Source organism: Neofelis nebulosa, chromosome 13, assembly GCF_028018385.1.
Source record: "Neofelis nebulosa isolate mNeoNeb1 chromosome 13, mNeoNeb1.pri, whole genome shotgun sequence".
Taxonomy (NCBI): Eukaryota; Metazoa; Chordata; class Mammalia; order Carnivora; family Felidae; genus Neofelis; species Neofelis nebulosa.
The window spans coordinates 3368530-3512708 of NC_080794.1; positions in this window are offsets into that span (position 1 = coordinate 3368530).

Here is a 144179-nt window from a genome sequence, read left to right on the forward strand (position 1 = left end):
GAATGAAACAGAGTCGTACTACAGATCCCGCGGCCATCAAAAATACAATGAGGGATTCCATGAACAAATCTACGCTCATGGATCTGACAACTTTAGAACTGAACCACTTCCCCAATAACCACGTACCGCCAAATCTCAATCGAGATAAAATAGCCTGAATAGTTATACAGCCATTAAAGAAATGCAACTTTTAATTACAAAGCTCCTGGAAAAGAACTCTCCAGGTCCAGACCGTTTCATTACAGAATATTACCAAAGATTCTGGTAGAGGAATAAAGAATAATTAGTGCCAATTTCATATAATAGCTTTCAAAAATGAGAAAAGGAGAGAAACTTTCCAACTTATTTTATGAGGTTAATATTACTCTGATACCAAAACCAGACAAAGAAAGTACAAAAAATGAAAACTACAGACTAATACTTCTCATGAGTTTAGATGCAAAAATCCACAGTAAAATACTAATTGAATTGGATTCGATCATGTATACAAAGATAACCTCACCATGACCAAGTGGGATCTATTCCATTTCTGTAGGGCTGGTTCAACATTCAAAAATCCATACCATGGAATACCACTCAGCCAAAAAAAAAAAAAGAAAAAAAAGAAAAAAGAAAGAACTGTGAATACACTCAACAACCTGGCTGAATCTCTGGAGAACTATGTGAAGCAACAAAGACTATCCCACAAGTTTACATACTGCAGGATGCCATTTATGTAATATTCTTTTTTTTTTTTTTTTTTTTTTTGAGAGAAAGAGAGAGAGAGAGCTGGGGAGAAGCAGAGAGAGCAGGAGAGAGATAATCTTAGGCTCACCCAGCCTGACTAGGAGCTTGATCTCAAGACCCTGAGATCATGACCTGAGCCACAATCGAGTCGGATGCTTAACTGAGCGAGCCACCCAGGTGCCCCTATGTAACACTCTCAAAAAGACAACATTTGAGAAGTAGAGAATAGATTAGTGGTTGTCATGGGTTAAGGATGTAGGTGATGGGGTGGAAGACAGATGGGCATGATTATTAATGGGCTGTAGGAGGGATCCTTGTTGGAACTGAGCTAGTCTATATTTTGCCTTGTGGATAACAAACCTACACATGATAAAACTGCATCAAAGTAAACACAGATACACACAACTAAAACTGGGGAAATATGAATAAAAGCAGCTAATAGCAGTCAATATCCTGCTTGTGGTATTATACCATGGTTTTATAAGATGTTACCACTGCGGAAACTGGGTGAATGGTGTGTGTGAACTGTCCATATTACTTCTCACAACTGCATGTGAATCTACAATTATTTCAAATTAAAAAGGATAATTGAAATGATCAGTTGACCATATTTAAATGAGTATCTTTACTTAAAAAAACTACAACATAGGGGCGCCTGGGTGGCTCAGTCGGTTAAGCGTCCGACTTCGGCTCAGGTCATGATCTCACGGTCTGTGAGTTCGAGCCCCGCTTCGGGCTCTGTGCTGACGGCTCAGAGCCTGGAGCCTGTTTCAGATTCTGTGTCTCCCTCTCTCTCTGACCCTCCCCCGTTCATGCTCTGTCTCTCTCTGTCTCAAAAATAAATAAACATTAAAAAAAATTAAAAAAAAAAAAACAACATTACAAGAAAGAGCTTTATATTTGCTCTTTGGCAATTCATCGCCTCTGTTCTCTCCTCCTTCCACAACCCTCTCTCTCCCACCAACCATTTCAGAGTTAAAATGAAGAATAATATCCAATATACTTTTGTTGCTTAAAGTTCTATGCCTTTCCTGAGCTACTGTGATAAATTAATGACTCCTCCCAATATCTAAGGGTCGTCAATGTCTGCTGGGCCCAAGCTATCTTACATCGAAACAGAATGCATCAGTTAGTATCATTCCCTGTTTTGGTTTTTGTAGCTAACTTAGTCATCAAGGGATTTCTTTTTTTAACTGTTAGAAGAAAATCCTTTTTTGCTGGCAGTAGTTATAATACCACTTTAAACACCGCGTTGTATACAAACCTGATTGCCCGCCACCTCCCCAAATAACTTAGCATTCATCTGCCAGGAGAATGTAAAGTCTCCCTGTAGTTCTCACTGTAAAGTCAATAGTGGGGTCAGATGTGATCAAGGAGGTGCTATTTACCAGGTAAGTGGGTGTTGTGTGAAGTAGAGGAAGTCTGATCGTATTGACAGAGGCGTCCTCCCCCGTGCTCTACAAGAACCGTACAATTGCAATGATCTTTTTAGCAGAGCAGTGGTCTAAGGAAGTCCTAGAACAACCAGTGACAAATATAGAAATGCTCCCGCCCAAGGGTCCGCCAATGTTTTCTGTAAAGAGCCGGACAGTAACTATTTTCGGCTTTATGGCTGACACAATCTCTGTTGCAACCACTCACTCCTTCTGTAAACCAATGGTGCGTCCAATAAAACTTCATAGGTGGAAACGGAATTTGGCATTTCATACAATTTTCACGTGGCATGAACCATTAGTCCTCCTCTTTGATTTTTCTTCCACCATTTCAAAATGTACACAGACCATGCAGGACCAGGTGGTGGGTTGAACCCCGCTCCCGGCCACGAGGAAGCAAAAGGAAGGAATTAAGCTTGGTTGCAAACATCTCAGTGTGTATTTGGTAGCAGGTGATCCCTTTAGGTAGTTTTTCTTTTTTTTTTTTAAATTTTTTTTTCCAATGTTTTTTATTTATTTTTGGGACAGAGAGAGACAGAGCATGAACGGGGGAGGGACAGAGAGAGAGGGAGACACAGAATTGGGAACAGGCTCCAGGCTCCGAGCCATCAGCCCAGAGCCTGACGCGGGGCTCGAACTCACAGACTGCGAGATCGTGACCTGGCTGAAGTCGGACGCTTAACCGACTGCGCCACCCAGGCGCCCCGGGTGATCCCTTTAGGTAGTTTTTCAAAACAATCAGCAGCAAGGGGTGCCTCGATGGTTCAGTTGGTTGAGCGTAGGACTTTGGCTCAGGTCATGATCTCACGGTTTGTGAGTTCGAGGCCCGTGTCTGGCTTCGTGCTGACAATGTGGAGCCTGCTTGGAATTCTCTATCTCTCCCTCTCTCTGCTCTCCACCCCCCCCCACTTGTTCTCTCTCTCTCTCTCTCCCTCAAAATAAATAAATTTAAAAAAATGAACAGGAAACATAGGTGTGGAAAAGATACATTTCATCAAGAGATTTATACACATCATATATATGTTTGATATACATCATATATACGTATATGTATCTGTGCAGCCACACATGCGCATTGAATAAATAGACCACAATGGAAATTATTTTCGTGTTCCTTGTCCATAAGTAAAGAGTTAACCTGTAGGCTAGTAATTTCTCCTGATATCCAGACTCCTCCACCCTGCTGACACCAAGGAAATATTCTACATGGATATCCTCAGCTGACAAACCTTGAGAAATACGGTAGCTGGAAATGCGAGGGAATTTGCTTTCATCTGCACATCTCTTTACTGTGCAGCTTGGAATTGTCGCGGTCCATCAGTCACAGCAGCCAATTCAGGGCTGAGACTGTGATCGAGTCACAGAGACTTTAGATAATGGTCTTGGGAGCAATGCCCTCTCTCTGCCTACCTGAGAGCAATCTGTCCTTCTGAAAAGAGCTGTTTATTTAATTCTTTACTCTAGACTTTCGGGGGAGGTTTGGACATCGTTGGCGTCTCAGAGACGGCAGGCATTCATCTCCTTCAGTGATATGTCCAAGTCCCACGAGAGTTGTCAAAAAGATCCAGGTGATTTTAACTTAAGAGGAAACTTCCAACATTCTTCAGAGTCTGTTACCATTTCCCCATCCTTAGTTTTGAGAGGCTGTCTACCAGTGGTTTGGAACGCTCATCTACCGCAGGAGGTAACCGCATTCTTTAGCGTAATGCTTTGTAAAGAACCAGTGTGTCATTTTATGCCAAATATAGCTGATAGAGATAAAAACTTCTGATGAGTACCTTTCACTTCAGACAGCCATTTGTTCCTACAGCTACTTCGCAAACTGTTTTATTTTATTTTTTGAAATCTTTGTCCCCTAAAACACTCTCTTATACTATTTTCTGCACATCTGCAACAGACAAGAATTTTGTACAAAACCTGCCTGTGGGGAGAGAGCACACTATGCTTTTTCAAACTACATGAGTCTCACCTTCCCCCTGCGATTCTGATACATTTTCTAGCTCCAGCCTGCCCCCCTTGAGAGCCATTTGCTTGAACGTAGAGGTTGGAAGTACATCACTCCAGAGTCTTCACGTCTCTGATGCTAAGTTTTCTCCATAGCTCTCATGATGACTTACTGTAGACTATTGGCTCATTTTTTCCTTCCTAACAAGTCACTAACTCATGTACAATTTTATAACAGGATGAAGAATGACATAATTTTCCTCCACTATGACTTCTCATTGACCACCGTCAGAAAAAAAGAACAAAACAAATGTCCACCTGATACAAAATCCTTATCATGGGTCTAACCAACTCAAAACACAATTGATCAATTTCTCAGTGCCCTGGAGAGGCAACGAGACTTCCTTTGTTGCCTTTCAGCAGAAATCTGGGAGATTCTGGGTGGGTTAGGTAGAGGGAGCACAGTGTAGCTGGCCTTCAGGGCAATCCCAGGTACTGGATTTCTTTCCTGACCATAGTCCACTCAACTTTGACCTCGCTTCCATGTTATTCCAGGACATCAGCAACTTGTTCAGTGTTTATGTAGGAATACTGCTTTGGAGAAGGAGGAACAGGCCTAAGGAAGATAAACTCTGATCCAAGCAAGAAGACCCAAGGTGGAAATCAAATGATCTGACCCCCATGCGTGGTTACTCATTACACCTCCCTCAAGTGATCCCACACTGATCTCAATAGCATGGGTCAAACCACAGCACAACTAAAGCTGTTGATAAAGCTATGGTGTGCTGATTTCTGCGTAGGCACTCATTCATTCCTTGAGTTGCTGGACTGTTGGAGTGAGAGCTGTTTGTCCAAGGTCATCCCTTCTCCCAAGGGACAATATACATCCAATGGCTGCTTGATCAGGAGGGTATAAAGAGTTAGTCCATCGGCCATAACTCCGGAAGATCATCCAATTCCCCAAAGAGTGGCTGAAGCCTTTATTGTGATCGCATTGAGGGTAATCTACCTCTCCATAATTCCCCTTCCTTCACTCCTTCACATCGACCCTAATTAAGAAAACTCCCTAAATAAACTTCCTTTATACAAATCTCCATTCAGAGGTCTGTTTTTCCAAGGAACTCAATTCAAATAAAACAAGAAGCATACCTCAGAACAGAAATGTCTTCTCTTTAATAATTCATTTTCTTTATTCATTCATCCACTATTTACTGAACTCCTATAACACTCGATACTGTATTAACTTTCGGCAATTATGAGATAAATAAACACCATGTCTTGCCTTCAAAGAATTCAGAGCCTACTAATGGAGAATAAGATTTAAAAAAGATTGGGGCGCCTGAGTGGCTCAGTCGGTTGAGTGGCCGACTTTGGCTCAGGTCATGATCTCACGGTTTGTGAGTTTGAGCCCTGAGTCGGGCTCTGTGCTGACAGTTCAGAGCCTGGAGTCTGCTTCTGATTCTGTGTCTCCCTCTCTCTCTGCCCCTCCCCCACTCATGCTCTGTCTCTCTCTGTCTCAGAAATAAATAAACATAACAAAATAAAAAATAAATAAAAAAGATATATACATAATTATCAAATCATTCATAAGAAATTATGGGATCACAGAAAAGGGTTCCTTAAACCCAAACTGGGGAAATGGAAAAAGGTGGGGAACATATCTGGAGAAAGTGATGATAGACGTAAGATTGCGTAATGTTTTTTTAGTTCCAATGTTTTATTGAGATAGAATTCACACAGCGTAATATTCACCCCTTTAAAATTTAACAATTCAGTGGTTCTCAGTAGATTCTGAAAAGAGCTGTTTATTTAATTCTTTACTCTAGTGTTGTACAACTTTCACTACCATCTAATTCCAAAGCATTTTTATCACCCCCAAATAAACCCTATACCCATTAACAGGGGCTCCCCATTTCCCTCTGCCACCGGCCCCTGGCAACCACTAATCCATCTTTCTGCCTGTATGAATTTGCCTATTTTGGACGTTTCCTGGAAATCGAATCATGCAAAACGTGGTCCTCTTTGGCTTTCACTTACCATAAAGTTTTCAAAGTTCATCCGTGTTATATCATGTATCAGTACCTCATCCCTTTGAAAACTATGTGGTCAAATATACCTAATAGGAGAGCTACCATTTTAACCATTTTTAAGTGTATGACTCAATGACACTACGTATATTCACAGTGTTGTGAAATCATCGCTACTATCCATTTATCCATTTCCACAACTTTTTTTTATCATTCCAAACAAAAACGATGTGCCCACTAAATACTAACTCCTATTTCCCCTCATCTCCCCACTCCCATTATTTCTACCTTTGGGTTATTGTGAATAATGCTTTGATGAAGATTGGCGTGCAAGTATCTGTTCGAGTACCTACTTCCAATCCATTTGGGCATATACTTAGGAGTGAAATTGCTGGATCATTATGGTAATGCTATGTTTGTCCCCTTCAAGGTGTCCCACAGGGACAGTGTCCCACCGTTCACATTTCTTCATCCTTTTTTCTTTCCTTGCCTCAGACTGGGTAATTTCAATTGTCCTATCTTCAAGGTTGCTGAATCTTTCTTATGCCTGTTCAAATTTTGTGTTGAGCCAGAGAGGTCGAGTGAAGTTTTCATTTCAGCAAGTATACTTTTTTTTGTCTCCAGCATTTCTATTTGGTTCTTTTTTATAATTCCTGTATCTGTATTAATGCTCTCTGCTTGGTCAGATATTGTTCTCATGCTTTCCTTTAGCTTTATAGACAGAGTCTTTAGTTTTTTGAGTATATTTATAAGATATTATTTAAATCTGCTTAGAGTTTTTGCCTAATAATTTCAATGTCTTGGATTCCTTTGTTCTATTGATTGCTTTTACTCCTGTATATGGGTCATACTTTCTTGTTTTTCTAGATGTGCGTTTTTGTTGTTGTTGTCGAAAGCTGGACATTTTAACTAAAAACTAGGACAGCTCTGGGAATAAGATACTCCCTACTCCTCAGGATTGTTGGTCTGTTAGTGATTTTTCTGAACTAATTCAGAAAATCCTTTATTCTTTGTTGTGTGCAGCCACTGAGGTCTCTACTCAGCTTAATGGTCAGGTAATGATTAAAGATTTCCTTAAAAACATGGAATCAGTAACTCTCCCAGTTTTTGTGGGGGAGCTCTGTGTGTCTGTTGGAACGTGCCTTCAACACTCACCCTGGCAGCTCAAAACTCTGACCTAACCTTCACTTCCTGTTTGTACAGAGACTGAAGGGCAGCCAGAGGGGAAAGCATAGGGTCTTGCCAAGACTTTCCTGGGCATGCACACATCCCTACACATGTGCAGAGCCTTCTTACAACCCCAGGAATATGTTGGGGCTCTTCAAAGCCCCTATGGCATCTCATTCCCCGGATTTATTTTTAAGCTTTATGGTTAACTTATTATTTGCCCCAAATTGTTATTCACTGCTTCAGGCAGCCAAGATATTAAAAAATTGCTTCTGATAGTTTTCAATAAATGCTCCTGCTCCCACTTGCACTCTGGAATAAAACTCTTTGCATTAGGTGAACTCTGAGTCCGAAAAAATAAAAACAGCCTTCCGTAGAACCCCAAGGCAGGTCAAATAATAATAATTACCTGCAAATGGAGCGTTAAGACCAAAATTTTTTTGCATGAGTCTCCATTACTTTCAAGATAAAATGCCAAATCAATAACTTAGCATGTAAAATCCTTTAGAATCTCATCTCTGCCGAAATCATCAGCCTCATCTGCTGAGGCTAATGATTTCTAGACTTCCACCACCAGTGGCTACCAGGTTGCTGGTTTTTGCCTGACTATGGCTTCTGGTTTCAAGACTGTTGTGAAGCTGGGAAGGGGTGGTCGCATTAGCGCAAGTTACAGAAACATAAAGGTCTCTTTTCTCACTGTGATTCTGCTATTTTTCTTGAAAAAAATGCCTCCTGGATTGCTACAGTCTTTGATTAAGTTCAAGGCCCCGAAAATGGTCTTGCCCACAATCTTCACCCGTGTTTCCATTGCTTTTGTGGAGGAGAGAATTTTCAGAGGAATGAAAATTTTCACTGCTATCCAAACTAAGTTTTATTTTATTTTATTTTATTTTATTTTATTTTATTTTATTTTATATTTTATTTTCAAACTAAGTTTTAAAGGCAGGGACACCTGGGTGGCTCAGTTGGCTAAGTGTCTGACTTAGGCTCAGGTCATGATCTCACAGTTTGTGAGTTCAAGCCCCATGTCGGGGTCTGTGCTGAGAGCTCTGTCTCTCAAAAATGAAGAAACATGAAAAAAAAACGTTAAAGGCAGAATAGAGGGGGAATTGATTATGGCAGAGGTGACAGCTTGGGAAAGGAAAGAAGACGAAACACACAGTAGACTTACGCAGGAGAATTGCAAGCAGCTTGGTTTTACTGGAGGATTAAGTTGAGACAAGGAGCAGAAAGAAAAAGAGAGAGGCAGAAGAAGGGGCTAATAGTGAATGGCCCGGGTTCTACATTAAAAGTTCACTTTTTGTTTTTCCCTGTTTGCTGTTTTCCTCTCAGGGCCAATTTCAAATCTCAGCGATTATAGGAACACTGGCATAGCTGCTCAAGCCCACAGTTCTCTGCCACTACTATCCTTCCCCTACCACCCCAACATCACTTACCTGCTGTCAATATTTCTATTTAATTATCTTTTTGGCATCTCCCAAATGCATTCTTATCTGATCCTCGCATTCAGTACCTATCACTGTGTTAGGAAATGCTAGGTGTTCCAAAGATCTGTATGAACTGACTGCTGGAGAGGTTATTAAGAAATGCTCCCATGATACTTTAGGTATCATTCCTGATGATGCAACTGTACTAGTACATGTTAGGTCAGGAAAAAAAGGTGATATTAAAAAGAACCTAACGTATGGACTTCGGGGCTTGCATAACTGTTGGAATGTGGGAGGACTGAAGATCAAGAAAGTCCATGCTTGCTTTCAATGAACCCGGAAGTAGAGCAACCACACGAGGCCATCCCTGATGATCTCAGCTACCTATGGAAACAACTAGGCAAATCTCAGGAAACTTCTGGAAGCCACTGTTAAAAACTCACACCGACCATTTATCAGTGCTTACATGCCTACATGGCAGCTGTTACAGGAGAATAATAATGTATTTCTTGTCTTTGAAATCTCATGCAAATACCTCTCTTTGGGATGCTTGCCAAACGACGGAGGTCCACATTCAGTGGTGAAGGACTTCCATCTCAGCTGCTAAGAGTGATACCAGCTGAAACTCTTCAGAGTCCTTCGAACGGTAGAGCCCTTGGACATATCAGCTGTACTTAGACCCTCTGCTGAAGAGAACCACCTTGCTAAGGCTATGTTCCCTTCTTGAAGTGGCCTACATTCAACTGGTCAGTACAAGGATATGATGATCCAGCCCATTCCTCCCAACTCAGGACATTGCTAAAGAGCCAGCCCAGCTTCAGAAATTGCATGGAGCTTGATAAAGCCTTGTTTTGCATATCAGAACCCCCAGGATGCATCACAGAGCAAATTCTCCCTCTGCCCTTTGCTGCTGCCTTTACTTTGCCTGTAGGTATTAATCCTAAGAGCCCTTCCCCCTAAATATTTTGCATGCCAATCTTTATCTCGGAGTCTGCTGGTAGGCAGAACCCAACTGGCATCTAGGTCAAGTAGTCTGAGAAAGTTAAGATGGGATTCTAGAGCTGGACTGCTCTCTGGGCAGCTTGAAGTACGGACCCCATCGCTGGTGGTAGGTGAAGCATGGATAGCCACTGGTCCAATGTAGCAGAGCAATGAATTATTAAGACTTTTTGGTGGTTAACTAAATGGTATATCAGCAGAAGAAAATGCCTTAGCTAGTCTAGTGTTTTAAGTGTTTGAAAAACATGGAGAAAAATTGTAATCATCGAAACAATTGAGTTGGTTGGCTTTGCCTGGGTCAGTTGAAGCTTTGGGGAAAAATAATAAAAGGCCAACAGTGATTAATCAACTAAAGGCTAGGAGTGAAAGCCGGCAGCATAGAAAGAGGCTATCATTGAGGAACTGCTATGTACTCAGCACAAATATTTCACGTAACTCATGCAACCCTCACGACAACCCTGTCAAGTGCACATTTTCTCCATGTTACAGATGAAGAAATGGAAGCACAGAAAGGTCCAGAAGGTTGCTCAGGATCACCCGATGATTATGCATCTACTTGAGTGCTGATTTGACCACACATTCATCACCCCAAGAAACTTTGTGCTCCATTAGAAGAGAGACTTTTCTTTTTGCTTCCAGGGGCCCTAAGCTTCCCTTCCCAACTACCCCAACTATATGCCATGAAGTCATCAATAGCCCGAGGAAAGACTCACCTACAGGGCTTCCATGGGCAAGAATCAAAGCCTATTTCCCTCACTTTGAACAAGTAGGTGGGACCCAGACATTTGAAGGGTAAATTGCGTATGGACAGGGGCTTCTTTGTGTGACTGGCTCTTTCTGCTAACACAGCCCCCTCTCCAGAATGAACTCCAGAAGAGTGCAAAGTATTGGCCAAATGGGGTTTCCAGGACAGAATGCTGATCATCACAGAGCGGAGTGGAGCCCGCTCCAGACCTTTCCTCTGGACATCAGGAACTCATTTTATCAATGGCAGCTGGAGTTGGCAACAGAAAGGCTGTGGGAACCTTGGGCCAAGGCTGAGGAGGACAGACTTCCAGGAGGACTGACCCCCACAGCCACACCGGAAGTCAGCGCCCAGGACCTCAGTGCCAACCCTCTGCCACTCAGGTCCTGCCAGACAGGGGCAGCAGGCCCAGCCACCCAGGCAGAAGAGAGGGTGGTGAGCAGGAGGGGCGTAATGCCAGATGGCAGAGCTGGACAAAGGACCAGCCGGCCGGCCCCAGCCATGTGCCAACTGTTAGCAGAGCCCGGGGACTACTGGGACAGGCAGGAAGCATGGTGGCTGCCCCGCTCCTCCGGGGGGCCCTGGGCTTACTGCCTCGGGTCTGCCCTGGTGAGCCTGGTGAGTGCCATGCGAGAAGCGCTTATCCTGGGGTCATAGGACGTGAGTTCAAAATCAGTCACATCCTAGTCATGTGACCTTGAGCAATTACTTTACCTTTCCTGCTCTAAGCAGAGGGCTGCCATGGGGACAAACTAAGTTACATGCATGGAAAGGGTTTGTGAACAACGGGCTGCAAATATACATCTAGAGTGTTGCTACAAGGCTATAACATGTTCATCTTGGACCTATGTTTGTAGTCCCCTTTTAAATAGGAACATTTTGGTTGCACTAAAAGGCTAAAACAACCCCGAACCAAACCAGGAGCGATCACAGGTCCATCCCTACCGCAAGTAACAGTGTCAGTCTCTGTAGAGGCAGGTGTGGCCTTGCTGTTCTTGGGATCAGCCTCTTCTCTGGTCCCTCTCTGCGATGCTCCATTGGCTGCCCTGGCAACCCTCTCCCACAGCCCAAGGCCACGTGATCGCCGGTTCCAGTAGAAGTGCCATCTGCCTGTGTCCCTGGCTGGGGTCAGTGAGCTCCATACTTCTCCCTCCCAACAAGCTTAGCTCTATCCCACTTCCCTCCCCTGCATGCATCTCTCAAGTGCTCCCTGACAGACGCTATAGAAACAGCGAGTGTACTGTGTTGTAGCAAAAATAAATTTACGTGTCGATCAAAACTGGGCATCTTGCCTGGGGAATGTTTTCAAGACACCTGGGTGTGCCACGTGTTGTTGGAACTCATTTGCTTCCACACCAGCTGTGTGATGGGGACACACGGCCTCCCCGCTCTGGGGAGAACCAAGGATGGATGCAGAATGAGCGCTGAGGTCCCCTCTGGTTATTCCTAAACCTTGTAAATGTCTAGCAGTTTGAGTCTCTTTTCTAACGAGACCCTCTAGATTTTTGTAACTCTGGAAGATTTTTATTCAACCAACTCAAGTCTGTTTCCTCTCAACAGATAGCTATGGTTTTCCCACTGTGAGCCAGATTGTGCCAGAAGCTCTGCACCAAATAAGAGTGACAAAGTGTGGCCTCCAGGGTGCTCACAGACCCCATCAGGAGGGGTTTAGGTGCACGGCCATGCCCTGGAATGTTCTAGAAGGATCCACCACGAGGATGTATATTTTGCCAGTAATCTTATCCCTTTCGGGATGTTATAACAAACCACCACAGACAGAGTAGCTTATAAGCAACAGAAATTTATTTCTCATGGTTCTGGAGCTGGGAAGTCCAAGATCAAGGCACCAGAGTGGTCGGGTGAGAGTCCTCTTCCAAGGTCATAGCTGGCACCTTCTCTCTGCATCCTGACATGACACAAGGGATTTGGGGGTGGTTCTGTGGAGCCTGTTTTATAAGACACCAGTCCCACTGATAAGGGCTCCACCCCCACGACTTACGCACCTCCCAAAGGCCCCACCTCCAAATACCATCACACCAGATTTTAAGACATGAATTCGGGGTCGGGCGAGGGGGACACGCACAGACATGCAGACCATTCACCAAATGAAGAAGCAGATTCATTTCAAGAGGGATGGGACAGGGTTTGCCAAGACACAGCACGTGAAGGCACACAAAAAACTGGGTGATGGTAGGTGCCGTGTGGGTCGGGCCTGAGGTGGAACAGGTCACAGAGGCCCCGGGAAACCTCCAAGCTAAGGGCTGTGTGGAAGAGAGAGCCAACCCTCGGCTCCAATGAATTGGCATCATGCAAGAATCAGGCCCGGCCTGAGCTCATCTCTGATCTTTCAAAAGATGCCGGCAATTCGGATTTTGAACAAATTTTCTGATTTTTTTTTTTTTTTTTTGCAGAATAGGAAATATTTTCTTTTATTAGCAATGGGTAAAAATAACTTCCTGATGTTTAATTGTTAGTAATCAATTAAAATAAAAAAGAGCTCTTTCAGGCCAACTGTAGAGGGTGCTACGTTACCCACCCAGAGTCCCTCACCCCTCAGCTACTCTCAGGGCTGGCCAGTGCCCCCCTTCCCTGCCTGTATTTCTTCCTGTATCAGAAGTGTTTCCAGAACAGCATCCAAACCTGGCCCTGGGCACTGCGCCTGTTGAAGGTGACCTGTCAGCTGAGACATCAAGCATACCAGTCTGCAGACCAGAGGTGATCCTGAGGCCACCCGTTTAAGACCTTTGAGCTAGAGTTGGGGAAGAGTGGGGTGCTAGGAGGGAGCCGCTGGGGAGGGGAGGTGACGAGCCATGGGGCCAAAAGGGGAGAGAGGGCCTTGTTGGGGTCAGCCCATTGTCCCTGCAGAGGAGTTCCTTCCCTGGGCACAATGGAGACACTGTAGGATTATTTATCTATCTATCTGTCTATCTATCTATCTATCTATCTATCTATCTATTTAACCAAGAAGATGCTAATCAAATTAGACTTTAGAAAGATTATGTGGGCTGCAGTGGAAGACGAAGTATAGAAGACCCACAATGGGGGGGAGTGGGGGCCGGCCTGGGTGGCTCAGTCGGTTAAGCGTCCAACTTCAGCTCAGGTCATGATCTCCCAGTCCGTGGGTTCGAGCCCCGCGTCGGGCTCTGTGCTGGCAACTCAGAGCCTGGAGCCTGCTTCGGATTCCGTGTCTCCCTCTCTCTCTGTCTCCCTCTCTCTCTGTGCCCCTCCCCAACTCGCACTTTGTCTCTCTCTGTCTCTCAAAAACGAATAAATGTTTAAAAAAATTAACAAACAAGAAGATCCACAGGGGGGCATCTCTGGCTTGGGTGATTGGAATAACCTCTTAGTGGGTCTTCCTGAGTCCGCCCTCGCCCTGCTTCAGCCCATCCCCAAATTAGCAGCCAGAGAGACCCTGGTCAATGGAAGTCAGGTCTTGTGCCACAGTTTCTCACACCGGTGCCCTGCTATAGCCTAGTCCCTATGGGCCTCTCCTCCCTTTGCTCCAGGCAGGCTCCCTCCTCAGGTCTTGCACTCGTGCCTTCTCGCTCTTCTCACGTATCACAAGGCCTCCTCACTTCCTCCGGTCCCCATGCAAATGACACCTCCCCAGGGAGGGCTGCCCTGGCCTCACTACTTGAAATTATGCAATTGCCCACTCGTGTGCGCGCATGCTCACACACACGGTCACTCACCACCGAACTGCGCTGCCTGATGGCACCTGCTGGAGCAAGCAAGCAGGTTCTGAAATCCGCCCTTGCTCCATGGCCAAGCCTGAGCTTGGTGTGGGCTGCATCCCGCAGAGAAGGATGCTTTAACCAGGCACAGTGGGCAAGCTCTGTCCTCACACAAAGGAGGCACTGTGTTTTATTTTGTCTGTCTAGGAGCCAGACAGTGTGCCTCTATTAATTTGCACGAAGGGACCTCTTCCTGCACTCTAGCCACCTCTTTTTTATTTGTCATCATCTTTCATGTTATACAGTTTATTCATCTTGTTTATAATCTATCTCCCACACCAAAATACTGGCTCTGTGAATTTCAATCAATGCTATTTCCCAAGGGAAAGGAGGGAAGGAAGGAAGGAAGGAAGGAAGGAAGGAAGGAAGGAAAGAAGGAAGAAAGGAGGGAGGAAGGAAGGAAGGAGGGAGAAAAGAAGGAAGGTGGGAGGGAGGGATGGAAGGAGGGAGACAAATTAGAGGCAGAGAAATCCATTTGCAGTCTATTTTAATAATTAATAAGAGAATAATGGGAACTAAGGTGGAGGCAGTTAAGTCAGAAAGGGCTGGAGTTGTTCTGAATAGAATGTTCATTTCTTTTCGCCCTCTCCAGCCAATTCTATCAACCAACAGATCCCTGGAAACACCTTGCTTTCCTTATTTCAAGTATTGCAACCCCAAATTCCTATACTCCAGAGCTGGAAGTGGCTTCTCGGTGAGCTTCATGCCCGTCATTTCTGCCTCCTGGTTCTGGGTTGGCTTTTTCATATGAAAAGCCATTTCTGACATCCCTCCCTCCATTTCTTTCATTTGAATTTCCATTTAAGTCTGGCGGATTTTCTAATAGGTTGAATTTCTTATTGAGTCCTTTGCCTCAGGGCCATACCCACGGTACTGGCTCCGGGGGGTCGAGGAGCAGAGAGGCTCCTTTCACAGCCTGCATTCTGGAGCTACTGAGGAACATGCCCCCTGGCCGGGGGTGCCCTTCAGTCCTGTGTGGCCGCAGTCTGTGACCTCCCCAGGGAAGGGAAGGGAACTCCTGGCGGGAACATCCTCCGGGTTCTGCTCCCCGCCCAGTGGAAACACTTGCAATACGAGCGCGGTGGTTGATGTGATAAGGTTCACAGATGAAAAGCTAATCAGAATTTGTCTTTTAAATGAAAGCCCCTTTCTGAAATGAGGCACAGCAGGTGGGAAGAAGCCACTCTTCTTTCCTGAGCCGTCACACATCTGAGAGCAGAAGCACGGTTTTGTGTTTTTTTGTTTTTCTTTTTAGTTTTATTTATTTATTTTGAGAGAGAGCGAGAGCAGAAGTGGAGGCGGAATAAGGGAGAAAGAGAATCTGAAGCAGGCTCCAAGCTGTCAGCGCAGAGCCCCACTCAGGCCTCGAACCCACAAACCGCTAGATCATGACGTGAGCTGAAACCAAGAATCTGACGCTCAACTGACTGAGCCATGCAGACGCCCCCGGTTTTGTGTTGTTTTTGTTTTTTGTTTTTAATTCAGGTTAGTTAACAGACAGTGAAGTCAGTTTTGTGTCTTGAGCAGCCACAGGAGCGAGGGTCACTGCCATCTCTGCCTGAAAATCCAAATGTCAGAAAGGAAATCATTGTCCACGAGAGCTAAACACAGCCCCACCCTCTTCCACATATTTGAATATGATGTGGGAAACAAAGGCAGAAGGAAATGGTGGATAGAATGAAATTTCCTTAGAAGCTGCAGCCCTTTAACAAATACTTGAGGCAGGCAGAGGAAAATGTCCGGGAACTCCCTACTGTCTTCATGCGAAGGATTTGCTAGCTTGGCAATAGCTGGGCCTCCAGGATCCTGTGAGTATTCTTTAGCATATGAAAGTCTCATTGGAAACTTCCCCTTGACCTTCCTTCCCCAACTCCCAAGTATATAACCAGTGTCTATGGTTCCGGGAAGCTCTTTGTGCCCACGGGTTCTGTCCCCGTGCTTTAATAAAATCACCTTTTTGCACCAAAGATGTCTTCAAGAATCCTTTCTTGGAGAAAGACCCACAAACCCCCTTTCACCCCAAAACCTCATCAGAATATATAAATATTTTTATATTAAAAAATATATATACGTATATATTTTTTTCAAATTTGTCATCTTACTCCCTGGTATAAATTTTTAACATAAAGGATCCAACTTGATGGCTGTGAATGTCTCTTCTTTTTCAAGGTGGGATGTGGTCAACTGGGTTGGAGGACTCCGTGGGTAAATTTCTTAATTCAAAACTGGGGGTGAAGGCCCCAGTGTTTCTCCATGGTCTGGTGCGTGGCTCTTCAGGCTGAAACGCTTGTCGTCTGATACAGATTAAATACGGGACTAATTGGCACTCCTAAACTAACTCAGTTTTGGATGAGTTTGCTTCTGATTTTTTTTTTTTTAAGCATCTCAAAAGCCTCTTCTATAAATGATTCTCGAGAACCCTCACAGAGAGAAATTAGTCTCTTAACTATAATAGGGGTGGGCTCCAGTCCAGGTTTATAACCATTCTGTGTCTTTTAGAACGTTTCAGTGTCTCCCGCTATTGAAAACTAAAATCTAAGTTCAGTTTAATTTCATCTAATTCCTTTTCAGTGCAGCATCCTAGAAACAACCAAGAAAAAGACAATAAAGGAGGAAATCAATTCCTTTGCCTATGTCAAAACAACAAACTTAAAAATAATTTCAGACACGTGCAAATGGGATAATTAAAATATTTCTCAAAATCCATGTGAAAATTCTAACACATTATCAGCTTGAAATTTTATAATTTTCTCAGAGGGGATAAACTTCCTCTTCCTTTTCCTTCCTTCCTTCCTTCCTTTTCATTTATTTTCTTTCTTTCTTTCTTTCTTTCTTTCTTTCTTTCTTTCTTTCTTTCTACAAAAACAATAATAATTATTATAGGGTCTCAAATGTACACCAAACACTAGGCTGGACTTTTTAGAGGCACTGACTTAGTCTTCATAAAGCCCTTTCAAGGTAGATGTTGTTCTATCCATTTTACAGATGTGGAAACTGAGCCTCAGACATGGTAGCTCATTGCGTCAATAGACGGTAAGTAGACTTGAAACTGGGGCTACCCACCTCCAAAGTGCATTCCCTTCCTGTTAGCCCAGCTGTCTTTTTAACCAAATCTAACAACAGTGGCAACAAGAATAATAACTCAAGATCAAGTATTTGGAAGCGCAACTGTCTACATATATACTTTTTAACTCTTTATCCACAGGTTTTTGAGCGTATACATCAGCACTATCTGGAAGTTTTCTGCGATGATGTACCTTGGTGCTACCCAGTCATACAGTCAAGGGCCACATGTGACTCCTGAGCCCTGGAAAATTAGCTTGTGTGACTGAGAATCTCAATTCTTAATTTTATTTAATTTGAATTAATTTAAATTTCAATCTGTTAAAAAAGAACCCGCAAGCTCAACCTGGTATGGTTTAGGCCAAGTCACCAAAATTAATACCTCATGTGATTACAGTATGTCTTAATTGGTTAGTCAGGAATTTTCTGCTCTGGTCTTTACAATGAGGTAATAGGTCTCCTGGGCCTTTTCCACCCCTCCCACCCCCAAAGGGAAGATGAGGTAATCTGTAGGACAAGATCCCCTGCTCTTTCCTTTAAGGGCATGTGACCTAGCCTGAAATAATCCTTTTCTTTTCTTTTCCTAGGAACTTCCTTAGCCCACCTCCATTTTGTAAGCTTTCTATTTTGTAAGACTCCTCCTCTGAGCTCCCCTCTACTAGCTAGATAGAATGCTGTCCATTCACGGATCACTTAATAAAGCCAAATAGATCTTCAAATTTTCTCAGTTGAATTTTTCTTCTTTATTTATTTTTCTCTTAATTTTTTTCTGATGTTTATTTTTGAGAAAGAGAGAGACAGAGTGTAAGCGGGGGAGGGTCAGAGAGAGAGGGAGACACAGAATCTGAAGCAGGCTCCAGGCTCCGAGCTGCCAGCACAGAGGCCGATGCAGTTTATGTTAGCAGAATGTTCTGGGTTTGTGTAAGCAGAATGTTCGACAAAGGTCAGTGGGTACATGCCACTGGACTTGAAGGTCAAGGTGATCATTGTCTTGGGTCAGGCACAAGGGGTCTTGTTGGCTCAGGTCAGCCCCTACTGCTCAAGGGGTAGTTTCGATTCCCATCAGGGCTTGCTTGCCTGCTGGGTCTTTCTCCTGAGTCTTAACTCAGGAGAAGATGGAAATTAGAATTGAGCCTATGAGAAAATTAGGTCAAAATGGCAGTGGTTGAAATCCTCCTTCAAGGCTACCATACCAGGCAGCACACGTTTCTTACGTATTTGTAATTGCAGTGCTTACAGACATGTAGTAAAGGAGAAAATTTTAATGTGAAGATAATATCAATGTTGATTTTTTCCTTATTAACATTAAGGAAGTTTCTGGAAAATAAGAGTGGCTTGCCTGTGGTCATGTATACTGTGGACTGAGAGTTGCTTTTCTTCTTGAGTTCCTATATGTCATTGCCACCCAGATGGATGTGGGACACCATTTTAATTCTCCTGTCTACACTGATCTCTCCATTCTACAATTCCCATGTCTACAAGGGCACATCTTACTGGAAACATAGGGAAACATTTATTTTGGCAAATTTAAATATGGCAAAGGAAAGGTTTTTTTTGTTTCCAATTTTGCTTTTTACACACACATATATGTATGCATATATGCATATATATATGGGCTGCTCTTGTGAAAGAACATTCTTCCATTCTGTACGCACAATCCAGATTGTGGCCAATTATACCTTAGTTCTTCTTAAAACAAAACCTCTCAGAGATAATGACTTCTGTGGTGTTGTTTATTCTGCATCATATAATAGTATATAGAAGTTTGACCTCCAAAATATTACCAGAGAAACTCTGACCCATATTCACTCAGACAGATTATGGTTCCCTTCTATAGAGGAGGTGATTTCTGCCCCAATTGCAGTTGGGGAGACCCAGATTGAGGTAGAAGCCTGAGTTCTGTTCTGAGGAAGACAAGGAGAGGACAGAGATGTAAAAGCAAAAGGCCACGAGTGCAGCTCTCATTTATGTCTTCTATGTAGAACAGGGATTGAAACTAGGTTAACTGGGATTGGTTGGGTTATTATGCAAATGAAGGGTCAAAACTTGCAAATCACCTTGGCTCCTTTGGAAGTGAAGAATGCCAGTCATTCAGGTGTCTGCATGAGGAGGGAGTTCAGTCCAGGCTGAGGCCTCACAGCTGGCAAAAATCATGGCTCCTCCAGTAAGGATGTGCATGAATTCCACTTCCCTTATGGCCTCCCATCCTTATTTCAAAGAGATTCTCTTAGCTAGGCCTGTGTGCTCCATTTTGAAATCTCCTTTCATACCTGCTAATAATGTCTCATAGCTGTCCTTTCCAAAGAATGGCCCTTGGACCAATGGGAACCCCCAGCCTAGGAGGTTGATTATGCCCTCATCCAATGACTTCACCCCCATCTGGTAGGTGATGTTAGATTGACGGAGGAGCAGGGCACAGAAGGCCAACACTTTGCTCAATGTGGGACCAATGTCACGGTACAGTTCCTGCTCCAGACCTCCCTATGGGATCAGGCTGGGGATACAGCACAGCCACCACAAACCACAGGCATCTGAATCCCTGTCTCAGGTCCTGCCACTAAGGAACTTTGCCTAAGACACCATCTCAAGGGCCTGAATTATTTGAAAAACAGGAAGTTATATGCCAACATCTAGACTAACATGACCCTCCTCAGAAAAGTCAAGGAGGCATTTTCACTAGTGAGCTTTAAGAAACAATAAACCTTTTTTTTTTTCCTTTTCTGTGCATAACTTCTATCCAAGATATTCCAAGGCAAAAAGAGTTATGTCATATCGCCACAGCCTAGATTTGGAACGCAAACTCAACTACAAAATAGAGGCTGTCACCTCTGCCAAGTTCATCAGTCCAAATGGCAATGGCTACAATGCGATTTAGAAAGGTAGATTTTTCAGAAGGTGATTATTTCAGATTTCAATTGAGCAGACAAAGAGAAAGACCATAAGGAAGTGAAAAGATAAGATGATTTCAACACAGAAGGTGATGATAGCCATGTCTCATTTCTTAAGCATGCATATGAACATACAAATAAGAGATGATAGATTAGGTCACAAGAAAAGTACCGTGTATTCTGCATCATGTCCTTTATTGGCCCTAGTCCTGCTGAATGGTAAACAAGAACAACAAAAGCTCTCATTTAGAATATACAATGACTTGGTAGAAAACAAAGCCTTCATTCATAATGGAAATAAAACCAGGATATTCTTATTTGCTGTTTAGTTTTATTCTACCCCTCTAGGCAAATTTAGAAGGAAGCCAAATTAAAATCAAAATTCTTCATTGTGATTGTGAAGCAGCGGGGAATTTGGATGACTCGAAATGCTGAAGTCAGTGATCTGGGACTGCCTGACTCAGCCCTCTCCCCCCTGGGGCCAGACACCCGCAGAGGGACCACCTGTGTTCCTGGACCTGGCTGTTTTCTCTGAGCAAGAATGGAGGCACTTTGCCAGCAGGGACCTCTCCTTTTCCTTTTCCTGGACTTCTTTGGCCAGCTCCTGTCTTTCTGACTACCATATTTTGTGTGGTTTTTTTTTTCTATAACCATATTTTGGTCCTGTTCAACTTTTTATTCCCTCAAAGATATAGGATCATTGTAAGACCTTCAGACAAAGCAAAGTTTCCTACCACTTAGGTAGCATCTCTGAACAAGGGGGGCAGAGAGTATACTTGCCTTGCAGTGAGGATAACGAGTGCGTATGGAATCGAGGACACTGCCCACAATGTTAAGAGAGGATTCTCTTCCTCCTGCTCTTAAGTATTTTTTTCACATCAGTGTTCAGCAAACCTTTTCTTTAAATAGTCAGAGAGTAAGTAAATAGGCTTTGTGGGTCACATGGTCTCTATCACAACTACTCAATCTTGCTGTTGTAGTGCTAAAAGGGCTATCAACGCTATGTAGATGGATGGGTGTGGCTGTGTTCTAATAACACTTTATTCACAAAAACAAACCCCGTGCCATATTGGGCCCATTGGCCTTAGTTTGCCCAACTGTTTTCTTCCTCCTCATCTAAAATGACTCCAGAGTAAAGCATGAATTTTATTATTAAGATAAAGCTAACTTATTATTAAGAAAAAATTTTTTTAAAAATTTAGTTGAAGTATAGTTGAGACACAATGTTACTATTAAGTATTATGAAAATTTTATTTTCTAGTTAAACCATTTAAAAATGGTTCTCTCCTTGGGATGCCTGGGTGGCCCAGTTGGTTGAGCGTCCGACTTTGGCTCAGGTCATGATCTCACGGTTTGTGAGTTCAAGCCCTGAGTCGGACTCTGTGCTGACAGCTTGGAGCCTGCTTCAGATTCTGTGTCTCCCTGTCTCTCTGCACACCCCCCCCCCCACCCACGCATTCTGTCTCCCAAAAATAAATTAACATTAAAAAATATATTAAAAAAAATAAAAATGCTTCTCTCCTTAGCTTCTGAAATACATATTTTGTCCAATATCTGGATCAATTTATAAATAATTGCTTGTTATCGTTTCTGGAAGGGCAAGATGCATGAGAAAGGGAACACGTTTTCTGCCTGCCAATATTAACATCGCATTTAGTGAGGCAGAACATGCCCAGTGACCCTGCCATCCCTGTTCTTAGTATATGCTCTACACGTGTTCACTAGAATGCTTGTGCGGGAACATTTATTCATGGCAGAGCTCAGTCATATCCCCAAACTGAAAGCAATCCAAATATCTACAGCATAGAAAGGAGAAATGTGTTTTTGTATATCCTACCATACAATATTATACGGCAATGAGAATGAGCAAACCACAACAGCGCACAATGCGTGGATGGAGCTCACAAACGGTGCTGAGGGGACAAAAGAGAGCATATGCTTTGGTTCCATTTTCATAAAGTTCGACAACTAATCCATGATACTAACAGCAGAATAGTGATTTCATTTGAGAGAGCAGTGGTTAGTGACGGGGCAGGGCAGGAGGGATTCCTGGGGTGTTGGTAATACTGTATTTCTTAATCTCAGTGCTGATTTCACAGATAAATTCACTGTTGGATGAGTATATTTAATTTTACTTTTAAATTACAGCAGCCATACTAACAAGCGACCTTTACTAAAAGGCAGCCATGTGCCAGGCACTCTGTTCAGCACTTTGTATACTTTGTCTCATTTAACCTTCCCAAAACTCGAAGGTGGTATCTCAGCCTCACTTAATAGTGAAAACAAGGCTCAGAGAGGTTAAGAAATGTGCTCTAAGTCACACAGCTAGTAGGTGGCCAAGTTATAGTCTACTGCCTTGATATATTACAGACAGATACCAGAACAATCCACAGCTGTATGAAATCAATCACTGGATCAGATATCCTAGGGGGAGAGTGGTGTGAGATTTCACGGTAGGTTTCAGGGTAGAATTCCCTGAGATGAGTAAGAACTGAACAGTTTGAACCACAGGTGGGAAGAGAAGGTTGAACACTTAAAGCTGGGACGTTGAAATATCTAGATGTGTCCCCTCTGCTTTGTACTGCCACCAGGCAGACAGATGGACTACCTATAGGAGGTTTCTCCTGCTCAGCTCATTGGGTCCAAGTCAAAATCACAATAGCTCAAGCATGGCTCACAAGCAAAGGGCTGGTTTTCTTCTGGGAGTGACATATTGTTCCCGAATGAATTCATGCACAGACACAGCCTCTGTTGGCCATGGCCTTGACTGTCACATTTGAAATCAAAACAGACAGAAAAGGATCTCAGAGCCCTGCCTGTGAGTGATAAGTAGAGGGGAAACCAAGGACCTCAATTAACCAGCCTCCTCTAGGGCTATTGTGAATCTGTCCTCCCTCCCTGCTTCTCAGCTCCTGCTAACACTTATTGGAGAGTCACCATTAGCAAGCCAGGCGCTAGGCACCTGGTCTCAAGTGCCTATTTTAAAAAAGGATGGTCTCAATATAACCTGACTCATGTATAAGCTTATGAAATTATTCCGATGTCCCCAAACAGTGATAGGAGGATCTGTGCCCCCATAAGGAATACTGCAAAAATTAAGAGCTTTCAAATAAAGCCCATTTCCAACACAGCCATGCGAGCGTTTGAAACATTTATCTGAGTCCCGGAAGGTATCAATAAACTTTTATATGAAGGAAACAATGTAGATACTAGAAGACACACACTATAACATTTTATGTTTTATTTAGCTGTAGTACATAAACTCCCCGAGGCCCCACAGAGGAACCCGGGTGGGCAATGGTTTCCGGCATTTAAAGGGATTCTCAGATATTCATCTTAGCCATCCCAGAGCACAGCTTTCTCTCTCCATTGTAGTTACTTTTGGCTCCGGGGAATTTGTGATTGCTGCTTTCAAAATACTCTTTGCAAAATTCAGCGAAGTAAAAATTATACAAGAGCTAATTATTTCCGAGAGAAGTGAGTCAGCTATGTTCTCCATCATAACTGCGCATAGGAATCTGTTGCTTTAATTGTGTCTAAATACCTTCTCTTTTATGCCAGTTTTGTTTCCGTATGTATATGCTGGCAAAGAGATAGCTATTACGGTTGTAAATTGTGCCTGATACTGAGATTAATAGCTATAAAAATAGTGCTCGAGGGAGTTAGGGGTCTGGTTTAACCATCTCTGTAATGTTCCTACTCCAAGAGCAATATTTCATGGGTGTTGTAAAATTTATAAGCCTAGATTCATGAGGTCTGCATGGTTCCAAGCCAGCAAGATGGGAAGTTTATTTCCAGCATCCAGTGTCTAATAGGGGTACACCAGGTGTCACAATAAGCACACTACCAATGTTTGCAGAAGCTGAACTCAATGCTGGGTCTCGGAGCCCACACTCAAGGTGAAGAAAGGGCTCGGTTGAAAACTGCTCTTCCCTTTCAATAATCCCTCGGGAGGGCAGAGGGAGGGTGGGCGGGAGCAGAGGAAGACCCTTCACATGTGAAGACCTCTTCACATCCGTGAAATTGCCACTTCATTAATCCCACCCCCGCGGGCTGGACAGGAAGAGGGGAATGGGGTTTACTGCGTGTGACTGCTGCTGCAGGGATGAAAGCAGCCACCATCCCTCTGCTGGTGTGTTGGAGACACCAGCTCTAGCGAGTGTATCATTAAATTTTCAGGAATTTCATGAGCCTGTTGTTAAACACAGCCATTATTGCAAGTGGAATTACAGCGCAATAAAATGTATTTAAAACAAAGTTAATAAATGCTCAGAACTCTTCATTTCCTAATTTCACCATTCCCTATGTCCTGCGGTTATGTTTTTGTCTCTTCTACCGATGGTGGGAGGCTGCACCTGTGCCTTCTGCATACCTAGGCTGTCCTCCAAAGTCAGCCATGTCCGGTTGAGAGCTTGGAGCTGTCCATGGTGCGGGTGCTGACTCCACAGACAGTGGCCAGTGCTAAAATATCAGGGTGGCTGTGCGTTTATTTCGTTGTTTGGAAGGGTAATTGTTAAACATGTAACGGGAATCTGGGGTGTTTTGTCACCACCCTGCTTGCACCTTCTCTCCCTACCCACCCCTCCACTGCCATTCTCTGGCTCATCTTTCTTCAAACAGTTGGAATATGCTTTCCTGGTGTAGCTCAAGGGAAGCCAAAAAAAAAAAAAAAAAAAAAAGGTGACCCTTCATAGTGCATAAAATTCCCATTAATAGTGTGCATATTGTCGGGGTGCCTGGGTGGCTCAGTCGGTTGAGTGTCCAGCTTCGACTCAGGTCATGAACTTGTGGTTCGTGATTTTGAGCCCCACATCCGTCTCTATGTTGACAGCTTAGGGCCTGGAGCCTGCTTTGGATTCTGTGTCTCCCTCTCTCTCTCCCCCTCTTCTGTTCACTGTGTGTGTGTGTGTGTGTGTGTGTGTGTGTCTCAAAACTAAATAAACATTTAAAAAATTAAAAAAAAGTTGTGCATATTGTCATCCCAAGGCACATATGTTCTGCCCCTTTCATCCTGCCATGCCAGTGCCCTGTAGAGCCACAGACCACACATTGGATCTGGGGAGGAGTAGGACAGAAAACAAGGTACGGTAGAAGAGACGTGAGTATGGATCATCACAACAAACCCATGAAGCATTGGATGACTTCATGAGAGGTTGAAACATGGCAAACATGGGAGAGAAATGGAGGGACCATGAAATAATAGGAGGCATGTTATGTATATATTTCTCACTTTGTTTCTTACTCATACAACATTAAATGCAAGTCAGGTGGCTCTTCAGGGTATCTGCCCATGGTGATCTGTCCTATGGCTTTGTCATCTCAACATGCGGCCCTCTACCACTGCTGTGGTGGAAAGAGAAGGAGCATAGAAAATTCCCAGCCACTCCCAGCTGTTCCGAGTGAAAAGTGACTTGCTTTACCTCTGCCCAGTACACTGGCCTGACTAGTCACATGATCCCAACACAGCGGTAAAGAGGGATGGGAAGACTTCCTATGTGCCCAGGAAAGAGGGAAGAACCAGATGTGATGAGCACTAGCAAGGCTAGGTCCACAATGACTGATGGGCCAGGACACTAGAGGTTCCCTTTTTTGGATCATTGATATACTCAATTACTATTGCCAAAAAATTATCCTTGCTCTTCATGTCCCATGTCAAGTGGATACCAGCCAAGTGAAATTGAAAGTTGACCTAACAATATAAATAATAAAGACCAAGGATTTTATACTTCTCCTGAAACAGAGAAGTGAGGTAAAGTAGTAAACATTTCAATTCTCTGCTTTAGTACCTAAATTATATGCTTATCTTTACCAGTGTAGATCCTGTCTCTTCACTTACCAGAGTTCATCTCTTCAGCCAACTCCTCTGGTCTACCTGCTAGTGTGCTAAATGCCGAGACACAAAGCTATTTCTGACACAGATTCTGTGCTCACGGCCCCTGCTGTCTAGTAGAGAAGATACAGTGACTACACAAATAGCTTTAAATAAGGAAGATGGTAAGAGGTTCTAGGAGGTCAAATTATAAAAGGATGAGTGTTAAAAATAAAAATAAAAAAATAAAATAAAAGGCTGAGTGTTCTATGGGGTTCCTGGGTGGCTGAGTTGGTTAAGTGTCTGACTCTTGGTTTCGACTCAGGTCCTGATCTCACATTTTGTGAGACTGAGCCCCAGGTTGGGCTCTGCACTGGCAGGGCAGAGCTTGCTTGGGAATCTCTCTCTATCTCTCCTTTTTTCTCTGCTCCTCCCCCACATGCTTACAGTGTCTCTCAAAATAAATAAATAAACTTTTTAATAAATAAATAAATAAATAAATGGATGCGTGTTCTACACATGTTAGTCTAGGCTGCATGCTCACAGCAGATTAGACCAGGAGTAGAGACCCAAGCCAAAGGTTGTAAGTGTTATGGCACATGGGCTGGCTGGAAAAGAGGAACCAGGCCAATGTGAATGTACTCTTGGAAGTCTGTAAGTAGAAAACTCAGGGACAGAGCCTGTAGAAGGACATGTCCAGCTGGAGCTGGAGTCACCACTGTGGTCTGCAGGCAAGCTGAAATTAGGAGCCAGGGAACAAAGGTCAGCACAGAAGCTGAAAGAGAAGCACACACCACAAAGGAGACTGACTGTATATCCTTGTGCAATTCAGCAAAGCCCTCCCGCCTTTGGTCTCATTGGACCAGTTGTCTTGCAGTTCGAGTTCTTGGAAGAGCCTGTCATACAAGTTATGAGCACAGGCTTTAGGGGGTAGACAGATCCAAGTTCATCTTGAAGCTTGGAATGGCACTAGCCATGTCATCCTGCAAATACCTAACTAAGCCTCTGTCTCCTCATCTGTAAAATGGGGTGGAGACTTCATGGGTTTGTTGTGAAGATCCAGTGGGATAAGACGTGACACACACAAAGCAATAAACCACTATTATCGGCATTGCTGTGATCTCCATGTGATCTGTGATCATATCTCCATATGATGCTGTGATCTCCTTAACCATCCACATGTATCTAAGAACCTACCCTCTCCTCCTATTTGCCTTCCTGGGGGAACTGAGTGGGTCTTTGTTCTTCATGAACCCAAAGATCCCCTAATAAGCCCTTCTGTTTGGGTTAAAGTTTCTGAGAAGGCAGAGTTGGAGGCAGATCTGGGTTTAATATTCTGGTTCTTGCTCTCACAGCTTGTGTGAGATTTTGTTAAGTTCCCTAAACTTTTCATAAGTTAGAACATTGAATGAATAGACCTTCCTGATTCTCTAACCAGCACATTGCTATGCATCTGCTTCCAACCTCATTGGATTGAGCTAAAATGAACTGAATTAAATTGGAAGATGAGGGAGATCTGAGATCAGCTCTGGCAATGGCCAGCCTCGACAAACCCTAGACATGAGTCAATATGCCCACCCATTGGTTCTGCAGTGCCCACTGAGGTGAATGGTGCAGGGACATTCGACATCTACTTTCTTCCTCACCATGACTTTGGAGCAATGTGTTGGTCTGGATGCACATCAGGAAGTTTTTGATGAGTGCCTTTACCTGAGCCAAGGTTCCTAGCCCAATGTTGACTCTCGGGATTAAATAACACAACATAATGCAATGATTCTGGTTTTCATTTTATTTGTCATTTAGAAGTGATCCTCTAAAATCCAAAAGGCTGAAGTTCAGAGTTTTATCCCACATGATGCCATGGAGTTTGTCTAAGACATGTAGGGTAAGGGTTAGTTCCTGAAAAAAGTAGGTGTGTGTTAGTTTCAAGAGACTAGATGTTCCCTAAAAGTCTCACTTGATGTATTGAGATAGTTCCCCTCTCAGAGTATTCCATAATTTTTGGAATGATTCTAGGTAGTTCCAAAAAATGACCCTAGCTCAGCAAATTTAACTTTAAGAAAAAATTAGACTTCTCATATACTCCCCAAATAGAGATAGAAAAATCTCATGTAGGCAATAGCATGTTTGAAACACGTGGGGAAAAAGTCTACTATTAAAAAGCAAAAATAAAGTTCTCTGACCTTTAATTAAATCAGATATCAGGGAAAGGCCCCTGGTAAGCGACCACCTTCAAGTGTTCATCAGAAGAAATCCAGATGCTGTGGTACCTCTGGACAAACGTCCCTCAGCCACAGTACTGACAAACCTGTGCTCAGAGCTGGCCCCATGTCATCTCTAATATGGCACTAAAGATGAGTCATGCCAGTGGTTTGTCTGTCAAAGTCTAACCACTACTTAACTGGGTAAACTGGAGTGAACACCAGGAGAGGGGCCTCGTATTATTAGAGAACTGAAAAACGTTCTTCTAGGAGGAGGGAGTGTCTGCTTGCTCCTCACGGAGTTCACTGGGCAGGTTAAACAGTTTATCTTCCAAAGAGCACACTTTTCATATATGTTCAAGATGGGGCTATTGTTTTCAATTAGAAAGTGGCAAAAACCCAAAGCTTTTCTCCCCAATTTCCCCCCTTGAAGCCCTCAGCCATTGGCTTTGGAAGAAAGGTGTTGAGGATATCATTTCTGCAGAATGCACTGGGCTCAGGTCCAGTCCAAGTCTCCCAGAATTCTGAGCAGAAGCGTGAGCCCTACTCTCACTGTGCTGGGAACTTCTCTCTGTCCTGCCCAGAGAGAGTAGAACTAATTCCATGTGAGAACTTTGAGAATCTGGTGACTGGGACAACACCAAAACAGAGCACTTGCATGCCTGGGGTCTAATGAAAAATGCAACATCCTGCCCTGTCCCCTGTTTCCTTTGTGCATTGATGAGAATCCGTGTTTATAGGGAAGCTTCTGTCTGCTTTGTCTCCAAGCAGCTGCCTGTGTTGTCTCCTCCTAGGGAGAGGGTGGCTGTTAGAAGAGAGCGATAAATGGACCAAGGCTCAAGCTACACTCTTGCAAGCCCGACAGAATTTTTCTACACAATGTTCTTCTGAAAATTCCTTCAGGAAGAGCCTGTTTGGTCTTCTTGTCCATTTTCGTGTTCACATTTCTGTGCAGATAGAGGGGGATAGAGGCAATCGATGCCCTAGTTGCCCCGAGAGATCCCACATCTGGAACTGGAGCTTCTTGTGAACCTCAGCTGTTGGCAACTTCTTTCCAGTATTGAACCAGAAGCTCTCCTATTCTTGTCTGAAATATTATATTGTTTTTTTTATCTGATTATAATTGACAGATAATATTATATTAGTTTAGGTGTACAGCATAGCGATTGGATTTTTTTCGGTTTATTTATTTATTTATTTATTTTGAGGGAGAGAGGGAGAGAGAGAGAATCCCAGGGAGGCTCCGCACTGTCAGTGCAGAGCCTGATGTAGGGCTCGAAGTCATAAACCATGAGATCATGAACTGAGTCGAAGTCAGATGCTGAACTGACTGAGCCATCCAGGCACCCCTGATTGGATTTTTTAAAGGATAAACTCCTTTTTCTTTTTTTTTAAGTAAACTCTATCTTCAACATAGGGCTTGAACTCATGACCCTGAGATCAAGACTCTCATGCTCTACCAACTGAGCCAGCCAGGCGCCCCTGTGATTGGAGATTTTTATATACTACAATGTGATCACCTCCACAGGTCTAGCAGAGGCTCTTCTGTCACTTTGAAAAGTGATTATGATATTGGCTACATTCCCTAGACTGTACTTTACATCCTCATGACTTAATTTTGAAATTGGGTGTTTGTACCTCTTAATCCCCCTCACTTTATTTGATTTTGTCCGACCCCTCTCCCCTCCCCTCTGTTCTCTGTGTTCTCTCCCACCAGTCTGTTCTCTGTGAGTCTTCAGAGTTTTTTGTTTTTGTTTTTGTTTTTGTTTTTTTATATTTTGCCTGTAGTGAATGTCAACAGGCGAAAGCCATTCATGTTTATACCTCCTCCTTTATTGCTCTGCTACCTTTCTCTCCCCTTCCCCAAAGAATTCAGACGAATGCACAATCAGAAATCACTGCACACAGACTCCGCTGTGAGCCGGAGACAAGAAGATGAAACCAGAAAACGCTCAGCTCCACGGGTTCTCCCTCTGTTAGCCAGGTCGTCTAATTAACCAGCTGATTGAGTGTATCCGCCCATGTCTCCTACGGTGGGCGTCGTGAAATCTAAGCCCTAAACCATGGCACTCTAGTTGAAAGATTTTCCACACCGTCTTAAAGAGTAAACAGCCTTTATCTCAACACAACTGCCTCTCCCTCCTGGTTTTAACTGCTGGGTGTCCATATGAAATACCACTTCCGCGCCCTCTGTCCTTTGAGGACGTGGTGGTCATTGACCTACACAACTTGCAGTGAATGCCAAGCCAAATGAGACCTGAGTGAGTGAGAATTACAAGACTGGCAGTTCCCTTTCCTCTGGTTTGCCAGCGCGAAGTGCCCACTCTCCCCGCGGTGCGAATAACCGAATATGAAATATTTAAATGGCTGCAAATTGCATCAATTAAATTCGTTTCCATTCCAAGTTGCGCTCAGATGGCTTGCATGTGTTGACCCAATGTCTTTTTCTGTTTGATATACTTTCTTAATTAAAAAGTGCACAATGATTAAAAAAAAAAAGCATGGGTAATGGTAACATAAATGTTCCTTAAAGTACAAAATAAAAAAAAAAAAATTAAGGAAAGAAAGGCTGAGGTAGGATTCTCCTGTGAGATATAAACTTCATGTATTACTGCTTCATTATTTTGTCAACATGACAAACCATGGATCTCGTGGGTGCTTCTTAATGCCAAAGTTGACCTTGATTTCTATCTCTAGGACATGCTGACCACTTGGTATGGCCAGGCTTTCAGAAGCAGAGCAAACATGTAAGCAGATAGTACAAAATGAGTTCTGAACGCAGGTCACTTCCAGCGTTCAATGAGGTCTTGCAGAAAAGTAAATCAGATTGGTCTTTTTCTTAGTACCCTCCAAGAGCTCCCCATTGGCTTTAGAATAAACCCAAGCCATTGACAACAGACCACAGGGCCTGACGCATTCAGACCTCATCGTCTCCTTCTCTCCCACCTCAAAGTCTTTGCTCCTTTTTTTTAATTTTTAAAAAATGTTTATTCATTTTTGAGAGACACAGAGAGAGAGAGGGAGAGAGAGAGCACGATGGGGGAGTGGCAGAGAGAGAGAGAGGAAGACACAAAATTTGAAGCATGCTCCAGGCTCTGAGCTCTCAGTACAGAGCCCGACGCAGGGCTCGAACCCAAGAACTGTGAGATCATGACCTGAGGGAAAGTCCCACGCTCAACCAACTGAGCCACCCCTACACCCCAGCCTTTGCTTCTGTGTCCTCTGCCAAGAGCATCTTCTTCAGATATTTGTGTGTGTGTGTTGCTGGCTTTCTCTTACATCAGGCTCTGCTCAAAATCATCTCTTTAGAGAGACTTTCTCCGACAACTCAGTCTGCCTCCCTTTGTCCCTCCCATTGATGGCATCGTATCACCCTGCTTACCTCCTTTCCCTCACCACTAGCAAGGAGCTTCAGAAAGGATCTTCTCTAATCACCATCTACTTAATACATGTTTCTCCTGACTGAAAGAAGGCAAAGACTTCATTCATTTTGCTTGCTTTGAAGATCCAGAAATTGCAACTTATGGTTCCACAATCCTAAATTAGCAGTACAAGCATGGGATTAAACCAGCCTTGTTTCTATGATGCAGATGAAGAGTGCCCTGGTCTTATTTAGTACATTTTGTCCAAGCCTCCGGAGAGGCTTTACCACATCTACCCGACTGGCCAACAAACACCATGTATATCCCAGCATCATGTGAATCGCACAGAGTCCAACAGAATGTGACATTTTAGATAATAATGGAATTCCTCTTTGGAATCCCTTGAGAAAATATTCTAAGAATGGCACTTAAAGTGGCTGTAAAGAAGAGAAATCATGTCTGTTGTTCAGACATTGAAATGATGTTGTGTACTCACCACGAATGGGACATGTGCTTTGATATGTTTTCCTTCAGTGGAGACCCATTTGAGTTCATCTTTACCAGTTCCTTCAATTCTATTTCTCCTTCTGACCAGTGGTCAATGACTCAATGGCAGACAGGATCCCTAGCAGGCATGGGATAGCTGTGGGTGTTCTGAGATCCACGGGAGACAGGATAGTACGGCAGGAAAAAGGAAAGTCTCGGGTGGCAGATGGCCTGGGTTGAAGCCTGACTCCTGTATTTACTAGCTGTGTGACTTTGGCTATATTCCTTAGCTTCTCCCTGCTTTAGTTTTCTCATCTATGAGACGTAGACTAATAATGGCACACCAGCTTCTTAGTGGTGTTGTAGAGCAAGTGAATGAACATATGTACAGCACTTAGAACAGTACCTGGCACATAGGAAGGAGGTGCTGTGTTGTCTCCTATGCCTGCCCTTCAGGAATTTGCTGCCCAGGAAGGAAAAACGGGACACACAGAGGAAACAGTAATCAATCGTGACTCATCTGACGAATGCCAAATGAATACTAGTGACCGGAAATATCATAGAACCACAAAGAAATGGAGAGATTGCTCTGGGCTGGGTGCATAGGCAAGATCTTCATGAGCTAAATTCAAGCTAAAGCCTTGAGACGTGGACACCAGTCTGTCCCCCTTTTGGGGACAATTGATTGGACTGGAGTACCATTTCCAGACTTTGATTCTGAGGCCCCTGCCCAATGCTTGGGATCACCTAAGCGACTACAGAGAAGTGGGTCAGATAGATCTGCTTCCGGGTGTCATCACACACACAGAACCTGATCATGGAGGTCACATTGGTACTGTCACACTGATTGAAGATTTTATTTAATTAAAAAAATTTAAATATTTATTTATTTTTGACCGGGAGACAGAGCACGAGTGGCAGAGGAACAGAAAGAGAGGGAGACACCGAACCCAAAGCAGGCTCCAGGCTCCAGGCTGTCAACGCAGAGCCTGATGCAGAGCTCGAACTCAAGAAACGCGAGATCATGACTTGAGCGGAAGTCGGACGCTTAAACTGACTGAGCCACCAGACACCCCAAGAAGATTTTAAATTTGTTTCAAGCTCAGAAAATTTGTTTCAGGTAGATGAAAGCACTATTTGAGAAAACGGTGGTGTTTTTTTTTTTTCCTTACTCTGTCAGCTAGCTGCTGGAAACCTGCCAGTCTGGGTTTTATTGTTCCAATGCCTAGGACTTCTTGGTGTTGGCTTTCGTGCATTGATTTAGCAAATCTGATTTTTGCTCTCTTGTCCCGTTAAAGAACAAGAAGGTGACACCTTGAATTATGTAAGGAATGCCTGTGTGGAATCATAGGGCTTCTGTCACCTCCCCCTCCCTGTCCTGCTCTCCTGCCCCTGGCTCTGAGCAGGCCCCTGCCCTGCTTGCATTGTACCACCCAGACCTCGGCTCCGGTGACAGCTGCCCTCCTGTCCGGGGCTGCTGCTGCTGGATACCAGAGAAGCAGAGGCTGGGAGGGACTGCATCTTCTGAATTCCCTTCCATTTTAAGTCAGAGAGAACCTCCATCTGTTGGCTTCCTGGGTGTGGAGCCAGTCTTAATCGTTTTACTGGAGTGTTTGCTGAGGTGTTTGCTGATGGCTTCTTTGCTGTTGGAAGACAAGAGCCAGAGGCATTTGCCTGGAGAATTCCATCTGAGGAATGGACTCTCTATTAGAAATGGTTTGTTAACGATGCTACACACACACACACACACACACACACACACGTGAGTATGGATGTGAGTCTACATATTTCTTTTCTACCCAAATGTTGAATGTTCTGTTAAGTCATCTGATGAAATGGTACCTCAGAGGGGAAATGAAAGATTGTCTCTTATTACAGGCTGTTTCCATGGTAGCTCAATACCCTCGGGCAGCACCCTAATGATGAGTTATTACTTTTCAGCTAAACACATTGTAGGGAACTGATTAATAATATAACTTGCATAGCAAAACAACAGGTTAATTTTTCTTTCATTTATTCTCAGATGTGAACACACACTGATATATGTGATAATTTATCTCAACATCTGACTCACTCGTCTTCACTCTTTCTTCATGGAGTTAACAAAGGAAGTGAAACAGAGGATATATGGACCCTCGGGGAGTCCCGCAGGTGAAATATGTAGGTGGCATCTCAGATGTCCCCTAAGAAGGACTGTTTTAACCAGGAAAGTCCCTTTTTAAAACTGCCAGCCCAAGGATTCTAGCAGCTATATTATGTCAGATGTGATTGGACCCATGGCACATCTTGAGCTCAGTATCAGAACTGTTATTCCCAAATGGCTTGGCTGTTTACAAGGGCTTCTGGGAGGAAATACGCCTGACATAATGAGAAATCTCTTCCCTGAAGGAGTGACCAAATCTCTGTGGTCTGACCAGCCAGCCGCAGAGGCTTAGGGTGGTGTCCCCTTGCAGCCAAGATGCACTGATGGCCCAGGGCCCTTAGCAGAATCGCCTATGTGAGAGAGGGTGGTGACAGGGGTTAATACAGACTGCAGCCCAGGACAAGGTAACATGGGGCCAAGCAGCAAAAGGGCTTATGGAATTCTCTCTCAGGAATTGGGAATGGATTTGGTAGCTCAAGAGGTTAAATCCCTAGATTTCATGCTGTTTCTGCATTCCTAGGATGCCTTCCTCCCCTGCCTTTGAGTCCCATTTCCCCAGGCAAGCCATGACTTAGGGAAAGATCATCTAACAAATATTATCCGCAAAGAAAAATAATTAAGAGGAATACATCACATGGTGATGTGGGGACAGAAAATGTAAATCTCCCAAATGCACAGAAATCAGATTGTCATCATCAATTTAATGTAAAGATTTTCAGGCCACATAATTTATCAGATAGAAGAAAATATGAGAAAGTAAACAGATAAAATTATAACAAATAACTAAGATATTTTTCATCTTCTTCCCTGGAGCTGCTAATATACGAAGACTGAAAAACAAACAAATAAAAGTCTGCAGCAATTTTCTTAGTTACTAACAACATTTATTCCAAAATTGATTGTATATATATATATATATATATATATATATATTCACATTTACAGCCCATAGAGAAAGTTGGAGAAAAGAAAAATGTAATATTCTATTAGTAAATTTATTTACATCATAATCCAGTTCAATTCAATTTAAAATTCAAAGGTAAACCAATTGAGAAATAGAGAAATTTATTGATAGGTAATGTTGTAATTGGCCTAAAGGATTTTCAAAAATCTCTTTAAATTGATTTGAGGATTATCTTTATAGAGTTTGAAAAAGAAGATGTGCCAGGATATTTTATCTGGAAACAGCTTCAGGTAGCTACCAGGCAAAGAATATAAAAGAAAAAGTAGTGATGTATCTGAGAGAAGGGAAAAGGTGTTTTTATAGAAGAGAGAACAGCCAATCTTTTTCTTTGAGATGTAATTGTCATAGGACATTATATTACTTTCAGGTGTACAACTTAATGATTCGATAGTTGTATATACTGGGAAATGATCACTACAATAAATCTAGTTAATATCCATCTCTACACATAGGTATAATTTTTTTCTTGTGATAAGAACTTTTAAGATCATCTGTCTTAGCAATTTTCAATATGCAATACAGTGTTATTAACTAGAGTCACCATGCTGTGCATTATATCTTTAAGACTTATTTTTTACCTGGAAGTTTGTAACTTTTGAACCACTTCCCTCATTTTTCTTGCCCCATCCCCTTCCTCTGGCAATTACCAATTTGATCTCTATATCTATGAGCTTGGTTTTTCTGGGTTTTTTTTGTTGTTGTTGTTTATTTAGATTCCACATGTAAGTGAGATTATACGATATTTGTCTTTCTATATCTGACTTATTTCACTTAGCACAATGCCCTCAAGGTTTACCCGCATTGTCACAAAGGGCAAGATTTCCTTCTTTTTATACCTGAATAGTATTCCATTGTATATATCCCACATTTTCTCTATCCATTCACCCATCAGTGGACATTTAGATTGTTTCCATGTCTTGGTTATTGTAAATAATGCTTCAGTGAACACAGGGTTGCATATACTTTCTTGAATTAGTGTTTTTGTTTCCTTCAGCTAAAGATCCACAAATGAAATTGCTGGATTATATCACAGTTCTATTTGTAATTTTTTGAGGAACCTCCATACTGTTTTCCATAGTGCCTGCCCCCATTTACTTTCCCACCAATGGTTCTGTTTTCTTTACATCCTTCCTAACACTTGTTATTTCTTGTGTTTTTGATAATAGCCATCGTGACAGATGTGAGGTGACCTCTCATTGTGGTTTTGATTTGTATTTTTCTGATGATGAGTGATGTTGAGCACCTTTTCACGTACCTGCTGGCTATCTATATGTCTTCTTTGGAAGAATGTCTATTCAGGTCCTCTGCCCATTTTTTTCATTGATTTATTTGTTTGTTTTGGCTTTTAAATTATATTAGTGCTTTATATGTTTTGGATATTAAGCCTTTACTGCATATATGACTTGCAAATCCCATTTTCTTCCATTCTGTAAAATGATGGTTTCCTTTGCTGTGCTGAAGTTTCTGGTTTGATACATTCCTGTTTGTTTCTTCTGTTGCTTTTCCTTTTGGTGTCAAATCCAAAACATCATTGCCAAAATCCATATCAAGGAGCTTACCACCCATGGTTTGTTTTCTTCTAGATTTTTGGCTTCAGGTCCTATTTTCAAATCTTTAATCCATTTTGAGTGATTTTGTGATTTTAATGTGAGATAGCGGTCTGGTTTCATTCTTTCACATGTGGTTGTCCATTTTCCCCAGTCCCATCTATTGAAGAGACTGTTCTTTCCCTATTGAATATTCTTGGCTCTTTTGTCATTAACAAAACAAAACAAAACAAAACCCACGTATGCGTGGGATTCTTTCTGGGCTCTCTATTCTGTCCCATTAATCTTTATAACTGTTTTTATGCCAGTACCATTGTCTTTTGATTACTATGGGCTTGTAATAACAAGAGGTATTCTTGAAAAAAAGAACAAATATTTACAAATAAATCCAGCTGGATTTATAGCCTTTTTTAATTTCAACCTCAAAGAGTTCTGGGGGACTTTCCTGTGCCCTCTCACAGAGGGGGAAAGTGGGGGGTTAGAGCAGTGAAATGATTTGTCTAAAGGGAACATGCTGATTATGCAAAGGGCTGGCTTCTGAGCCCAGTCCTGATAAAGCTAGAACACCATTGCATTTGATAGGTTCTCAACTAGATGTCTTTAGACTTCTACAGGGAGCAGATACAAACTGAAAAGAAAAAGCGATAAAAAGATTATAGGCTATAATTTCTAAATGTCATGTGAAGAAAGAGTTTAAATGGACTGTGAGGGCAAAATAGTAATGAGGTAAGTCAAGATGGGAATTAGAAATGTTTGGTAATTGAAGGAAAAGAGAGCAATCTGCACGGACACTTAGACACAACTTGTAAAGAAGAATAGAGTCCCTAAATTGGTTTGTTTGGGTTACCCAAGACCTCAAGTGATTTGGGTTTAGAAGTGGTAAAATAGGGGGCACCTGGTGGCTCAGCCCATTAAGCATCTGACTTCAGCTCAGGTGATGATCTCGCTGTTCGTGGGTTCGAGCCCCGCGTCGGGCTCTGTGCTGACAGCTCAGAGCCTGGAGCCCGCTTCAGATTCTGTGTCTCCCTCTCTCTGCCCCTCCCCCCTTGCACCTCTGTCTCTCTCTTTCAAAAGTAAACAGACATTAAAAAAAAAGAAGAGGAAGTGGTAAAATAGACTTTAAGAGCACTGTCTCACAAGTCAGTCTGCTCCTTTTTAAATATACCATCGACCATGGCCACATTAGAAACCTCTCTCTCATTCTCTGCTTTCTCATCCATAAAATGGGAAAAATGATATTACTTTGTAAGGTTCAGGGGAGTTTAAAAAGTGATATGTATGGGTGTTTGTTTTTATTAGAGAGAAAGAGAGAGGTTGAGAAGGAAAGAGGGAAAGATGGAGAGAGAGAAAATTCCAAGCAGATACCACCACACTCAGTGCAGAGCCCGACACATGGCTTGATTCCAAGACCCTGGGATCACGACTGGAGTCAAAATAAAAGTTGGACGCTCAACCGTCTGAGTCACCCAGGTACTCCAATGTATACAGATTTTAAATGACCTAGACTTAGTATCACTGGACTTATAGAGTGTCATAAGGGCAGATCAAGTGAGTGAGATATTATAACTTATAATAAAATATTATTTATTTTATTCACTAAGTGAAACTTTAATTTTCCAATTGATGGTGTTGAGACTTTGCACCAAGCTTCATGTTTCCCATTATCTGTAAGATATCAAAGAGTTAAGCTTTCTATTTTGGACAAATAACAGAGTAGCAGAATTCTTAATTTCTAGTTATATATTAAACAAAGCAGAAGTCAATAAACTTAGTAGAAAATGATACAGAAAATAATCAATGAATATAAAACCTGGTTCTTTGAAATCATAAATAAGATTGATAAATTTCCAGACAGACTGATGAGGAAGGGAGAGAAAGAGATAGAAGACACAAATTGCCAATTTCATAAAGAAAAGAGAGAACATCATTACAGACCTTACAGATATTAAAATGATAATTACAAAATGTTATTAAAATTTTTGTCAATAAAATTGATGATTTAAATAAAATTAATAAGTTTTATAAAAAAAACAAATTACCAAAGCTAATTTGAGAAAAAATATAAATACTCGAGTATCTCTTTATCTGCCAAATAAGTTAAATTATTGGTTGAAAACTTCTAAAAGAAAATTCCAGGCATCACTGATGAATTCTACCAAACATTTAGGGAAGAAGTAATACCAATTTAGCACAGAGTCTTCTAGAAAATTAAAGAGAAAGAAATACTTCCTATCTCATTTTATGAGACCAATGTAGTCCTGATACCTAAACCTAACAAAAAACAAATATCCCTCATAAACATAGAGTGAGCTACTTTAACAAAATGTTAGGATATTGAACAAATCAATTTGTAAAAAGACAATGCAACATGACAAACAGGATTTTATCTCTGGGTTGCCAGGCTGGTCCAACATTCAAAAACTAGCTTTCTTTGGATTAGTGTTTGAGTCATCTACATGGTTTTCATCTTTTTATCTTTAAAATTTCAATATCTTTACATTTAAATTGTGTCTCTTACAGGCACAGCAGAGTAAGTTTTGGGGTTTTCATCTAGTTACTGTAAAAGATTATGGATTTTTCTATATTTCCCTTCAATTCTGCATATTTTTCTTTCTGTGTTTTGAAACTATATTATTAGGTGCAACAAATGGTATGTCTTATTTGTCTGTTGAACATTTTTTTCATTATGGAATACTCCTATTTTCAGCAATGAGTTGTGCTTTAACAGCTATTTGTCTGGAAAATTAGACTAGATAAAACTTAAAAACAGTTCATCAAATAATGCCATGAAGACCATTTACAAAATCAAGTCATAAGTGAGAGAAGATATACACAACACACATATCTGAAAAAAAACATGTACTAAAGTATGTAAAGAATACATAAATCTGTAAGAAAAAGTCAGATACCCAGTAGTAAAATGGGAAATACATTTGAACAGGCACTTCAAAAAATGATATCCAAGTAGCCACTAAACATATGAAAAAAATGTGCTCAACTTTATTAGTAATAAGAGAAATTTAAAATGTGATGAATAGTCATCATGCTTATTAGAAGGGCCAAATTTTAAAAGTCTTAAAATGTTAAGAAATGGCAAGGATGTGGAGTAATGGGACCTTTTATATAAATCTGGGAGCATATTAGTCCATATTGGTATATATAGGTACAGCTGTGTTAGTAAACTTTGACATTATACACTACATTTCACTAAACATGTATCCTGTTTTCTGGCAATTTCACTCTTAAATATCCACCTGTGAGAAATATGTGCACATGTACACCAAAATAAAAGTACAAGAAGATTCATAACGGCACTACTCCAAAAACTGAAAATGACCCAAACATTTATCAGCGGTAGAATGGATGAACTTAGGTATATTAATAGAATGACATACTATCCAGCAACCAAAATGACTGGATTGTTTCATGCAACAATTTGAATGAAAATGGCAAACATGTTGAGCAAAAGAAGTCAGACACAAGAAAATGCATAGTATACAATTCCATCTATATAAATTTCAAAAATGAACAATCTGTTCATTGGAGGTCAGACCTCCAATGACCTCTATTGGAGGTCAGGATAGTGATAAGCTGTAGGGTAAGTTGAGGAAGGGGAGCCAGGGACTTTCTGGGGATCAATAACATGTATTGAATTGGAAGGTGGTTACAGGAGTGTCTTTACTTTGTAATAATTCATCAAGCTGTGGATTTATGATTTTTGCACGTTCCTAAATGTATTTGTACCTCAATTAACATGTTTATAAAAGTTCTTAACATGTAGAATGCAACTAATAGTCACGGCAAGGGCAGTTAATTTCAGATAATGAGGCATAGTTATCTGTGGAACTATTGTTAGAGGGATATTATAAGAAATTAGGTACCTTTCAAAAATACTTCCGATTAAAAGAAGTTTAATGGAATTGATTAGGTGGGGATTATTTTCCTAGATTAAGATTAAGGAATTGAAACGAGGTTGTCCTGAGTTTCTTGACAGTGAAGCCATAAATGGAAGACATTAAATTATGTCAAATTTACTTTCCAATGCAAAGGAAAATCAAGCTACCTCCAGTGGGTTATGTTCTGCTAGCCTTGCTCCTGGGTTATAACATGCTCCATTAAAAGAACCTTTATATAATGCTGCTGTGTCAGCTCCATGGGGGGAAAGATTGTGTCTTCTTGGTTCATCACTGTGTGTCTAGTGCCTAGACTAATTTCGAGAACAAATAAAGTGCTCAGCAAACATTTGCTGAATGAGTAAATGAATTAAAGCAAAAGGAAGCTGTCAACTGAAGTATTTATACGAGTAGTTCTGAGCTCCAACATCAATGTGGAGGGCAGGGAATGGCTCCAACTAGGGAGATATCAGCAATGTGATAACTAGTTCTTGAATATTTCTCTTGTTGTAAGACATACAATGAGAGACAGCTCTGGAGATGTCAAGAGAGGAGGCTTCAAGTTTCTTTTCCTAGCAACCTGTGAAGTCACAAATATGTCACAATTACCTACTTCAAGACCACCTCTGCTTTGACTGAGTTCAATGTGCCCACTTGAAATGAATCATAATGACCTCTATGGCAGCAAGTGCAGGAAGTGTTATGTATCATCCATGGCATCCACTGCTTAGCTTCCCACCGTGTCATAATTTATATATTAAAAGAAATATAGTGGCATTCCTTTGAAAAAAATCAGTAATTCACCCTTGCCCTTCCCATGAGTTATTCTTCATCATTTGAGACTGACTTGTGAATGGACAAATAGAAAGTCCATGTGTGACACAGGTATAAGCTGTGGAGAATTTGTCTTAACATAGCACATGTTGTCCTTACCACACATCTTGACATTTAAGTGTATATAGCCTTGGGTTGTTATTTATTCTTTTCATGAACACATTCTGCATCTCTCATCTAAACTGCAAGCTCATTTAAATCAGGGGCTGTGACTTTTTCACTTCTCAGTTATCTTACCTGGACTGAGCCAAGAACACGAACTGACCAGAGCCCAGGGCCAACTGTGTAGGCAGGGAGAAGGATAAAAACAGGGACACCAGACAGCATCATATCACAATAATTCAGATAAGAATGGTGGCTCGAGTCAGGAGTCAATAATGTTGGTGAAGAACAAGGGTAGAGCTGTGAGGACCTCCAATATTATGTGTCAAAGAGATGAGCAGAAATGAGGAAGCACACCAATAAGGCACGGATGGCTAAGGCATGACCAAGGAAGATAAAGAACAGGAGTGTGGTGTCTTAAAAGTCAACTGAGGAAAGCTTATCAAGAAGGAGGGATTGGCCAACCTGATCAAAACTGCTCATGGCAAAGTAGGAAGAAGACGGATAACATTGGATTTAGCTGCATGTGGTTTTTGGTGGCTTCAACCAGAGCTCTTTTCACCAAAACTTACCCCAGTGGGGTTTGGGGCTGATAGGAGTGCACTGAAGACACAGTAACTGGAGAGAAGTCTGAGATGATGAGGACAGACAACTCTGTCCAGTGTTCTTCTGCAAAGAGGGAGGAAAGGAATGGGGACTCGCTGATCAGAGAACTGAGTTTTGCATATTTTCTTATATTATTAGAGGTGAGAAATATGAACCATGTGCCAAAAATAAGGATATGCTACAAGGGGAAGATTGATGTTTTAGGCAGGGGGGTAGTTTTCCTATCATGGTGTCCTTGAAAGGTTGAAAAAGGATGGAATTTCAGAGAGGCTCACCCTCTTTGTTCATCTGGAGCTTTCCCAGCAATGAAAGTCCTGGGTCCCAGGAAGCCCTCAGGCCTGAGCAAACCAGGACAGTTTGTCACCCTAAGTAAAGTAGGAAATAAGGTCAACTGACAGTTATATTGGGGAAGAAGGTACTAGGGATTGGGCAGTGAAATAGTTTCCCTGGCCAAGGCCCTGGGACGCACCTCTGGCTGGAGCACGCAAGGCACTAAGTTCTAGGGGAGCAGGAAAGAACGTAGAGAGGTGACCTTTTCATTATCGTTTTTTTCCTTCTGATCAAAACAATCAGTAATGAGAGAAAAATCCTTATCTGCAAAGGCTTTGATCTCCTGGAAGAGAAATCCAACTGATGTCCAAAAAGGAAAAAAAAAAAAAAAAAAAAAAAAAAAAAAAAAAAAAAGAGCCTCAGCTGATAGCCAGTGAAAAGAGAAAACATTCAAAATATTACCCACATCACCCACCATATCTCTGCAGTTAATGGAAGATCACATCGTCTATGAGCTTTTTGGAAAGAGGTTCACTAGATAAGATATTTTTAAAAAATCTTACATGGAGAACTATTGACCATATCATTTGTTTTCCCTCTGTTCTCTTGCCGTGATTGTAAACTTTGTTTGCTTGATAAGAACCCTTCATGTGAAGGCTCCGTAGATAATGCCTTCCTAGGCTGTTGGCTCATGCTCAAATGATAAATCATGTCAAGATAAGGAAATCATTTGGTTCTTTAAAGTTGAAAAGACGATGTGATTAAAAATGTCATTTGGTGGATATATGAGAAGGTTTCCTATAATCAGTGATCCAAAATAAACCATATTATTTAGCAAGTGTCTGCAGGGAGACAACCAAACAGATGTTTAAGACAATGAAGGAAAGCTGAAAATATCTCAAACATTGAAGTGCTTAAAAATATATATATTGTGTATTGATTTTGGAGTGAGAGAATGAGAGATATATGTTTATTTTTTAAGTGATAGCCTGATACTGCTTTTATGGGACACATTTTTTTCTACATAATAAAGAAATTAATGCTATGAACATTTACTGCAAGACCAGGAGGGAGAATATGAGATGAAAGCTATGTGTAATCCGCATTGTGAACTGTTGAGAACATGACTTGTGTGGAAAAGAAGGCTCTTTGAGATCCACAAAATCACAAATTGGAAATCGCAGGTAAGCTGTGTCCAGGGGAGGTGTGAAGGAGAAAAGAACAGAGCACATTTAGAGGCACAGTTATTTTGTTGCAGTTTCACCCTGGAACAGAAGGCAGGGGGTTTCTTTCTTGGATGGGAGCAGTGATGCCCGATGCAGCACCTTCTCTTCCTCCCCCCTCCCTGCCTACTTCCCCAAATAACCCATCCTTCTGGTCTACCCCAGATAACCCTTACTTCTGAAATTCCTCAGGCTGCCCAACTCCTGAGGGGCTTAGGCAGAGACAGAGAACACACCAGCTTCCCCTACACAAAGCCTGAGGTATGGGAGGATGGACCCAGCAGATAAATGATTCCAAAAAGTGCTCTCCTAGCAGCCATGAGGAGATGGGAAAGGCTGATTTCTTGATGGCAAAGGGGCAAAGAGTGGACAAGACCTAGAATCATGAATGGAGAGGATGGGTACTTTATCCAAACGAGATATTCCCAATCTTCATTTCTCCCTCATGGCAGGCAAACACCCCTAAGAATCAGGCCAAATTTGCTGAGAGGCTCACTCAGTTTCCCTCAGGATCAGGTTGGATTCAAGAGTTTTGGACAGATCTGCTTTAGAAACCTCTTTTGAGAACCCTGAATTCACATGCTCTGAACTGTGGACAATTTGGGGGAAACTAGAAAGTGTTCCTGGGTGACTGAAGAATTCCCTGTCCATGCCTTTTCCTGGCTTGTTCTTCTAACATCATCTCACACTGTGCCAACATGTTCCCCAAGGGGGGTTTCTTGAGAGGTCAGGGAAGCACATCAAATACGTGAGTCTCTTTTGTGCCAGTCATGATCCCAGTCACTTACACAGTCAAGGACATGCCAGCTTCAAAACAGCAGAAGACCCACACCTTCCAGCATTCTTGGGTGGGGTTTGTGACACAGATTCATGCAGTAGACGGTGAAGGCGGGTGATCTGTGGTTCTTTCCAGGTCAGAAGCAACTTCTGAGCATGAGAAGGGAGATACAAGGAAAGAACACATTAGTGTTTCCTCTCCTCCTCCATTCTGAGTCCTACACTATGCTGAGAAGTGCCTTTATCCCCTCCCTTCCCTTCCATTCCCATCTCATTTACTTCTTTCCTCTCCTCCCTTCTTCTCTTCTATTCCTCCCATTGTTGCTCCCATCAAATTCTGAGCCCAATGGCAGACAGGAGGTATGAGCAGGTGCATGTGGAAATGTGTGTATTAGCGAGAGGTGGGTGTTTGTAAGGAAGAGAATAGTCATAATTATTTGGGGAAAGGAAAGAGGTTTCCATTTTGGCATTATTATTATCATTATTTATTATTATTATTATTATTATTATTATTATTTACCTGGACGTCTGGGGTAACTTCACCCTTTGATCACCACCAAGCACTTTGCCCGCAGGTCCACCTCCTCTCCCCCTTCTGTGAACTCAAGCATTTTTGCAACTCCCTTATTTATTGTAGTGCCTGTCAAATAGAGGTGGTCAGTCAAGACAGGTTTGCTGAATAAATGAGGAAATGAATGAATGAATACCCAAATGAAGATGATGGACTGAGCTTCTGGAAAATCTGTCTTATCCCGTCTTGCCCCTACTTAGGAGCAGCCGAGTGGGCACTAAAGGGTGGTCTTCTCATTGTCCTTTGAAGCCACAGGAAGCAGGGGTGTTGGCTGCCACGGCCAAGAAGTGCCCCAAGGCCCGAGGCCTAGCCACCAATCCAGTTGTCCCTCTCCGTGTGCACATGGAGTCACATGGTTTGGTCCTCGGGGTCCTTCCTTGGAAGACTAACACAGCGTGAATATCTCATGTGCTTGGGGTAACCTGGGCTATCAGTCCTCAGAGAGCAGAATTTGAGGGGCCAGGAAGGAGAATGGAAGATAAACATATCTTGTCTCAGTGTCAGACACAAGGAACGAAGCCCCACAAAGCCTGAGTGATTATAACCTACAGCTCCTGTCCTGGAAAATGGTGAAGTAAAACATGGATGACATTGATTGGAGAGTCATTCGGGTTAGATCTGACACCCTAAATGGTCATTACAGGGAAGCAAAGAAACTCCTCACTCAGTGATAGCCAGTGCTGTGTTTTTCTGCCCAGTTTCTCCTCTGTCTCTGAAGGGGAAAAAAAAGGTTTTGATCTAAATAGCTGGAAATTGGACTAAATAGTTAACAATGTGGGGTCTTCCCTCCCAGTGAAGCTCCTTCTTTTACACCCACATCCTTCTTCTGGATGGTAGAAATCAGATTCCTTTTTCCTGGGCTATGGACCAGGTTAATCCAAGCCTAGCTTCGGTGTGGGAGGCTATGTACTATGTATTAATACATAGCTGGGGTCTAGCAGCAAGCATTCAGTGCCCTGCACTCAGACTGACCCTTCCAGGCTCCCATCCCAGGCTAGACCATGTGTTGTTCCTCTGTGTCCCCACAGCCCATCTCAGTGCCAAGGATGTGTGCAATGGCAAATACTTGCTTGCTCAGTGCCATCTCCTCCTGCTTTGCTCTCCCCATTGTGCTGGGAACCCTGCTTCAGGGGTTTCAACCTCTTTGGCATCTCTTTGGATCTTTGCAAAATTTGCTGGTGCTGTGTTCCGTTCTCTTGGGGTGGGGTCTGTTCTCCAGATTAATCACATAGACCAAATTGGTGTTAATTGTTTAATGCTTAACCCCTGCTGAGAATCCTGCATTTTAGTGGGGACTCATTGGTGGACTAGAAAAATGGATCTAGAAATTATGTAGAGTAAGGAATGGGGAAAGAGGTATCAGAAAGGGAGGTAAGAGTAGTTAGAAGCCTATCACATTAAACTAGATGTGAAATAATGAGGGCATCGGCTAGCATTATTGTAGTAGAGTGATAAACATTTGTCTTTTTGTGGGTGCCACAATATTAAGCAGTTTCCTGTATTTGAGGAGCATTGCAATGAATCCAGCCTTCCCTTGGTAGAAGCTGGAACTTTAACACAAGTGAAATCTCTCCCAATGTCCTTGGCACCTGAGGTCCAGCCATGTTGACTTTGACTTGGCTAATCAGGCACCCATTTAAAAAAGAAAAGACATCATTTGCTGGCAAGAGTAGACTCTAGGTAAGTGACACCATGATTTCAGAGGCCACAGGGCAGAGGTCCTTGTGGGTCCACAGTGTGGGCCATAGTCTGTGTCCAGAGGAGGCTACATAGGGTCTCTGCTGGAGTAATCTGCTGAGAAAAGTCCATGTGAGTTCTTACCAGCTATGAACACTTCAGGCTTGGATCTCTGGAGAGTCTATGAGTTTTCTAATACCTGTTCATGAGTTCCTTTTCTGCTTAACCTACCTAGCATGGGCTCCATTCTTACAACCCTGATTAATACAAGAGGATATGGAAAGAATTTGATGTAAGTGATCCTGCTGATTCTTTAACAAGATGGTAAGTCCTTGAAGGACTCTATTCTGTCTTCTTGACTACCTTGCAGAACTTAGACTATAACAGGCATTTCAGAAGTAGAGAAGACTACACAATCTCATCGAGAATCTTCTGAAAGCTATAAAAGACCCAGAGGGTTTTTAAAGCCAGATTTGGAACAATTCATACAAATTCTCAGCGGCCTCCAGAGCTCTCAGTCAAGCTGAGCATCCTTTAGGGTAAATAATCTTACTTCCTGGCTGTAGGGAATATCCAACAAGTACCTCTTGATGAAATGTCTTGCTGTTCCAGACCGAGCATGGCTTAGGAGGCCAGAGAGGTATATTCCCTCCAACAGAAATTGAATTGGTCTCTAACATTTGATCTGACTGTTTGAATTAGAGAATGAATTTATCACGAGAGATGTTTAAAGTGAATCCTTCGTTTGCCTGAACAACTTGCACACTTTAAATTTCATTTTCTGTTTTGTTTATCTCCAGAAGAAAAGAAAAGAGAAAAGTCTCCAGCAGAGATGAGGTGAGAAATGCTCATATTAAAAATCCTATTTGATTGCCTGCCCCACCGTGACCTCCGTTCTGTGGATAATATTCACTGCCTCTGGGGAAGCTGGCATAGGTGGGAAGCTGTGATCAGTGGGCACAGTGGATGGGCAGAGCTGCTTGCACGTGAGCCTCAGTTTTCCACCATCGTCCACCATCCATCCATCAGATGTCTGTCTTCTCTGCTTCTTATCTGACGCTCCTTTGCTCTGCTTGGGGAGAAGTTGTAAAGCACTAGGAGAAGAATCTCCAAAGGGCATAGGTCAGGAAGGTCACTGCCATATTTGAAAAACCAGGCACTGAATTTGCAGGCTGAGGAAGAAGAGCTCTTGGAAGAAGGCCCACAGGATCATGTTGATCCTGGGACATGTGACCAGGGTGATCTTGGCCTCACCTGGAAGCAACTGAACACTGGCTGTGGAAGCCAAAACACCAAGGAAGTTGAGTGCAGGGGCTTAGGTGTCAAAACAAAGAGAAGCCAAGAAGCAAGGGTGTGCAGAGCTCCTCAAACGACATGGTTGGCCTTTAGTGTTAGTTTTCCTTGAGTGCCTTATAGTTTCCTTTATAAACCTTTCGTAACAACTATGGTCATCTCATAGGACAGGAATCTGCTAATAAGATTTACTCGCAGTTAAACAGCAAAGTGGGGGTAAGTACCTATCATTTGAATATATAACACACTCATGTAATGCCATGATGTTATCTTTGCAACTCTCTCAAGTTCTGTGATAACATTAAAGAGAAAATTTAATGAGTTGGTGTTGGGTTTTCACAGTCACTGAAATGTCTATTTGGTTGACTTCCAGTCTTCTCTGCACTGGTTTGATAATAACTATTTATATAGCTTTATGCTTTAAGATATTTCCTGAGCATGATTCCAATTTTTTATCTCCTTGCATGATAGCATTTCTAACTTCCCCACTTTACAGATCAGGAAACTGGGGCTGAGGGGGTGAAACTACCTCCCCAAGGTCTTACAGCAAGAAGACAGACTTCCAAGCTGGCCACTTGCTGCTGACCCCAAATCCCAGTTCCTCCTTCTGTGCTTTGGAATCCTGAATGACACTAATTCTCAATACCATGAATGCCAGCCTCTATTACATGGTGGGATTAAGGTCAATATTGTGTCTCCTACGGTAAAGACATGGAAAGCTCCCAGTGAAGGGTAACAAAAGACATTGGAAAATGATAAATCTGCCACAACTGGCATAACAGACAAGAAAGCATTTTCTGTCCCCCTGTGCAGCTCCTGCATTGGGGCTGCCTTGGGATTCCCTAGCCCATGCCTGGCTCATCCCTGATGTTTGTAGTTTGTTGCACAAGTGAGTCAACGTACAGTAGAACCATACCCACCATGATTTTTGCCAAATCGCTTAATATATCTCCAAACTGATGTCCTCGAAGGGTAAAATGGAAATAAAGAAGAACACTGCACCATAAAATGTTATGGAAATACTTCGTGCGGGGGTGCCTGGGTGGCTCAGTTAGTTAAGCGTCCAAATCTTGGTTTTGGCTCAGGTCATGATCTTACGGTTTCCGCTCCTACAGTGCAGAGCCTGCTTGAGATTCTCTCTCTCTCTCCTTCTCTCTCTGCCCCTCCCTGACTCATGCTGTCTCTGTCTCTCTCAAAACAAATAAATAAACTTAAAAAAAAGGAAAGAAATCCTTCGTGCTACCATCAAGGACATAAGTAAGCAAAACTCTGTTCAAAGCACAGAAAAGCACTTTCACAACTACCCAGGACTGAGCTCCAGCCCCTCCTGGGGAATAGTGCTAAACCCAGTTGAAATGCCACTTACAGGGAGTGGTCACCATGTCCCCAAAGAACCTTGTCTGCGTGCTAGCAGATCCAGTTCTAGAACATTCTTCCCAACTTGCCAGTCTGCATGTGTCTTATGAAACCCCAAGGCTATTTATAGAATAGGACTGAGGTGTGGTGGTGCTGCCATAAAAGAAACAGCTTAAGGCAGAGACCCTGGCAGGTCCCCAAGTCCCGAGCACTGGCGGAAATGGGGCTTTGATCCTGACTGTGTCTTCACTGGGTCTGTTGTTCTTACTGGCACTGGGCGGTCAGAGCAGCGCATTCGCCTCCAAACCCAACCCTGGCTGTTCTTGGAGAGAACTGAGGGGAAATCGAGTTGTGACTGGCCACAGATAAAATGACTCTGAGTCAAGATGGATCAGGTGGAGCCCCTGTGGCAAATCCAGACTAAATCTCTCCGAACAGGCTTGCTCTTGTTCCTCCCCTCTGGGCAGACATTTCTCTCAATAAAAAGCACAAGATTTGAATAGAGCAATTTTCCCTCCCTTGTCTTCCTTCCTTCCTTCCTCCTTCTCTCTGTCTCTCTTTCTCCACCCACCCCCCGACCCCCAACCCTGACTCCTCCCTGACTCCCTCTCATGTATAACCTCTCTGGCTCCTGTCTAAAAATCCCATTAAAGACAATTCTCAGGTCAATTTTTAGATGTGTTCTCATAGCTTTCCTAAAACCAAGATAGCCTTTCATTATATTAGTACCTGCATATAATTAACCATGTCTCTCTGCAGAAATTGTGGGACTAAGCCAACACCTGGAAGCTGCTTTTGGCTGAGGTTAGAGGCGGGAGGAGACAGTGCATGCCACCATGAGAGGTGGGGGCCATTAGCCCAGGAACGGATTTGGAGAAGGGTCAGGCGTCAGGCCTCATGGGGAGACCTAGCACACACTCCAGCAGGTGCGACCGATGGGCACATTGTTCCTTTCAGCTGGTGACAATGGCAGGTGGTCCTATGGCAGGTGACAATGCCAGCTCTCAGAAGAAAGAGCAGATTGGGGCTGTAGGTCAGAGATATTGTGAAAGGTTAATTAAATCTCCATGGGATGGTGATGGTTGGAGCAATGCATCGGCGTTTTACTGTGAATCACAGGTATGTTTATCTTCATAAATGTCAAGTACTAACTGCTACTTACTTCAACTTTCTCTAAGAGGGTCCTGTTTAGAATTTGTCCAAGAGGATAGATTTCCGACTCATTAGAGAAAAGAGGCTTTCCCCCCTCCCCCACCTACAATTACTATCGTTGTAATTGCTATTGCTTGTGATGTACTTTTTAGTTATTTTATCTTAATGAATTTATCTTAATAAATCATCAAAATAGTTTTTGAAGGTAGGGACCATCTCCACTTTTCCATAGCCCACAAAATCTAGAGGTTAAGAGAAAAGTCAAGTAGTCCCATTAATGGTAACACAGAAGATTGTCCTGGTTTCACTTCCATCGATGATTTTAAGACCTCTATTCCTTGACTTAAAACCCCCTTCCAAACCCAACACCCCAATTGCACGGTGGGTATGGGGATTTGGTGTTCAGGTTCCATCCCACTTTACTTTTTGTGTGTCTTCTTGAATGGCAGGGTCTAGAAACATAGAAAATACCTTTGATGGACTTTCTTGCAGCTAGGGTTCTGGATGGTTCATGCTGATGAACTCCCATGATTTGGAAGGTGGCAGTGAGGTGGGGGCTGCCTGCCTGTGGCCTCAGCTGCAGCTCCCAGGAGTTCTGGTGACGTGGGTCTGGCCACCATTACAGTGGTTCACCAAATGCTAGACAGCAGGCTGGCGATGTGTTCTTGACCTCTACCACTCCAATGCTGACCTCTTGATGCCCATTTCCTTAGCAGAGGACCCAGTGCTCTCCAGTGGGCCCATCTGCTGTTGTTCCTGGAGTCATCCTGTTCTTCCAGACCTCTCAAGGAGTCCGCCAACTCCCAATTCCTGGTATCAAATCCTCTTTTTGTTGAAAATAGCTGGGGCATTTTCATTTTCATGCACCTGAACTCTGACTGATTGATACATGCCCTCAACCCCCAGTGCTGCCAGGTCTGGGAGTCCCCATCCATATGTCATGTCTGCCTGTACTCACAGCTGTCTCACCTCCCAGGTGAGGGCCATAATTCTCAAACTTTCTTTTGCTTCAGTCCCTTAGAGTGACCCCTACTGCTAAGACTTCTGATGCCCATAAAGACCCATTGCTATTTCCACTGTTGTTTGAGCTGAAGGCCACCAGAGGTCCATTTCCAGGGGTATGCTGGCTGGGACTCCTCTGCAGGAGGACAGTGTGGTGGTAATCTCCGGTGAATCTCCTCTCCACCCCAGCATGCTTTGCCACACCCCTTGCATACTTCCAATGACTCTCAGGAATGACTGAACAAGTGTGCTTTTCAGTCCAAGTAGGAGCTTCCCACTCCTGGAACTTGCCCCACATTCACTAATTAAATGACCAATTCTACAAATACATGTTGGGCACCTAATGCAGGGTGCGCATGGGGCTACACCTAAAATGTCTGTTTATTCTGACAACTGAGAGTTGTCACCTTGTCAAGTTTGTGTCCCGATGCTGTCTTCCCACTGGAAGCGCTTCACTCGGCCATCATACAAATACCCTGTGGAGCTGTCCAGCAAGGCTGCTAGATGTGCCTGCGAGCTGAGGTGGGTACAGCCAATACCACCTGGAGTTTCGTTAGGAGGAGCACGTGGAGGTTGGGAGGTGGTTGGGAGGGTGCCTGTGGATGCTGAATCCTCATTCCTCCTGGAATGGCCTCCCCATGGTCACTATCATGTCCATGATGTCTTCTAGTAGATCCCAAGAAGGTGGGATAGCTAAGGAGGGACCCCTCTAGACAGCTTAACTTGGGAGGTTATTGTTTTTATGACTCCCTTTGGTATTGCATTCCTTAACCTCCCTTTTGCTTAGTCCATCATTAAAAGATGAGATACAAGCCCCATAACAAAATATGTTTCCTGGAAAGTGTCTAAAGCCTTCAGTATTAGAGTTAAAATATTAGGTCTGTTCTATTCCTTGAACACTTACTCTATTTCATGGAGGATATATCATTTTAGCTATAATGATTAGGACAAAAGGTCACAGAATCTAAGAAAAAGAATGACATTTAAATTTTATCCTTTATTTCAACGTAAAATTTCTCAGGTTGTTTACAGAACCCATGCCATACTCTGCTATAGAGCAAACAGCAGGAGAAAATAAGAGGAAACTTTCTAAAAATATTATTTGCAGGATATTTTTCTTTAGAAATATATTCAAGGATCTCAGGGCAGAACAGAAAAGAGAAATGTCTTTGGGACGTTTGAGGGAAAATGTTTTTAGTGAAAGAGCAATTCAAGGAATATTTACTTATTTTCTCAGTTTCAAAAGATGTCCTTTAGTCCTGAGAGCCCAAGGAAAGCAAATGTGATTTCTCCTGAGGTTGTTGGGAAAAGGAGGTAGGAATTTGTATATACAAGTGGGTGATTCACAGAGAGGCTAAGAAGTACCCGAACAGGCTGCTGGTTCCCTGCTCCCACTGAGACCCAGAAACTACAAGAGATGATGGTTAAAATTATAAAATGTTTGCCTAAAGATCCACATTGGAGACAAAGGGATTGTTTACTTTTAAAATGTGCATGTCTGAAGGAAATTTTGTGTGGCCTGAATGTGTGTGTGTGTGTGTGTGTGTCCATTGCTGTCCCTCTCTTGGTTTCATAGATTTTCGGATTTTTCTCTTTACAATTCTTTGTTCCAAATGTTTACAAAAATGTATCCAAGTGTGGATTTTTAACAGCATGTATTCTACTTGGCACTTTGTGAGATGTTTTTTTGTGTTTTTTTCCCCCCAAGGACTAAGGCATCTTTCCTTTCTTCTGGAAAAATCTTAGGCATACTTTTCAAACACTATCCCTCAAGACTCCTCTCTATCTTCTATCTCTAGAACTCACTGCGTAAAGATCTAAATGTATTCTCCATGTCCCTTAACTTTTCTTTCATATTTTCTTTTTCTTTGTTTCCTTGTGATCCATTCTAGAAGATTCCTTCAGTTTGATCTCCTATTTCATGAACTCACTTTTGAACTGTACTAGGATTCAACTCACTTATTGAATTTTTCCTTCAGCAGCACTATTTCTCATTGCCAAACTTACTTATTTGTTATTTCTATAACCATCCATTCCTGTTTGATGGAGCCATTTCTTCCTTTACCTCCTTGAAGATATGGAAATCCTTCTTTCAGTTGGAAGTTGGCCTTCATTGGTGCTTGTTGCCTGTCCTTCGTGTTGCTGGTCTTTCTTGGGTGGCCTCTCCCTTTCTTCTGTGGGATGTGAAGCTGTATGGTGAGATCATCCCCTTGTGGCAGGAGACCTGGCAGGAGCAGGACTCTGGGCTCCCACAACATGTGGAAGCCACGATCCTGCCGCAGCCACATGTGGGCAGTTTTCTGCTAGTCCTGGATGGGCAGCTTAATTTGGACCCCCAGTCTTTCTGCTGACTTGGGATGGAGGCTCCCATCCCCGCCCCAAGTGTTTGGCCTTGCTTTAGACCATGTCCATTGTAAGAATGTGGGGCAGGCTCACACTTACAGGGTGGGCTTCCTTCTGCCTTTGTTGTGGAGGGACAGTGCTTGCTTCCTGTCTACAGAGATTTCCTTTTCTTGTTTTTGTGCATTGCTGTGTGCTTACAAATATATTTTAAAATATTTTTCATATGTAGTGAGGAAGAAGGGAAGTTACAGCCTGTGCTCAATCCAACATCTGGAACTTGGTATCCAGCTAGGAATTTCTCAGGAGAGATGGCAGGAGATTGAGGTGCAGTGGCAGGCAAGCTGTTTCCTTCATTTCTTTAAACTCCCACAAAGGTAGGAATGGTAAGAGGAAATAATGAGAGAAGTAACACAGGAATGAAGAAAAGCAGAGTCCCCTACAGAGGGGCAAGAAGAGGAAGTGAATGGAAGTCACTGAGGATCAGAAGTGCCAAAGTCTAGTCTCTCCATCGTTCATACTTAAAAAATGATTTTGGTTTATGTATCTTGAGAAGAGGAGTTTTAGCACGTGTTTATTTGTAAACATTTTTCTTGTGACGTCTTCATGTCATAACATATGTCCATAGAACTTAAGTCTCATACAATAAAATCACTTTATTGACTATGGAGTTGGTAACATGTGATTAGCATATATTGTTTCCTTGTTTCTGCATTTAAAATAAAAATTAAATGTAACCAAGGCCATTGTGGGTTTTTGGTAAGAGAAAGATGGAGAGATGTCTTCTAGCCTTCCAGAACTCCTTTGGAATCTAACATTGAGGCTAACTACCTCATTTCAATGTTGTTGAGTGAGAAATATTTCTTTCTAACTTAAATATAAATGTTTGGAGCTAATAAATCAAGCCAAAGTTAACCCCCAAGAAGAGAAGTCTGGCTTAATGCCCAGAAAGTCAGTAGACTTGGGATCTTGAATGCTATTTAAGATAACCAATCTTTGGACAAGAGTTCCTCCCCAAAATGCAGATTCTAGATACTTCTGAATTTGCCTTTCCTGTTATTAGCAGACAGATATAAGCAGATAAACACCACTCTATTGAGATCAACAGTGACCCTAAAATGGAACCTCAGATGACCTTGTTTGGGAATAGGGTTTTTGCAGATGTAGTTAGTTAAGATGAGGTCATACTGGACTCAGTTGGGCCCTAAACTAAATGACTGGTGTCCTTACAAAGAGTGGGTGATTTGGAGACACAGAGGAGACAGAAGGAGAAGGATGGAGACAGTGATTACCAGTGCCAAGGATCACCAAGAATGGCTGGCCCCACTAGAAGCTAGGAAGAGGCAAGAAAGCATTCTTCCATTGAGGCTTTAGAAGGAGCATGCCTCTACTGATACCTTGATTTCAGATTTCCAGATTTCCAGCTTCTAGAACTCTTACAGAATAAATTTCTGGTGTTTTGAACTCCGTACTTTGTGGTATTTTGTTATGGCAGCTCTAGGAAATGAACACACTTGGGAGATAAGTAGACACGGAGCCCGGGTAGCAGTATAGTATCCACCATTAACATCCAACACCAGAAAGGATAATGAATGAATCACTTCAACAAAGGAGCATTGTCAATCTTCTTGCACCTTGGAGACATCTACCTGATGGCCCAGGGTCAGGGCCTTTATTGTCTCCCCATCATTGATTCATGGGGTCCAGATCCATACGCAATAGCAGAAGTCCACTCCTTGCTTGTGAATGCTGCCCAAGCTCTTCCTCTTGCCATTCACGCTCTAACTTAGAGAACATTGGCTTGAGGTGAGGACCATAATTTGAAGCAATTGTTTTGATTGTCTTGCCCCAAATGCAACATATATGGGAACTGTACTCAAAGCCCTGCTTTCGAGGTTTGGCTGTCTAGTGTGCAAGTTGTATGATTTCACATCAGTTGTCTGATTGCTTATGTCTTATGTCTGGAGCTTATCTTCTCTTTTGTTTTTATCAACCTACTTCACTGGGAAGAGGACCAAAAATGGGAAAGAATGATATAAGCCCATAAACAAGTTTATCGGTTACTGTTACATTGCTCATCATCAGGGAAATGCCAATCAAACCCACAATGAGATATCACCTCAGACCCATCAGAAGGGCTAGTATCAAAAAGATAAGGAATAACAAGTGTGGGTGGGGACAAACAGAAAGAACCCCGAGGTACTGTTGGGGGAAATGCAAATTGGTGCGGTCCCTGTAGAAAACATTATGGAAGTCCCTCACAAAATTGAAAATTGAATTGCTATATGATTCTGTGATTCTACTATGGGGTATTTACCCAAAGGAAATGAAAACACTAATTCAAAAAGATATACACATCCCTATGTTTACTGCAACATTATTTATAATAGCCAAGATATGGAAGCAGCCCAAGTATCTATTTATAGATGAATGGATAAAGAAGTGGCATAGATAAATAGATAGATAGGAATATATATGTATATATAATGGAATATGAATTAGCCATTAAAAAGAATAATACTTTGCCATTTGCAACATGAATGGATCTAAAGGGTATAATGCTAAGTGAAATAAGTCAGTCAAAGAAAGACAAATATCATATGATTTCACTCATGTATGGAATTCAAGAAACAAAACAAACAGGAGTGCCTGAGTAGCTCAATTAAGCATCTGACTCTTAATCTCGGCTCAGGTCATGATCTCACAGTTATGTGAGTTTGAGCCCCTATGTTGGGCTTTGTGCTTATGGCATGAAGCCTGCTTGGGATTCTCTCTCTCCTCTTTCTTCACCTCTCCCCCACTCATGCTGTCTCTCTTTCTCTCTCTCACTCAAAATAAATAAATAAACATTAAAAAACATTTTTAGGGGTGCCTGGGTGGCTCAGTCAGTTGAGCGTCCAACGTCGGCTCAGGTCATGATCTCACAGCTCATGAGTTCGAGCCCCGCGTCGGGCTCTGTGCTGACAGCTCGGAGCCTGGAGCCTGCTTCAGATTCTGTGCCTCCCTCTCTCTCTGCCCCTGACCCACTCACATTCTGTTTCTGTATATCTCAAAAATAAATAAACATTAAAAAAATATATAAGCAAAATTTAAAAAAAAATTTAAAAAGAAAGAAACAAAGCAAACAAAGAGAAAGAGACAATCCAAAAAACAAACTCTTAACTGTAAAGAACAAACTGATGATTACCAGAGGGGAGGTGGGAGGGGGGAATGTGTGAAACAGGTGAAGGAGATTAAGAGTGTACTTATTTGTGATGAGCACTGGGTAATGTATAAAATCGTTGAATCATTGTATTGTACACCTGAAACTAATGCAACACCGTATGTTCATTTTATTTTAATTTTTAAAAAGCACAAACAACATTTTTTTTTTACTGTCTAAATAGCTGATCCAAGAATTCCTCTTGGGAAAGGAATTGCCTCTCCCTGAGAAAACTCCTTAGTAAGGTTTCCCAGATCTCTCTGGGCCTGCTTGTTGATGGGTACCACTGACAGGAGGGTTGAGTTGTCCTACTTCCAAGATGGTGGACATCTCAGAGGCCCCAGGCTATGCAGACAGCAGAGAAACTAAGGATAATGGAGATGAGGGAGAACACGAACAGTTGAGGAGGTGGCATGAATATAAACAATGTTCATATTCCCTCAAAATATTCTGGAAATCCTCATGAATTTATGAATCCCTGGGGTAAGTGACTTATTGCTGTGCTGTGGGGCTGTGTACTGCTGCTGCTGTGGGGCTGAGTTTCCCATCGAAATGAATATGTTCACTCATTTGCCTACTATTCGTTGAGCATGCAGAGAAGACATCCCCTCTTTCTTACTCCAGGAACATGCAGACATCTTAGGGAGATGCTGGAATGCCACCAGATGTAGAATGTGGAGTTTGCATTTCTGCGCCTAGACTCCAAGGAGCAGGACAGCCTAGCTGGTGTTCAGTGACCTCGTAATGTTCCACCCTTCCAGCAAAACTGCAGTTGGAATAGAGATTTCATCTCTGAAATCAAATTAGATTGTCTCAAAAGGAGGTCAAACTAATGGCCAGGGGAGGCCCCCATTTAAAAATTCAGAGATTTCACACAGAATCAGGCTATCAGGCATCCCTTAAAAAGGAAGACGTGATAGGAAGATGTGATAAAACTGCCCAAATCAGCTGGTGTTCCCCGGGGGCTCCCCTTCCACTGGGCCTGACCCTGCAGGCTGCCACCATCCCTGTCCCTCCCTGTTGTCTCTTGGCCACCAAGGATGAGCACCATTTGCCCTTCACCATCCACCATGCACTGTTGGGGTTTTTTTTTTTTTTGTGATGGAAAATGTTTCTTAGGAGCTGCATCTCCATCAAAAGAGGGAAAGCAGAAGACTGACTGAAAAACTGGGGTGTTGAGTAAAACGGGAGAAGGCATATTTGTTTGAGGAAGTGCTGAGCCCTCCTGGCCGCTTTATGCAACTTGGCTCAAGTCCCTGATTTCTGTTACTGGTCTGTTCCCTGCACACATTCCAGTCTGTGGGTCTGGACAGGACTGACCTGATTCTCGCCCTCATATTCTATATCCATCACTTTGCAATGAATCCCATATTTCTTGATGACCCCTCTTCCGTTTCTTTCTTGGATTGATTTAAATCTCGTCGTGTCCATCTTGTCTTTACAACGAGATTGTTCCATTTTATGAAGGAAGAGACTTTTTTTAGCAATCTATCCCCCTCCCCCTGCACCCCCGCTCCCTCCCCCATCTTCCCCCCACCACCTCCATTCCCACCCCCACCCCCACCCCCACCGCCTGGTGCTGCCCTGCCCAGGGGAGGCCAGGGAAGATGCCTAGGGAACCGGGTCAGAACTAGCCACGCCCACGGGGAGATCCACCAGCTACAGGGTGCCTAAGCCTCTGCCTTTTTCCTTTGTGTCTGGGTCTCTTCCGGGGGCCACCTGTGCTTCGCATCTGCAAAACCAGCATCTCATGCTGCTTGAGCAAATCAAACTTGGATTTTTGGTACCACCTCCCTCTGTGCTGGAGCCCACCTGACATTTTGTCCCCCACCCGGAGCCTTGCCCTGTGCCTTCCCCTTGCGCAGTGAATAGGTTCACGGGCTGATTTATTCAGCAAGGAAAGAAATTCATTTAGACTAGTGTGTACACGGACACCTACGCCTTCATCCCCAAAGTTCTTTGAAACTTTTCTTGCTTTCTCTTTTTCCTTTCCTTGGGAGCAGGAAAGTGTGTAAGCTCTTCTTCCTCATTTCCTCAAACTGAGTGGTGGTGTTCTCCCCACTGTCGCTTCTCCGTGTTCTGGTTTCGTGCTCTGCAGGGTCAGCAAACCCCAAACATTATCCTCAGTCACTTTAAAGTTCAGCCAAGTGTGCAAAACCCGGCCAGGCCCTGCGGCCTCTGGAGAAGCCTCAAAGCCACAGGAAAGGCCTTAACCTGACTTTCCAGCCGCATGGAAATCTGTTTTCTCTGCAGAATTCTTGGTGGCTGCTTCCTCCCCTCCCTGTGCCCCTACTGTCATGCGAGAATCCCTGGGGCTCTTGGCATCTGACAGATGCCTGCCTGGGCCAGACACTGGGCCAGGCCCAGACCCTACCCTCCCAGAGGACTCAGATCTATAGGGAGACTCAATTTCAGGGTCAAATGCAAATGCGGTGATAGAAAAGAGGCTTGGAGCTGGCTCCGGGTCTCAGGGAGCCTAACTGAAGGAGTGTGTGTGGCATTTGTACAATAGTTTGACCAGTTTTTGTTTGTTTGTTTTTTTTTTAAAGACTCTCAAAATTTCACATTGAAGGACAACTTCTATGCAGTAAGTACGATTTCTACACAGAACAAAATTGCCTCGCGTGGTGAATTTTGACGGTTGCGGGTAGCCGTGTGACCACCACTCCGGTGGAGACGTAGAATGTTTCCATCGCTCCGGGAAAGGCCCCCTCCTGCCACAGCCCTGATTTCTGTCACCACAGACTCTTTCTGCGGGTTATGAACCTCCTCCCGATGGGATGCATACAAAAGGAATCACACTGTGGCTCGTTCTGCTTCCTTCTCTCGACGGGAGGGTTTTGAGATCTCCACCTGTCATTGGGCCAACAGTGTCTTGCTTTCCAATTCCTGAGGTGTCCCATTGCATAAATACACCAAAATTCATCTGCTCCTTCTCCTTTGTACGAACATTTGGGTAATTTCCCAGTTTGGGATTCTTCTGCATCCAGTAGCCCTCAACATTTGTGTAGAGGCCCATATTTGTTCTGGTCAAACAAAGGTTAGCAAGGTCAGTGTCTATCGCAAGGGCCCGAGGTGTCCACGATGGGAAAGGGGGTTCAGGGAAGCAGTCAGATGAAAGGCTCCACGTTCCACGGGTAAAAACTGGGTGGTTGGCCGGTTCACACTCACCAAAGGAATGTCAGGGTGATGGGAAAGCTGTGCTCTCTTGTATGAGGTCACTCTCCTTGAGTGGAAGAAGCTTGGGGAGGGCAGGGAAGAGGTCAGGGTGAGGGTGGAGGAGGAGTGGGGTGTCTAGGGAGCCAAGTGCACAGAGGGCACCCATGCTCGGGGTTCCTGCATGACCCTGGGGCCTGGCTGCTGCCCTGGGACAGGCCTTTGTGGCCGAGAGCAGTCAAGGCGGGAATCGGTGGGACCTGGTGTCATTCCCTCAGAGGCCTGATGGAGGGACACAGCTGTGACAAGTCTCGGCAGGCTTTTCAGAGGAGAAGACAAGAGTTGGTTTTCCTGCCACATCATCCAGGTAGTGACCTTTGCGTTTCTGTTTTGCCAAGAGTCTGGGCCTGGGCTTACTTACATCTGTGCTTGTTAGGAAAAAAAAAAAAAGTAGGTTGATTTGTTCAGCTGCAGCTGATGTCAGCCAGATCTAGAAGATTCTCCTGCCCACTCACGGAGGGGCTACTCTGCAGATCCTGTCACCGCTGTGGGCTTTAGTTTCTTCCTCTGTGAAGCGGGGAATGATCAAACTTGCCAGAGTCCCCTTCACAATTATCATGATGATTAAACTCGAGGATACAAAAGCAACAGATGAATTTCAAGGGTCTCTAGTTGTGAAATTAATATAAGAATCACCCATCAGATTGATTGCTTGAGTGGTTAATTTGGTTCATCTGGCTTAAGATACTCTTTTTTCTTAACTTTGGTTATTTATTTTGAGAGAGAGAGAGAGAGAGCAGAGGAGGGGCAGAGAGAGAGGGAGAGGGAGAGAATCCCAAGAAGGTTCCGCACTCTCAGCGCAGAGCCCAGAGTTGAGGCGTGAACCCACAAACCGTGAGATCATGACCTGAGTCGAAATCCAGAGTCAATATAACCCACTGAGCTGCCCAGGCGCCCCTGGCTTAAGATACTCTTTAGGCCTATTGACTAATACTTTGGAAGAACTCAGAGCGCTGCACATATGTCCCCCCACCCCCGCCCTCATTTGAACAAAGTGGAGGAAACAAGCGTCTGCATCAGCAGAACTTCGTGGCCTCCCTTTTCCTTCTGAAGCCACCTCAGCTGCCCTTCGAAGACAGCACATCTCATAAGGGGCCTTCCAGCGGGTTCTGCGTGTCCTCATTCTTCCTCCTCGTCCAAGTCAGAGTCAACACAAGCACGGTGTATTACGTAGGTGCCGGAAGAAAGATAGAGTTGGTGACACAACAAAAAATCTCACCAAGTGGTATAGCCACGGGGTGGGTTGTTGGCTTGTGTAAAGACGGAAACGAGAAAATGCACGTACCACCAGCAGAAGGGTTATCTGGAAAAGAGACGGTTTCTGCAGCCGGAAACTTAGAATTTTTGCAGTTTTAAATAGCCAGGGAGCTGAGCCATGATTGTATCCAGCCCCAGTCATTGCACAGAGAAGTAAACTGAGGCCTGGAAAGTCTGATGTGTTTTTACGTGGTGACATCGCTAATTATAAGTGTGGCTGGCGTCAGAGCCCTGTTCTTCTAAACACGGGCGGTAAGTGATGGCAGCCTGTGAAACATCATAGTTACATTAAGTTGCAAGATTGTGCCTTATGCTCAGATTAGGGCGGTTCTTGCAGGAGCTGGAGAGACCCATGGATAATGGCAGAAGAGAATCTCCTGATTAGAAGCCACGTGACCACCGTGGACAGGAAGAGAACTCTATGTATCCTGGAAACCTCAGCAGGGAGACTCCGAAAAGACAGAAAAAAGAGTTAGAAACCAGTGTGACAACCACACAAAAACCAAGACGGGAACAAAAGTCTTGGGAGTTTGTATCATGAAATATTTTCTAAAGAAACATTAAAAAAGGTCTACATCGCCAAGGCCGATGAAAACCCTTGGAAGACAACAACGAGAAACGGGAAAAGGAAAAGAGAAACGAGACGACAGAAGAAAGCCTCCCCAGAGGAAATGACACCAGAAGGAGGGTCCAGCAGCAACTATGGCAGGTGACAAGGGGACAGCAAGAGACTGGGAGGAAGAATACAAAGCAAGCATCAAAGGGGCCTCAGCACCCGAGGAAGCTGAGCGCAGCAGGTGAAGTGCTTTCCTGCACCGGGAAGCAGTCTCTGACAAGGTGTGCACTAACAACCCCCGAATGCAGGCTTAGCTTCTGCATTCGCTAGTCATGACTTGGTTTCACAAGTGCCCCCCATGGAAAGGATGGAGGTGAGAGAGGAAGACCATACATGCCAGGCGCAGTGGGGCCATCTCCTTCCGTCTGCGTTCCAGCGACCCTCCAAGGATCTCCCGATCCCCATCTCCGGGAAGAAATGAAAGGAGCCTGGGGTGGGGGGGAAGGACAAGGAGGATAGTCAGGACCAAAAGCATCAGGACTGAGCGGAGGACCAGGGGAGAGAGGGGAGAAGCAGGACGAATTCGCTTCTGTGGGCTTGCAGATTGCGCCTTTGGGCCACGATGATGATGGAAAATAACCATAAGTGCGAAGAAACCCTCTTGCAACGAACAATGTCTCTGAAATGGAATAATGATTAAGAACCAGGCTTGAACTTTGGCTTGGAGGCAAAAATGGTACCAAGAATCTGGCTTTTCATCTCCCGGGTGGTGCGGCGACTCTGAGAGGCGCTTAGGAAGTGAGACGCGGAGACGGGTCAAGAACTCGAGATCCGAAGGACAGGTTCTGTCTAACACTTCCCCAATTGTCTGTCGTGATTGTAATCGGAGCTGTTAACACAGAGCCACGTGCCCCCTTGCTGTCTCTAGGCCGAACAGCCACACCTGCTCGCCAGTGAGTCTCTCCCTGATTGTCCCTGTTGTCCCCGAGCCGTTTCCATGTGCCTGCTTTGGAAGGGCAGGCACTGCCTCCTGGCTGCAGTCACCTCCTCAGTGGGCTCACCAGCCGTGGCCTTGTCTCAGTGGGTGGTCCCCGCTCCCACGTGGGAGACGGTGCCTCCTCCCTGTGGCTAACTGCCCAGCCAACACACCCTGGGCCTTGCTCTCTGGCTCCAAATGAAGGCGTTGGTCAGTGGAATCCTTTGATCTCTTCCACACAGATGGCCCTCCCCTCAGTCCTTGGGTTTAATTGGATGTGCTCTTTTAAAGGATTAGCTTGGGATACTGTCTCTCCCCAAACCAGCAAGTCTGAGTCTCCCTGGAAGCTGGTGGCTATCACTTTCAGACTCATTCCACCAGACCCCACACTGTAATACACTTATTACAGTGCAGAACTATCTCTGTGTAGCCATCTGTGGGTCTGTTAGTCTTAAATTCTTCAGGGTGGGCACATGTGTGCATACGCTTTTTATAGCGGAGGTAAGGAAAAACAGAGAAGCTCTTGGCCAGTGTTGTTGGAACTCATACTGGTGACTCCTAAAGACTAGTCTTTGCGCTGCTGGCCTAAGAACCCTGTGTGGGGCTTTAGGAGAATGCAGATTCTGATGCAGTTGATGCAGATTCTGCTCCTGGGGAATGTGGATGGTCCCCCAGGCTTAATTACCACTGGATGAACGGCCTCAGGCAACGTGATTTGCTCCCTGCTGGGTTGGTTGGTTGGAATCTGTAATAACTGAGTGATCATTCCCTCATTCAGTAGACGTTTTACGGAGGGCACTCTCTGTACCGGGCACTATTCTAGATGCTGGAGCTCCAACAGCAACGGAAATAGAGGAGATTCACGGAGCTCCAATGATCTGTCTCACTTAACACTGAGAATGTAGCCACCTCTGCAGGTTTATTGTGGGTGTTCATCTTCCCTGGTACATCTTCCCTCTCCTACCTCTCTTTCCAACCTCCATCTCCAGAGCATATTTGTTAAGTGGAACCAACAGGGAAGAGAGAGAGAGTGTGTGCAGGAAAGTGGGGGAGGGGCAGAAGGAGAGGGAGAGAGAGAATCCCAAGCAGGCTCCGTGCTATCAGTGTGGAGCCCAATGCGGGGCATGATCCCACCAACTGTGAGATCGTGACCTGAGCCAAACCAAGAGTCAGATGCTTAACCAACTGAGCCACCCAGTTGCCCCCAAAGGGAAGATTTTTAATACAGAAACCACTCATCTGAAGGAAGACCAACAAAGGTCTCTGTGAATATGTTTCCCTAGTGCTCTGGGTTGAAGGGAGAGGGCCAGCCAGACCCCGGAAGGGCAGGTTACTTAAGGACGAACGAGAGGAACATCTTGCTCTTCCGACTGAAAAGTTCTCCCAAACCGGAGCTTAGCAATTCTCTTTGTGACCATCACTATGTGGTACTGAAAGACATAGACAACATTATACCAGAGATAAACCTGTTATTGACACACTCGCGGGGTTTTCTGGGTGGGAAGATAGTGCTGGCACTCTGGGCACACCCATGCTCTAATGACCTGCTCTGCCCAAGGAGTGATGCGTGCTCAGGGAGGAGGGAAAACGCTAATGACTGAGCAGAAACCCAAACTGGATCCAAGGGTGTGAATACCAGGATTAGTAAAAAGACAGGCATTGACTTGAACTTTAACTTGGAATGGCCAGGAAGGCTAGAAACTGGGGAGTTTCACTTCTAGGTCCTGACCTTGACTTGGCCAAAGGCTTTCACTCTGGCCCCAAGCACACTTCCTTGGCACTGTGAGGGCTCGAGGGCATTGCCGGGGCTGCTGGACAGGCGAGCCCCTGGAAAAGAAAGAGTTCCCAACAGGTTAGGGGCAGGGTTCAAGTAAAATTTCCACGCGGTCATTGTATTTGTCTCCCACGTTTCAACCTGTTTTCCTTTTCCATCAGATGTGTCTTAATTAGATTCATCTAAGCTCTGTGAAAGGCATTTAATGGATTTCTAAGACAAGAGTGGGTAGTTACATACTTGTGCCTAGGACCGGACTTGAGGGCCTCGGGGCCCATGGGGGTTTATAAAACCTAGTCATGGGGCGCCTGGGTGGCGCAGTCGGTTAAGCGTCCGACTTCAGCCAGGTCACGATCTCGCGGTCCGCGAGTTTGAGCCCCGCGTCAGGCTCTGGGCTGATGGCTCGGAGCCTGGAGCCTGTTTCTGATTCTGTGTCTCCCTCTCTCTGCGCCTCCCCCGTTCATGCTCTGTCTCTCTCTGTCCCAAAAATAAATAAAAAACGTTGAAAAAAAAAAATTAAAAAAAAAAAAAAAAAAACCTAGTCATATTGGCACATGGATTCCCTTCCAGCTGTATGTGTTTGTCACATCCTTGCAGCCTGGCACTGCTCCAGTGTCATCTCAGGGCACTGAAAGTCCAGCCCTCCTTAGGTCAAGGGCGGAGGGGCCCCTCACACAGCTGCCACTGATGGCCGCCTTGTTCCCCGCATTCCGTCACACTCAGTTTCATGGGAATGCCGGGGAAAGGGACGCCCTGCCTTTATCAATGTCACGCTTGTGTAAACACTAGGAGCCACACAGCGGCCCAAACATCAAGGGACCACTTGAAAACCTCTAGAAAGTTTATAGCCCTCATGAGATATATATGTGGCTAAAATGTGGCTTAGACTACCACTTTCCCCAAGAATTTTCCATCGGGAATGAAAGCTACTCACTTCGGTTATTTTTATACAAATCCTCCCTTTTTTTTCAGGTTTCCTGGTTTGGATTTTTAAATCCTAGACCCTTAACCCAAACGCACCTGACTGTTTCCTCTACCGCTGCTCAGCCTGTGTGAAGGCTTGAAGTTACATTCTCTGTAGACTAAGCAGAGCACGGTGGCAAAGAGAAAGGCTCTGTGTACCTAACTTCATGTGTATTTAGATTGAAGATCTGAAGGGACCCAGATTTCCAGGTGGCCTCGGAGTGGCCCTGCTGATGAGCTGGCAGCCCCTTCAGGCTGGTTTCCATGCTGGGACATTTCAACCTCGTATTGGCTTCATCAGCCCTTTGCCCACAACATGTCCTGACAGAGCCACCAGCCCCTGTCTTGGTCCAAGAAAGCCACCACGTGTGTTCTCTTCAGCTCTATCGGGAGGTCCCAGAGATCAGTCCTGTTGTTACCGGGTCTCATGACATTGTCACAGCTCAGCCGCCCAATTCCCATCATGTGACTGTCAGGATGGAAGTTTAGCTCCTTTGGCTAGCCAGTGGGGTTTGGTCCCCTGGATCGGCTGTGGATGTCAGGTATCACCTAAGTAGGCTCCAGAGACTCATAGTCAGGGGAGAGCTCTGCTTTGGTATTCTGGAACTCTGTTGTCTTACACCCTCAAGGCACCATGGCCACACCATCCCTGTGCTGCCCGTGGGGCCAGGACAGAATTCCAGCAATGCATTTGCTCTGGACAGCACTGCGTGTACACTTACTATGTGAGGGGGGCTGGAGTGGTGCTGGTGGGGAGACCAGGGGGCATGACAGAGCTTCCACCTGCAGGAGCCAAGTACGTGCTGGGCACACGCTGGATTCCTCACAGGGAGCCGTCTACCCTGATCCCCATACCGTCCTTTGCCAGTGGTATTACCCACGCTTGATGGATAAGGAAGCTAGATCGGAGAGGAAGTGACAACTTGTCTAATTTCGCCCAGGGACAAAGTGGCAAAGGCCTGATTCAAAATGACCCCAAACCTGTGTTTTTCTGCCTCCGTGGGTCTGCTTTCAGAGCAAAAGGGAGGCACGTGCATAACAGAGCCACGATGCAAGTTCAAAAGGACAAAGTCTGTAGTGGGAGTACTTACAATGGAAGCATTCGAAATACTAGAAAGGTACAGCAGGGTAAGGCAAGGAGTTGGACCAGGTAAATGGGCAGAGGGGTGTCAAAGGGATGGAATTGAGTGAGTCTTCAAGTATGTGTGTGGTTTATTCAACGAAGGCCGAGCTGAAGGAAAGACCTAGTGTGTGTGAAGGATGGAGGTAAGTGCGTTGCAACTTGGCATTATGTTCTCTTGCTCGCACAGCTGAAGAACAGTTGGTCAGTGGATGTTGCACCAGGCAGCACCCTGAAGTGACCGCCTTTGTTCACGTGGCACTCCCGTTGCCAACATGGCCCACCCCTGATGCCATGTATAGCATGGTGGCATGTCTGGCATTGGCGGGACCCCGTCTGGCTCAGGTCTGAACTTCATTCATGCTGAAGTGCTCCCTGCTCTTCTCTTGTTCGCACAGTGATTTCCCAACCCAGCTCCTCCTCAGATTGGCAGGTCTGGCACACCTTTTGGAGTTTCCCAACCCAACTCGAATGTGGAGGGAGGGTTCCCCACACACACAACACCAAGCAATTTTCAGACACCAGCAGGGTGTCCAAGAATTCAACTCAATTCTGAGACTATCTACCCAGGTCAGATACTACAGGTTCAGTCCTATGAAACTGCCCCCTTCTCCCTACCCCCGCTTACTTTGAACAATGGTGTCCAGCCCCAGGTTTTCACCTATGCTATTGGCTGCTTCTGATGGCTGCAGATTGGAGACTCCAAGGACCTCCTCCTTAGGTTCAATTAGTTTGCTAGAGCAGCTCACAAAACTCAGGAAAACACTTATCTACACTTAACAATTCATTAAAGGATATGATAAAGGACACAGATCAACAGCCAGTTAATCCCCAGCAAAGGAGTTCCTGTAGTCAGGGAGCTTGGGACCTGGCTCTGTGGCACATGGAAGCATTCTGGTTCCCCAAGAGTGGAAAGTCTCCAGAAAAAGGACCAAAAACCTGTCCTCTTGGGTTTGTATGAAGGCTTCATTACATAGTCTTGATTGACTTGGCCATTGGTTAATTCAGCCTCAAGCCTGTCTCTCTTCCCCGGAGTCCAGTTGGGACTGAAAGTTCTAACCCTCTAATGACACAGTTGGCTCCATTGGCAACCAACCCCCATCCTTAAGTGCTTTCATAAAGCCTTCTCATTAGCATAACAAAAGACACTTTTTTATCACTCTCAGCACTTAGGAAATTCCAGTGATGTGGGGAGCTGTGAGCCAGGGACTGTGGACAAAGACCAAAGATAGTATGAGAAATACAGATTTGATCATTCAGATGAATGAATCACAATATCATAGCACAACGTAGACAAAAACTAGGATATCCCTTCTGATCAATGCAGATAGCAGCCTGGGGCAGCAGCAAGAGGGGCATCAAAGACCACAGGGGTGGTCTGAGATCTACCCCTAACTATTTGTGTCACTTAGAGTCTTAAATTGCTGGCCTGCTGGCCCTCCAACCCTAAAGGTTTATAACTCTATCCCAAATGGCTGGGTTTTAACACCACATTCAATTTGCCTTTATCTCTGTGCAAGACAAGGTTGCATTAACACTCAAGAGATACCCGTTAAGTGAAGGTTGTACTGAAAAGACGATACCTGTGTGGAAGGGGATCCCATGAAAGCGACTGATAAAGCTGCTATGTGAAGCAAGAAGATGACCAACAGGAAACTGGCAGGAAAACTGAAACCCAAAATATAAACGGTCATAGAGAAATAGAAAATGAGGTCATTCTTGCTTTAGGTCAATGGAGCTTCCACCCAGCTTTTCTTAAGTTTCAGGAGGAATGACAGGACATGGCAACCCCAGCCCCCACCTCTCTTCCGTGGCTCAAGAACATCTTCTGGGATTTCATGAGAAGAATAAAGCTGGTGCTTGCACACCGTGCAACACTCTTGTTTATATATATATACCTTACAGGCATTGGCCAAGGATGACTGAGCTATCTCCAAACCTGCCAGATTTCTCAGAAGAAATAAAGGCGATCAGCTGCCTTTCTGCAGTCCCAACCTCCATGGCATCCAAACCTCTTAGGAAGGATAAAATTTTAAATAAAATTTTAGATAAAATTTTAAATCCGTGGTTCACATGCTCTGTAGGAGTGATGCTAGAATATCATTCTGATTCCAGATCAGGAGATTGAGTCTTAGAGGCTCAAGGTGACTTGTCCAGCTGGCCTGGGAAGCACACTGCAGAGTCCCTGGACCTCAGACTTCTAATGTTCCTTCCTAGTATTTGAATCATTGGAAACCAGACTTTCCAAATGAAGCATGCATTGCAGGCTGTTTTCCGTCATTGCCCCATGGAAAAATGCAAAGACTAAACTAGGACACAGAGTGTGTATTAAATTTTGAACAACTGAAAAAAAAGAAAAAAGGAAGAATTCATCCAAACTAATAAAATTTTTGAGCAACTCTCCTGGGGATGACCTGGTGGTGTTTACTTGAGTTGCTGAGAAAGACTGAGACCGTGAAATGGTGAAAAGGGGGCAGACTGCACTTGGTGAAAGAGTCCCATGGAGCCTCAAATCCAATTTGAACTTGGAAAACATTTATATAATCTTCTTATTCGGCATCTCCATGGTGTGAGAATGACTGAGCAAAAGAATGCCCTCAGTGCCACAGCCTTCTCAACTGTAACATGTGATTTTTAAAGGCCTGGGTCTTTGGCATTCTGTTGGCATAATGGTGGCCAACAAGGGTGGGAAAGGGCACACAGGCAAGTGCATGGGCCACACATATAAGCCCTCTCCTTCCAAAGGAGGGCCAGGGTAAGCACAGACACTCACCTCACCCAAGCTCTGGGCAAGGGCAGCTGGGTCTGGTTGTTAGAAGATCAACCTTCACACCCTTGGGAGTGGCCCCTGGCCAGTGGTCTAGTTGAATAGGACTGTGCCACCTGGGACCTGACACCAGAATATGTGTATAAGTTGCCTCCAAAACGCCCTTTCAGAATGAACCCACACACCCCTCAAGGCCCATGTTGTCAAAGTCAGCACACACGTATGCAGATGCTGTGGAACAAAGACTAAAAACTGCATTGGAACTACCACCTACAGAGAGAATTCTTGTATTCCCCTTTTAAAAATTATATTATTTTTTTAATAAAAAAATGTTTAGGGGAACCTGGGTGGCTCAGATTAAATGTTTAAAAAAAAAAAAATGGACAGGGGCTCCTGGCTGGCTTAGCTGGTGGAGCTTGTGATTCTTGATCTCTGGGTCATGAGTTCGAGTCCCATGTTAGGTGTAGAGATTCCACTAAAAAATGTTTATTTTTGAGAGAGAGAGAGAGGCTGCACCAGCCCTCCTAACACTGAGCACATGACAGCCCCTCTGACCACCTGCTGATTGCTGCTGGCCAGTGGCAACTTTACTATCTTCGTTGGCAGGTGATGTGTTCCCAGACTTTGTTTTGCTCCAACTTGGCTTTGGCTATTGGTTTCCACTTTGTAAGTGGCCACTGAAAACCACATCCAGCTGGACAAGCTCATACATCCCACTGATTACATCAGATAGAAAATGGAATTAATATTTCAAGTCATACCTATTTTTTAAATTTACAAATATTTGTTTTTATTTCCTATTATGTGTGGGCAGTCTTAGGTACTAGAATTCTTATCTAGACGATAGTTTATTTATTAGTTCAATCAGTATTTATTAAATACCTACTTTGGGCCAGATGTGATTTTAGGTGCTGAAGATACAGGATGAAAAAAAAGAAAAACAAAAACAAAACTCAACAGAATGTCCTTGTCTTCAAGGAGCTTATATTTGAGAGGGTGAGACAAACAATTAACAAATGAGTATATATTATGTCAGGGAGGAATGAATGATAGGAAAATATGGATAAGAGGATAGAGATTCACGGGAGCTTAGGAGAGGCATCTCTGAGAGGGAAGGACTTGAGTAATTGTAGCTGCCCAGACACTTGAAGGAGGTAGAGGGACAGTGACACACATATTTATGGGAAGAACATTCCAGGCAGAGCAACAGGAAGGCAATGTCTGTGGAGGTGCGATCTTGCTGCCTGTGTTTGATCAGGACCAGGACTGTGGGTGTGGCTGGAGCCAAGGCTTGGGAGCTGAGGGAGGAAGGGGGAGGCTCAGATCTGTGGTCCCCAGAGCAGGGGTGGGGGGGGGGGATTGAGAGAATGGGTCTAAAGGTGCAAACTTCCCACTATAGGATAAATAAGTCCTGGGGATGTCATGTATAGCATGGTGACTGTAGTTAACACTGCCATATGGTATAGTTGAAAGCTGCTAAGAGTAAAATCCTGAAAGTTCTAGGGGTGCCTGGGTGGCTCAGTCGGTTAAGTGTCAGATCATGATCTCACGTGTTTGTGGATTCCAGCCCTGCATCGGGCTCTGGGCTGAATGCTTGCTCGGAACCTGGAAACTGCTTCCGATTCTGTGTCTCCTTCCCTCTCCGCCCCTCCCCCACTCGTGCCCTGTCTCACCCTCCCTGTTTCTCAAAAATAAATAAATGTAATAAAAATAATTTTTTTAAAATCTAAAAGTTCTCATCACAAGGAAAACGCTTCCCTTCCCTTCCCTTCTCTTCCCTTCTCTTCTCCTTTTCTTTCCTCTCTTTTCTGCTTTTGTATTTATATGAAAAGATGGACGTGAACCAAATTTATTGTAGCGCTCACTTGGCAATATATGTATTGTGCTGTACAACTTAAACATACACAGTGTTGTATGTCAGTTCTATCTCAATAAAACAGAATGAAAAAAAAATTATCCAAGAAATAGCTCAAGGAAACAAACTTAGAGCTTTGCCCTTTTTATTGGGTTTAGAGCCTCGTTTGACCTAACCACCAGGTGTTCGATCATAATAGCATCCGCGATCTGAGAAAAACAAGTAAGAGAAGTATTTACTCTCAGCTCAAAAGGTAGCCTATTGTTTTTTGCGGGTCTTAACCTCCGTGTTCAAGGCATCCTAGCTGTGTGCCCTGGTGCACTGACAACCCAGACTTCTCTTTTTCCTTTTACAACCTTCCCCTTCAAATTGATTGCGGTTTTATTGGAAGACAGCCCAAGAAATACAGGCTTGTTTTCTTTTAACTGACAGTATGGTCTTGATAGCCAACCTCACAGGTAGGCAACCTTCAAAATTCAGACAAGTTCAGCGTCATAATTTGTTAGCTCAAATACCACCGACCAAGGATTCAGAGAAAGGCCATCCGCCATGTTTCTTCTACCCAAATGGTTTTGCTTCTAACATAAAGAAATCCTCCTCAGCAGTACAGAAAAAAAAAAAAAAAAGATTAAAATAAAAATATCAATCCATCACGTTGCTTCTCTCACGCATAGGGCACTTTCTTTCAAGAGACTTTAAGGAAGTGTCTTAAAACAAATTTGCATGTTTGAGTGTATTCCATGGTCAGGAGCATAAGTGCTTAAGGAGCTTCTGGAAGACTTTATGCAGTATCCGGGATCAGGCAGTTGGTAAGATGAGAGAGAAAGTTCCTTTTCTCTTCTTTTTAAAGTTTTATTTATTTATTTATTTATTTATTTATTTATTTATTTATAGAGTGGGGGAGGGGCAGAGGGGGAGAGAGAGAGAGAGGGAGAGAGAGAGAGAATCCCAAGTAGGCTCTACACTGTCAGTGCAGAGCCCAACACGGGGCTCAAACTCATGAACCATGAGATCATGACCTGAGTTGAAATCAAGAGTTAGCTGCTTAGCCAGCTGAGCCACCCAGGTACCCTGAGACAGAAATTAAATGAACTTATGGTATAGCTACCATAAGCAAAGAACTCTCCCCCTTCCCCAGGGGAAATTGGGTAGTTGATTTTTTTTTTTTTTTCAATTTCCTTTTATTTATTTCAAAACCTCCGGGGGAAGGTGGGGCGCCTGGGTGGCTTAGTCTGTTAAGTGTCTGATTCTTGACATTGGCTCAGGTCCTAATCTCAGTGTGTGAGTTCAAGCCCCGCCTCTCGCTCTGCACTGACAGATTCTCTCCCTCTCTCTCTGCCCCTCCCCTGCTCACATTTCCTTTTTTTTTCTCTCTCTCAAAATAAATAAATAAACTTAAAAAAAAAAACCAAGCTGGCTACAGATGCAGTGTATGGGCACAAAGAACTTTAGTGTTCATGTGCACCTTTATGGAGCCACTTAATTTTTGACCATTTAGTTGATAAATGTAATGAATCACTGATGTACTTTATTCACCTTGGGGATACTGCCCCTCCCAAAGTGAGCATTATCACAGTCTATGTAAAATATTTACATTGTAACCTTAGCATATAGAATACATAACACAAATATTTACCTCTCTGTGTACGTGTGTGTTAAGAGCTAATACCTTTTGTGGGCAAAATGCTTATCACCAAAATTCTTTTGATTAATGTCCCTTCGTATTGATTTCAAGAAGAACTCTTTTTTTTCTCCCTTTTTAAAAAATTGAAATACAGTTGATATACCGCATTCTATTAGCTTCCGGTGCACAACATAATGATTTGCTATTTGTATATAATGTCAACGAGCACCAGGGTAAGTCTGGTTGACACCCGTCATATAGTTACAAACTGTTTTCTTCTTGTGATGAGAACTTCTAAGATCTGTGCTCTTGGCAACTTTCAAATATACGACACAGTAATATTCACCACATCATCACCACGCTGGTTTTTACATCCCTAGGACTTAATTATTTTACAACTGGAAGTTTGGACTTTGTGACCCCCTTCGCCCATTTTGCTGCCCCCCACCCCCACCTTTCTGACCTAGAGTTGATGCTCTTGGCAAACGGCCAATCCAGGAGGAACTAACTCCTTTGCCTGACTAAACTTGTTGCCCTTTCTTACTCTACCTTTCCAGAGTTGCTCCCCCTACTCAAACAGTTCCCCACTGGTTTTCCAGACTAATTCGATCTAAGCTTCTCCTGAAGGTGACTCACCCCTGTTCTGTCATTATTCACATGTCGACTTCCCCCACTCCATCCCTCCTGTGCTTCTTCGGCTCTTTATCCTTCCCGTCACTGAAAACAATGATTCACACGAGGCCACTTTTTTTTCTGACAGATTTAAGAGACCCATGGGCTGGAGGTGGCGTCATTTGAAATCAAGGCACCACAAAAGTCTGGGGTGGAGCCATTCTCCCTATAGCACCCACCCCATCAGAACTGAATGCCTTCAGATAATTCAACTCCACCTGGAGAGAAGTAGCTGGAAGCTGATCCGAGGACAAGCCAACAGGTTTGTTCAGTACATGCAAATCCTCTGTTTCACTGACCTCCCAAGTATGAGCTGAAACAAATAAAATGTGGGTATGGGGCTGGGATGTTGCCAACAACAACCATTTTGCACAAAGGCTGACAAAGGCCTGGCGTTTTCTCCCGCCCTCCTCACTGGCGGTACAAGACCAGTCATGAGCTTCCTTAGTCTTCTGTCATCAGGCTTCCAGCTGTGGGCTGTGGCATAGCTAACGAACACAGTCCCACAAAGACATGATTTTTTTGCTCGCACAAGGACCGAGGAAACTAAGCCAATTCTGCAGATATTTCAGCCAATTTCTCCTCCCACATCCCACACCCAAGTACTTTGGCCCCTCTCCTCTGCAGCAGAATGGCTAGAGAAATTCTATGAAGCGTGACAGAATTGTTTGCAAAAAAGAGAGGGAAAAAAAATGACAGGAATCTATCTAAAAAAAAAAAAAAAGAAGAAGAAGAAAGAAAGAAAAGAAAAGAAAGAAAAGAAATGAAAAAAGTCCTCACTTGAAAAGTAACTTCTCTTCAGTTGATTCATTACCTTCCTTGGGGTTTTCTCCGGTCAGTTGACCAACTATAAACTCCTCCATGGCCTGTGCCCTCCTCCATTCTCCATTTCCTGTTCCAAGATCCGCTGCTGGTTTCCTGACAAATATGTCCCTCCCTCTCTCCTCTCAGCCTTATCCTTTCTTCATTACCCACATATTTGCCATTTTATTTGCTTATCATTGTCTCTTATATTTCAGACCTTCTATCCTGGATGCATCTTTTCCAATTTTCTTTAGTGAGTGTGTGGGTGGATGGGTGGCCAACTGTGAGTTTCTGTTTATCTCTCTTTACTTTGCCCTTATTTTTTTAACAGTATATTTGTCGCGTTAACATTATGAGACGGTTGGTGTTTTCTTTCAGCACAAGGAAGCTATAATTTCACTGTTTTCTAGTTTTCATTGTGAGTCTACCCCTCCTTTGAAGATAATGCTTTCGTGTTTGTTTCCAGCTGCTTTTCAAATCCACTGTATTTTGGGGATTCTCCACTTTGATGAAGATGTGTCCAAGATTAGCTTTCTTTTCCTTTGTCAGGCCTAGAATTAATTGGGACACTTGAGCTTGTGAACTGCTTGAAATTTCTCAGATGTTATTTTTGTGAGTTGTGCTTTTTTTGCCTCATTGCCCCTCCCCTCTCCATCTGGAATTCTGATTTGATGTATATTAGACCTTCTCACTCTCTCTTCCATATCTTATAGCTTCTCGTTTTTTAAGTGTCTTAAGGTTTTCTTTTTTTGTGCGTTGCTTTCTGGTTAATTTATTCTATCTGTCTTTCAGTATACCAGTTGTCTCTTTATCTGGGTTTACTGTGTTTTTATACATACTCATTACATTTTTTCTTTTAATTATTAAAATTTTTCTAGAAGTTATCTTTTTGGACCTGTTAAGTTCTTTAAAGTTTTTTTTTCCTACTCCCTGCATATATTTTAAAGCTCCTCTTTCACTGTGTTAAATGTGATTGTTTTAGAGTGTATACAGTTCACATACAATAATCGTTTGTCTTTTTTTTTAAGTAGGCTCCACCCCCAGCATGGAGCCCAATGTGGGGCTTAAACTCGCAACCCTGAGATCAAGATCTGAGTTGAGATCAAGAGCCAGATGCTCAACTGACAGAGCCACCCAGGCGCTCCCACAATAATTCTAATATATGAAGTCTTTCTGCATCTGTTTCTGCTGGTTCTCACTCATGGTACATGGTTATTCATTACTGTAAACTTCTCAGTTCTATGGAAAATCATATTTGAAATCCCTGGAGAGTTAAAAGGAAGGCATCTCCTTCAAAAAAAAGGTTTGAATTTGCTTTGTCACATGCCAAAAGGCTTTACTAGTCTAAAAACATTTTAAATTCATAGCTTGAGGGTGTGGAGATGAGACATATGATATGATTTTTGGCTGCAAATACATGAGAAAGACTGATTACAGCTACAATTTCCCAGGGCCTTTAAAAAAAAATTTTTTTTTTTTTTTTTTTGTGGGAGTGGGGGGCGCCTGGGTGGCTCAGTTGGTTAAGCGGCCAACTTCAGCTCAGGTCATGACCTCGCGATTTGTGAGTTCCAGCCCCACATTAGGCTCTGTGCTGACAGCTCAGAGCCTGGAGCCTGCTTTGGATTCTGTGTCACTCTCTCTCTGCTTCTCCCACACTTGCGCTCTGTCTCTTTCTCAAAAATAAATAAACATTAAAAGTAGATTAAAAATTAAATTTTTTTTTTTTTTTTTTTTTTTTTTTTTTTTTTTTTTTTTTTAGAAACCCTGATTTGCTTTGTGCCAAGGATACTTTCCCTCCAGTCTTTAGGAGTGGGGGCATGCTGTAGTGTGGGAAATGTTGGTTCTTCTTACCCTAATTATGCAGCACTTTGTGTCCTCCGGTTTAGGGGACAAGGATCTTCTATTAGGCCCCAGCACTGGACACAGACTTCATGCACTTTCTCACAACCTCACCTCCTTTTTCTTCTGTCTTGGTTGGCGTTCTAGCCATGCCAGGCTGTCCCCTTTCTTGAATGTAGGATCTGGTTCCTGGTCGGCCTCTGAGCCGCCAGATGGTGCAACTCTGAAGGGCAGGGTGTTCCTTACTGGGGGGATGAAACTTGACCAGTAGGAAATGGAAGGTGAGAAGGAAGCACATAAGTAAGGTCCTCCTTCCTCTTTTACTTGGATGACTTCACAGTGTGGGTCACTCTTGCAGCCCTTCCAGAGATGCCTTCCATGCATCTGCAAAGTAAGCAGCTGGGTCCATCTCGAGCTGGTTGTGCATGGAGTGTATTGTCTGGCTCTGGTGGACGTCTTTTCTTGCCTCACTTTCGCTGCCCTGGACCTGAACCTCCCAAGTCATCTCGATGCTGTCCTTATGCCTTCTCAGGGCATCAGAATTAAGGCTCAAGTTTACTTGGGTTGGTAGATTACCTCCAGGGCAAGAGAGGCTCTGGTGTTCTGCTTATCTTGGTTTCTCCTAAATTTTGGCTGTATAATTTCTCATTATCTTGTCAAATCTTTCACGCCTTATAAGAAGAGGCTGTTTATATTTATCTAACATTTTTGAGTGCTTTCAGTGGGAAGGTGGATGTGGACAACTGAGCCAGCCATGTTTCCCAGTCCATTCTGACAGCAATCAGGGTGATATTTTAAACATTGATATCTGATTGTGTCCCCTCCCCCATTGCTCAATACCCTTCCAGAACCCATGGCTCTCAGAATGCATTCCAGGATTCTCAACATGGTTTATATGATTGTATGTTCTGATTCTTGCTTACCTCCCTCACACTTGTTACTGTCATCATAATAGACTTCTTTCAGTTCCTCCAGTAATATGTCTCTGACTTGAGGTCTTTGCACATGTTGTCCCTCTGCCAAGAAACCTTTCCCTCCACATCCCACATCCTCCACAAGCTAATTTCTACTTACTTTTTAAATTAAATATGCATTCTTTTGATGGGCCTTCCTGTGCTCTTTGTACAATCCTGATGCTAGTTAGTTTTTCAGGGACTCTATGTTTTTTCTTCACTGTTGGAAACCCTAGGGCACAGTCCGCAGTGCATGGTCAGCCCCCAGTAAATGTTGGCTGAATTGAATTATTTCCTATCTCAGAGAAATCAGGAGTGATCTCTGCCACCTCCAATGAATTTATCCCTGTTGCTACCCTGGTACCTAACAGGCAGAATATCCTATTTTCCAGTCTTTTGTGATCCATGGATGACTGTCATACTTCTGGGGATCCCGCAGAGCAGATCTGGGGGTTGTAGGGACCCCAAAGAACTCCACAGACCTGGCTGGAGAGCTGGCTCTCCTGTAGGAGCTGGATCACCTTGGGTTGTTTGAGGCAAAATGAGTGTGAGTAAGCTTTGTGAAATGTGAAGTGCAGACAGTTGTTCAATTATTCACCACTTCTGCGCTTTTTGAACGTCCATTCGCTGTGGAGTGCTATGCTAATATTGGACACACCAAAATACAATCAGGGTAATGCTACTCTCAAATTGCTTTGAGTCTAGAGAGAAAGGCTACACAAATAAGACCATTAACATGGGGCACCTGGGTGGTTTAGTGGGTTCAGTGTCCAACTCTTGATTTCTGCTCAGGTCATGAGCCCAGAGTCATGGGACTGAACCCTGCGTGGGGCTCTGTACTGAGTATGGAGCCTGCTTAAGATTCTCTCTCCCTCTGCCTTTCTCCCCCACTCATGCACTCTCTAAATAAATAAATAAATAAATAATCATTAACATACTAAGGTAGAATTTCTAAGAACCAGGTGGAGATATTAAATGGTTGGAGTCATTTCTGAGGGTTCAGATATCTGGAGAGAGATTTCTGGAACTACCTAGTTTTGAGATGTAGTTTAAGAAGGAATTTAGCCAGAAAGGGGCCACTCTGATGTCAATGACCACAAACTCAATTACTTGCAGGGGAGAAAAGGTAAATTAATGATGCAAGCTAGTAATACAGTAAGGAATAGTGGGGACTATGGCAAACCAGAAGAGAATGTTCTAAAGGGAAGGAAGGCAACTCATTCAACATCTTGATATTACTGAGGTGTGAGAACGTGGGCTCTAGGATGCCATAGTCTCTGCTTTTAAAAGAATGCTGGAAATCGGGGTTTTACATGATATTTTTCAATATCTGAAGCATTACTCCAATTCCACTCCTACAACCTTGTCTGTATGATGAGTTCAGCCCATAGGCCACCAGATTTCTACCCCTTCTCTGGATGAAAACACAGATGTGGGACATCACTTCATTTCAAAGTTGCTTGCTCTTGTCTTCTGCTTAACTGCTCTGATAAACTGATGGTTCCTGAATCTGTTTCTTCAAGCCCAGTCTATATCCTGAGCTTTATATCCAATTTTTAGTTGCTTACCTGGCATCCTCATCTGGAAAGTCACCTCCATTCAACATATCTGGAACCAAACTTTTCTACCCAACCCCCAATCTATCCCTGGTGCGCTTCCTTGACTTGACTGGGCCTCCGTTTTCAATATGTAAATAGGAATAATAGTAATAACCTGCACTACCTAACTTTTAGGGGTGTTTGGAAGAACAGATAAAATGATATGTGTGTAGGACAAGAGAAGTTAGATAGAAGGACTGTGTACTGAGTATGGGCTTACAAGCTAACTCTGGGATGATGACATGCCTGCCCACACCTTCCTACTGACACGAAAAACCGGAAACAGAGACAGAGACAGTCAGAGATACAATTTCGTTATATCTGTTTGAATGGTACCTTAGACCAAGAAGAGGCACTAAAACATGAATTTTGTGATAATCTTTTGCTGCTCAGACCAGATTGCCATCCAGAGTGTCTATGGCAGGCAAACCGATGAGGTTGTCAGTCAAGTAATATTTCACTGCTGAGGATGAACACCTGAATTTGTTTTTTAAGACTATAGAGTGTAGGAAGCATTCCGTTGGCTTCCCGTTGTATTGGATCCATCACCTCCAGTAAAGTATGTGTGAATGTTTTCAGTCAGAAGCTTTAGGACCCATTGTTGTGGCTACATGGAATCGAAGAGAAGTTGTGTGTGGGCTGAAGAAACTACCTATGCTAATGGCAACTTTCACAGAGGGTAGGAATAAAACAGAATCACGTAGCAGAGAAGATCCTGTCTGAGAGCAAACAAGAGTATTACAAAATTTTCCATGTTCTAGAAAGGGCATTAATGTTCAGTGAATGGCCTGAGTAAAAAAAGAGGGAGTCATCCTGGACACGTCTTTCATCCTCATCACCCAAGCTCATCAGGCACCAGTTCCGTCATTGTTCCTCATACATATGTCTGGAATCCATATTCCCATATCCACTGCCACTTCCCCTGTCCCAATACAGGCTCTTCTTATCCCATAGTGGATGGTACACGTCTTACTGATAAGGGTCCTTCTCTCCGCTTCCTCCCACCCGTTCATCCTCCACTGGACTACGTGGAGGATCTTTCCAAACACAGATATGAGTAACCTCTCTCTCATACTGACAGCACTTTGTCTGCAACCCTTTAGATCCTGGCTCCAGGTATCATTTCATCCTCTCGTAGTCACTTTCCCATGTGCACCCTGACCACTTGCAAGCTCTCCCAGTGCACCTGCAGGTCAGGTGTTGCCCGTGGAGGTCCAGCACTGAAAGACTCAAAGAGGTAGGAGTGGTCCCGGTGAGAGAGTAGAGAGGTAGGGAAGAGGAGGGGTCACTGAGATAAAGTCGACTTTTCAAGGCATGTGCCTTAAGCCCAACCAGGCTCTTCTTGGACTTTCTGTGGCTGCCAATGAGTACAAGAGCTGTGAAGCTAGTTGAGGCTGACAGAGAGCATGTCTCAGGCATAAGACATGCCTCAAATGTTACCCTATTAAAATAGCCATACAAAATACACAAAACTCTGATGATTGATCCCAAGAGATAATCATAAAGCTGGTTTTAGAGAAACTGTGTTTACTTGGAGACATTTTCCTTGACATTCATTATTACTAACCTGAACTCTGAGTTTATTTCCACCTTTCTGTGTTTTGCTTAATATCTATAAACAGTTATTTTGTCACTTGTTATTTCTATTTCTGGCTTACGTCCACTCTTTTCTTTATCTCGTCTCTCTTCCCTTCCCTTAGCTCATAGATTGCGCATTCTCTCTTGGTGGCTTTAACTATTACCATGTGCTCACTCAACTGTTGATGTGGGAAGTTCTCCCAAATCTCCAGCCCGAACTTCCTCAGTGTTTTCAAAACTATCGACCACGTACTCCCTGTCTTCCCTTGGGTGTCTCAGAGCCATCACGGACTAAACAGATCCCCACATGGAGCTGTGCCCTCTGTAATGTTCCATATCTTAGCAAACACACCACTATCCTTCACTTCCTTAACTCCACTGCCTTGTCTCCTCCATGTTCCTTCACCTCCCACTTCCTTTCAGACACAGAATTGTGCCAATCCTACCTCCCTAGCATATCTCTAATCCATCCACTTCTCCTTCCTGCTGTAGGTTCTTCAGTTCAGGCCACCATGATTTGTAGCCTGAATGACCGTAAAGGTCTTTAATGGGTCTTGAGCTCCTTAGCTTAGTCCCTACCCATTCCACTCTCTGCTATGCTGCCAGGTTGACTATTCTGAACTCTAAGTTTGGTCATGTCCTTCCCAGAGAGACCACAAAATACTGTTTGCCTCTTCCTCAGACTAGTCCGTAGGTAGGCATAAATCAGAGTCAAAGGAGTCTGTTGACACTTTGTTGCATTTAGCCAAACAGATAATTTGGCTGTCTTAGTAATGAGGAAAAACGATCATGTTAGAGAAAAAGATCAACTGACATTTGTACGTTCATGAGAGTTTTCTTCTGTCCCCCTGGGAGAGACTAGGTCTTTCTTTGGAGCTGACCACAACATCCTCAGTGGTCAAGGAGAGCAGTACAACATGTACATGTCCAAGTGCCCGCATTTCACACAGCTTGGCTATGCTGAGTCTTCTTTTTTTAAATTTTATTTATTTATTTTGAGAGACAGAGACAGCAAGAGTGGGGGATGGGCAGAGAGAGAGAGAGAGAGAATCCCAAGCAGACTTCACACTGTCAGTGCAGAGCCCGATGCGGGACTGGAACCAACAAAATGAGAGATCGTGACCTGAGCCAAAATCAAGAGTCGGAGACTTAACGCACTAAGCCATCCAGGCACCCCATGCACTGAGGCTTAAAAAGAAGACACTGGCAATCAAGAAGGAGAGGAGAAACTCGTCCTCCCTGTACCATCTGCTTCCTAGCTTTGTGCGTCCCTGAGGAGGAGTTCCCGAGTGCAGGTCCTAGGTCCCCATGAGGCGCCACATGACAAGATAAAAACCCTGGTGAGGATGGGGGCAGAAAACCTTGTGCTGGAGAAGAGTCAGGGAGCTGCCCCAGTTCAGAGCTACAATCCCCAGATCAGAGCGTCAGGCAAGGCAGGCGCCCCCACCCAGATTCAGATTCCACAGGTGCATGTGCTCGGAATTAAGTTACTCCCCAGGGGTGGTGCATCCCGAGTGTGGGGAAGAACAGAGTACTTAAGAGGAACAGAAACAAAACTCCTCTTCTTAGAAATATCAAGCAAAACAATGAAAACAAAAACTGCCCTCTGAACAACCTTGTGTTAGGACATCAGCGAGCATGGATTAAACAACGAATGATGATGGTGATGATGGACCGATTCACACATTCTGCAAAGCCCTTGAAGGCTGGGGGAATGGCGACCCACCCTTTTTCCGGTGCTTGATGCCCCGGAGGCACACTATTGTATCCCTGCCACACACATCTGGCCGGTCACGCTCTAACCATGCTGGGTCCCAGCAAGACTTGTACACCTTCTGAGAGTCGTCCTTCCATGTCTGCCAAGCCCTGGCTATGAGGTGTGTTACTTCCCATTAGTCACAGAGGAGGCTTGTGGGAAAGTTGAATAAATCACTTCGGATGTCCCTCAAAGTCAACGCCTGCCATGCAAGTCTCGGTGAACGTGCACACTCAGTCCTTCCTGGTGTTCTTATAGTGGCAGATACCCTAATGGCAGATAACCTGAGAACTTGAATGGAGACAATTCATGATTTATTTCCCCCAGAAGAGTAAAACAGTAGACATGTCTACCAAGATCCATCTGTCCAAGGGTAGCATCATCTAACGGGTTCAGAGGTGGGAAGTTTCCATTGAAAGCCAATTGTCACCAGGCACTCTGCATTTGATGTCTCAATTTTCCGCTCATCGGGAATCAGAAGAGATTGGTTTCATCATGCAGAGAGAAGGAAATCAAGTAGCTAAAGCACAGTGCTAGTCTGTGGTGGGTCAGGATTGTGACCTTGTCTCTCTGGCCTCAAGGGCTATGAAGGCTCCTTCTAGCAGGAATGTGTATGTCCAGCTTCCAACTGTTCCCATCTCTGCCCAGCCTGCAAAGCTGGATACCACCCACCGTAGGTCATTTATGGACTACAGTGTCATCTGTGATCCTTGCAATACACTGTGAGCCTGGCTGTTTCTACATTCTCTCGTGGTTCCAGGCATGTGTGCCAGAAAGCTGAAACAAACATGCTCCCTGGCTACCAGGCACATCCTACCTAGAACAGATGGACCAACATGTGGAAGGAAAAGTGTGGGAGAGGTAAAAGCAAGGAAATAGGAAAAACAAAAAGAAGGCCAAGTCACAAGTGGAAAAGTTATTTCATTATCTGATTTGGACTGAGGGTGGAAGCACTAGAAACTATCCAAAATGCCTGGGCAGTATTTACCTGACAGGAAGATGCACTACCTTCAAGGGGCTACTGATTTAGAAATACTCCAGGCCAGTGGATCTGCAGGTTTGTTTGTTAACATGGCTGCTGTCCAGTGGGGGGTTGGGGGGGGGGCTCTCCCTTCCTGCCCCTGCTGGGATTCCAGAGAAAGCAGCCCCAGTGTCACAGATGTCCAGGGCCATCTTCTGGGAGCGACAGCGGTGAACCAATGGTCGTGACAAGTCTCCAAATGGCAGTGATCACCCATCCCCCTTGTCACCCCTCTTCTGTTTGTGTCGAGCTTGTAACCCATTTTCACATAGGTGGCTTCCCTGACCTTCATAATAATCTGTGGAGTAGTCGAGGCAAGTGTCATTCTCTACTAGTATTAGGCAATAATATGACATATTTATCAGTGTGGTGTAATGTTATTATTACATCGATTTTATTCGGGAAGAGAAAGAGCTCAGTGAGGTGACGCATGCCGAGTTAAAATGATAAGCTCCCTGGGTTTACTATTAACTCGTAATCTTAACTTTCAAGGAGGAGGCAGAGATTGACAAATATGGTTACCCTTGTTCCTTTTTTTTTTTTTTAATGTGTGTGGCTTAAAAGGCCAGGGCATTAACAAATGTTCACCAACTGGGTATGGGTCATTTGGTCTCTGACGAAGGAAATGAGACTCGGGACACACATTTCCACCTGAATTGATCTTTCAAGTCAGTGTGTGTGGAGGTTAAGAGCTTTGGAGGCAGACACTCCAGAGTCGTCAAGGCAGCATTTCCACATGGTCACTTAACCAATTAGAGCCTCAATTCCCTTATCTTTACAATGGGGATTGCAAGGTCTACCCTGCAGGGGCATTATAAATGTTAAATGAGTCCAGTCATCATCCCCAAAGAGACTCCATCAATGGCAGCCATTATTCATACTCTGGACTTCTTTCTCTGTGTGCTTTAATTTCTAGTGTTGACAATTCCTTTGTTACCAAACGTTGCTCAACACACAGGATGGAGGATGTGTGGTGGGAAACAAACTCTTTCTAAGTAGCAGATGGCTCATCACTGCTTTACATTGTCAGGTTACGGGAACTGAGTTTGGAATCAGAGTTGGGTGCAGATTTCAGGCCCAGGGTGCACCTTGGGAAAGCCAGGTAGCTTGTCCCAACTGCCGGTCCGTCATCTGCAAAGTAGGCACCGCTATGACATGCACGTTGCTGCCCTGGAGAATGGAGATGCAGAAACACTTGTGAGGTGCTTGGCCGGGAGTCAAGGCTGGACACACATTACCTCGCTGTTAGGACTGTGGTTGCTTGCAGAGGCTCAGCCTGTGTGCCGGGCTGCCTCTCCCGCTCTCCAGCAGGGGGTGCTGCCGGCGCCTCTTCCTGCTGCTTCGCCCCACATAGCTGTGGGGCTCTCTGGAGTCTCCCAGGGAAGATGAAGGAGGTTGTGGTTCAACTGGGAGAAAAGCATCTCAAGGGCAGCCTAACCATGGTCTTCACCAAGGACCGTTATATGGAGGGCTGACTGTATGTTCTCCCTCTCTCCAGGGGACTAGAAATAGGGATGTGGGAGGGAGTTGCCGGAAGTGGGGTCATCAGTGTAAGGAAGAGCTTCCTGCCTGAAAGGTGAATCCGCCCTGGAAAAACAGTTTCCCAGGGGTGAGGGATGGGGGGTCGGGGGCCACAGTCCACAGGGACCCTTAAATGTAGGAATGGCAAACACTCATCCTGAATCACAAGGTGATGATCTGTTACAGAACCAGGGCTAGGACCCAAAGACGGCTTTAGTCAGTGATTCGATGGCTCTTTAGAGGCCAGAGTCCCAAAGATACTCTGTATGTTAGTATATGCTCAGAACATAGAGTAAACCTGGGTACACACACGTACACATACCCCTTCCCTTCACTCCGTGTTCCAGGTAGCATCCGGAGAGTAATGTTGGGTACCTAAGCTGTAGGGAGGCATCTATGAGGCCTCTTAAGCTAATGAAGTGTCAAAAAGAGAGAATAGGAAGGCTTGTCTGGGGGGAAGAATAGGGAGACTGGGAAGGCTCCCCAAGGGCATTGGATTCCCCAGAATCTAACCCCCGTGTGGGAGCTGGGCCATTAGTCTCGTTTGTGGACATGGGCGTGACAGCCCGCCGTATGCATGACTCTATTTGATTCTCGGTGACACCACTGGGCAGGTGAGGAAATGGATGCTCGGTCTGTGGAACCGCTGCTTCTTGACGCAGACACTTGAACTTGTTACTCCTTTTTCCTGAATGTTCTGCCCTCAGATCTTTCTGTCCCGGCTCCTTCTCGTCACCCTGGTGTGTGCTGGAAAAACACCTCCTCAGATGGGCTCCGTCCCACGACCTGATCTCTTGAAGTTCTTCATGACGCTCCTCGCTCTCTAAAAGTGTCTCTTTTATTTGTTTACCTATTTATTCTCTCTCCCCTGCCACCCCACCACATAAGCCCCAGCCCGCAAGGATCCCACCCAGCTTTCACCTTTTTCTTCCTTCTGTCAGCCTGGCAAACAGAGGTGCTCGGTACATCCTTGATGAATGAAGGATCAAACTGACTCTCCCACAGTCCCACAGCTAGGACAGGGCAGATGGGGCCTATCCCGCGAGCCCAGGACCCTTCCAACTCACTTCCTGCTTCTGGAAGACATCAAACAGGCTAGGCCCTGTCGGATTCTCCCCCCTTGGTCATTACTTTAGACCTTCTGTTCTAGCATTTGTCTTGAAAAGTCATTCTGAGGTGAGTCTTACTTGTTATTGAGCTGGGCTGCCAATGAGAACTTCTTTCATGGGTATGGATTCTTATACTGCTGGGCATGTGCTGCCTTGGGGCATCTGGGTATTGCCTACTTCACTCTGAGGGGGACAGGCCCGAGGCAAGCTGAGCAGTGATCCTTCACACTTCGCTGTGCATCAAACACATACTTAGCTGGGGTCTGACAAACCTCCCTTCTCTCCCTTAGAGGATTCAGGAAGACCCCAGGGCCCCCCCCCCCCCCCGCCAATTCATTTACCTCCACTATGGAATGGTACGCCCACCTGGGCAAACATTCGATGCCCAGAGAGGAGCCTTTCCCCTCCCCTCCCGCAATCTTGGCTGTGATGTGTGAACCTGGTCTTTCGAGAACAAAAATACCATCCTGCGTTTGCTCCCACCAGGCAGCCAGGTGGTTCCAGCAGGCCATTTGGCCATCAGCCCGAGGAAGGAAGTCTCCAGGTACTCGTGAGAAAGTTGGAGGCGGGTTGCTGCCCAGAGAGAGGACAGTTTGTGTTGAAGTCGAGACCACAAGGAAGAGGCAGCTGGGGGAGGTGGGGCGGGCGTGACTCCCATCTTTCCTGATCAGAGAGAGGTGAGGAGTGTTCCGGTAGCTGCGGCTTCCAGCAGAGATTCAACAGCACTTGTGGAGATTTATAGCCCATGAAGAAGTGTTCCTTGGCCCACATGTCTACTTCAGACAACCGTACGGAGGCACAAGAACCAGGGTCAACTTGGCACCTTTGTAACTTTTGTCTTTCAAGCTATGGCATAGCGCACCATTTGTTTTTCAGACAGTAGTGACGGGCGAGAGCAGCAGCCATTCCTGAAAATTCATAGACATATATGGTCTTGGTATGTCTAAGCAGTTAATGACTCTGTTCCTTTTTGTTCCACTTAGAGGGGAAAAAATACACTTGTTTCCACCTCTCCTGTGTCAAGCTGCCATACCCTTGCCCTTCTACTAGACAAAAAAAGTTTGCAAACTGAGGGTTCCCGGGAGATGTGACTTAATTCTCCCAAGCTAACCAAGGAGAGCTCTAACCTTGACAATAGCCCTGCTCTCAGGGCAGTGGGCTCACCTTGAATGACTGGAGAAGCAACCCCCACCCCCCACCCCACCCCATACCCAGCTTGGCTGGGAGCTTTTTCCTCCCCTGTGTTGCCCTTCTGTTCCTCCAATCCTGTCCCCCATACCAGACAGTCTCTTCCTGGGTCAAGTCCCAGAGATTCCAGGGTCACGCAGGCTGTATGACTGGGGGGCAAGGGAGTGGCCACTGGCATAGTGGTGACTGTCACCCTCCTCCCTTCCAGGAGCAAGAGCTGCACAGAAGCTATGAACATAAACACTCTATCAATAATAAATGGAATGGTAAATGGGAGCAAACAAGCCAAAGGAAGATGGAGGTGGCCGGTAAGCCAGTCAATTTTCTTTTAATCGCATTCGTACCCATAAAGGTCAAAAGAACAGCAGCCCCGAAAGTTTCATCATCAAACAGGATGGCAGCAAGACTGCAACAGGGAAATCTCTTTTGCGGGAAAAGCAGAGTACCTTGAGTTCAATAAGCCGACACACCTCAGGTTACAAAGGGAAACCTGAATCAAAATTCTATCCTAAAAACAGAAACCGGCTACTGGAACTTTTTCGAGCACTCCAGTCTGGGGCACAGCGTTGTTTTTTAAAACTACATCCACGTGCACAAATTGGAAAATGAGGATTTCAAAATCCCATTCAGTTCCATTAGGATGACTTCTGGCTCCTCTTCTAAGGCTTTCCCCCTCAAAACCCACCCTTAAACCCTCATCCTCACCTCGCAGCACCCCCCACCCATGGCGATAGCCATCAAACACGGATCAAAAGCTTTAGCCGAGACGGTGAAGTTTTCTCTGACCATGACATTTTCAAACATCAGCCAGAGTGTGGATAAGGAGTTATACCACAGATAACTCTTGGGGCAGGAAGGTTAAATCTTCCACCAAAACAAATCACTACCAAAAAAAAAAATATACATATATATATATATAGAGAGAGAGAGAGAGAGACAGAGAGAAAGAGAGAGAGAGAGCGCAGTGGGCTTTCAGAAAGAAAATTAGGGCAACGTGTGCGCTGTGTAAGGCTCATTCATACCTGTCTCTCTCCTCTGTCAAAATTCAGACTAGTTTGCTTACTAATTAACTTCAGAGACCTTGTGTTCTATTTCATCCCTAAGTCTTAACAGAGAAAATGGTGTTTTTAGTAATCATTTTAAAACTTGATCAGTACCCACCTATTTGAAGGTCTTAGAGCATTGTTCTTCACTCATTCATCAAATATTTGTTCTACAGCCGCTGTGAGCTCTGGGAAACACAAAGACGAGTTTAAGATCTAAGAGCTGTCTTGGGAGAGGCCAACCCCGTGATGCTAATCTGCTATTGTTGGCTGGAGAGATCACTGATCACAGGCGCTCAGAGGCAGAACGATCCAGCGTGCCACCGGGGGAGCTCCGTGTTACCACTTATAGACCCAGTGCTGACATATGGTAATGCCTCAATCAACATTCATTACCTAAAAAAGTAACCAAACAAGACGGCGAGTGGTGGGGTGGACTGAGAGTTTGTGGCCCTCGAAATGCATGTGTTAAATCCTAACCCCTAAGCCGATGGTGTTAGGAGGTGGGGCCTTTGGCAGGTGGTTCGGTCATGAGGGCCAAACCCTCACACCTGGAAATCAGTCCCCTTATAACAAGAGACACAAAAGCTTCCACCACGTGAAGAGACAGCGAGAAGCCGGTCATCTATGAACCAGGAAGCGGCCTGCAGACCCTGGATCGGTTCCCACCTTGATCTTGGCCTTCCAGCCCCCAAAACTGTGAGAAATAGATTTCTGTTGTTTATTAGCCACCCAGACTGTGGCGTTCTGTTAGAGCAGTGCAAATGGGCTAAAGTAAGTGAGGAAGGTCTTAGAAGAGAAGGGTTCGGGGGTAGGTAGGTCAGGAAACAGGGGGAGGAGAAAAAGCACAAGGATGCAGAAGTGGGAAACTGAGGGACAGGCCCAAGCGAGCCGCTGTGCTGAGGCTTAGAGGGCCTGAGGTGAGTGAGGGCTGCAAGCAAACGCCACAGGACATTGACCTTGATCTGCCTTGCCAGCACTGTGGGCCGTTGTTCTTTTCTCACCATTTCTTTGCTCCATAAATCTCTTCTCCCACCATTTTGCGGTTCAAAAAAGGGTTTCACAGATGTCTGTTAGCTAGGTTTGAGGTCACAGGCAGTTTGTTCAGCCCCCTTTCCTTCCCTTGACACCTGAGCAGAACCCAGGCTTGCACGGTCTGCCTCTGAAATTGCATTTGTATCCCACCCGTCCTCCTGAACTTGTCCCTCACACAACACGTGAAGTTCCCACTGCACAGTCTAGCCTAAGACTTGTCCCTTCTCACTTGATCTATGCTGGAACTTCTTAATTTGTCTCCCTACATCTGAGGTTTCCCCCATAAGCTATCCTAACTGTGGCTCCCAGATCACATCTCTTTTTTTTTTTTAATTTGTCTTGAATGCTTATTTATTATTGAGAGACAGAGAGAGACAGAGCACAAGCAGGGGAGGGGAAGAGAGAAGGGGAGACACAGAATCCAAAGCAGGCTCCAGGCTCCGAGGTGTTAGCACAGAGCCCGACACACAGAGCCCGACGCGGGGCTTGGACCCGCAAACTGAGAGATCGTGACCTGAGCCAAAGTCTGACGCTTAACCGACCGAGACACCCAGGCGCCTCTCCCAGATCACATCTCTTAAAGCAGAGCTCGGATGCTGTCATGTTCCAGCTCAAGAACCTTCAATGGCTCCCCATGACGTGCTGGGGAAAGTCTGTGTTCTTGAGTCCAGCTGAAGAGTATGGCCTTTATGAAGTATTCTGAGCCATTATAGGAATTTAATCAGGTGACACATGGTCAGAATTATATTTTGGAAATCGTCTTCCTGTTAAAACAGAAAGCAGATTGAAGGTAAAGCGGAGGCGCAGGTGAGGACAGAGCTTAGAGGCTTGAGACAGCCAGATGGGAGGAGATAGTAGTCGAACGAGGGGAATTAGTGGAGGAGGGGAGACGTGGAGGAAGGAGAGCCTTGTGGCAGGTGGAACCGATGCCTCTCGGTGACAGATTGGATGTGAGGGGAAGGAGCGGGGGAGCCAGGATGCTGCCCGGGTTTTTGAGGAGATGACAGGTTGTTTGCCAAGATGAAGAAGACAGGAGAAGGAGCCGTTGTGCTTGGAGGTGGGCGTGGGTGGGGACGAGGAGGTACGTTGAGGTCAGTTTGGGACGCATTGCGTTGAGGACATCAAAGTGGAGGGTCCAGTGGGCCCCTGGACTCGTGGGAGAGGGAGATCAGAAGAGATGTCTGAGCCTGTCAATGAACATTTGTTGCGTGACAAACCACCCCAAACCTCGTGGCTTAACACAGCCGTCTATTTGGGTGTTCTGCCCAATCTGGGCTGAGCTCCTTCATGGACTCACCAGTCAGCTGGTGGGCCAGTGGGGCACTGGCTGCTTTCAGAGGGCCTCACTCAAATGCTCGGCAGTTGGCTTGTGGTCAGCAAGGCCGGTAGGGGTGGCTTTCATCAGCAGGCTAGCCTGGCTTATTCCCGGAAGAGCAGTGGGGGTGGTCCCCAGGGAAGAAGCACAGGTATGCGAAATCTCTTGAGGTCCAGCCTCATAACTGGCTCGGCATCACTCTTCTGCCCGCTGCTCTCCAAAGCAAGTCCCAAGGGCAGCCAGATGCAAAGGTGGGAGCAGTGAACTCCGCCCCTTGCAGAGATGAGCAAGAAATATTTCTGGTCAGGTTTGGCAATCTCCCACAGAGCCGGAGCATAGAATCAGGAGTCGTCAACACACGGATGGTAACCCATGCAGTGGGTGCGGTTTCCCAGGGACCTGGGTATGGTGAGAAGAGAAGGGGGTCCCAGGGCAGGACCTGGAACCCCAAGGAATGCAATGACACAGATTGCGGACGAGCCCACAATACACATATAAACCACAGCAGAGCGATGGGCAGAAGGGAGGAGATGATTGAGCTGCGGGACAGAAGGAAAGCACCCAAGTAACTCTGAGGGAAGGGGCTGCGACAAGCCTGGGGCAGGAGAGTTTCAGCCAGGCGAAAAATAACCACTAGTATCTGGTTGACCGTTATGTAGCTGGATAACGTTTTGAGATTAACGTATGGGGTTTTCCTGGCTGTTTCCTCTTTTCCTCCCCATTGCAACACGACTGCTTCCCTTCCCACCCTTCCGAACGAGGGAAAGCCCCATGTTTCAGCTTCAGGGGGGCTATGTGGCAGGTCGGACGGCACATCGTGCCTGCAAGATGTCACGCATTTGTTTCCAGTAGGTTAAACCCAGAGGAGAAAGAGGACGAGCAGAGGCAGGAGAAGAGAATCAGGGCTTGGTGGATAAATAGATGAGCTTGGAAGCAGCAGGAAGCAAAGAGGCACTTGATGTAAAAGAGAGAGAGAGAGAGAGACATTTCCCAAGCCTCAGGGAGGAGTAGTGAGCTGTATGGATGACAGAGCAATGGGTCCCACACTGGTTCCCAGCAACCCTCAGGGTGTGACAAGCCTGCAGGAGGAAGTGACAAGAGTGAGATCACAAGGACAGTGGCTCCCAGCCTCTCTCAGAACTCCACGTCCAAAGAGGCACTTGACCTGAAAAGCCCGCGATGGGGGGAGGGGGAGAACATTGGACGCCCCAGCAGAGCATGGGTGAGCAGAGGGTAATGACCAGTGGCCACCCTCTGGGACCTCGGAACCTTAAAAAGACCCCGAGGGAAAACCCCAAATACGTGAGATGGAATTACTAGCTCGTGAGAGGAAGCTAATTAAGTAGCAAGTAAAGAAATGTGACATTTCTCAAACACCTAGGTTGGTGGACGCCATTTACACTTGCCATGCCCATCTGTGCAAGGTAATATGTCAGGTGTTTCAAGTTCATTAGCTGATCTAATCTTCCCAGCAGCTCCTCGAGTTAAGGGTCTACCTTTCTTCCTATTTCATAGATAAGGAAACTGCAGAACAGGAAAAATCAAGTAGGTTTTTTTATGGCCCCAAACCAATAAATGGTAGAGTTTGAATTTGAGACCAGGCAAATGAATATGAGTGCCTGTCCTCTTAACCACCCTGCTATTCTGGTCCTGAAGGTTTGTAGTGATTCTCCGAATGATTTGGGTGGAACAAGACGAAATAACCGAAAAAAACCACGCATGTGTACACAAAACTTCAGTAAGCAGACGATGCTCTTTTTCTAGATGTGGTGGGATTTTACCTGACCTCCCAGTGAATGGCCATCCAGCAGTTCTCTTGACCTGACCTAGAAAGAGGTAGCCAGGAAAATAATAACAGCAATGATAATAATGCCAGACTTGGAGGGAAAAGAAGGTTCAGTAAGAAAATGGATGAGAGAGGATGATTCATTTTCTCTGCTCAGGAATGGGTTACTAGCAGGTAGTTGGAGTCACTTTCCATGAATAAGAAACCGATAGAAAGGGGAGAAACAAAGGGAGCATGGGATGGGACAGAATAACAGAAATAGAGGTAAAGCAAAGGGGCCCTGGGTGGCTCAGTCGGTTAAGCGTCCGACTCTTGATTTCAGCTCAGGTCATGATCTCACAGTTCGTGAGCTTGAGTCTCATGTCAGGTTCTACATTAGCAGCTAGAGAGCCTGCTTGGGATTCTCTCTCTCTCCCTTTCTCTCTACCTTCCCCTGCCGATGCTTTCTGTCTCTCCAAATAAAGAAATAAACTTAAAGAAAAAAAAGAAAAGAAATGAAATAGAGGTAAAGCAGAGAGGGAGAGCAGGGGTTGGTGAAAGAAAAATCATGAAGGGAGGGAATGATGGGCAGACTGGTTCCAGCAATCTAGCCCTAGGAAATCCTATTAGGCAGCAAAAAAATGAGATTATTGTGTTTTTACTTTGCCACAATATGCAAATGACTCAATTTAGCTCCTAAACATGTTGTTATTGAATTCTGAGAAATTCCCTTAAAAAATGTAATATTTTTATGACAATATTGTCAGCAATGCCAGATTGCTTTTCTATTTTGGTTAAGCTTTTACCCGAGTCTGCTATATGTCATTTACTCCCAGATTCCAAATGATTGCTTTTATGTAATTTTTGTGTAAGCAAGAAATAATAACATGCTTAGAAATGTGAGAAATGTGTTAACCTTCCCATTATTTTTCAGTGCCCAAGAGAATTAGAGGGTGGGCCACAATGGGGAACATAATTATTTCTCATGATGAATTTTTATTTATGTTAATATCCTCGAGAGCCCACATATCTGTTATTAACCACATTCGTTTCTTTTGCTCTCGTCTTTATATCTCATGTCTTTAATCCTTCTCCTTTTAGAAGATTTTTGCATAACTGACAAAGACTTTCAAAGCCCGTACAAAAAGGATTGTGAAATCACACTAGCTTCCTCTGACACGTTTACTCCTGGGTAATGCCATTCTAATTCCAACCACGTTTAAGAAAAGAAGCTGGGGTCTCGATCCTGCACGCCCTAACACTGTTCCATCAAAATGGAATTGCATTTATTTGGGTTTTCCTAAGTTTCTATCGGTTTAGGTGAGTTCTCTGATAGACACAACTCCCCACCCCTTTGAAATTAATCAAGCAGACATAAAGAGGGAAGCAAAAACAAGAAATATCTGGCATGATCCATCAGTCACGAATGACACACAGCCACCCAGATCACGACCATTTGGAAATCTGCTATGGCCAGCCACCTTAGTCCAAGATGATAACTATGTGGTCAGGAGCAACAGTGATTTTCTTAGGAATAATGACTTTGCCTGGGGATACAATCAGCAACAAAGGTAGTGTGATGGTTAATTTCATGTGTCACCTTGGCTGGGCCACAGTACCCCAGTATGTGGTCAAACAGTATTTCAGGTGTTTTTGCGAAAGTATGTGTTTTTTTAACAATTTCTTTCAAGTTTAGTTTTATTTATTTTGAAAGAAAGCTAGAGAGCAAGCCAGGGAGGAGCAGAGAGAGGGAGACAGAACCTCAGGCAGGCGTGGCATTGTTGACACAGAGCCCCACGCAGGGCTCGAACTTGGGAAACATGAGATCATGACCTGAGCCGAGGTCAAGAGTTGGACGCTTCATAGACTGAGCCACTGAGCCACCCAGCGAAGGTGTATTTTTAGATGAGATTAGTATTTAAATGAGAACAAAGCAAATTACCTTCCACAGTGTGGGAGGACCTTATCCAATCAGTTGAAACCTTAGTGGAAAAAAAAAGACTGAGGTCTTCCAAAGAAGAAGGAATTCTGCCATAGGATGACCCTTAAGACATGGATGGCAACATCGACTGCGCCCTGGGTCTCTGGCCTGCCTTAGACTCTGGACATGACAGCCCACACAGTCATGTGAGCCATTTAAAAATAAACAAACAGGGGCACCCGAGTGGCTCAGTCGGTTGAGCGTCCGACTTCGGCCCGGGTCATGATCTCACGGTTTGTGAGTTCGAGCGCCGCATCGGGCTCTGTGCCGACAGCTCAGAGTCTGGAGCCTGCTTCGGATTCTGTGTCTCCCTCTCTCTTCGTCCGTCTCCCCGCTCACACTCTCTCTTTCTCTCCCTCAAAAATAAATAAATAACTTGAGCATGCATGCATGCTGTTACCACATACACACACACACCCACACCTATTAACCGTTAATTGGATGGGCTCATTCTATTCTACTGGGTCACTGTTGATGTCAAGGTTTGGCCAGAGAGCTGAAGAGCTGGTACAGAAATCCTATTTGAAGACCATTTTCCTGAACTGCAGACACCACTCTTTTATTACCACGTAAACAGGGATGCATAGGTAAATGAAGATCTCCAAGGAGAGACTTAATGCAACTCTTACCTGCCTATAAACTAAGTCAATGGAGGATATATCAATGAGTTGCTGCTATATGATGAATCACTCCACAATTTAAGGGACTTATTTTTTTTAAGTGTTTATTTAGTTTTGAGAGAGAGAGAGAGCCCAAGTCGGGGTGGAGAGGTAGAGAGACAGGGGGACAGAGGATCCGAAGCAGGCTCTGTCCTGACAGCAGAGAGCCCGATGCGGGGCTCGCACTCATGAGCCATGAGATCAGGACTTGAGTTGAAGTCGGGCGCTTAACTGACTGAGCCACCCGGGGGCCCCTGGGCTTAATTTTTTATTATTACTCCCAAATCTGTGGGTTGTCTGAATAGTTCTGCTGTCAGCCATGGGGTTGGCCGGGCTCTCTTTGCCTCAGATTATTTGCTCAAATGTCCAGCCGTGGGTGCTGGCCGTTCACTGCTGCCAGTTGAGACCATCGGGGGGACCGGGCTACGTCTGTTATCATTCTTCAGGTTGTCCTGGCCTTCTTCCATGGAGGGAGAGGGCTTCCGGAAGAAAGAGAGGAAAAGGCCCAGAGCACAAGCACTTTCCAAGCCTCTGTTTGTATCACATCATAGTTGCTTATACCCCATTGGCCAAAGCAAGCCGGGTTGCCGAGCCTAGATTTAAGGGCGAAGTAACGATCTCATCTTGATGGGCAAAGCAGTAAAGTCACATCACAGAGAGACATTTGGATGGGGGGTAGGAGGGAACTTTTGCTCATGTGTCCACCTACTCACAGGGCGTCAAGTGGGGCCATTGTCATGTATGCACCAGGAAAAGGCTGTGCAAATTACCTCTTTGAGAAATGGAAACAAATGATAGAAATAGAACAGAAAGTACAATGATCAATAGGGCCAGAGAGAAGGGTTCTTTTTTGGTTGTTTGTTTGTTTTGAGAGAGGGAGAGAGAGAAGGAGAGAGAGAGAGAGAGAGGGAGAGAGAATCTTAAGCAGGTGGGCCTGATGCAGGGTTCAATCTCACGACCATGAGCTCATAACCTGATCTGAAATCAAGAGTCAGACGCTCAACTGACTGAACCACCCAGGCACCCCAGGAGTTTATGTTTTCTTACTTTGGTTTAAAAAAAAAAAAAGCCTGAAAAATAATGGGAAAAAATTAATGGCATGTCAGAGACCCAAGGATTTTGGAAAAAGAAGAGGCCCGTGTGGAAAGAAGATGAATGAGAAGCTGGAAGGTTCTAGAAAGGGACCTATCAGCCTGGTGATTAGCTGTGCTTTGAGGTACCCCAAAATAGAGGTTCCCTGCGGCTCAGCGAGGCGGAGAGGCCAAGCCAGGAAATTCTCCTCTAATCTGTTTCACGAATCGGACTTTGCGTAGCATTTCTGTTCTTACAAACAAATGGATTCCGTTGACTGAAAAACCTTTGCATAAAACCACTGCACTTTTGAGCCTTGGAAACCCACAGGGAAAACGGCAAGAGAGATTTACACAGAAATGAACTGAGGGCAGAGGATGAGGGGGAGAAATAGGAGATGAAGTCATTTCTGGAAGACGAGCAGCAGAAGGTGACCACGCTGGGTGGTGGGAGCGAGCCAGGTTTGGAACCGCTCTGACCAGCACGGCCTGGAGGGCGCCGACAGGGTGGATCAGAGGTGTCACTGGCAGCCAGGAGTTCACCAGCCACTTGTCGAGGGTAATACGTGCATCACTCGATCTTTCTCCAGCATCTCAACCCCCAAGACGGCCAGAACAAAGCTGGCCGTGAGCGGACTCCAGATGGGGGCCAGGCTCCTCGTAGCGACTGTGTGCACACAGACTGGAAGCCGAGCAGCTTGTGGCTGGGTGGAAACCAAGAGAAGCCAGGAGTCCCCCGGATCCTGCTAAGGACGGGGATCTGGGGGTGGGGGACCCGCTGCTTGTCCGCTGGAAGCTGAGTGAGTGTGAGGCCGCCGTTACTAACTGCTAAGTAGGTTTTGGTGCAGCTTGGCACTGCAGATGGATGAAGTGCAAAATAGCAACTCATAAATCAAATTCCAAGGGCTTTGTGGGGCTGTTGCTTTCCCACAGGCAAAGCATTCATTCGATGTTTGAGTGCAAAGAAAAAAAAAGTCCCCTAAATCGCTGCCACCCATGTTGCTTCGTGCTAACTGATCTGATTGGAAAGGAACAGAGGTCCCTGCGGGTACTTGGGGCTACGGAGTTTAGATGAATCAGGAGACACAGACTTCTCATTGGTATTTGGTAAATTATTCATCATGGCAAGTTGCTAGAAAATGAGGACCAAAAAAACTCCTGTGGATCTGTTAGGGAAACGGCGTGCTAATCCAGAATCCCTTATCATTTTAGCCCAACGGCGGCTCTGCCGTGGAATCTTTTCTGGTTTCACGGAAGGGGAAAGCTTGCGGAAATGAATTCAGGGTTCCCGTGCAAAGAAAGAGGTGGAAACTCCCTCCCCCAAACTTGAACCCGAGACGTGAAACCCTGGGCTATTCCTCCTCTTGTGATTGTTCAAACCAGGTGCCCTGAGTTCTTATCAAAGTTCTTATCAGACTTCCTATGACAGCTCCTGGCGTTCCAGAAAACAGCTGTCTCACGGTGCCGTCCTCTCTGGGCACACACTGCTGGGACACAGCATCACACCCTCTGAATAGCAGTCTGCAAAAGGCAATGTTGCTGTGAGCAACTCTTGACAGAGGCTGCAGCGAGAGAAGTCACAGCTCAGGTCCCAGGGGAGTCCGTGTGACTTGACTGCAGCCAGACTCACCCAGTGACAAGTGACAGCGGGTGACGCCGAGGGGTCAGGTGGGCTGCCAGGCCCGGGGCCAGCGGCTCCCGGAGAGTCAGCGGCAGTGACCCCTGGCCTTCCAGCGGTTATGGGGTGCCAGCAGCTGGCAGGGGTGTTCTCCTGACACCCCAGGAACAGAGCACAGGAAGGTGGAAACGGAGCTTTTCCTCTTTAAGAAGAAGCTGGCTTGTGCAGTATATGCATTTCTTTCTTCTTGCTTTTCATCCCAGGATGAAGAGTTGAGGTGGATCCCCAGTCCGGAAGGAAGTCCTTCCCTGGCTGTACTGGCTCTAACACACCTAATGCTGGTCCCCGTTTGCTGAGCTTCTCGGCCTGATCTGTACAAGGCTTCCAGGATGAGAAAGGCTGAGAAGGGCCTTCTTACAGCTGAGGCAGCGCGGCGGAGGAGGGGGGGGGGTGCCGGGGGGCCCTACAAAGGGAAACGTCTGTGCTCCCTCCCTTCAGCAGCCTGTTCCCAAAAAATGATGCAGAGAGAGGCTGGGCTGTGGCTCAGATCCTGGGGACAAACCAGCTTGGGAACCTCGAGGTCCCGGGACTGAACTTGGTCCCTAATGAGTAAACCAAGCTTTCTCCTCCCAGCTTTTCTGACTTCTCACTGCTATGTCAGAGACCTCTCTTGGCACAGCCACGGACCGTTTCTAACCTCTTTCTTCCACAGACCATGAGCATGGAAAACGTCAGCTTGGAAAAACACATACAGAAACACACGCACGCATAAGCACACATATGCACACATAAACGCGTACACACGCACACACACACGCGCGCGCACACACACACACACACCCTGGCCTAGAAACGTGAATTGTTCAGAACCTGGCTCAGAAAGAGAGAAGGAGCCTAGAAAGGCACAAACAGGTTGATTACCTTAGCAGTTCTGGATTTCAAAGCAACCTCCTAACCTTCCAACCTCCGTCAACCTGCTGACATCGTGTATGATTTCAGGCCTGCAAAGAGCTCTGTTCTTTTTTCCGTAGACTTTGGCCCTGGGGGCAATTTTGTCACCTCCCAACCCAGTAATAAATTTAATGCGTTGTTGAACTACCTTCATGCGCCTGGGGCTTTGGCAAGAGTCTCTATCAGCCGTAAAAAGATAAAATGCTGACCCCTTGGCTCTCGACAAACTTCAGATTCCATTGTGATTGACCGGTCAAATGAATGACACAGAAGAAGAAGCAGTTGTTCTGGGGTTTTTATTCCCCCTGAGAGAGCCAGCTGATAGAAATCATCCTTGACCTCAGAGAGCTCAAGTTCCTATCATCATCCTAACCTGGTTGACCAGTGGGTTTAGCAGCACAAAAGACTGTGCAATAACCTGTGGCCCAGGACTGACGGCCATGCCCCGGGCTGATAGGTCCTCCTCCCCCACCTTGGGCTTGTCTCCACCTATGCGTGGGGGCTTCTAGATCTGCAATTCGCACCCCAACTGCTGGCTGTGCTCCTCACACACATGCACACAGCCCTGTCTCAACCCTAACCCCCCTCACCCCACCTTCACCCCACACCCCAAACTGCTGGTGGGTTCAGCTCTAGGAGGTGAGTGGGGCTGGCCCAGTCAAGCTGTTTGAGGGCCCCACGGAGAAGGACTAGTGAATGGTTACTTTCGCAGAGATCCGTATACTACATTTTTCACGAGGCCACTTTATCCTCCATTTGGGGATTTTTCCAGAACAGGTTTTGTTATTCATCTGTTTTGAAAGCTTTTTTTTTTTTTTTTTTTGATAAGCTCATCGGATTCTAGACTCACTAAATCCTTTTATTATTCAGAAAGGTCAGGCTATCGGGTCACACAGCTACTGTAATGATTCTCAAACTCTGATGTGGGTAAAGCATCACTGGGGACCTTCCCTAATGCAGATAGCTGTGTGTCAGCCTTAAAAATTCTGATTTGGAAGATCTAAGATTCAAAGCTGAAATCTGCTTTTTTATGAACACCTCAGAAGACTCCTGTGTAGATGGTCTAAGAAACGCTGCTTTAGTTAATAGTTCACCATTTGCAGATAATCCGTTTTTATAGAGTTCTAATGTTTTATTTCATTTATTTACTTAAAATTTTTAATGTTTATTTAACGTTTATTTTGCTGGGGTGGGAGAGGGGCAGAGAGAGAGGGAGACACAGGATCTGAAGCAGGCTCTAGGCTCTGAGCTGACAGCACAGATCCCAATGCGGGGCTCAAACCCACAAGCCATGAGATCCTGATCTGAGCCAAAGTCAGATGCTTAACTGCCCAGACACCCAGGCGCACCCAGAGTTCTCGTGTTTTAAAAGTGGACCCATGGCAGGAAACCTAATAGAAATAGAATTTAAAATGGCTTTGAGATCAAACATCTGAGCATTCTAGTTTATTGTGGTTCTTCTGAAAAATGATTAAAAATAAAAAGCCAACAGGGGCGCCTGGGTGGCGCAGTCGGTTAAGCGTCCGACTTCAGCCAGGTCACGATCTCGCGGTCCGTGAGTTCGAGCCCCGCGTCAGGCTCTGGGCTGATAGCTCGGAGCCTGGAGCCTGTTTCCGATTCTGTGTCTCCCTCTCTCTGACCCTCCCCCATTCATGCTCTGTCTCTCTCTGTCCCAAAAATAAATAAAAAAAAAAAAAAAAAAAAAAAAAACGTTGGAAAAAAATAAAAAGCCAACAGCTTTCCAGTTTCCACAGCACACAATGGGGAGTGATGGTTTCCTATAGAACCACTTGTGCCGCGGCTCTCCGAATAGGTGGTGTTCACATGGAAAGCTCCATGGGAGGCAGGTGTAAGGCCCCAGGGACGTGCCTGACATGACCCTGGCCCCTGTGCCAGCAGCGGGCCTCACACCGCAGTCTGTGAGGCCACTCAGCCACACGTGTCCTTTTCTTCCTTCACCTGCCTTTGCCTTAGTCCTTGGCTCTCAAAGAATCCACTAGAGAAATCAGGCAAGTAAATCACAGAATGATTGTTTGCAGAAGCTTTGTTGACTTAGAGCAAGCGGAGGGCAGGAGATAGAATGAGCAGAACCAGGCCGGCCGTGCTAAGAGCAGAGAAAGTCAGTGTTTGTTTGGTCTAGTTGGGTCACCGCTGGCTTGATATTCTGTAAATATGTGGGAGTTTGTATTAAATCACCATTCGGCAGTGTCCCTCTTCTGCAAACACTGTGTTAAGGGTCTGTGTTCACTTGAGAACTAACGCGGAGTTGTGTTGTACCTTTCAATCACCTCTGTGAAAAATATCGCCGCGGCCAGTCAAAAGAGAAAGCATGTACGAGTTTCACTTTCTGCATGGATTGTCTGACATGATAGGCCTGTTTTAGGCTCTATATCCATGGGAGAAGTAAGAGCAATAAATATGTAAGGCAGATTTTCACAGCTTGCCCCCAGAGCAACTCCCAAGAGTGACTAATGGCCATTCATGGGCTGCCATGACCAGCAGATGTAACTCGATGCTGTGCCATTAACTCTTCCAATTATAATTGTTTGGGCTGGTGACAAGGAGAATGGGGTCCTTCCCCAAACCATAGCAGTTACTATGACAGGGAAGCTTTTGAATCCTTTATGAGTTTGGCCCTCAGAAACTCAAACCATGGGGCCTAGACTAGAAGAGACATAATATAAAGAAGCTAAGAAAGAACTCAAATTATTTTACATTCCCACAGAAATGAAGGGACTTGTACAGAGTGAACTATGTCATCAGTGGTACAACTGGCTGAGATTAGCTGGTGAATTACATCTTCGCCAAAAGGAGCCAGATAAGCAAGCTTATCTTTCATAAATACTAAAATACTTCCTCAGATCTTTGTTGAATAGAGATAGGGAAAGGGTGAGGAACAGAGATAAAGAGACCCTCGGGAGGGGGGAGTTAATTCAGCCTTCCTGACGGTGGTGAGCATTTGGCAGTGTGATATTTAAAAGGAAATTAATTCCAGACACTGAATCTTCATAACCTCAATTACCCTTGGCAACCTGATGCTTCTTTTCTTCTGTTCCTGTCTCTGGATGCCCATTGGAATGGTCCTCTCTTTGACCGGAATCAGTAGGAGCTCTCCTTATTACTGTCACATGGCTTTTGGCTACACATGCTAACCCTATAACCTTGATCTGCAAAAGAATTTGGTGACAAATTCTCTGTAAAGGTTCTGGCCCGGGGTAGATCAAACATCCCCATGTTGGGGACTGGAAAATCAGCCCAGGCTAGAGCATCCTCAATTCAATGGGCAAAAAGACTAGAAAGAGCTGATGTTCATGCCTCACGCCCCACCTTAAAGTCTCTATGTCACCTCGAGTTGGAGAAGATGACCCAGGGGCTCAAAGTATGGACCATTGGGTTAGTGTACCATAAATTTGAAAGCTTCATATTTTTCTGCCACCTCAGCATTGCCACAAATGGGCTGTAAGCATCCTGCCCGCGTGGTCAGGTGTGTCAGTATAAGGCCAGTCCCTTCTAAAAGTTTCCCTTCTTGCCCTCCCTGACAGTGACCTACTAACATTAAAATGAAATCCCCTCATGCCTTTTCTTGTGTACTCCACTGTGACCCCCAGATTAGGCACTTGTTCACGGGGGGCCTCACCCCTTCATTTGGCTCCTCATGTCAGTGTTTGAACCCACTCCCTTAGCATGTCCCCCACTACGAGTGGCCCTTCTTGTCATGCAGCGACTATCTCTCTAGGGCCTGTGAGTATAAGAAATTTTGTTTTCCTGCATTTTTTCTGTGTCTCCTCTTGTAGCCACCCCTGAATGAACATCTCATGAAAATAGAAAACAGTGAGAGTCAGCAGGCGCCTTGGTATGAGTGAGTGGCATAAGTTTCTACCCAAGGGCAAGCCCGGTGAGATTTCAGTCTACACTGATGCCCATGTAGATCCTGCTCTCAGCTGGTTTGTCCACATCGGGAGCATGCTGTTCAACTCTGGGTATAGTGTTATAACAAGGACATTGGCAAATGTCCTTCCTAAACAGCCGGGTATGCGAAAGAGCACTCAGGATGGTGAAAATCGCTCTTAATCCTGACGATGGAAGAATGACTGAAAGCACCAGAGATGTTTTGCCTGAAGAAGAGAAGTCTGAAGGGACACAAAAGCTGTGTTCCAACATATGAAGAGCCATTGGAGTGCGCTGGGATTTGTCTTATTCTTATGGCTTTAAGGGCAAAACTAGATGCAGAATTTGTTTTTTCCGTACAAATACAGAGTTTCCAACCACGATAACAAAAGCCTAGATATTGAATAAAACTTGTGAAGCAGTAAATCCCCCATATGCAGGAGTCTTTGAGGAGACAGTAGGAAATTATGTACAAGGGAAGGTGTCGATGGTGTGCATTCCTCCACTAAGAGTGGAAGAAAGGATCTTTAAGGTCCCTCACAGCTCCAAAATTCAACACCTGCACACAGAAGGTAGGAGATAGACCATTTCCGAGCCTGTGGGTGCCATATTCCTTTCCTGTGTCCTGGGCACCCAGTTGCTTTGCCAGGTGGTGTCTTTCAGTTGGGAAAGGGAAATAGAGCTAACTAGACATCAGAGGGACACATTCAACTGAACTTTGTGCAGGACAGAACAAAATTCAGAAAGAGAAGCAGACTCTCAGAGAGTACATTCCTTGTGCGACTCTTCTTGCCTGTGACTAGATAGACAACTTGAATTCATCTCCCCTCTTCCTAGTTGTCCGTGAAAGTCTGTCCCTAGGGGGTGAGGATCCACAGCCATCCTGGAAGGGATGAAGGCACCAACAAATTGACAATGTCCTACTCAGGCCACAGCCCTCCTCACACATAAGCTCAAGAGAAAAAGCCTCCTCACTTTGTATGAGATTTATGTTTCAGTTTACAGGACTTGAAGGTGTAACCTTGGAATGATCAAACTTTCACAAAGCAATGCCTCTGGAATCAGTGTAGTAGATAACATTTGGATAATAAGTGGAACTCTACTGAGCCTGACATTAAGCTAATTCCCTCTTTCTTGAAAATAACCCGAGCCATTCTGGGAGCCAGAATTCAAAACCAGCTCCCCTAGGAAGACGGGTATTTGAAACGGGACATTGGATTTTGCTGTCCCGTCAGATAACAGCGTCCATGTTCGTGCCTAAGGCTGGCCTGGAGGTTAACCAAAGTCAATGAGTTAAGAGTCTGAATTACAACCCAGGGTTTAATAACCACCCAGCAAGGAGACTCCTGAGAAACCAAGCATAAATAATAAAAATTGATAAAATAAAAGTTCAGAAACTCCAAACGGCTTTCGCAAAGTCAACTCAATAGGAAATGGCAAAGCTGAGACTCGAACCTAAGTGTTCCTGGTCTGAAGCTGGTCATTCTTCCATTCCAGTGAACCCGTGCTTTGTAACGATCATTTATTTCCATATGCTTGTGTATTCTTTATTTCTTTGCTTTATTTACTTTTTTAGTAGGTTTCCTCCAGAAAATTCTCAACTAGATTTCAACAGTACTCAGTTTTCATTGAAGAACCGTGTCCTACAAAGCCATGGAACAAATAAGGGTTAGAAGTTATATGCATTTGGGCACCTGGGTGGCTCATTTGGTTAAGCATCTGACTTTGGCTCAGGTCACGGTCTCCTAGTTTGGGGTTTCAGCCCCCACGCTGGGCTCTGTGCTGACAGCTCAGAGCCTAGAGCCTGGTTTGCATTCTGTGTCTCCCTCTCTCTCTGCCCCTCCCCCACTCACACTCTGTTTCTCTCTCTCTCAAGAATAAATACACATTAAAAAAAATTAAAATTAAAAAGGAGTTGTACTCGTTTGCTAGGGCTGCTATAACAAAGTATCACAGACAGGGTGGCTTGAACAACAGAAATCCATTGTCTCACGATTCTGGAGGCCACAAGTCCAAAATCAAGGTGTTGGCAAGGCTAATTCCTTCTGAGGGCTAGGAAGGAAGGATCTGTCAAGGCCTCTCTCCTTGGTTTGTCGATGGCCGTCTTCATGTTCACATGGAGTTTTCACTGTGTGTGTGTCTCTGTGTCCAAATTTCTCCTTTTGTTGAGGACACCAGACATGTTGGATGGGGGGGCCCCTCCCATTCAGCATGACTTCATCTCCACTAATTACATCTGCAACAACCCTATTTCTGAATTATGTGACATTCTGAGGTACAGGGGATTAGGATTTTAACATATCTTTTTTTGGGAGACACAATTCAACCCTTAGCAGAAGGTATCCCAGAAATCGCTATGAAATGGATATCGATGAGTCTGGGTTGGTGCCACTACCTTTTATTTTTAACCGAATACATTTGCTCACAAAACATGTGCTTTCACGGTTTCTCTGGAGCACGCATTTGTGAGTATGTGTGTGGGTACATGCATGTCCCTCGCAGAAAGAAGGGACAGTTAACTGGGACGACATGATAGAATGACCCGCCAAACTCACATGTGGGTGGTGAGGATAAAGAATACGAGTGACGATCCGCATTTTTCTAGTTTTATTCTTCAGGGTGCCCTCCCTGAAAGAAGAATCTGAAGATGACAATTCTGGCAGGACTAAATGCACACACGTGTTATGCCCCCCGGAAGTATTTGGCTGTTAGAAAGGATCCCCCCGCCCCCGACACACAGAGGATGATGGCGAGCACACAGGGATGCATTATCGATGATGGAATCTCAGGCTCCGTTAAATAGTACAGGAAATATTTGGGGAGCGGTCTTCCCAGCTCTCTGGAATAACGTAGTCTGCCAGGGCACAGAAGGCCCCTATCTCATCCATCATTCATTCCAAACAGGCCTTGCTATCGGAAAGATATGCTCTCCTACCCAATCGTGTTACCATTTACCGTCAAGCAAACATCGCCTGGGGGGAGCACCCCCCAATTTCCAAAGGGAGAACAATATGAACGGTCAGAAAGATGACAGACAGAACTCCTCAAAGTACATGATCTCAACTCTATAAATCGTGAACCATAAATCATAGTTCTATTTGGGCTTGGTTTTCCGACCATCTAAAAAGTACAAACTTATCATCAAGAAAGATGGAAAATAAGACACAAGGAATGAGTGCGTTCCCCACCCACCTCCTCCCTCCACATTGTTCCCCAAACGTCTGCTCAGCACACAGCTCTGCTCCCGGCCTTGACCTTCCCCGGGTCTTTGCCCTGCCACAGAGCTGACCGTCCCACAGCCTAGACGCGTGTTGCAAATACAGTTACAGATCACGTCGGAGAGACCTTCTTCTGGGCCGTTAAGTGACAGGAGCTGCCCACAGTTTCATCAGGCAAGGTCAGGGTCGGGGTCTAATGGGTTCTCTGATCTGAGAGATCAGTCCTGATCTCCTATGATGTGTGTGCATCTCACTGGTAAGTGGTGTCTCCTGGGTGCCGCCTGCAGAAAACCGTTCAGTTAGAAATTTCCAAACCCACCCTGCGTAAACATCACCACGAGGAAGACCTCCTCTAGACCTCATGAGGGGGGGACTACCTGAATCTCAGTAAGTGGGGCCAATGTGAGGGTGTTTTCTTACCTTTTCTCTATTTCTTACGCTCACTTCTGCAAATACACCACCGGGGCTTCCAGTGATATTTTTTGCTTGTTTTTTTTAAACTTGATACCAAATGAGAAAAGGGTTAAAGGCTCACATTTTGGCTTGTAAATGTTAGCCCAGTCAATCAAATGCAGACGATATCTCCAGACGATGCGACACCAGGCTGGGGCCCCGATCAGCGGGGCTCTCGCACATTCCATGCACAGGCCTGGGAGCGCTCTCCGCTCATGTCGTGGGGGACGTGACCTCTTTATCCCTGTGGTCACAAATAGACATAAGGCTCTTAACCTTATTAGGTCTGGGCCAGTGCCTAGCTCAGGATACAGGCACTGAGCAATGCCACCGCTCTGAGGTTTTTGCAGCATCAGCTGGCCTGCAAATCCCAGGATGGCGTTTTTCAAAGGATCTGTCTGTAGCCACTTGTGGCAAAGGTCATACCAAATAGCCCAAAAAAGGACACAAAAATGCTTCCTAGATACTAAAAGAGGAAGGGATTGCCGGTCTAAGCCCAAGTGTGGGTAAAGAACAGTCCGAGCAAAGTCTCTATGCTGTGTTAACTGCTTCTGTCTGGTGTTGACGAATCCATCAGATGCCCTCCATCTGCCATTTTCCTGAGAGCTCAGGTGCTGCATGGGAGCGGGCAGGACCCCTGCATCAGGGCGGGGGTGCCTAGCAGCTTCTCTCAGCCTTTCTCTGGGGGTTCTGGCAGGGAACTAAGCTCCTACAGAAAATTTCTTTAGCAGTTATTTCCTCTGCGTTCCAGGAATAGCACACAAACTAGTCCCAGTCTAGATACGTAGGAGAGAAGTTATGTTGGACCCTTTAGGGCATCGGGGCCACATTCTCTCAGGGAACCCGGGTGAGGAGAGCAGGCAGAGGGACTCTTGTGACAGCAAGAAATGGCAGAGACAGCCTTCTGTCTTCTGTGCACTGGTCGGGAAAACAAACACCACAGTTGGGGAGGGGAAGCAGGATGTGTCTTGCTGTGGAACGCTTGTTTACAGACAAGCAGCCGGCTCCCTTCGGGCCGGTCAAAGGCACGCTGAGGGCTGGTCCTGCACTTGGCCCGGCTTTGTGCGGACACATTCTCATTTCTGGGCGTCGCCCAGTTATCGACAGCTCACGTCAGGTGTGGCGTGTCCTGATTCAGCCACATCAGCCGGCATCTAGTCCCCGGAGGCAGCGTCCCAGAATGTGGCAGGCTTTTACTGGCAGATCCGACCCTGGGGAAGCTTGACCAGAAAAATCACAATCCAGTCTGTGCCCGAGCCAAAGCTTCATGCCCTGGATAAAACTGTGACATGACGGGTCTCACCAGTGGACTTAAGCGGAGCTGGATACACCCATCTCGTGTCTTTCTGACATTAAAGATCAGTTCTCGCGGAAGTGAAGTTTCCCTCTGCTTGAGTACTTCTGGGTGGGGAAGAATCAAGTTCCTCGCTGGTTCTGGGAGACTGGAACCTTGTTTCCACCCAGAGGGCAATCACCCAATGGGTCACAGAATTGACCCACAGGACGTGGGCTGGTTCTACCGCTAAACCAAGGGGAGACAGGATAGGCCAAACCAGTGGTAAAAATCGTCAGCGGAAAGATTTAGCACATCAGTATAAGAACGATGTAGCTTTCCTTTTTTTCAATTTTAAAGCTAAATATTGTCTCCCTAAATTTTACTCGTCGCATGACATACAGAAATAAAACTCAGCGGAAGGCAGTGATTTTATTAAGAGAGGGCGGGGGGTGGGGGTGCCTGGGTGTCTCCGTCCATTGAGCGTCCAACTTGAGCTCAGGTCACGATCTCACGGTCTGTGAGTTCGAGCCCCGCGTCGGGCTCTGTGCTGACAGCTCAGAGCCTGGAGCCTGTTTCAGATTCTGTGTCTCCCTCTCTCTCTGACCCTCCCCCGCTCATGCTCTGTCTCTATCAAAAAATGAATAAATATTAAAAAAAAAAAAAAAGTGAGAGAGAGAGACAGAATAAAACTTGCCCTGGGCAGGTGGGTTGCCAGATGCAACACAGGATGCCCAGTTAAATTCGAATTTCAGATAAACCACAAATAATCTTTTTTGAGTGGTAGTTGAAGGGTGTCCCCCACAGTATTTGAGACATACTTATACTAAAATTCCTCATCGTTTATCTGAAATTCAGACAGAACCGGGCAGCCTGTGTTGGTTTTCTTTTCTGCTAAATCTGCCTCTTCTGCTGGGAAGACAGTGCATCGTGAGTGCCTGGGAGACTTGCCCTGCTCTGGGTGTCTGCCACCCGGTCTGCCGTCATTGACCCTTGCCCGCGTTACTCGACCCAGCTGTGCTTCCATTCATTCGTCTAAGCAATAGAACAAAGAGTACTGCGGGTGGCCGTGGACACAGGTGTGTCCAGCATTTGTTTTCAAAGCAGTTCAAAACAAACCAGCCACTCAACACAAGGCATAAGGTCAGAGAGACCCATTTTTGGAGGGAGGAGGACGGGGCGTCGAAACGAGTCCACCATGATTCCCGCGGGACTCTTGGCCCTAAAACCAGCAGACCTCCCTCCCCTACGGCTGAGGGAAGGAGACGGGGGCTTTCAAAGAAGGTTCTGTCGTCAGGCAAACCTTGAAATTACTGAACTAGTGAACAGTGAGACAGACCCAGCCGGTCAGTTGTCTACATGCAGGGGAAAATTCATTTTAAGGAGAGAGGCCACATAGGAGGCGCTTGGTCCAGCAGCGAGCCCTTACTGCTAGGGGAGAGAAAGAGGGGAAGTTTTGAAAACATGCTGTCACCACCACGTGGTTGTCGTCACCGGACCAACGTCTGAGAGCTGGAAAGTTGCTGATAGTCATAGGTGTGAATAAATGCAAAGTTCTAGTCTCCCGCCGACAAAGAAGAACCCCACTGGGGCACAAACGATGCCCTCAGAGCCCTTCTTAGAGAAAGCAACTGAGAGGGGAGAAAAGCCTTCTCCCTAATGTCACCATGGACCCCTGATGGCCACCCAGTGTTGACATGGTGAGGGCTTCAGGGCATTTAGGGCTGCATGCAGGGGCTCAGCAGGGGCTGGAAGGAGGTAGGGAAGCCCCACAAACCTCGCAGCTTCTGGCAGCAGACAAGACATGGCTCCCAGAGTGCGGTGACGATGCCCTTCAGATACAGTCGTGCCAACACACCCCGAAGACCCGGACTGACCAGCAGGTGCCCTTGAAAGCAGAGGTGACACCTATCGGGACAGCACTTGGTGCACAAGGGCCTCACACACAGTGGGTGCTTAGGAGTCATCAACGAATGACAGACCTCAGGGAAGTGCACACAGCAAGCTTACAAATCCAACCTAAGCCTGAGCTGAAACACAGGCTCCCATACGAGGCAGGGTTCCCCCCCACCCCGCCCCCCCTGCCCCGTAATTTCTAAACTGCGGCTAGAGAAAATGCCACTATTTGGTTCAATTCCCATCTGGCACCTTTCTCGGTGGTAAATTGATTTCAGTGACTTTTTTTTTTTAAAACCTCATCATGAAGTTTCTATAGTTAGGTATAATTCATCAAGGTTTAGAATTAGCCCAAATTTCTCTAAATCCTTCTTTATTTTTTCACACAAGGCTTCATGATTGTTGGTTTGGAACATTAAGATGCAAATGACAGAGGAAGCGGTGCACATTTCGATGCGCAGGGCTGGGCCGGCGCTCGCAGTTCTGGAAAAGAACCATCATCTTCCTTGGGTTTGCGAAGACGGAGAGGGGGAGGGCAGAGAGAGGGACAGAGACGTTCCAGTTACTCTGACCCATGCTATACCGGCCAGGACGAAAGGAAACCTTCATAGGCTTTTTAAAACCTAATCGCTGATTGGCAGGTACTCTTTGCCAAGACCCTGACTTAGCAGGGCCGGACGGAAAGGGCAGTGGAAGGGCTATTTTCCACCCAGAAGCCAATCTGGAGTTTGAGTGGCTCGTCTTTCTCTCCCCCTTGGAGAGGTTGTGGGAGCTGGTTTTCTCCTAACAGAGTTTGTGTGTTTCCCCTGAACAGCATTAAGAGTGACACAGAAGGTAAAGGGTGGTGAGATCAGGACAGAGGCCAGACTGCTCCAATTAGTTCTCCTGGAAGGAAGGTGTCACCACAGTCCCATGCCCACCCCGCCCCCACCCAGTGCCAGGCACTTTCTCACAAACCTGCTTCATCCTTCCTTGCCTTTCCTCAGCTGTCTTCTCTAGATTCTGTTCGTCCTCCTCCCCCTCCCTGTCCTACCTCTCCTCTTCTTTCTTTCTTCCTCTCCCTCCCTCCTTCCCTTCCCCCTCATCATTCCTCTCCTTCCACCCTTCCTCCTCCTGGCTCCCCATCTGTCCATCCATCCACCCATCCACCCATCCCTCCACCATCCACCCATCCATCCACCCATCCATCCACCATCCACCCATCCATCCACCCATCCACCATCCACCCATCCATCCATGCATTGATCCATCCATCCACCATCCACCCATCCATCCATGCATCCATCCATCCACCATCCACCCATCCATCCATCCATCCATCCACCATCCACCTATCCATCCATCCATCCATCCATCCACCCATCCACCATTTACCCATCCACCCATCCACCCATCCATCCACCATCCACCCATCCATCCACCCATCCACCCATCCACCATCCACCCATCCATCCATCCATCCATCCACCATCCACCTATCCATCCATCCATCCATCCATCCACCCATCCACCATTTACCCATCCACCCATCCACCCATCCATCCACCATCCACCCATCCATCCACCCATCCACCCATCCACCATCCACCCATCCATCCATCCATCCATCCACCATCAACCCATCCATCCATCCACCCATCCACCCACCCATCCATCCATCCATCCATCCACCATCCACCTATCCACCTATCCATCCATAATGTCTGACCCGTCTGCTCTGAAGTTCTGTCCTCCCAGTCTGACCCTTCCTGCTACAACCACACACACACATTTTCCCCCTGGGCTCATTGCTGGCTTCTCTGAAATCTTCCCATGCTGGGAAGGATGAGCAATGTGCTCTTGGGCCTTGGGCCTTTGAGGATAGGCTATAAAGAAAGATGAGTGTTTCCATTTGACTTTGAGCCAAGCTTAACTGGGGAGAAGCACTTCACCTCCAACGTGCTGGACTTGTCTGATGAAAGGGCAGCTGAAACCCTGCCCTGCCCTGCCCACCTGCTCTGGGTGGAAAAAGAAAGACAGGTCTGCTCTTGTCTGGCAGCGTCCAGCCTGATGGCATTGCTGAATAGCTGAGAGCCTATCCCAGTCCTCATCCGCCCCTGAGTAGAGAGAGGAACAGCCTGAGGTCCCTGGTCATGCCAGAGGGCCAGTGTGGCTCAGTAAAAACACCCAGGCCCCACTCCAATTCTGGGATGGGCACTGTGTGGCATGGCTGTGGACAAGATGCTTCTTTTCTGAGGACCAGCTTTGCCTTGTTGGGCAGGGTTACAAAGCTCCCCTTGTCAGGGGGTTGTTGGGGTGAGAAAACCAGAGTGTTGTGAAGCATGGAGAGGCACTGCTGGTCCTTGACCACGATGGGCTCTCTAGCAGCTTCCTTCTGGGGACTTCTCAGAGAAAGGATTTCTGCTGACCTATTGACAAAGGGGGTGCCTCTAAGGACAGGTGAGGGCTGAGAACTGGAAGGGAAACAGATGTCCGCCTCACCATCTCTGGGGACCATCCCTCTCCTCGTTTTCCACCTCTCACGTGGGCCTTGGGCCCACCTCGGGGAAACGAGTCAGGTGTCTCACTGCTCTTCACTGCCCCCTTCCCCCTCCGTCCCCTGCCAGGCTCTTTCTGCCCTGCACTGTTGTGGAGCCCTGTAAATGCTTGCACACAGCTCCTCCTGGGCTCTCCAGTCCTCTCTCCACTTCAAAATGCTCAGCTTTTGCTCCCCCAGCTGACAGGAGATTCATTTTCCAAAAGATCATCTCTGCGTGTCACCAAGCCACATTGTGGCCACCAGTCAGGGGCAGAGCCCCGGCCAAGCCCGCAGTGGAAGAAGGGAGGGTCAGGAAACATGGCTGCTTAGGCTGACTCTTCAGCAGAAGCTACAGGAGGATGCTTCTCGCCGGCAGGCCTGGGGGCGGTCGGTGTGTGTGTGTGTGACATCTCTACCTACAAGGAGTCCTTGCTCTTACAGAGGCTGGGCCCAGAACCACAGGGAAGGGAAGAGCCTTGCTTAGTGAGCACATCCGTTACACCCCTAAGTCCCATCAGGACACAGAACTTCTCAGAGTCTCCCTGCGCCTGAACTGGTGGGGACCGCATTAGCCCTCTGCTGTCCTCAGACGTGCTCTCCGATTTGGCAATAATATTTAACAAGACACTGCATCAATGAGAACAACTCCAGACCATTCCAGAACGAATTAGAAGTGCTACATTAGATTATAAACGTGGGGCTGGAGTTCTTTCTGCACACAGGGCTTCAAGGAGGGGAACCTTCTGTTCAACCACGATGCATGCTAAGCACCCACTGTGAGCACAGCAAACTTAGCAGGGCCTCGGTACCGTGAAGCACAAACAGAATACACCCCCGTGTCCTTCAGTGTCTTCTGACTCATTGGGAGACATCAGGAGAATTTCTTGCAGGAAAACTCTGCACGATAGAGCAAGAAGAAGGTTATTCTCCAGGGATACCATGGAAGGGGGCTAAGGGGCGCAGGGGGGAGAGAGGGGGATGGAGAGGGTGTGTGCCAACAAGGTGGCAGAGAGCTGAACGCTACCAGGTCCGTTTGTCGCCACTCCCCCGCCATGTATCCTCAAGCCTTCCGATCTCATGTATTGTATGGTGGATTTTTGTTGTTGTCACAGGGGTGTGGCGGGGGCGACGACAGTGGCGTGATTGAAAGCGAAGGGTGCTCATCCGGTGTGTCATAGAGATGGCAAAAGCAAGCGGGGGCAGGGGGGGCGGGTTCCAGAAGGCAGAAGAGCCCATTAGATCCGCATTGGATTCCACCCTACCCTGATCTCAGCACGTAGGAAAAAATCATTGGGAGGGTTTTGAGATGTGAAACTTGGGGTGCCCAGCAAGGGTTGCAGAGGCCAGAAACAGTACTAGAGAGTCTCGAGCATGGATGACACAGCCCCAGCACTCAACCTGTCTACCCCGCATCGCGTCTTACTACAAAGAGACCGTACCTCGCACGTAGCACGTCAGCTGGCCCGAACACTCGTGGAGGGCTGATCATGCCCTCGGAGACCAGTTTATGTGACTCCTCTCGTTGAATCTTCATGGGAACCCCCCACGGTGTGTACCCTTCTTAACCCCGTTTCACAGACGTAGGGAGGTTGGGGACCTGCCATGGGCTGACTGGTCACTGAAGAAGCCTGCCTCAGCCTGGGTGAGGCGAGTCAACAGTGTTTGCTCATCCCCTGCACTGCACCCCCCCCACCTCTTCCTAAAGGCCCTCTCGTCCCATGACGTGGCCAAGCTGTGCTGTAGAATCCCACACTCTGTCCTTCTCTCCAACCATTGCCAGGGATCCTGCCCAATCATCACAGGGTCCCGGTGCCCAGAGCAGCACCTGTGCCCCCTACAGTCCAGATACTTGGTGAAGCGAGGTTAGTAGGTAGCTTTTAACGACCCAGGGAGGAGTGTGTGGACAGGGAGCCTCATACCCCAGGGCATGCAGCCTTTAGACTAAGTCACTGAGCGTGTCTCTGTGTGTGAGATTCTCCAGGGGAGAAGGCATTTGTCACCTAGATAATGTGTCAGGCTGTGGAAGTGAGATTTATGTTTTATGATGGTGTATTTCAAGATACTCAGTCTAGAAAGGCTTGTCTCAGGCACTGTTCAGAAAGGGGCAGGACACGAATACATTTCATCAGGAAGAAAAAAGACCCAGGGACAGTTATGGAGGGCTGCCCATGTGGTCAATTTAGGGATTTAAAGCAGAAATTTATCCCCGGGGTTTTTTCTTTGTAAGGGAGCAAACTTTTACAGCCAGTGTCACCATAGAGAGGTCTTAGTCTACAAGCCCTGCGTTCGTGTGTGTGTGTGTGTGTGTGTGTGTGTGTCCTGATCTTTGAGCCGGGCCACGCTGCGGGCCCCAGAAGTTCACACTTTCTGCGCAACTGAAGGAGTTAGGAGTGTTGGCTTGGCGGTGGGTGTGAGGGGGTATCACTCCGCGAGATCAGAGCCTCTGCCCTTTCCTTGCTTTTTTTCGTGGGGGGAAGTGGCAATTGGCAAAACAGGCCCCACGGACCCAAGTCTATGGGCACTTCACAGATGCCCCTTTGAGAACCAGCTCAGCAACAGAAGTTCACGGGGAGCCTCAGCTTTCTGCTGCCCAAGCTTGTTTATTCCCTTTATCCTTGTGCTGAGGGGTGCCCCGGGGAGAGGAGAATGAGAAGCTGTGAAGAATTGGGGGAGGGGCAGGGAGAACCATCAGGAGGTTGCAGCTCAGTGGATGGTATGACTTCACTTCTAGATTATTCCAACATACAGAAATAAGAGCTTAGCAGACTGGCAATTAAGGTGATAGATATTTTAGGAAAACTACCTTTAACTAGATCCGTCTACCAGTCAGTTGAGAATATGATGAGATTCACAAAAGCCTTTAAGACAGCGATGCTTCGGGGTACCTGGGTGGGTCAGCTGGTCGAGCGCCCAACTTCGGCTCAGGTCATGAGCTCGCAGTTTGTGAGTTCGAGCCCCACCTCAGTCTCACTGCTGTCAGCCTGTCAGTGCAGAGCCTGCTTTGATCCTCTGTCCCCCTCTCTCTGCCCCTCCCTTGCTTGCGGTCTCCCCAAAATTAAAAAAAAATAGAGAAAGAAGACAGTGATGCTTCCAACAAGGGCAATATTTGTTCTTACCTACCAGTCTACACTGTGAATGATAATCAAGCATGGAGTGACATGCTCACAAAAGAAACGACCTTAGGAAACCCCAAGAAACACATGTGTTTATGTATATCTATGCACATATTTATACACGAAAGAGAATATGCATATGGGATTTAAATGAATTATAAAAAATTCATCCAGATAATTGCGCTCTACAGAGAGACGTAAAGTATGAGCTTTTTCATTCGATTTGTCACCGTCTTTTTTCTTAAATTCCTCATGCCCCATCATCTCTAACTGTAAAATTTGACTCAGACTACCAGCTCGGTGGCAGATTTCTCTGACGCAGGTTGTGAGTCATCCGCTGAGACAATGTCTGTGATGTTCTGCAAATTCCCCCAGAAACAAACACACAAATTTATCAATGATATTCTCGGGAAACTGAGCTCTCCACAATTCCAGAAGCGATCGGCGTCCAGTGCACCCAGCTTCCCTCTCTCTAGCCTCCCGAGGATCTTCACGGGGATTCTCATAAGGAGCTGTCTCCAAACTCACCAACTGCCCCCCCCAGGTGACCATGCCTTATGAGTTCCAGAATTGGAAGGGAACAGACAAGATATCAGCTTGGCCATTTGCAAATGCAGTCAGTGTACTTTGACCCCGGAGCCAAGGGAAGCCCTTTTTTTTCCCCAGGAGAATGGTACACAGCCACCCCACTTGGCCTTCTGCCTGGTTCCACAGCTCCACAGTCACCTGCCTACCCAGGACACACAGAGGTCTCCAAAAGCCCTTCTTCTCCTCAGGTGCGATATACCGTAAAAAAAAAAAAATGTTGCTCTGGTCTGAGAGGTGTCTTGAAAACTCAGGGGATTCCACCAGCACTTGAGGGTGGTAGGCATAGCCATGAAGTGTCAGAGAGATGACTGGTGTTATTTAAACCCTGTGCTACCCCCTCCTTCCTGAGTGTGAGATCAAGGCTTGCTTGACATCAGAAAGCCTACGGAGACCAAAGCAGGAAGGGTTACTAGATACCAGGCCATTGATGAGGTGGCTGGTGTGGGCAGGAGCAGGAATAATCGAAAGCCAAAATAACTAGGGACCTTACAGTTGTATGGAACAGTAGGCTAATGTGTGAAGCCGTGTGTGCGTGTTGATAGTTTGGGTTGGTTTGTTGGTTTGTTTTTCCAGCATCTCTACTGTCTTTCAGTCACACCTCTCAGCCCAGTCTCTTTCCAAGAACCAAGAGTTTCCCGCCAGGGTCTAGGGCGTCAACCCTTTCTTGCAAAGATGGAGGGTATTGGACTCACCTCGCAGACACCCCAGTCACAGCCCTGAGGAAGTTCCGAGGTAACAACGTCAGGAGGCAGCGCCTGCCTGATCAACTGCTAGCTATCGGCCAGCTGCCTTTCTCTGCAGATCCACTTCTAGATGAATTTATAAGTTGGGTTGTTGGGAAATGACCAAGTCAGTCTGTCCTCAGCCCCAGCTCCCTGACTCCCCCTCTCCCCTGCTTATCCTCTACCCTTTCCATGCCCTGGTATTATCATTCCCACCTCCCAGCCCCACATCTTTTTCTTGCTACTCACGCTCCCCTTCTCCTAGCATATCTGTTCTTCGCCTCCTGACCATTTTTCAGGGTCCAAAGCAAGTCCACTAACTGCTCAGGACCCCTTCTCAGTTACAGGTGTTAAAACTGATACAGCATAGGGGGCGCCCGGGTGGCTCAGTTGGTTGAGCATCCGGCTTTGGCTCAGGTCACGATCTCGAGGTTCATGAGTTCAAGCCCGGCATCAGGCTCTGTGCTGACAACTCAGAGCCTGGAGGCTGCTTTGGATTCTGTGTCTTCCCCTCTCTCGGGCCTGGATAAAAATCTACGTGAATTCAAGATGATGAAGACCATCTGTAGGACTCATCCCAAAGAATTGTCTGCACACAGTTAGTCTTGACAGTTGTTCACCCCTGAGGGCAGATCTCCCGTCAGCTCCTTCCTTGAAACTCCCAGAGTATCTGGACTTGACTCAGTCTTTCCCTTGACTCTGTGTGTCTTCTGATGCCCACCATTATTGATTCCTATACGTAACTGAAATTCAACTTTGGAAATTTCCTTTTCTATAGAACAAGTCCCATTTCAGATGCCTCGCCCAGTACCTCATCTGAAACACGTGGATGTGTCTCACATGGTTCCCTCACACAGTTACAGAGGGCATTACATGACTTCTGCATGTGAAATTCTTCAGACAACCCAAGGCATGGCGTGACAGAAGTCTCAATAAATGTAACCAGTTTATCATTACCGCTTCCGACTCCCCACAGCCTTCCTGTAACAAGCCTCTTGCCTGATCTCCCTATTTTCTATTTCTGTGCAAATGAGGTTGGACTGCATCATCAAAGTCAAGGGCATGCATATGTCAGAAATTTTGGTTCAAATCATTCTTTCAGTCATGTCTAAAGATGGAAGGTTAGAGAGGACACTATACCTCTGAAGGCTGGGAGCTGTAAGAGCTATAAAAGATTTGGTCAGTGAGAACTCAGAAAATCCCTGTTCTTTGATTGTTTGGCTTAAGAAGATGGACCTTTGGAGGCACCTGGGTGGCTCAGTCGGTTAAGCATCTGACTCTTCATTTCGGGTCAGGTCATGATCTCAAGGTCTGTGGGGCCATGAGTTGGACTCCACGCTGACATCACGGAGTCTGCTTGGGATTCTCTCTCCTCCTTGGTCTTTGCCTCTCCCCCACTTGCACTCTTTATCTCTCTCTCTCTCTCTCTCTCTCACACACACACACACACACACTAAATACATAAACTTAAAAAGAAAAAGGAGGGGCTTTTGGTTCTTGAACTTCCCGTATATCATTTAGGTTGTGAGTGATCTAAACACTTCTCGAAATATCACCAAGAAATGTAGTGTCCTGTCTTCTGGATGTCCTCGCTTAAGGCCGCACGGCTTTGTCATTCCAAGCTCTATCTTGGCACCAACTTGCTGTGTTTCCTTCCCTTTGAGTACAGCTGAGAGAGTAAGGCTCTAGCTTTCTGACGGACGATTATAATTTGTCCAAGCACGTTCAACTCTACGACTATAAGGAAAATATCGAGATCGTGGTCCGAACAAGGACAAGTGTCTTGCTCTTGGCCTGGACACGTGGCCTAGACAGAGTCAACCCAGTGGGAGTCTCAGGACTGAGTCCTTCGCTGGAGCGTTTCGTATGTAAAGGCTCCCAGACATACACAGACGTGTCTCTGAATGGACAAGAGTCTTTGACTGAGGGACGTGGTCTCTCCCATTACGTCCACTGTTAGCCTGCTCTGGATCTCAGTCCTGGAGGACACACCTATAGAAATGAAGTCAGACTGGTCAGGCGTCACCTTTCCCCAGTGTTAATGTGTGGAGGGTCACAGGAGTACCCAGAGTTCCGTGGAGGAAGCAGAGCTAAGACGGAAATATTTTTTATTATTGTTCTCAAAATTTTTTTTATTTACAAAATCATCTTCTTTGCTTGAATGTGTGTGGCTAATCCTTATTTTCCTTGATATAGAATTTAGGGAAAAGAAAAAGGATCCGAAAAAACAAAAAAAAAAACAAAAAAAAAACGTGTTTTATTTTCCTGGGCTGAGCCCTACCAGTCTTAATTGGTGGCTCTGGAGGACCCAAAATAGCGAGGCTGGCCAGCCCCTGCCTGGGTCTCAAGCTAGATTCCCAATCGGAAAGAGAGACAGGAACCAAGGACAAGTCGGGCTTTTGCTGATGGCTTTGTTGCCGGCAGGTTTCCATCTTGTCCCTCAAAGCCACCTGTCCCAAGGTGGTTTTCGTCAGTTCCTGCAGGGCTGTGTTGCTCTGTGGCTACGGACGTCACCAGTGTTCCCTGGAGGGGGAGGAGGAGCAGGGGACGTCAGGGCAAGCATGGCCGGTGCCCAGGCAGCTGCAGCTTTGGCTCTCCTTTGACAAACCCCTGCCGCGTCTTTGGAACGGAAGATAACACTGAGAACTCGCGGCTGAGTTTGAAACACCGGGTCAAGTATGTGGGCAGAGGAAGGGCCTGCGTCTTTGGGGTATCGGAAAGATCTGGCCCAGGGAGGGGGTGCCAGGCGGATAGCGCATAATTCATCCGAAGTTTAAGTCAGCTGGCGCAAGCTCCCGGGTGAGAACGCTGGAGATAGTTAATAACCAGTGAAATCCCGGTGGATGACACAGTCTGCAGCCAGGCTGATGAATTAAAGTCTAAGCGACAGTGGCAGGAGCTAGAGACAACCCTTTGTACATGAGGCTGATGGGGCAGCATGCTAAGGGAATAGACCTTCCTTGTTATGACTGTGACACTCCCAAAGGCATCCCGGCCCAAGCTTGCACGGCTGTCACAGTTAGAGAACCAAGGATGGTTAGATGCCAGCTGGGGTCCATGGGTCTTCTCGGGACATGGGGCAAGTACGGTAAGAAACCCTGGGCCTGAGGGTCCCCACCAGTGTCGACTCCTGACTTTGCTTTACAAAAGCTCTGTGACTCTTACATACCCGCTTAACCTCTCTGAGCCTCATTTTCATTCTTTCCAAAATCAGGGAAGGTAATGATACCTTCCTGACAGGATGAGATCAGGCGTGTAAAATGATCAGAGCTACTTTGGGTTCAAGAAGCAGGATTCCCAGTTTTAGGCAAAATGGGGAAGTTTGCATAAGGATGCCGGAGGGCCTCACATAAGCTAACTGAAGGAAGGGAATACAGCTGTGCCTGGGGGCCCTCCTAGACTCAGGGGTTTAAATGCTCCCAGAACTTTCTCCTCGTTTCTTAGAGGTTTCATCTCTTCCTCTGGAGCCCAATCCTTCCATGTGTCTGAAACCAAAGCCCGCGACAACTTCCAACTTTCACATCTCTGTTCCACCGTCACAGAGCACTGACTCGGCTCCCAAAAATTGCAGGGAAGGCCTCTGATTGGCTCATCTTTGGTCAGGTGACCTGCCCCCAGCCAATAAACAGGGTCTGTGAAACAGGCGCCCTCGCAGGAGCCAATATCCCAGAAGGCAGCACAGGGGGGCACCAGCGGGTGGTGGGTGGGCAGACAGGAACCGTCCCCCCCAGGGGTCTTGTAAAGTATAAAGGGCTTCAAATGCAAAATCTAGGCAGTAGCTCCTGAGCAAATGAGCTCAGTCCTGAGAAGTCCTTTAGAGTCTGTGTGTCTCCATTGCCTGATCCTGAGAAAAGATACTATTCAGACACCTGCTTTGAAGCAATAGTTTTGTGCTGCCTGAGCTATAGTTCGGCACTAGTTTAATGTTAATACCCTTAGGAAAGAACTAGGAAGAAATCTGTACTCTGAAGGTCAATTAGCTTTGGACTGACGCGCTGAATTGAACAATAACCGGAAGAGATACGAGGTTTGTGCTTACAGGAAAAACAAATTCACTTAATAGGATATACCACTCTGTTTGGGGACAGATGATGAGAGTCCTGAGTCTGAGCTATCTAGCACTGGAAACTCTATTACTGTGGTTTTTCAGTCTGGTCCCGCTGTTGCCCTTGCAACATTTTTGTCTGCCACAAAATAAATGGTCTGCTTTGCAAGCGGAAACCCAGGAGGGTTGGAGCCACCCCCTGCTGGGGTGGGATTGGTGGAGAAGGGGATCTTCTAACTTTCAACATTTTTTTTTTTTTTTTTTTTTTTGGGACAGAGAGAGACAGAGCATGAGCGGGGGAGGGGCAGAGAGAGAGGGAGACAGAATCGGAAACAGGCTCCAGGCTCCGAGCCATCAGCCCAGAGCCTGACGCGGGGCTCGAACTCACGGACCGCGAGATCGTGACCTGGCTGAAGTCGGACGCTTAACCGACTGCGCCACCCAGGCGCCCCGGGGATCTTCTAACTTTAATTAAGGCTCCAGGGAGCTGGAGCCACGTTCCGCAGTACAGGAGGCGTTTTTGTGTTTTGTCCCACCTGGCTCTTCACCTGGTGGGGACAGAGTTTCTCCGAGTTTCAGCTGATAAACGGGTTTCGAGGTCAGCAACCCCTGGAGGCCAGCATCGGTGACACTGACCTGGCCATGTACACTTTTACCTTTGTTTCCTCTAGTTGGTGCTCGGCGCTCCCTAGCAATATGTCCTTCGTAACTGAATCACGCCCGGAGGGGAGCAAGCAATCTGTAAGATGTTAATCCTGTCTTCACTGGCACCTGATAGTCTCGGGCATTAAAACTGAGTAAACGCTTCCAAAGGCCAAATGCAGCTGAATTAAAATCCTTGCTTGCACGGATCCCGTACCTCTGTTTATGTAGAAAAACACCGTGCACGGATAACGTGCATTTTGAAGACCCTGGCTGAGGATGAACGATTAGATTTTAATACCTCGATTTGATGATTCAGCCTATGGAGGAATCTGCTAGAACTTGGCTTCGTAAAACATTGGTCACTGCTTTGCTCTGTGGAATGAACAGCTCTGTCACCGTGCCCATCTAATTCCTGCTTTCCAGCCTCAATAGACAACAGGAAATAGGATTGATGCCAGGGAGGAGCAAGGGGCAGCCACATTGCCACCTGTCACATTGCCACCTGTCACACTGCCACCTATTCACCAGAGGTGGGCGGAAGCAGGAACTGAGAATTTCAGGCCCCTGTGCGCACCTGCCTCGGCAAAAAGTCATCCATAGGAGACTGTTTGGAGTGTCTCGAACTTTATGCGATCCCTGGAGATTATGAATGACATGGGCATGTGAGCAAAGGAGGAGGCCAGAGTGGGGCAGCCAGCAACACCTTGGAGGAAGCAACAACCCTGGCTTGTCCGTGGACTGGGCTGGTGGCTTTAATTCTGACTCTTCTACAGTCAAAGTCTCTTTCTACCCATACCCTTCCAAAATATTCACTTTTCTTCTCCATGACTTCATTGATCTCTGGGAAGCTTGCTCCAGACCTCGGTCGCAGGTTCCAAAGCTCTCCAGGTTGGGCAGCATCGTGGGCCACTCTGTTGGTGACTTACCTGCATTTTTTGCATGGTGGATGCCTGCCCTAAGTTTGTTTGGGCTGCTATGACAGGATACACAAACCAGGAAGATTATACACGACAGAAATTTATTTCTCAGTCTTGGAGGCAGGGAAATCCAAGATCAAGGCTCTGGCAGACTCAGTGTCTGGGAAGGTCCTGCTTCCTGGTTCAGAGATGGCTGGCTTCTCGCTCTGTCCTCACCTGGTGGACGTGGTGAGGGACTAAGGTTTCGACACACGAATTGTAGGGGGACACAAACATTCAGATCATAAGAACGTGTAGAAAATACACGTATATCTAAAAAAGAGTCACTGAGTTGACCTCAAAATCAGGGCCATCTGCATGATAATATAAATTATAACTGGGGTTTAAATATACTTTGCTTTTAAAATTCAAATAGATATTGTGAAATTTACCAGATATAATGATGGCCAGGAGAGGAAAGGGGCCTGGGCTCAGTGAGTTCAGGGAACACAAAGGGAGACCAAATGAGAAGTCTCCAGTGAGAAATCAAAGTCAGTGGGTCCATTACTTTGGAACATTGTGGACAATTCTTTGTCCGAACACAAGGATCCACTGTCAGCTTTTCAGGTCTTGGAACAAATGGAGGGCCATATACCATATGCCAAAAATTTACAGGACCTCAATTAAAGGAATAAACTGATAAGTAAAATAAATCCTTCCCTTCTTTCCTGACCTTTGTTCTTTCAACATGACTTGGAATAAGAAGAAAACCTAGATGTGACCTTAGATTGGGCAATGGTTTCTTCAAGGTGGCAGTGAAAACACAAGCAACAAAAGAAAAAAAATAGATAAAATTAGACATCATCCAAATTAAAACCTTTCATTCTCTGAAGGATGCCATCAAAAAACGAAAAGAGAATTCACAGAATGGAAGACAATATTTGCAAATCGCATATTTGACATATTCTAGTATCCAGAATTTATTATTTAAGAAAAAACTCTCATAGCTCAACAATAAAAAAAACCCAATAACCCAATTTTTAAAATGGGCAAAGGATCAGAATAGATCTTTCTACAAAGAACATACACAAATAGCCACAAAACATATTAAAAGATGGTCAATGTGATTAGGCATTAAGGAAGTACAAACAAAACCACAATGAGATACCATTTCAGCTCCGCTAAGATGGTTCTAATAAAAATGACAGACAATAACAAATGTTGGTGAGGATGTGGAGAAATTGGAACCCCTACACTTTGCTGGTCTGCATATGACATGGTTCGGCTACTTTGAGAAAACAGTCTGGAAATTCTTCACAAGTTAAACTGAGAATTCTATGACTCAGCAATTCCACTCCTAGGTATATACCCAAGAGAATTGAAAACGTATGTCTACACAAAAACGAATGGCTTATCCATTATTCATACTAGCCAAAAAGTAGAAATAACCCCAATATCCATCGACTGATGGATCCAACAACTGACACTTGTTACAACATGGATGAACCCGGAACACATGACGCTAAGTGAAAGAAGCCAATCACAAAAGACCACACGTTGTTCAATTACGTGTGTGTGAAACACCCTGGGCAGGCAAACCCATAGGCACACGGAGACTGGTGGCTGCCAGGAGGGTTGCTGCTCCTGGGTATCAGGTTTCTTTTTGATGTGATGACATACTCTGAAGTTAGGCAGTGACTATGGTTGTACGACCTCATGAATATACGAAAAATTATTGAATTGTACACTTTGAGAAGGTGAATTTTACAGTAGGTGAATTAAGTCCCTGTTATAACAATGACGTGGAAGATTGGGCAGTAATTTCGAATTTGTGCCACCAACACCTTCCCCTCCGATATTCCTGCTTCTCTCCCCATGCTTGGCTCTTCCTGCATCACAAACATCCTCACACGCAGCTATGAGAATGTTCCCTGCCCACCTGTCCTGGTTCTGTCCACACCTCCAGAAGTAGCCACACCTCAGACCGGAGGTGAGCACGCGGGGAGCAGAGGTGCCTCAGGAAGATGGCCCCGGGCACAAGGTCCAAGAAGGGCTCAGGGACATTTGAGCGGGAACTTTTGGTATCCAGGTGCCTGGAGTGTGATGGGTGATCATGGGGTCCAGGTAGATATTCCTCTTGGACTGCAGACACTTTCCCTGCGCAAAGGGCCCGGCTAGAGGTGGGTCCTTGAGAGTCCTTCTAGAGAATGTGGGGTGATCACCCTTGTCTAACCAGTGGTATGGGGGATGAAAGATGGCACTGGAACCTGTGTTAATAAATGGACAGCAAGAGAAATGAGTGATGGGGAGAGTTCTCAGCAAGTATGGAGCCAGGAGGGTGGCCGTTCTCCAAAAGCGTCTACTCTTCTGATGCCCGGGACACGCGCATTCCTGAGGAACTGCAAGAGAACCTGTGAGATCCTCTACAGATAAAAATATAAATAAATAGGGGCGCCTGGGTGGCGCAGTCGGTTAAGCGTCAGGTTAACTTCAGCCAGGTCACGGTCTCGCAGTCCGTGAGTTCGAGGCCCGCGTCAGGCTCTGGGCCGACGGCTCGGAGCCCGGAGCCTGTTTCCGATTCTGTGTCTCCCTCTCTCTCTGCCCCTCCCCCGTTCATGCTCTGTCTCTCTCTGTCCCAAAAATAAATAAAAAATGTGGAAAAATAATAATAATAATAATAAAATATATATATAAATAAATAATTACATAAAAAAATAAATAAAGGGAGAAGCAAAGGGACGAAGCGGGCAGGTCCGAGGTGACGGCAAGGAGGCGGCGAGATGGAAGGCTTAGGGCGCCAAAGCATGAGTTAGACCTTTGCAGAAGGACAGAGGGATGCCAACCCGAGCGTCCAGATTAAAAACCCGTGGCATTTGCCTGTGGCTCGTACTGGCTTCCCGGGGGACAGTTCTTCTTGCTCCTCTGTGATGTCTTCCCCTTGCTTTCATTGAGATCCAACCTCCCACCTGATGAAGAGCCCAGATCGGCAGTCAATTTCCCCGGGTGAGAGAGGAGCGGCCAGAAAGAATGACATTGGGGTTAGAGGCTAGACATCTCGTATTGACACCACCTGTGAGTTTGGAGCAGGGACAATCACAGTCACCTTGGAAAGCAATCACAGACCTTTTATTTTGAGCAGAACACTTAGGGAGGGATGAGATAAGTAAGAGCAGTATCCTGTCCCGAGTCTCATTTTCTCCCCACTTGGGTAGAGCGAGGGTCAGGGAAGCGGTGCCACGGCAAATGTGAATTTACCTCCGAAGTCATAGGAAGTGTGTTTGCCGTGCCTGGGAGAGACAGAGCCCCGGACCGGAGAGGACAACCCCGTGCTGTCACTGTGGTGCTGTTCATTGTGCAGCTGCCATACTGGCCACAGGGAGGGCTACCACGGGATTGTCCTTATCAGCTCCAGAGCCCAAAGGAACAGCTTGGGAAGTTCCAGACCAGTGGGTTGTATTGACTACTCCTCCTTCTGTCTGGTGCCCCACATGCCCTCCATCCTATGGGTGTGGTCCTGTCCTGAGGTTCATGATACAGAAGAGATGAATTTTAGCCTCCAACCAACCGGAGTTTGAATTCCCACCCAGCCACTTTGCTTCCATTTCCCCATCCTTAAAAATGGGAAAAATAACAGCTAAATAGGGTTGCCGTGAGCTTTAAGTGGGATTTCTGTAGGTAAAGCCCTTAGCCTGATCTCTGGGGCGTAGGAAATACTGGAGAATTGATGATGAGTATGACCACGTTGGTGGGGGCACGGACAGGGTGGCGGTCGTTGGCTGAGCCCTTGCTGACGGTCACGGGCAAAGCGGGGAGTGACAATGGGCTTCCCAAGTGTCGTCCACCGTGGATATGCAGGCCATAATTATTTACTGAAAGAGAAGGCTGCTTTTCAAAGGAAAAACCAATCTTTAATTTAGCATAAAGAGGGTTTTTCAGAGTATAAAGAGGGTTCTGGGGGCAGGGGGTAGATTTTGAAGTATCTACTTTGAAAAATGGTTTCCATGTATTCATTTCCAAATAAAAAGCAAACACTCTAATCACTCAATGGGTTCCTGAAAAGATTTGAGGGAGGGAGGGGGTGCAATCCAGTTGCTTGCAAATGCTTTCTTCTCAAAGCGTTTTGCTTTTCAATGCCTTGTCTGCACCATTACCCCCAACCCAACACTCCACTGCAGATATTTGTTTGGGATGTGTCATAGCTCAGCTCTGGCCTTCCTCGCAGACACTATGTGCCCTCCACCTGCCCACTCCCTCATCAACACACACACACACACACACACACACACACGAGGGGAAAGCTGATCTAGGGTTTTCTGCCTACCGGTGCCTTGTGCCGGGCCATAGAGGAAGATGAGACAGACATTAACCCACGTTCAACTTTCCTACTAAATTTCAGAAAAAAGTGCCCCCCTCCCCCCAAGTTCCCTTCCTCTTGTTCTTTTTATGTCAGTGCAGGTCAAGGACACCTGAGGGGGGCGGGCAGTATAGAAAATTCAGGAACTCAGGTGGTTCGACATTTTGCTATCCTTTCTGAACAATCTCCCATTCAAATGGTGGGCCAAATGCTATTTTTGTAGCACGTAGCATGAAACAGGAATGATGAATTGTTTGGTGCCGGGGACATAAAATAAAGAAGGACAACGTGGGTAAAAAGAATGCTGCTGTGATTTATGGGGCCTCTTCCAACTTTTTCTCACTTCTCTCAAATAATTCTTCTCAGTCCTAGCACTTAGTGTTACCTTTACCTTTCTAAAGTATGTTTTATGACAAATGACTCCCTCCAATGAGCTGATGATGACCCATTCAACAAAATCCTGCTGCACCTGCCACGTGTCAGGTATTATTGAGGAAACCAAAGGTGAGACACCCCTGGGGCCAAGGCCAAAGAGCCCACCTAGTGATGCTGGGCACGGTCCGCCATAGATCTGCCTTGGATCCATGGCAGGTTAGAGTCTCCCAACCCCAACCGTTCTGGTACAAGCAGAGCCCAAGACTGGGTAGGTGTTGGGTAAGGCTTCTGGAGAGCCCTCAGGAGAGCTGGGGTGAGCCATCCCTTCCTAATAGGGGACGTTTAGTCCAGCACCTAGTAAGGGACACTTGAAAAGCAGGGTGGTGGCTTTTAGAGCAGGCTGCCTAGGCTTGAGTCCTACTGCCACCTGCGACATGGGTGACCTGGGGCAATTTACTAAACCTCTCTAAACCTCAAATTTCCCCTTGGTAAAATAGAGCCCATCTCACAGGGCAGTTGCGAAAATTATTTGAAATGCTCTATGGAGCGCTTTACAAAATCCGCTGCAATGATAATAATAATAAAACAGAGCGCTGTTATAACAACAGTGAGAACAACCTGAGTGCGGGATGAGGCCCGTGGTCAAGGATGAGACTTTCCAGGAGAGGCAGTGCTTTGGGCTTCCAATGAGCCCAGACCTCAGGGTTTGAGTCCGTGGAGCAGGCGTCTCCCCAGGGAGAAAAGGAGGTGAACGGGTCTGAGCGAGGAAGTTTGGTTTCCTTGTTTGGCTGGCCAATTGGCGCGTAGGTACAGGTGTTCTGTTTTCGGAATGGTTGTGAGAAGGGGGCCAGGCCCCGAGGACGTGGGTCAAACCGATGGTCCAGGCAGAAGGGCCCGGTGAGTCCACAAGCTGCAGGAGGTGGCCCGGAGCACGGAGAAATCACAAGCTGCTGAGTGTTCTGAGGCCCTGGAAAGAAACACGCGGGTGCTGTAGGTAATGGCTGGTGTCCCTCAGTGCCCTGGGCCAGGCTCTCATTGGCACACGGTCAGGGAAAAGCTATATCTGCAGGTGTCAAACAGCGTGGTGGTGGCCGGGGAGGGAAGAGTTGAGGCATTTGGTTGCATAGTCAACGAAACATCCAGCAAAGTCTCTACACTTGGGAAGTTCACTCCACGGGAGAGATAGAAGTGACACAAATCAGGTCACCGTTGACAAGAATCCGTACCGGGTTCTCTCCTTTGTGACAATCCGTGGCATGTTAAGTGACAATTACACTGGGGAGGACTTGTAGCATTCCAGCCGTGAACTGGGCCCCTGGAGTCAGCCAGTCGGGGACCAAAAGCAGTTCTGCCACTTGCCAGTCATGTGACCCTGGGCAAGAGCCCCAGCCTCTCTGTGCTGTCATTCCCTGTTTGTAAAACGGGGATGACAACATCAATCCTTTTGTTTTTAGGAGGATTAAATATGAAGGCCAAGTATTAGGCACACAACATCATCATTATTATTAATTATTATCACTATTAAAACTAATTCACACATTCCAGCCACCAGAGAGCTGCTTCACCCTTTCAACCAATCGTGCATTTCTTCAGTGAATTTTTTAAGTTTACTTATTATTTTGAGAGAAAGAGAGTGCAAGTGGGAGAAGGGCAGAGTGAGAGAAAGAGAGAGAGAGAGAGAGAGAGAGAGAGAGAATCCCAAGCAGGCTCCACCCTGTCAGTACAGAGCCCCATGAGAGGCTCGAACGCATGAACCACGAGATCATGACCTGAGCCAAAGTCGGACACTTAACCAACTGAGCTCCCCAAGCACCCCTCTTCGGGGAATATTTATTGGGAAATGTTTATTATAGTAGCCCTACGATCTGCTTGTCACTGTTCTAGGGTCCCATCAGCTAGTGGTGAACAAAACAAACGGATCTTGTGTGCCACATGCATGCCAGTGGGAGAGAAAAAATGCCATGTGACAGGTGATGATCATAGGCTGTGTGAGCAAAAGTAAAGCCAGGTAAGGCGTTAGAGGGAGAAACAGTGACAGCCTCCACTAAGTAAAACGTAAGCAGAGATCCAAATGAACAGAACCTGTGAGCCGCCTCTGAGATGCGAAGGAAAAACCTTCTGGCTGAGGGAACAGCAAAAGCGCAGACCCTGAGGTGGGGGCGTGGCTGAGGAACAGCAAAGAGGCTTTGTGGAGGCTGGGGTGGCGCGAGAGACCATAGAAACGAGGTCAGGGAAGCAGCCGCCCGGTCACAGCCATTTACGTTCTCAAGGCAGTGGGGAGCCACGAGAAGGTTTTGAACGGGGATCGCCATGAGCGTACTATCCAAGATCACTTTGGCTGCCGTGTGGGACGCAGAGAACTGGGAGCAGGAGAAAACAGGGAGACCAGAGGGTCGAGCATGGCAGCCACCAAACTTAAGATAATTCCCGATGAGGGAGTCCCTGGGAAGGTGGTGAGAAGCAGTCAGATTCGGAATATATTTAGCGCGCAGGGTCAACAGGACATAGATAGAAGATAGGTTGATAGAAGCGAAAAAGACGACTCAAGGGAAGCATGGATCCAATTTATTGTGCAAACCAGGAATTTTGAGCATCAGAGGGGATGCCTGAGGACTGTCTGGTCGATTGGGATATACAGTGACTTTAATCAGAGATTGTTGGCCAACTGGAAAGACGCTACGGGAGTTTATGGTGAGGAAGAGTTGGTTTGTTGGGGCCCCAGGAGTTGGGAATCAAAGCGTTCTGTGTAAGTGATGAGATTTTTGGGGGGTGGCAGTGGAGTTCGTGGGGTCTGGAGCTGATGACCAAGGAAGAGTTCTTGAAGACGTCTTTGGTGAGAAAGGTGATTTTTTTTAAAGCACGGGGACAGGACCCGTGGGCAGGAAGAGCTGCCCGGGACCGTGAGGAGAGACTGGTTATACACTTGGGAGTCTGGGGAGGTAAAGTCCAGGGCAAGTTTCCAAGGAGATTTTCATATGCTAAAGACCCACAGGATATTGGAGGCCTAGCTATTGTCAAGCTAAGGTTGTTCTTCCCTCGGCAAAGCGTTAGCGTTAAGACAGTGGGGAGTTCCTGGAGAAACATTTTACTCTGAGCCTCAAGTATTTGTCAATGGGCTGCAGGTTATGAGGAAATTTAGTTCTATCTGCCATTTCCTTCTGCCTTTGTTTCCCACATCACTATGGAGGGGTGATGTTGGGGCTCCAGGAAACAGAGTCTATAGGTTTCTGGAGATTAGGCCATTGATAAGATTGCCTTTTTCTTGTGATTTACTAAGATATTTATAAATAGATGGAGACTCAGGTCCTGCGGGACTACGAGCTCTATCAGTTAACCATTTGTTTTTCCCCTTTCCTTTGTTCTTGGGCAGCCAGGAGTGCCCGAGGAACCTCACACACATCCCACCTTGAGGGTGGGGGTGCGGTGTTTGCAGCCTGTCAGCTTGCCTTATGCTCCCTTGTCCTAGGGTATGTGACGTTTCAGACGCCTACTAGACATGGCTTAAATATGTGTTAGGAATTCATGATGAGGTGGCATCCTTCATTCGGGAATCACGGTTCTGATGAAAGTTTACGTGTGCATGGAGAAGAGAAGAGTCGCCAGATAGGACCCTGGACCCTCTAACACTCAGGCCAGGACAAGGGGAGAGGAATCAAGGAAAATGAAACTGTGAAGGAATAGGCAGTGATGTAGGGGAAAGACCAAGCGGGTGGAATGCTCCAGAAACCAAGTTAAGGAAAACATTTCAGAAAGGAGGGGATGATTAAATTTGTCAGATGTGAGGACTGTGAAGGGGCCACAGGATGTGAAGATTTTGGTGACACTGACCACGATTTCGTGGCACCGGCGGGGACAAAAACCCTTTAGGAGTGGGCTCAAAAGAGAGAAAATGGGGGCCGTGAATGCAGATGACTTTTCCAAACAGTTTCAATGGGCAGGGGGTGTAGCTGGAAGGGAGTGTGTTCTAAAAATGGGAGAAATGAGAGCACTGGGTACACAGATGGGAATGAAACAGTAGACGGGGCGCTCGTTGGGTGTGTGGGGGGAGGGAGCAGAGTTAACTGCATAAGCAAGGAACAGGTGAGAGGGGATAGGGGCCAGGGCCCATGTCCAGAGTGTGGCTTTCAAGGGCAGCAGACCCAGTTCATAGCCTGGAACAGCAGTACCCAAGGCAGAGAGCCTGGCCAGCAGCAGATAGATCAGCAGCTGTGGCTGTACAGTGTAGACGCTGCCTTCCAATTGATTCTCTTCCCTCCGTGATGTAGGAACTGAGGTCAGTGGCTGGGAATACAGATGGAGAATGAGGTGTTGGAGCTTTGAGGAGGAAAGAGAAGCATGGAGTAGTTGCTCCGGGGAGTGACAGAGCGAACTGAATCGGCTGGGCACTATCTCCAGATTGCTGGGCAGTCCCGAGGAAGCATTTCGATTTCTGGCCATAATCTTACCTTGGTGCCAGTTAAACCAAGTGGCTCTCACGCTGGCCATCGTTGACTGCTCGGGTGTGGACACAGACTACACCTGAATTACATGAAGTTGTGTTAATAATTCTATCACAGAAGATGATATTGTGGAGGGAGTGACCAAAGCGACGGGCTTTGAACTGCGTAAAAAGGCAAGTGAGAAAATGAAGGGTGTTCAAGGTGGTTGAGGCAGCAGAGTGACCGTCCCCGAGGATGTAGAATTGTGGGATTCAGGGAATGAGGCAGGTGAGCTAGAAAGACAGGGAGTGGTGGTCAGAAGCTGGAAGGTTGAAGTGGCATGTTGGAGTTGCTGGGGTTAATGGCAGTGGTGTGCGTGGCTGAGGCGGGTTGACATGTCGACCGAGTCACGGGCAGGGACAAGGACACCACCGGAAGGGTATGGCGTTGAAATAGCCTCACTGATGACAGAGTGTTGGTGGGGAAAGATGGGAAGGCTCACCCAAACCTTTGGTCTCCTGCTTTGAAACCGGAAGATGGAGGTGATCCCAGCAGGAAGTTGAGGTTGGAGGAAACGGCTGCTGGTGCTAGACCCTGATTTCCAGAGTGCAGGGTTCAGGCGTCAGAAGCCCTGGGAACTGGAGTCAGATCGAGGATGGATGGAGCCACAGCGGGACAGTGGCCCTGATGAGGGGTGGCCAGAGAAGCTCAGTATCTTAATAGCAACCGTGACAAAGAGAGCCAGAAGGCCAGGTAAGGTTACCACCCCGGTCCTCAGGATTGGTTGGGAAATCTGCTCTGCCCTGACCATCCTCCTTGGCACTGGTCTTCCTGCAGAGACGAGGAAGGGAAAAGGACATGAGAGAGTGACAGGGAGGAGGGGTGCACGGTGGTCTTATCAGGAGTAAGAAGAACAGAGCCAAACCACAATGCAGGGATGGAACCATCATATCGGGACAAGTGGATCTCCAGGGTTAGCAGAGACTCGCTAAGAGGCAGCAAGTGCAAAGGCCCAGGGGCGGGGAGAAGCCATGCTGGAAGATCCCAGGATGCCTCTGTCTGGGGAATGCCCAGACCACCGTACGTCCTGGTCCGAAGGAGACTCCAGGAGGGAGAGCGTCGCCTGCCACGCACAGATGCCCTTATTCATGTTAAAGTAACCACACTGGCATCCTGCTTCCCTGTCTCATCAGTCCAGCCGCTCCCCGTCTGTCTGCACTTTGGAAACAGTAATGAATTAAGAACAAAAGAGTAATGCTGTTGGCCTGGTGTATTTATATACTCAACTTCCATGGAAACCCAGCAGGTAGTAAATCAGCCAAAAACCATATTTAATAACTCCTAGTAAAACCCAATTTACTCACCTGCCAACCATGGAAAAGTTGATTGCTTTATCACTGGAACCCCATTCGTTGCAGACCATTATAATTGCCCTACACATAAGAAATACATTTCCCTTATTATTATTATTTTTTTTTTTTTTTGGACAAGGATGGTGCGTTGGAAATGAGCCATACAATAGCCTAGGAGCAGCATGCGTGCTGTTAATAATAGTGCTAGATTACTATATTTGTCATATATTCCAGATCTGTCTACCTGGGTAGCTGGCATCCTTCCTGAATTTTTAACAAGAGTCCTTATAGGGCAGAGAGAGAAGGCAAACAACCACAGACCTGTAAAGGGAGATGTGAAAAGCAGTGTCCTTCCTTCCTGGCTGTTAAAAACGAGTCATTTGGCCTCAGCCTTCGGGGAAGATATTAGCTTTCTAGATCACATCTTATCATACAGTGATTGTATTAGGTTTCCTGGGGACCTTCCTACCTCATGACCTTCTAGCTCAGTGATTGAGCCGATCAGATTGAAACGATGAGGAAGCATTCATTTCCACCTCATTGATTTCGGCTCTCTATTGTCTGCCTGCGTTTTCTCCGACCTCGCACTCGTTCATCAACAAGCTGCTTGTTCCTGAGAAAATTCCCGCTGCTCTCCAGCTGCTTTCTGGATGCAAGTGCGTTTTGACGCAAGAAGTCTGAACCCGGATGGCTGAGCACGGGAGAGAAGGAAAATGATGCCGGTTGCTGGATAATTGAGTGCCTTACTTTCCTTCCTCTTGCATCTTTTTCTTTTATTTATAAGCATCAGTTGTTCAAGAGGGCAAAACACTCTCTGCGTCTGATCTGAGCGGCATAGCTGGCATAACGCTAAGTTCCTGTATCTCTTCGGTGACAGAGAACTTGGAAACTGGCATAGGGAAGAATCCAGGATTCAGGACTGCAAGGAGAGCTGAGGAACCTGGGCTCTGTGTCCAACTCCATGATGGTGTAAGTGTCCCAGAATCCAGACCTTCCCCTCAGGCAGTGGATTAAGTCAATGCTTGGCCTGAGCTCATGTCTGCAAATAAACACCAGCTCCCAATCAACTCACTAATTAGAGTTCTGCACTTTTGTTTGTGGTGGCCTGGAGTCCTTTCCCTGGCCGAATGATGTCCCTTCAGAACTGTTTTAGTCATAAACGAGAGGGCGTCAATTGTACAGCCCTTGCTTTTAGTGGCAGGAGCCAAGATTCACTCAATATCTTAATAAATAACAGTTCTTTGCACTCTTTTCTCAACTTAGGCTAGGATGACCCACTCCCAGCACGTTCGAGAATGTCTGTGTGTGTATTTAGTTTTGTTTTACCATTTTGCTAATACTATGAAAAAAATCAACGCATATGTATTCTGAGATCATCAGCTCATGAATTCAGTCTCGTTTCTGTGTTTCGTTTGGTTCCATTAACACCACATGTATTTGTTTCCCTAACGGTACACTAGGCACCATTCTTCATATTTTTAAATGTATGCGCTCGTTTTTACCCTCACGACAACCCTACAAGATGTATTCCGCTATCATCTGCATTTTACAGATGAGGCAACAGGCACAAAGATGTTAAATGATCCACCTTATTTTATGCAGCTGGAAAGCCCTGGGGCTGGGACCCAGTGGCAATCTGGCCTCAGATCTGGAAGTTCTTAACAGCTTTGCTCTTTTGCCCTTCGAGCTGGTAGCACTTCACTTCTAAAGTGATGTTTCTCAAACTGGTCCCCACAGAGACCAGGGGATCAGTGGGTGTATATTCAAGAATTAGGTAAAGTTATTTTTTTTCCAAATAAATATGCACATTTCTTAAACTTGCAAAAGTACAGGCTTTGGACTCATACCACTTGGGGTTCAAATCTAGACATGGTTCTGACTAGTTGTGTGATCTTAGGGGTGTTTTGTTATATCTCTAGCCCATTCCCTTCTCTACTCTAAGGGGATATTGGTCTTCCTTGTGGGATTATTCTGAATTCATGTCAGAATTATGTCCGAGTTTGATGACACAACACATAGAAAGCACTTGGCATACTATGTTCAGCGAGGCCGTTGCCTATGCCTCCCCACTCCTCCGTATCCTTGTTTTTCCCTTGTCAGCTGGGTGCAAGGTCTGTGCTAACAGAGGTGCACCTCCGGCTGGTAGGATTGCAAAGGAGCATAGTCATTAGTTTCACTAGTTACTGCTCTCAGTAGAACAATGGACCATTCACAGGAAGTGAGAGTGTTCAGGGCAGGGGTCAGATCATCCAGAAGAGACAGTGGTTTGTAGACAGTTATATAATGTAGTGAAGCTAAAGACAAGAGGAATGGTAAAATATCCTATTCTTCTGGGAGACGGGAGCCAATGATTCTAATTTCGACTTGCCATGAACTTGTGGTTTGTTCTTGGATCAGTCTGAGCCTCCGTTTTTATCTCTACGATGGAAGAACTTTTAGCAGATCCATTCTCTTAAATTATTTTAGGCACAGAAACTTTCATCAAGAAAACCAAAACCCCCAAACCATATTAGTTTCATAAAGCGTGACAACTTTGACCAAGTCATAGTGGTTGTCTAGAGCCCAATGGAGAGAAGGATTCCATAGCAAGACAGAAATCTGTGATGAATCAGCAATGTCTGCCAGGGCTGCAAAAGGCAGATAGGCCTCCCAGTAAATATCATCCTGTCTGAAAGAGAAATAGGATAAATGGATAAAAGGGAATATTTCAGGCTCAACCAGGCAGAGAGATGCTTGACTCAGTTTACTCTCGTTAGCAACCATTCTGTTAAATGATTTTAGAATTTTTTCCAGCATCCCTTAGTCTCTATGATTCTAAATCTCAGAGGGAAAATACCAAACAGCTGGACAATAGTTAAGACTTTGAGAAGAATTTGATGGTTAATTACTAAAAGTGTCCTAACCAAACTCAGCAGATAAAGTGAGACTAACATATCCTTTGCGCTGGAACATGAAGCCCAGCCACTATGATATCATTTTTGCCGACAGGCTCACTTTAATTGAGAGACAAGAAGTAAATTAGGCTTTCAGGACACAGGGGTTAGTACCAGATCATCATATTTGGCTGTGGAATGTTTAACCTTCTCTTACAGGCACCTGCTCCATGTAATTTACTGTCTTGTGGGATGTTTCAATAGCCTTTTGCTAAGGGATGAATAATGTCCCGCTAAATTGCTCGAGGAGAAAAAAAAAAGCCACAGCTGGGCGAGATGCGTAGCAACTTTTACTGTGTTGAAGAGATTTGCCAAACTCAGCAATTTGAGGCAGTGGAGATCCATCATTGTGTTCACGAGGTGCCTTGGTACCAACCAGGATGGAGCCTTTCCTTGGGCAGGAAAAGAAATACCCTTCATTAAAGTCCTGGGGAGAGACCTGCCCAAATGCTCACCAAACCTCCAGCAACTGGCACCCTCAGGACCAGGTACAAGCTCCTCGCCCTGGATATAAAATATTTGTTGAAGAGAACTTACAAAAGATGAAGGGGGGTGGGGAATAACACTCAGCAGCTATCCTCAGCTGCAAATTGGATTTTATCAGAAAAGAAGAGAAACAAATGTTTTCAGATGAAGGACAGTTAACAATGTAAAGGCATAGTTTTTAAGTATACTCAAAACTTATGTTTAGAGAATGCCTCCTCCATTATTAAATCATTTTCAGTGTTTATTTTTAAAAGGTGGGCTCCAAGCCTATTAAACTAGTCATCGGAAGTTTGTTGGACTGGGTGAATTTGACCATCTTATGAGAGTAAGTGGGACCATAGGACATTAAAGAGTAAAAAAAAAAAAAAAAAAAATCTAGCATTGTTGATATCCTTTTTTTTTTTTTTTTTTTTTTAATAATCCAACATCTTGGCTAAGTCACTCCAGCAAAACTGGGATTCTAATTCTAGTCTACAAATTGAGAGGGAAGCAGTTTGAAGTAAAAATGAACCAAATGATTTAAGCCCATGTTTTCAAGTATTTCGGTCACAGATTATTTACAGAACGCCCACAAATATGCTGTGACCTTGAAAACTAAAAGTTGGCCCCGCCTTGTCAGTAGATGCTACTGGGCTATTGGTTTTCAAGTGTGTGTAAATGCCGATGTACTGGGCAGGTGTAAAAGCCATCAGGGAAACCATGAATCTTCTCCTCTCTCTCTCTCTCTCTCTCACTCTTTTAAATATTTTTATTTATTTTTGAGAGACAGAGAGTGCAAGCGAGGGAGAGGCAGAGAGGGAGCCACAGAATCTGAGGCAGGCTCCAGGCTCTGAGGTGTCCGCACAGAGCCCGACGCAGGACTCGAACCCACGAACGGTGAGATCAGGACCTGAGCCCAAGTCAGGGGCCTAACCCACTGAGGCCCCCGGGTGCCCCAAGGAAACCACACTTCTAAATTGTGCTTCTCCGTATCTGACATGTTCGTACTTTTTGATCCAGTGGATGCACTCTCATTTGCCCAATCAGCACGTGGAGAGACGCTTAACATCATTAGCCATGTTGAGGTGAAAATCACAGTGAAATACCACTTCACACCTGCTAGAACGACTATAATAAAAAAGGGAACAGCTAGTGTTGGGGAGGATCTAGAGAAATTGGAACCCTCATAGGCTACCGCGAGAATTGTAAAATGGCAACACACAGTGAAAAACAGCCTGGCAGTTCCTCAAACAGGTTAAGCACAGCGTCATTATATGACCCAGACATCTCTGTCCTAATAACATACTGAAGAAAAATGAAAATACATGTCCATTTAAATACGAATGTTCATAGCAGCATGATTCCTAATAGCCAGACCTGGAAATAACCCCAAAGGTCCAACGGATGAGCAGATAAATAAAATGTGGTATATTCATGCAATCTGGCCATGAAAAAAAAATGAAAAAGAAGAGAAGAGAAGAAAAGGAAAGAAAAAAGAAAAGGAAAGAAAAAAGGAAAAGAAAGGAAGTACTGATACATGCTATAACGTGAATGAACTTTGGAAATGTTACACTAAGCGAAAGAAGCCAGATGTCAAAGACCACATATTATAGGATTCCATTTATATGAGAGGCCCAGGATAGGCAAATCCACAGAGACAGAAAACAGAATAGTTATTGCTTAGGACTGGGGAATCCGGGGGAAATGGAGAGTGACTGCCCCAGGGTATAGGATTCTTTCTGAGGTAATGAAAATGTTCTAGAAGTGATTGTGCTGATGATTGCACAAGTCTATGAATATACTAAAAACCACTGGCTTATACACTTTGAAGGGGTGAATTATATGGTATATGAATTATATCTCGATAAAACTAGTATATAAGAAAAAGAAATAGCCTGGGAGAAAAAAAACCCCAGAATATTAATAGTCTAGACTAGATAAATAGAATAAGGAATTAATGGATCAAAAAAGAGGCAGGAAACATACCATTAAATCAGTATGTGATAAAATTTGCATTCCAAATCGGTAGTGAGATAATGGAACTGTTTCATTTATTAGTTCAATAAATTGTGACAAAAAAGCTGGTAATTTATCTGTGGAAGAAAAGCGATGTTAGATACTATGCTCACGGTATATATAAAAAACACATTCTAAATGAGCTAAGATGTAAATGGACACAATAGTCGACAAGTGTTTAAAAAACGGGCAAACAATCTTATCATATGGAAGGCTTTTCTAAAATAAGAAATAGAACCTAAGTGTTCTAAAGAAACAGGCAGGTAATTTTCATTACCTGAAAATCAAAACACTGACAAAATGACAAAGTTTAAAATTAAGCAACACTATAAAATACTGCTACAGACATATGTTTAATGAACAGAATATGGAGGGCGGTCTTACGAGTTGATAAGTTAAAAAAATATCAACAATTTTAGAAAAGATAGGAGCAGGTAGTGAACTGATATGGCCATTATAAACCCTTGAAAATAAACTCATGGAAATTTAATGTAAAAAATAAAGTGCTCTTATTTTTTATTTTTTATTTTTTTACCTACATGACTGGCAAAAATTAAAAAGACTGAAACTATCTAATGTTTGGATAAAGATATTCACTCCCACACAATGGTGGTTGGAGATAAATGGGTCTCTCTAGGGGATCAAAATTTGTCCATGTCCATATAATTTTATATTCATACTATCTTTGTAGTTCTAATTTAGGGACCTAGCCTTAAAAATTTCTTTCAGATGCAAAAAAAATATAAGTAAAGACTATTGCAACACTGTTGGTAATAATAAAAAATTAAACAAAGGGCTGGGGGCTCATTACCTAAACTCAGGTATGTTCTTACGATGTGTATTATACATGGAAATATATAATGGAAATATGGAAATATACATGGAAAGACTTCTAAGATGTATTTTTTTTTAAGTTTATTCATTTTACTTTGAGATACACACACACACACACATATGGAGAGAGAGAGAGAGAGTGAGAGAGAGAGAGAGAGAGAGAGAGAGCACATGCAGGGAAGGGGCAGGAAGAGAGAGAATTACAAGCAGGCTCTGCCCTGTCAGCACAGAGCCCAATGCAGGGCTCAAACTCACTAACCGGGAGATCATGACCTAAGCTGAAATCAAGAGTCGGATGCTTAACCGACTGAGCCACCCAGGCACCCCCAAGATATATTCTTAAAGAGATGAAAATCAAGTTTCAAAACAATAAGGTTGGAAAGAGACCATTTGTGTAAAACGGATATGTAAACATAAAAAAGCATAGTAGCTAACATGATTACCATAGGGCATGTGATATACGGGGGAATGTTCCTCTTACACTATGCTTGTTTGTTTCCACTAAATAGGTATTTCTGTATTATTCCATCAATTTTTTAAATCTTTTCTTTAAAGTCAAGGTGGTTATAATGCGGTGCAGTTTCAGGTTTACAATATGGTGCTTCGACTTTTATACTATACTCAGTTCATCAAGTTTATTGATGCTTAAGATGGTAAAGGACTCAGGTTAGATCAATTCAAGCTTCTTTCCAGCTCCCTATCTCTATGAGCCTCTACAAGGACCTATAAGCACCTTCATCTGCTTTCATCTGGGCAGAGGCAGACAACTGGACTTCGCCTGCATTAGGCTTTCCAGCTGAAGTCACAGTTCATCTGATAAAATACACCGGTATTTAGCTGTCTTGCTTTAACCAATGGCCCCTGAAGTAAACCAGTTGTAGGTCAGATTATAAAACAGTAAGCTCATATTGGCATTAAAATTAAGCTGTGTATCTGGGTGCATAAATTAGGAGCTGGCCCACAGTGGGGTGCCTGGGCGCTGAAGACAGTGCTGCTGTTGGTTTTCCCCAGTTAGATTGTCTGTGCAAAACTGGACACTCGTGTGGTCCGCCAAAGAGGAAAACACAGACAGGGGAATGCAGGCTTTTTTGTGGCTCCCCCCACCTGTCCTTTGGCCCTGTGCTGCCTGGGAGGACAGATGGGTGAGCAAGATGTCTAGGGAGGATCTTGGGCCATGTGGCCAGAAGTCTGCATGAGATGCAGAAACACGGCCCCCTACAATGTAGCCTATCTCTGCCAGGAAACTTTGGTTGCAAAGATCGGAAAACTTCTCAAGCTATCATTCACACTTACCAGTATAAAATATAAAGCTCCCGCTGGGCCACAGAGAACAAAACTAGGACCTGAAAGTTTGGAACTGGGACCTCCCCATCTTCCTCCCTGCTCCTTCTCTCTCTCTCTTTCTCTCTCATACACACACACACACACACACACACACACCTCTTACTGCTTCTCTGGGACCAAATGTTCTTTCTATCATCCTTATATTTCTTGGATTCTGTCTGTCCACCCACCCATCCGTCTGTCTGTCTGTTTGTCCGTCTCTCTCTCTCTCTCTCTCAACTGGCTTTCTTCACTTTCAAAAGTTCAAAATGACCTTTCACTTCAGGTATGCACCAACTCTACCTTTAGTTAACCAACTCCACCATTGTTAACCAACCCCGCCTTTAGTTAACCAACTCCACCATTAGTTAGCCAACCCTACCTTTGCTGTTCCAATTCTCAGTCACAAAGAGACAAATCTGGCTGTCACAGACCCACCTAGGAAGCTTCCCTCCCCACGTGGTTCTGTGATTGCACCTCATCTCAGCAGTTGGGCACAGATTCTCCAGGAAGGAGACAAGAATGGGAGGAAGACCATTGAGGGCATGGCAGAGTGTCAAGTCGAAAGGGCACTTGGAACAACACAGCCTCTTCCATAGGGGTCCCCTTGTGACCCTCCTCATGCTTGTCATTCAGCCTCTTCCAAAGAACCGGGAAGGGGGGCTCCCTGCAGCTCATTCCAGTTTGGAGTGACTCTAGCCAGACTGTGGTTCTTTGTGGCCTTGACTCTGAGTCCTGCCTCTCTAGGTCTTCCAGCCCTTCACTCTAGTCTCCCCTCTGGGGTTACCCATGACCATCAACTCCTGGAAGCCTAAGCAGGGGCATATTCCTGAAAGCTACATTTCCACAAATCAGTATGAGGTGGGCTAAGAAGAACACCCCTTCTATACACGCAGATCTCCTACCTCTGCATTCTGACTCTCTGCACCACTAGGTTGGCTGTTGGTTTCATAGCTGAACTGGAATCCATGAACTCACACATTCATTCATTCATTCATTCATTTATTCAACAAATATCTATTACATGCCTACTATGTGCTAAGTATTACACCAGGCACTGGGCATACAGTGTGACTGAGGGACACATCTCTGCCCTCATGGAGTTTGTGGTTCAGTAGAGAGATGGTTGTTAGAAAAGCAACATCATTATCGCCATGACGAAAGTGTTGAGGAAGGAAGCACGGGGAGCTTGGAGACAGTAGGATGGGAGACCGGCCCAGCCTAGGTGATCGGGAACATCTGTCCCTAGGAAGTGACCCTGCAGCTGAAGGACAGTAGTAGTATGAGGGGAAGTCAAAGTGGCATCTCTCCACTTGGCCAGAAGAACAAGGAAGGGACTATTACACACTTGGGGCAGGCAAGTGACGTGAACTTAGTGTTATTTTTTTAATGTTTATTTATTTATTTTGAGAACAGGGAAGGGGCAGGGAGAGAGGGAGAGAGGATCCCAACCAGAATCTTTGCTGTCAGCACCAAGCCTGATGTGGGGCTCGAACCAATGAACCACGAGATCATGACCTGAGCCGAAATTGGACGCTTAATGGACTGAGCCACCCAGGTGCCCCCATAGTGTTATTTTTAAGAGATCACTCTGCTCTGTGTACAGTAAGTCAGGGGGACCAGGAGTAGCTGGAAGAGAGCAGATCAGAAGTACTGTGAATCTCCAGACTGGGGGTGGGGGAGGATGGGGAGCAGGGCTGGAAAGAAGTCAAAGAAATCAATAGAATTTAAAATCTATTTTGAAGGCAGAATCATGAGGTTTTGTGATGGTTTGGGAGGGAAGGGAAAGAGGTGACTCTCTGTAAGTCATATTTATCGAGAGAAAAAACGTCAACAGTGTACAAGTGTCATAAACTCTGTGCGGGACCCCCTACGTAAGAGACGCTCAGGTGACATCAGGTGGAGATGCCAGGACTCTAAGTGCAGAAAATGCCTCAGCCAAAGCCCGCAGTAATTGTAACCAGAGTGCAGTGGCCAGCCGACATCTGACTGCTCATGAGCCAACTATATTTGGTGGTGACTCTCATAGATCGAAGAATTCTTCTCTCTTTTGTAACTATGGAACCATGACAGTCAAAATGCAAGCACTTGTGCGGTGAATAAAGCATCTTGAATAAATATGTTCATCTTTGGCATTGTTTTGGAATTGAGACCGTCTTACTAGGCTCGGTCTGCATCTTACCCTGACGCTACGATTGTACTCGACTTTCCCTCCTCGCTCACCCCTGTGCTTATTGTCATGTGTCCTCCCGAAGGAATTCATGGTGGGCTCTTGGACTTCCTGGGGGAAGATGTGTTGTTCGGTGGCACCTTATAGAAGGACAGGCTCATCATTAGGGCCACGATGCATGCAAGCATTGTTCTGATGATTAGTAGTGACACCTTCTAAAAGAGTTGGTCCAAACCTAGCTGCTCAGAGCTGCAGAGTAGGACGAGGGGTGGTCCCCAGAGCTGTATGCCTGGGGGTCAGCCTGGAGCCATCAGAGGCAGGGCAAAGAGTACACACACAGGGAAGGGCAGAGTGGGGAAGAGTTCAGGCTTTCTGAATTCCAGACCCTTTACCCCATGCCACACCGCACCTCCTGCCATTTCCTCCTCGCCCACAGGAGGGGAGGCTCCTAGAACCCCCAGGAGCTGGCCTAACCTGCAGATTCCCATCTGGGGCAGGCCCAGGAATCTGCATTGATAATGACTTACGGTGATTCAATGCAAGGAGCTCTCAGTCTTGTGGTCATCACTGTTTTCCCTTGGGGCGCTAGTCTTGACCTCTGCCAAGTTTTAGATGAGCTGTCAGACTCTGTCCTGTTCCCCTGCTCCCCACCACCAACTCGCCCCTTTAATCAATTTGGTGTGAAGGTCCCGGGCCCAGAGAAGCCTCTGACTCACCTTTAGCCAAGCCCTGGCAGGCCTCACTGTTGAACAAGCAGCTTCTCTCATGGCTGGGTCTTTATCCATGCGCACACAGGCTGCAGACCTGGAGCCCTGAGGGCCTTGCTGCAGCCGGACTTCACCAGCACCAGCATGACCCAGGTGCTTCCAAGGTCATTGGCCAACGAAGGAAGGAGGGGGTTGGACGCGTAGCTACAAGTGGAGGTGGGGTGGGAGGGCCAGTGTGTACAGGGCTGGTGGCTTCCTCTTCCAAGACTTCCCTCGAGGGGCCGGGGAAGCACTGGGATTACTTCTAGCTCTGGGATTGGCCTTGACCGTATCGCAGAAGACAAAAGAGCCTCCTGGTGGGACAGGGGACAGAGAATGAGAGCGGTCAGCTCCCGTTCTGGCTCGGGATTTCCAAGTCTTCCTTCTTCTCTGGAAGCATCGTTCAGATCACGTCTGCAAAGCGGAGGTTCTGCCCACTGAGGTTTCCTTTTCATTGGGAAACGTCACCCAACTTACAGGGCCACGGGCTGATTCACAGCCTGGCTTGTATTCAGACGCACATTTCTGGAAATGTGGTACCGTGCTGGCTTCTCCACACCTATCAGCTCCTCTACACCACTCTGGGTATAGAGGAAAGGTCACGTCCAGGCAGAGGGGACGTCGTCGGGGGAAGGCAGGTGGCCAAGAAGACCTGTTGGCTCCAAGTGGCATCGGGATTGGTGAATTGACCGCCGTTCTCAGTCTGGCCCCATCTTGCTGTCTCAGAGTCCAGGAACCATTTCGTCTGGGGATGTTGCCTCGCCCTAACAAAATGTCATTGGGCATACAACTGGCGTGCCAGTTTTTAATTTTAGAATGAGAAATGTAGCTGTCAGGTGGACCAGATGTTCACATCAGCCTGACTACTAACACTTTCTCTCCCCGTGGACAAGTTATCCGGGAAGCTGAATATGAAAACGTTGTTTGGTAAGAACAGAGCTAGAGAAGAATGGACTATATGTAATACAGAACTTGAGGTACTTAGGGTTTGTTTTAATCAGCTATGATAGGAGACACAGGCACGGGCATGACTGCCAAGGAGGAAGAGGTGTTTTATACTCTGGTCCCCAGAAACAGGAGGCACAGAACATCACGCAGGGCACAAAAGGAAGCACCAGGGTTGGCCAGGAGGGAGAGAGAGCATGAGAAAGTGTGGGCAAGGGACTTTGAGTTCCAGGAAGGAATGTACGACCAGGGAAGGCAGGCTTGAGATTGGCTAGTTTGAATAATTTCAAGGGCTCTGGGGTGTAGGGATTGTCCCCAGTTGTCTGATACCTGGCCCTGGGGTGATCAGGTCAGGGGGACAGTGGCCCTGAGTGTGACCGTCCCACACAGGAGGTGGTTGGAGTAGTGGCTCTGGATTAGCGGTTTATGTGAAAGGCACACTCCAA